Source organism: Simochromis diagramma, unplaced genomic scaffold, assembly GCF_900408965.1.
Source record: "Simochromis diagramma unplaced genomic scaffold, fSimDia1.1 OVJJ01000602.1, whole genome shotgun sequence".
Lineage (NCBI taxonomy): Eukaryota > Metazoa > Chordata > Actinopteri > Cichliformes > Cichlidae > Simochromis > Simochromis diagramma.
The window spans coordinates 5,536,343-5,676,338 of NW_024387040.1; the positions used below are offsets into that span (position 1 = coordinate 5,536,343).

Genomic DNA, 139,996 nt, shown 5'->3' on the forward strand with positions numbered 1-139,996 from the left:
TCAGATTGACGAGAAAGATTTGGATCTATCTCCAAAAACGCTGACCAATATAAACAAGGACATTTTCACCAATCTTTGCAAAGCACATAACTGCAAGGAGAAGTATTTGATTTTATGTCTGAGGGAACAGCTTGACGATATTACTGTCCCAACATTTACAAAACACCTGTTGGCCTTACCAAAAAGAGTACTCAGTATACATAAAAACCGAGAAGAGTACAAAAAAGTTGTTGAAAGCTTCACTAAAGATTTGGTTCTGCACGCTATAAGCAACGCAAATGAGGCAAGGAAATTGCCTCCAGGTGCAGATAAAGCCATCATGAAAAGGTTTACCCACAGGATTTGGGCTAAAATTTTGTCCCAAAACCTTAAAATGTCCTTAGAGAACACTGAAGAAGTCAGTGTGAAAGTGTACAATGAACTCCGGCAAAAGTGGAAAAATCCAAACACTGTCCTGGAGTTAATGTTTAATGGCCAAGACAATATTGACAACGTGATTGTCAAAAGTTTCAAAAGAAATGCCCCATTGAAGAGACCTAATTTCTTCTCTAGGGTTTTCTCACGAACACGTTAATGTTTACCTGACACCTGCATCTAAAAAGCTGCGTTTTCAAAAATACCTGGGTACATGTGGACGTAGCCTAGATGCATTACATTTTTATTATAATTCTTCATTGTTAATGTTAAAACCAGACTAATTTAAAATAATTGTCTCATGAACCACCTGGTTGATAATAATTTCACCACATTACATTATAGCATTTTTCTGTCCTTTATTCCGTCTTCCTTCTCTCACCCCAACCGGTCGCAGCAGATGGCCGCCCCTCCCTGAGCCTGGTTCTGCTGGAGGTTTCTTCCTGTTAAAAGGGAGTTTTTCCTTCCCACTGTCGCCAAAGTGCTTGCTCATAGGGGGTCATATGATTGTTGGGTTCTGTACTATTGTAGGGTCTACCTTACAATAGAAAGCGCCTTGAGGCAACTGTTGTTGTGATTAGGCGCTATATAAATAAAATTGAATTGAATTCAAATAAAAATTAATAATAATAAAAAAAGTTTTAAAAGTGTATTTAGTTTTATTTGCTGTCAATTTGCCTAGAATGGAATATCAGATTAGAACGGCCTCTAAAATATAATATTTAATTTATTAAATAATCAAATGAGTTACAGAAAATAAAATTCAAAAACACTTTCATTTTCACTGTATCTGTATGGCTATAGAGGAGCTGTTATTATTTTGCCTGTTTGTCAGTGCTGGTACGAACCCCGTTGGTGCTGTGTTGATCCTTTTGCAGAGGTTTGAAGTTTCTTTCGATAAATCTGAGTCAGTTTGGGTCGATGCTCAGTGTATTTTTCCACAACAATCTTGGTGACAAGGATGAGATTCCTTGAGTGATTTTTGTTCTCTACACTCAGAAAAATAAAGGTGCCAACTGGAACTGCATTTATTACTTCCAGGCTGGACTACTGTAATTCATTATTATCAGGATGTCCAAAAAACTCGCTGAAAAGCCTTCAACTAATCCAAAATGCTGCAGCAAGAGTCCTGACAGGGACTAGAAAGAGAGAGCATATTTCTCCTGTTTTGGCTTCCCTTCATTGGCTTCCTGTTAAATCCAGAATTGAATTCAAAATCCTGCTCCTCACATACAAGGTCTTAAATAATCAGGCCCCATCTTATCTTAATGACCTTGTAGTACCATATCACCCTATTAGAGCGCTTCGCTCTCGCTCTGCAGGCCTACTTGTTGTTCCTAGAGTATTTAAAAGTAGAATGGGAGGCAGAGCCTTCAGTTTTCAGGCCCCTCTTCTGTGGAACCAGCTTCCAGTTTGGATTCGGGAGACAGACACTATCTCTACTTTTAAGATTAGGCTTAAAACTTTCCTTTTTGCTAAAGCATATAGTTAGGGCTGGACCAGGTGACCCTGAATCCTCCCTTAGTTATGCTGCAATAGACGTAGGCTGCCGGGGGATTCCCATGATGCATTGAGTTTTTCCTTTCCAGTCACCTTTCTCACTCACTATGTATTAATAGACCTCTCTGCATTGAATCATATCTGTTATTAACCTCTGTCTCTCTTCCACAGCATGTCTTTATCCTGTCTTCCTTCTCTCACCCCAACCGGTCGCAGCAGATGGCCGCCCCTCCCTGAGCCTGGTTCTGCCGGAGGTTTCTTCCTGTTAAAAGGGAGTTTTTCCTTCCCACTGTCGCCAAAGTGCTTGCTCATAGGGGGTCATATGATTGTTGGGTTTTTCTCTGTATCTATGAAGCGCCTTGAGGCGACTTTTGTTGTGATTTGGCGCTATATAAATAAAATTGAATTGAATTGAACCAAAAGTGGTTCTTTAGACTGATGCCATAGAAGAACCTTTTTTGGTGCCACAAAGAACCTTTCAAACAATGGTTCTTTGAAGAACCATTTCTTTCAGTGGTTCATTGAAGAACCTTTAAAGGTGCCCCAAAGAACCATCAAGAAATGGTTCTTTGGGGCACCTTTAATGGTTTTTCAAAGAACCTTTTTAAAAATGGTTCTCTAAAGAACCATTTTTAAAAAGGTCCTTCAAATGGTTCTTTAAAAGAACCATTTTAAAGAACCTTTTTTTGAGTGGTTCTTTAAAAAACCATTTTAAATCTTTCAAAATAAAATGCATCATAAATTGAATTTGAGTAGGGTAAAATAAATACGAGCACAGCATAGACATATATTAATGGTTTGTCATTTTGTAGTTACCAAAAGACAAAAAGGCATTTTAACCCTCAGCACAACATCACTACTAATACATGTCACATATTAGTGTTTTAAACAGTAATAATTAAATATATTTGCTATACTATAAATAAATATATATATAAATACTATAGCTACAGATAACACAACAATACATGTATTGTTTAATTAATAAAACATCAGAAAGTGATAAAACACATTAGAAATAGCAATAGCTTCATAACAGACCAATAAATCAACACATTTTCATCAGCAGATGTCTGCATGTTCAGTAAAAATATTTCAACAACAAGTTTATGATTAAAATGATCAATGAACTTTAGCATTACGCTATGTAATGTACGTTTCATGGTGTACTCATGATCCTTTGTTAGTCCAGTTTAGGATAATGTCTCTGACGTATGTTTCATATCAAATACAGGGAGTGCAGAATTATTAAGCAAATGAGTATTTTGTCCACTTCATCCTCTTCATGCATGTTGTCTTACTCCAAGCTGTATAGGCTCGAAAGCCTACTACCAATTAAGCATATTAGGTGATGTGCATCTCTGTAATGAGAAGGGGTGTGGTCTAATGACATTAACACCCTATATCAGGTGTGCATAATTATTAGGCAACGTCCTTTCCTTTGGCAAAATGGGTCAAAAGAAGGACTTGACAGGCTCAGAAAAGTCAAAAATAGTGAGATATCTTGCAGAGGGATGCAGCAGTCTCAAAATTGCAAAGCTTCCGAAGCATGATCATCGAACAATCAAGCGTTTCATTCAAAATAGTCAACAGGGTCGCAAGAAGCATGTGGAAAAACCAAGGCGCAAAATAACTGCCCATGAACTGAGAAAAGTCAAGCGTGCAGCTGCCAAGATGCCACTTGCCACCAGTTTGGCCATATTTCAGAGCTGCAACATCACTGGAGTGCCCAAAAGCACAAGGTGTGCAATACTCAGAGACATGGCCAAGGTAAGAAAGGCTGAAAGACGACCACCACTGAACAAGACACACAAGCTGAAACGTCAAGACTGGGCCCAGAAATATCTCAAGACTGGTTTTTCTAAGGTTTTATGGACTGATGAAATGAGAGTGAGTCTTGATGGGCCAGATGGATGGGCCCGTGGCTGGATTGGTAAAGGGCAGAGAGCTCCAGTCCGACTCAGACGCCAGCAAGGTGGAGGTGGAGTACTGGTATCATCAAAGATGAGCTTGTGGGGCCTTTTCGGGTTGAGGATGGAGTCAAGCTCAACTCCCAGTCCTACTGCCAGTTTCTGGAAGACACCTTCTTCAAGCAGTGGTACAGGAAGAAGTCTGCATCCTTCAAGAAAAACATGATTTTCATGCAGGACAATGCTCCATCACACACGTCCAAGTACTCCACAGCGTGGCTGGCAAGAAAGGGTATAAAAGAAGAAAAACTAATGACATGGCCTCCTTGTTCACCTGATCTGAACCCCATTGAGAACCTGTGGTCCATCATCAAATGTGAGATTTACAAGGAGGGAAAACAGTACACCTCTCTGAACAGTGTCTGGGAGGCTGTGGTTGCTGCTGCACGCAATGTTGATGGTGAACAGACCAAAACACTGACAGGATCCATGGATGGCAGGCTTTTGAGTGTCCTTGCAAAGAAAGGTGGCTATATTGGTCGCTGATTTGTTTTTGTTTTGAATGTCAGAAATGTATATTTGTGAATGTGGAGATGTTATATTGGTTTCGCTGGTAAAAATAAATAATTGAAATGGGTATACATTTGTTTTTTGTTAAGTTGCCTAATAATTATGCACAGTAATAGTCACCTGCACACACAGATATCCCCCTAAAATAGCTCAAACTAAAATCAAACTAAAAACTACTTCCAAAAACATTCAGCTTTGATATTAATGGGTTTTTTGGGTTCATTGAGAACATGGTTGTGGTTCAATAATAAAATTATTCCTCAAAAATACAACTTGCCTAATAATTCTGCACTCCCTGTATATGTCATAGCAAAACAAGCCCACACCTGCAGTTGTTTCAGTTTTTCACTGGTGTTTCCTGTCAGCTGGTCAACCTCACATCCATATCAGTCAACCAAACGACAAGTTCCTCCCTTTGTGCTTCAAATCCCTCCCACTCTGAGACAAGGAGCTGAAAGAGATAGAGAAAAGAGTCAATTATAAAGAAGAGAAAAGTGAAACCCTCCTCAGAAGGTCTGACTCGCATACCTGCAGTTGACCTGTGATGGACTCCAGTTTGGCGTTCACGTCATCCCTCGCCGATGCCAGCAGCAGAGTCTGCAGGGTGCCCTGGAAGAGCTGAGTTATTGTTCAACTCCTCCTGGTCAGGCTCTCCAGCTGGATGAGCCGAGGTCTCCCCTCTCGCCGCTGCCTCTGAACACAGAAACACAAATTGCATCTGAAGCAGGAGGTGCAGATTTTTTTTGCTATTCTTTTCTAAATCCAGGCTAGATCACGTGGAGGCATTTGGAAAACTTTTTTGGCCAGCGGACAACTGTTGTCTTGCAGAAAGTCAAATCAAACATATGCGATACACAATCAATTCACAAGAACACATAAAAAAATAAGTCCAGTTCTTGCCTGATTTCAAGTGAAATCTGCATCAAAACAGGGTGACAGAAGTAAAACGAGTGCACAAAGCCTCACTTTGTACAAGCCTGCTATTACAGTTCTCCTCTATGCAGACGACTTTCCTGTTTTCAAGGCACAACTTGGATCTGCTGTACGAATCTTATGGATACACACTAAATGAAACAATAGTGTGCATGACTCCAGATTCTGATCCCTCATCCTAATATGGTCCCAACATAGCAACAGCAAGAAAGCAAATGTTGAGGCTTCAAAATACAAAGTCCATAAACCAATGGCTGACATGGGTTTTATCATAAGGGTGATAAATATACAGATTTCAGTCTGTCTTAGAGATTTGATGTTCATTTACCTGCAGATGCACTATACGTACCTGCTCCATGGTTTTTCACAACATTTTGCACATCACTATTAAATACAGGAAGTAGGTGAACTAAAACAAGTCATCTTTCTTTGTGAGAGGACCATATTAATGAAACAAACCTCAATGACATCATAGGGATCCCTAAAGATGCTCCTGCTGCTTCTCTTCCTCCTCATCCTAAGCTTCCTTCTCCTTGTCCTCGCCTTCCATCCAATTGTAATTCAACCTAATTGTGTTTCTCCCCCTCCTCTTCCTCATTTTGTTGGAGCTGTGAACACAATTAATGTGAATCTGGATTAATTTGTGCAAACAAGAAAAATCTACAGCTTTTTGGTCAGAGGTGCTCTTGTGATTTAAGCCGGGTAGAGTAGATTTATGTGTTGATGCTACCTGCTTCAGCTCTGGCTGCTGAGTGACATTTACACCCTGGCTGGATTACAAACTTTAACCATGTGCTGAACTTTGGCCCGGTGTTGATACCTCTTGTTAGTATAACGACCTCTTCTTAGCTTGTATGTATGATGTATGATGGTGGATAAATGAAATATACAAAAAAAATTAACTATATTACAAAAGAACATCTATCTTGGAAACATCAAATGACCGGAGCATAACTTGTCAACTAGTCCGAAACTAAGTTATGCAGGAACAGTCAAAGACACACCTTCTCATGTCACATTTCTATTCATTTCTATATAATTCGATTAGACAATAAAGAGTTATCTAATCTAATTATTCATTCAAAACACTTATGCATAGCTGTATTTTATACAGCTCATACAGAATTCAAAGTACAGGTTCATGTGAGTATTTAATGTACGGCTCAGATCTACAGAATTTCAAGAGTTTCTAGAGCAGACACAGAGCTCACGTCACAACAGGCTTCAGGCGCCATTTTAGTGACTTTAACAATATATTACATTTTAATTTCGGTCTAGCTGACATTAGGTTATGTACGCAGCACGCAATTGAACCACATATTTTAGAAGCCAAAGGTTCAAATTAGCTGGGAGCACCTTCACTTAATTATAACAGTGGTTTTGTTAGGAAAACGGTTGGATACTAAATTGCGCTGACCTCAACGGCTAACGTATCTAGCTAATCGCTACTGTTAGCATAACATTAACAGCAAGCTACAATGACGAGTAACAAAAACAAAACAGTAATAAGGTTTTAATGAAAATGTTTTACCTTTTCTAACAGTCCCAGAATCCACAGCTTCAAAGTCCAGCAGGTACTGAAGACTGTTATCCGTTTCGCTGTCACCGTCTGTGAATTTTTTCCCCCCGAAAGGTCAAGGCCCGCCGCTCGCACACTCTGCCTGCGCATGCGCATCCCAACGACTGACCCCCTCCGTCCGCTCCCGGGAGGTTATAGTATAGTATGACGTGTTCTGACGTCACTCTCTCTCTCCCTGTCATTTATTTGGCTCGAAACACATATTAACAAATTGCTCAGTGATGAACAACTACTCAGATCATTTACCTAAGCAGTGTGCTTTGTCAAAACGAAGTGTGTGTCGATTACACTGACATTCTGTTCTGCAGTTGTTATTTACTTGTATTTTATAATTTGACTTTACATACTGCTGGGTGGTTTGTAAAGTTTACAATAACTAGTATTATCATTATGCTATATTTTCAAAAATATATAATAATCTCAAAAGTAATGCCTTGGAGTAGAAAATAGTAATGCTTTATTAAAATTTAAAACTAAAGTACAGTATTTGAATGTGTGTATTGTGTCTATTGTTTGCGAATATTTCTAACTTTTATTTGAATATTCAGTTTCCTACCATCTTCTCTTAAAGGGTAATTGCCAGGTATCCCGCCCTTCCCCTTCGCACACACATGCACACAAAGAAAACACACAGTATAATTCACAGCCTCATTATAGTGAATAAATATTTATGCCATTTACTCCATCAAACTTAGATTGCTAAGGATGAAGAACCTTTTGTTCTTTAAAGAACCATTTGTAATAGCTGAAGAACCATCCACAAAATAAAAAGGTTCTTTGACGTATGATGGTTCTTTAAAGAACCATGAAGACATCTGAAGAACCATTTAAGAACCATAATTTTTCTGAGTGTTCCTCCGTCTTTTACTCATGGATGGCTCCTTCATCTGTGGCCCTCCCAACTCACTTATGTTCTGTCGTGTGCATCACATAAATGCATGCAGACAGAAAGAAATCGAGCACTGGTTAGTGTTTTCAAAGACATTCAAATCGCGCAAAAAATACACTCCCCAAAACCCCTGTATGTGTCCACCCAGGCATAATTATGCATGCAGCTGTGAAGCATACATACAGGGATCATGTTTGCGCATGCAGCATGAAGTGGAGAGTGAACCCAGTAACAGTTAGTTTGCATAACAGGTCTAGGGTGGAACTGCTGTTTTTCCACACTTGCAGCAGGACTCTGAGGAGACGTGCATATTTGCTGGCTTTTCATTCAGTCGGGACATTTAGTTCAAATTTTTGCATAATTACAAAAAAGAAAAAAAACTTTTTGCAAGTGTTTTTGCTCCACAAGACTGTCTCTATATTACTTTTCTGTTTTGTCAATTAGCACTGCCTGCTTTTTCCTTTCCTTCTTGCCAAAAATGTAAATGCAGTTTAAGATATTACCCAAATCTACCGTGAAATCTCTCATCTTTGATGAGATTGATTCCACTATGGCTTTGCTCCATTTCCTCCACCTCTCTTTGCCCTCTGCAGTGCCAGTTTTTTGGGGTTAATCTTAAAGGAAAACTACAAAGAAAGCTGACAGAGAAGTCTTTACATTAGATGGTGTGGAGCTTCACCAGGCTGGTTCAGTGCTCACCGTGAAGTATACGAATTAAGTAAAGGCTCCACGAGGCAGCTCACACGAACCAGAACGAAAGCAGCAGCGAGGACTTTGAACGCTGTCAGCACTTCAAGTAGCCATCTCTCTCTCTCTCACTTTTTATTTCATTTAAATAAATAAAACAATCACTAACTATTGATAAATAAAACCATACAGAGCAATTGAGCCAAAGCACAGCAACATTTGCAGTATTACAGATGGGTCTGCATGAAGTTACTACTAATGCAAACATTTCCATCTTTGGAGCTTCACTTTACATCGAGTTTTATTCACAGGAGTTCACAGGAAATGCATCGTGTTTGTCAGTAAGCCTAGCACTTAGAATCCATATTTACAGAGTTTACTCTGCACTTTTTTGACAGATGATCAGTCTGAAATAATGCTGAGAGTGCTTTGGAGACAGGAGACCTCCGAATGCTTAGTCAACTACTCTCACTGGGTCCTACTATTCCACACTGATGCCATTCACATAAAATCACATTACAGAGTGATGGGAGCAGCAACTGCCTGACTGTTAAAACAATAGTTTATGTTGTTGACGGTAATATTACTATTAGCCAAATCTTTATGAGTGTCACTTTAGAAGCTGGGTTTGTTTTTATAAAAGCTAGTTCAGCATGTGCAGGCGGCCACATGATTCAATAATCTAGGTCTTTCCCCACTAATCTGGTAAGCATTTTCAGTGCTTTCTTTATTAAGTTCTTCAAAATAATAAATATCTTATTAGATTACGTTTGCTGTTAGCGTTACTCATGTTGGTTGGCTTGTGATATTTTTAGCTAAGTTCTTAGCTAATGCTAACTGAATGATCACCATGCTTCATAATTGTCTTCACTAACCAATGGGTGACATCATCCTGGTTATTTCCATCTTTTATTCTCTGTATGGTATATAAAATAAAAAATATTTTACTGGTCTATTTTTTAAATAATTTAATATCAAGTTGTTTCCTGGGACTAAAAAAGCAATTTTTTCCTAATTATTGAGAACATTTGTAACAAATTACAAATTTTCCTTTTAATGTTTAGAATTTGGCGGGTTTTTTTTGGCAGAAATATTCTAATTAGAGCATCTGGATCCTCCACATAATTGTAGATACTCAGTGAGCTCTTCATGAGCTTACTTTGACCTCAGGGAAAAAAAAGTCAGCTCACACCGACATCTTTCAAAGTAAAATCAGATTACCATGAAATTGGATGAGCACGTACAATACCCCAAAGTGGTAGACTCTTGTTTTCTATGACCCTGTAACCTTTCCTCTGGCTGCATTTTAAGGGACAACATCAATATTTTTAGCATCACTACAGATAAAGATGAAACCCCATTAGCTTAATATATTTCATCCCTCCAGGAGTTTCACATTGTTAGATGTAATGAACGTTAAGCCTCTAGAGTAGCGTCAGGCCTTTGGGGCTTTAGGTTTATTTGCAGGAGTCTGTTTTTTGTTAATTGTCACTGAATTACAAGGAATAATCTGGAGGTACATGCACGCAGCTGGGCAGCATTTACAGCATAACCTTTAATTAAATTCAAATTCAATTAAAGAACAGAAGAGCAAATCCCTCATCTGATCACAGAGGAATCACAGCCTGTTTTAAATCCTGACAACAGCTCAACAAATGTCTCAGCACCAAATTATGTACTTTTTTAACAGAAGGAAGGATTGCCACAAATGCCACGAGCTATTGATGTTTGCATTATGATCATTACAAACTGTATGTTCCGCTCATGTCCCAGCGTACATCCATAAATAAAAACATGCGCACACACTCACGCGCCCGTTTACACACCTTGTGCGTCATCATCATAACCGGTTTCAGCGGAACGACTCGATGGCACAAAGCGTCAGGGGAGCAGGTGTTTATGCCTGTCAGAGGAGTAGAGAGAGCCTGAGATGTGGGCTGAGAAACACCGACCCCCTTCTCCTTCCTGCAGCTTTCCATCCATCTCCTTTTTCTCCCCTCTATTCCTCCTCCTACAGTCATCTTTGATCCCTGTTCTCTCACTTCATTTCTTTCATTTTTGGCTTCACTCATTCCCACTCAGCCCCCCCTTCATCATCCCTTATCTCTGTTTTGCTCCTCAGACTCATCCTCTCTCTGTTTCTTAAATCTTCAAAGTATCATGGTCACTCAGCTTGGCTCCTCCACGGTCCTCCCCAGAACTCTTTTATGCACCAAACTCTAATGGCATCTTTCATGACAAGTAACATTTAGATGTATGCACGCATACATGAGCCTCAAAAATGTTTCATCTATTTTTATTTTATTTTATTGACAACATAATGCAGTAAATATTCAGTTGCGCAGCCAATCAGAGCAGCCAAGCAGGCAGCTCTGATGAAGTCATAGGGAGGGTTGCGGATAAATAGACAGTCGCTTTAAAAAACAAACAAACAAACAAACAAAAAAACTGAATGTCTCCACTCTGCATCACATTAAAACATCACACATTTCTAATGAATGGATGAATCCACACTGAGCACAATGTCTCCAGACCAGAACAATCTTCAGGGACCGGCGTGATGACAGAGAGCTGAGAGGAGTTAGTCCACACAGTGCGGTGGCATTTGCCCCCAGACAACTGAGGCCTGCATCTTTGCGATCAATTTTTCAGCTTTAAGGATCCTTTTTTTTTTTTTTTTTACCCCAGAGCCTTCACAGCTACATCGAATTGAAAGAGCGTGAGCGGAGCACACGAGTACCATCAATTAGTCAACACATTACGTTAGCAGCAGGCTTCTGAACGAAGCGGCCTGCAGCTCTACAGTCAGTTTTTCAGCCTCTCACACTTCCATCAATCTGAAAGTACTGAATGGAGGAAGCGTGTCAATGAGCAGTACAGATAATGCACAAGACACATCCACAAGAAAGCCCAAAGCTTGTGCTATAAATAAGACTGTATGCATGTTTAAGTGTCATTTGAGGAGTCATACTGTTCAAATACAATCCCAGCCATGTCGAGAAATGAAAGCTTTAGCCCTCGTCGGAGTCCGAAAAGTAAACTTCCATCTGTATTTGCATTTATTGTACCCTGCAGTGTTTGTCCATTTCCGTGCTTCACCTTGGTGCCGCTGTGTAACTTATGCAGCACACAAAGCATGCACCTCTCTGGCCACCGTTTACTAAATGCTCCGCGCCGGACTTGTAGCGCGGGTGCGCAGCCTCATTTCCATTTAAATTTCCTGACGTGGCTCCTTCCTCAGCAGCTGAGGATCTTGATGAAGGCCCGTCTGAACTCGATGTTGAAGGTGGTGTAGATAACAGGGTTGAGGGCGCTGTTGACATACCCGAGCCAGGTGAAAGCACTGTAAAGTGCAGGAGGCACGTAGCATGTCCTGCAGTGAGTGTTCAGAATGTGAGTCACAAAGAAAGGCAGCCAGCAGATGAGAAACACCCCTGGAGCGGCCAGACAGCAGAGAGGTATGGAGAAAGGACAAAACGGAATTGAAGGTGTACGCCGGACAGAGTGGTGGGTATAGTAATAACATTTAAAATAAAAAGGAAGAGAAAAGGAGAGAAAGAAAACAGAATTCGTGTTAATCATGGTCACAGCACATGCTGGCTAAAACCTCCCTCAAACAGTTATCTACCAAAGCCTTCTTAACAACCCTATAATAACTACACTGGGTTGAAACCTGCATCTGCAGGAACAGTAATGGTTTGTTCACAACAAACACAAAGCGAGGTTACGCTTTGTGATGCAGATTTACGATAACAATTTAAATTTATTTCCCTCTTTGCACAGATGGGTGGGCACGGTGGCGGTTAGCACCACCACCTCGCAGCAACAAGGTCCTTGCTTTAACGCCCTTATCACCCGGGGCCTTTCTATGTGGAGTTTGCATATTCTCCATGTGCCTCGGTTGGTTTCCTCCGGGTACTCCAGCTTCCTCCCACAGTCCAAAGATATGCATGTTGGCCATAGATATGAGCTGCATAAATGTGGCGTGCAGTCTAAAGTGCTTTGATTTGTCATTAAATGAAAAAGTGGAATATAAAACCCAGTCCATTTGCACTTTCTATGCAGTTAAGCTGCATCAAAGTGTCCCTTCATGTTTGGTGTGAACACAAAGTAGTGTTTCTCTGACAGTTTTGAAAAAAAAAAAGAAGAATAAAATAAAATAAAGAACGGATTAAGCCCTACTTTTGTCTGCTCTAACGTAAGCTTCAAATGTTACAGTGTCTAACTACATAGTTTACCACCTGCAGATAAATACAGACATGGATAAATCTTCCACTATTGCCCTGTTGCTAGTGAGCAGACCTATGAGGACACTTTTAATGGGCCAATTAGACCAGTTTTAACCTGTGGTTTGTGAGGTAGTCATATTGAAGTCTTACCCATCAGCGGTCATCAGGATACATTTTATTGTGTATAAACAAGACTGTAAATGCTGCATTGTAGCTTGAGCAATCATTAAATTCAAGCGCTATAATTGGTGTCTTGACATTGCGGTAAAGTTGTGGTCAGTTTGGATGAAAAAGCAAGGCTGGGATTGTCTTCTGTGCATGCGCCACTGGCTTTCACTGACACCAGTGTAATGTAATCGGGCACCTCTGATTACATTTTGTCAGTGAGATCTATGCTGTGTCAGAGCTAACTGGACCAGGCCTAAATAAGCAACCTGGCTGATAATTGGAGCGTGTGAAAGCTGTGTTAGGAGTGTGTGCGCTGTCTGGGCCGACACAGTGAACCCAAAGCCTGACATTTCAGCTTGATTTGTTGTAGTATAGATAAGAAAAATATGCAGGAAATGCACACAGTGAGAAAAAACGTGTTGGTACTGTCGTGGGTATATGTGGCAGAAGAGTTAATCCTACAAATGTGAAAGAAGTCGAAGCAGAATAAGCAACTCGGTCATATATCGCCTCTCTAAAAGCTGCCTGTGTTATAGAGTGTGTTACTGTGACATTTACACTTTCATTTCCTCAGCTTATCTCAGCCTCCACTCACCGAGCACAATGGCCAGCATCTGAGTGGCTTTTTTCTCCCTCGCGTGCATGCTCCTGAATCGGGGATTGCTGATGTGAGACATCGGCCGCAGTGATGTGTGCGTCTGCCCGTTGGACAGATCTTTCACCTCACAGCTCATCCTGACAGGAGGACGTTGGATCTGGCTGTTCTCGTCGGGGTCCTGTTCCCCCCGCTCCTCCTCTACATCCATCTCGGTGCGGCCACACGAGGCATGGCTGATGCTACAGTAGTTCTGCATGTCCACCGGGGGCAGCACTGAGTTCTCCACCGGCCCTGTCTTTGGGCGTTTGCCCCACAGGCATCCTGAGAGCAGGTTAGGCTTGGAAGGACCCGAGGGTTCTTCACTCTGCTGACACGAGACACGACACAGTTATTGACAGCTTGAAATCAATAAAGGCTTAATGCTGGGTTGGTGTGCTGGACGTATCAGGACAACAGTTTCGAGCCTGAAATTAATTTTTCAAGTGCTTCCACACCAATGCTTCCAACAGACAAACTGATGTGATTTTTCAAGGGGTTTACATTCTGTCACCGGTCCCTTTTTCAGGGACACCGAAACAGCTGAACTGCTCCTTAATGTAAATATTGAATCAGCCAGTCACATGACTACAACTGCTTTAGAGGATGGAGACATGGCCAAAACAAACCTGCTGAACTTCAAAGTGAGCATCGCGGGTGATTAAAGTTACTTTGTGTAACAGTTCCTGGTGAAACTGGACATTTGTTTCATGGATGTGTTTTCAGCACCTCATTGAGTCTATTCCACTATTAATTAAGGGAGCTTTAAAGGCAAAAAGGAGTCCATGACAATATTAGCAAGGTGTATTTTAGATTATGTGATGTTTTATTGTGTGACTGGCACCAGGGGATTGAGAAGAGACATTTATTAACTGTGTGCTTTTTACAAATTTGGATTTAATTGTGTGATGGAAACTTTGCTAAATAAAACAATAATTAATTTATCTTATTATGGCCACAACGATTCCTAAATTTTGAACAATTTGAACAATTCCACAGCAGAATAGTAACAGTAAATAACCAGACATCCTAATAGTGTGTTCACAGATAGGAGGGCACGCTGCGGTACATTCAAGACCAGTAAAGACGCATGTAGGAGATCAGAGACAAACCAAAATCATATAAAATGGAATAAAAACAAGCGGTCACCTCAGCAGATGGATCTACAGATTTTATGCCAGATGCACTCCCCGACACAACCCTCCCATTTATCTGTACTTGGGACCAGCTGCCAGAGTGCAGTATGACCCTGATGCTGGGTTTGTGTCTTCTCCCAGGATCAAGCTGGGGATTTTACATGTAAGGCAAATGTGCTAACCACTGCACCACAGAGCCACTAGTATCTGAGCATCAGCTGGCAGACAAAGTTTCCATCTGGTGAACATATTCAACCATTTATTTGCAACAGAGACAGATGAAACAAAACCAGCTAGGCAGGATGAAGGCTCAGTGGTTAGCACTGTAGCCAGACAGCAAGAGGGCCTGGTTTGTCCTGCCATTGAGATATATAGTAATACTTCTTATCTCATTCTAGGACACTGTTGTAAAGGAGATTTTTCATCACAAAAGTTTCACTACCTGGTTTAAAAAAGGATTAAAAAAAAAAAGACATTTTCCTTTGTAGAGGGTAAAAACCAAAACAGAGGTTAAAGATCCACAATAAACACCCCCAAGCAGCAGATGGCTGCCCCTCCCTGAGCCTGGATAGGCCAGAGATGTCTTCCTGTTTAAAGGCAGTTTTCCTTCCCACTGTCACCAAGTGATTGCTCTAATTTATTGAATGGCTTTCTCTTGTAGGGTCTTTATCTTACAATATACAGTGCTTTGGGGTGACTGTTGTTGGGATTTGGTGCTATATGAATCAAACTGAATTGAAATACAAGTTTAAAGGTTTCCGTGTGCCTGCTGAATGCCTAAATATCTATTTGTTTGCTTCACCTCTCTTGACTAAGGTGACTATATGCCAATTGTGTGTTTTCAGCTTGTGTTGCCGCCCGAGAGTATTGAAAACAACATTATTCTGGTTTTAATGTTTAAATTAAGTCATCACACTTCACTGCTCTACCTTCTATTTTCCCTCACCCCTCGTAATATCTATTGAGAAATTGCCTTTAGCTTATCCTCCTTAACCTCATGCGGAAAATATGTGGAGCTGAGAGCTAGGCTGCTCCGCTAAGCCAACAAAGTGGCAAATAAGACTCAGAAAAATGTAAAGTTATGGTCAATACATATCTGAAGGGCTCTTCAGATGGACTAAAAGTGTGCCCGACTCCAAGTTCAATAGTTGACATTCAGCACATGCCAGGAAATCCTGCTACATTTTAGGAGCTGTTTCATTTATCTCTTGTACCAGCAATTACTTTAACTTTCCAAACCTGTGACAAATTCAATCTCAATTTTCCCTCTCCAGCAATAACACGTTTTTAAGCACTGTACAATTTGCAGTAAGACCACAAATGAATTTTCATGATATTCTCAGCCCATCGCGCTTTTTTATTTCGTTGCTGATATGAATCCTCTGCCGCTGAATGCTGTGTGAATTTTGCAGGTGCTGAATTTTGCAAGTGCATCTCACGCAGTCTTTGCTCAGCCACACTTCACAATCACAATTCCTGGCTCCTTCTGTGACCCCCCCAGGCTGCGACCACACAGCCAAATGAGAAAAAAAATCTAATTTATCTGAATACGGTCATAGAGACACCGAGATGAAAAGCTAAAATTCATGCAACCACATTACAAAACTACAACACAGTCAATATAAGTTACCTAAGCATTAAACAGTGATATATAAGTTAAAAAACAAAAGTAGAGCAATAGAAAAAAATAAAATCTGGTTTAACATAACACCCACCACTTTAATCCTTATAGGTGACAAGTCGTGCTTCGCCTTTGGAGTCTCTTCTTGCAGACAGGTCTCCTACGGGGATCAGAGGAAAGTTCAACAAAGAAAATAGTTTCCAGAGAAATGAACAAAACCCCGTCACCTCAACCCCATCAGTCCACAAGTGGAACATATTTGTGCTGTTCACTTCAAACTCATTGATCCATCTCTTTTCATCTCCAGAATGCTTTCATTAAAATTCAACCAATTCTCATTGAGCGTCCCCGACGCGGACTAAAAATCAAAAGAATTAGGATTTACGCCTGTTGTGCCTTCAGTCACTCCCTCCTGAGCCGAACGCTGTGCAGTCCAATTAAAGCTTGCTGCGAAAATAGAGATAGGTGCCTTTGAAACACACAAAAAAGACATACTCCTCCTTCATAGGAAACGTTTATTCTCTTGACTCAGTAAGAGTCCTATTATCTTGTTTAAAAACATCATTCCACCGTAGTTCTCTCAACCTGAACCCCTGCAGAGCTGGCATCTTACAGCTGGAGGCCTCCACTCCTGGATGAGATTCCAAAATGGGACTGCACTGTTATCTAGTGTTAAAACGGAGGGAACAAAGGGAAACAAAGGGTGCAATGAACACAGCCAGAATACTCAGGAAGCTTCTAGGTGTGGCAAAGCTATTCAAGTTACTGGGTTGACTTGTCTTTTTATAGACCATATTTTAATAATAGGGTGCAGATGTATTAAACGTGACCTAATGTATCCTTGCCTGTGGTTATTGACATCCATCATCTGTATGATAGATGTAACTGGGACACGATTGAAAAACTGACAGCTTATTGAGAGAAAGAAATTGTCTCATAATAGAGATTAAAGAACAATGTGACCCTTGTGCCGACATTATTATTATGAGGACTAAAATATAACTTAAGCTTGCTTTGTTTGTCAGATCCATCCATCCATCCATCCAATTTTACTGAATAAAGGTCACATGACCCCATCAGCGCACATTAATCAAAGTAAAACATTTTCACTGAAGTTACTTTAACTTCTTATTAATTCTCAGCTGGTTTTGCTATGCAACAAAACATGGAAATGTCCACATGTGTCAACAATGATGTCTATTTGCAGTCCTGTGAAAAACTAAATAGACCCTCACTATCTTTATAGAAATTAAGCAGCAGCCAGGTGATGCTAATCAAATGCACTTGATTAAAGTGTTCCTCTATAAAAGCAGGGGTAGTGATAAGCTGATGGTGTGGTGAAAACATGATCTTACAATCTTCCTAGGAGTGGACATCCAACCATATTTCCCATTCAAGCTCAAGACCAACATGTCAGGCTCTACAGGCCTCGGTTAGCTTATTAAACCTTAAAGGTCATCACAGTGCAATTAGAAAATGACTAAACCGGGATTGGTTGTTTGGAAGAATTGCCAGGAAAAAGTCTTCAAAAAGAACACGCGGCAGAGCTTAGCAAATTTGCATCTAAACAAACCACAAAACATCTGGAGCGATCTCCTTTGGATAGATGACGCCAAATTGGAGATGTTGGGTCGTAATGCAAAGTGCCAAATTTGGTGAAAAAAACCACCATACACCAACTGTCAAGCACGGTGGTGGCGGGACGATGATTTGTCTTGTTTTGCAGACACAGACCAGGGCACCTTACAATCATTGAGTCATCTATGAGCTCCTCTGTATACCAAAGTATTCTAGAGTCAAATGTGAGGGCATCTGTCTAACAGCTGTGCAGCAGGACAATGATCCCAAGCACAGGAGCAAACCCACAAAAGAGTGGCTGAAAAAGAAGAATCAAAGTGTTGCAATTGCAGAGTCAAAATCCAGACCTCAACCTGATTGAAATGCAGTGGTGGGACCTTAAGAGAGCTGTAAAGAAATGAATGTCTGAAAATGAAGTGGAGCAACATCGTAAGGCAGAATGGGCCAAAACTCCTTGACAATGACACAAGAGACTGATAAAGTCATTGTCATGGTCCCTGTGCCTCCCCGGCCAGCCCAGTGAGGCCACAAGTGTTTGTTGTTTTACTCTCTCTGCCTCCCTCGCCTTGCTCTCTCTCTCTCTCCTACCTGTCTGCGTGGGCGGAGCTCTGATTGGGCTCCCGCCCTTGGCCCACGCACCTGCAGCTGATCTCCGGTGATTTGCAGCTCTTCTTAGGTCAGGGGCTCTGAGCTACTCGTTGCTGGAATATTGAGTAACTCTCGTTAGTATTGCCTGGCTTCATTGCGATTCTGTTGTTTCCGTGCTTGCCTTCGACTTACCCTCGTCTGTGTTAATAGGTTTACCTGGATCAGCCCTTTTGTGACCCCTGGACCCCGTGAGTGTGAGTGGGCAGCTTGTGTGGAGATTGTTTGGACAAGGAGCGGAGCAAGTGCGAAGAAGTGTGTTTCCCCAGTGTACATAGCGCACCAGTGTGATTAATAAAGTATTGTTGAACTGTGCTTTCTCAGTCTGCGCCTGAGTCCGTTCCACCTCCGTGACAGTCATAGAGAAAAGCAACACCTCAAGTTATTGCTACTAAAGGTGGTTTCACAAACTACTGAATCATTGAAGTACTTGGATGTTTACAGCACTTCAGGGAGTCCAGTGAAAACCTTTTTTCTGACTGTCAACAAATAATTATGCATTTTTTTTGTTTTTGTTTATTTACTTTTTCATTCAGATTTTTTTAATATATTCAGCATATCATAATATAATATTCAGCATATCAGAAGAAGACACCTTTTCCCGGGCACTTTTACAGTATTTCTGGCAGCGGTTTTCTTGTTGATCACTTTGTCTACATTTTGTACTCTAAAATTAAACAATTATTAGAGTCTAATAGAGTTTTTTCCCCCCCTGTGCACACCGGGAATCTATCTAATTGTAAAAGGGTCCAAAATAAAGGTGAATTGTAATTCATTATCAGTGCATAAAATTGGTGAATGCAAATAAGTGAGTGAGACAGAATCTGAGAAAGATGAATTTGCTGTGAGGAAAATACACTTACAATAAATCAGGAGCTAAATAACAGTTTTTCAGAAATGGAGCACAGTGAATGTGAAAGGTGTTATAATAGTATAAAAACTGGTCTAGCTGCCCAGTTATTATTTTTGACATCTTAGGTTTGATATATGAAAGAAAAAGAAAAAGAAAGGATGATGTGTTTATTTTGCCCTCAGCAAAAATAATTCAGGCACCACTGTGGCCCCTTTATACTCTGACGTCTGTCAGAATATCTGTTCTTTAATGTGACATTTATAGAATAATTAAATGATTTTGTGGAAGCAGGAACACGTAGACCAGAGAAGCGGAATCCCTCACAACCCCATCGGCAAATCACACCCTGGTCAGATGATTATTAAATCATTATAACAGCACATCTACAGTTCTAAACATCATGAGCTCATCATGAGTCAAGGCAATCTCAGTGTAAGTAATCAAGTGAATCTTATTGTTATTCATAAATGTTTGGAAGATTTTGTGGCTTTTTATGACAAGGTCAAAAACTTCTTCATGATGACCCCCAAAGCTGCTCCTCTAAATAGATTTTTAGAATCAATAGATAATTATTGTTAAACTAACTATCTCATAAAGCATCTTTTACTATACCGTGCACCACTAAAAAAACTAATAATGGAAACCGACTCACCACAGACGGTGGAGTGGAGCCTGGCTGCACCTTTCCACTGGCCTGTCCAAAAGTGATCCTCTTCCGCCTCATCCTGAGGAAGACGTAGATGCGGATGTAAACCAGCAGAGTGACAATAAACGGCAAATAGAAGGACACCACAGAAGAGTAGATCACAAAGTCAGGGTTGGAGATGGAGCACACCAAAGGGTCGTCTGCAATAAAAGGAAAATATCATTATGGAAAACAGCCTTAAAATTATAGGATAATAAAAGAGACAAACATCATCATTTAAAGCTGGCTCTCTGACCCCAGAGTATGCTATCAATCTTGAAAATAACCTTGATCGTTTGTCCTCTTTTCATATAATACCTATATACCGAACACATGCTATACCCCAACAGAGATCACTGCAAGATAGAGACATAACTGATCTGACAAGAACTGAGCAATAAATTCAGGATAAGAGACCACTTCATATAATAAAGGCTGTACATAGACAAATTCTTCATCCAAAATCATGTCACCCGCATAATTAGCATGAAAATAAATGAAAAAAAAGCTGCAGTGAAATGCATATCACATGTATGAGCTTCCTGAGCGATACCTCAGTACACAGAGAGTGGGATGAAGGATGGATAGATACAATCTATTTGGTGCCACTCTCCAAACTACCTTCAGCTGCTAGACTCAGAGTGCTGATTATTTCTTTTTTGTTTGGGAACAAAACAGCTTTGTCTGTTTGAGCTGATCCGTGTCAGTCGATTACTTCAAAAGAAAGACGAAGGATTTCAGACCTAACAGGACCCCCCCACCCCACCCCGGTCTCCGCCCCTGAGTGGTCAGATTCCTGCAATAAACAGCCATTTTTTCACTCTGGCTATAAGTAGACTAAACTTAGTGCTTGCATGTCTGTGATTTGCTTTACATTGTGTTTCACTAATGGTCTTAATTGTGTGTGTTCACTCATGCATCTGTGTTACTGCTGGCTATTGAAATTAAAATAGCTGCTGGTGACATTGTTCATATTTTGTTATTTAGCTTCAAACTATATGTGATTTGGCTTTACAGCACATCTTCAGTGTTGGAAAACACAAATGATTTTTAACAATAAACAAGACGGCATCTGTTTTCCACTTGACGTAACCTCATCCAATCAGACTGCAATGCAAACAATATTTTGAAAGGACAAAAGAAATATTTGCTTTACTTTTCTTTTTAACTAGAAAAATGTGTGACAGAGCAAACAAAGTTTGCAAAGTTTTTTCTTAGAAGGACTTCCTACAATAATTAAAAACAACAAAAGAACAAAAATAAAAACCAACCATAAAATGAGCACGGATCATGAATAAATCAATACAAAAATCTAAAAGGATCAAAAGCAAAGAAGACAGGGATAAATAAACAAGTATTAAATAAATAAAACAGCCACTTACCAAAGATAAAAAAAAAAAGGCCTCCAATGAAACAGTGTATTAAGAGGAGGTTTAATGGACATAAATGATTCAATCAATCAAGTGCAATCTTTGAAGTAGAGAAGAAAGTGTAGAAATAAGAAAGTGATTTCAGTGACTTTGATTGTGGCGTGGTATTGCAGAAAGTGCTGAGCTGTGCTAGTGTACTACCATCTCTAGGGTTTCCTGAGAATGGGCCGAAAAAGAGAAAATATCAGTGAGCTGCAGTTCTCAGGGTGAAAATGCCTTGTTTATCCCAGAGGTCAGAGGAGAATGGCCAGACTGCTTTGAGTTTATAGCAAGGCAACAGTAACTCAAATAATTGCTCATATAACTGCGGCAGATGGCCGCCCCTCCCTGAACCTGCTGTGCTGGAAGTGTCATCCTGTTAAAAGGGAGTTTTTCCTTCCCTCTGTTGCCAAAGCACTTACTCACAGGGGGTCATATGATTGTTAGGGTTTTCTCTGTTGTATTGTTGTAGGGTCTACCACACAATATAAAGCGCCTTGAGATGACAATTCACATCGGGTCACCAAAATTGAACAGCAGAAGATTTGAAAAATGTTGCCTGCTCTGATGAATTTCAACCACCTGAAAGCATCCAAACAATGGTGGTGTAATTTTCTTGTCCCATTTTTATTTATTTATTTATTTTACCAAATATCGATTCATATGTACTCCACATTCACCAGATCTCAATCTCTCCAGTAGAGCACCTTTGGGATGTGCTCGAACAGGAGTTTGACATCATGGATGTGATGCCGAATCTGAATCTGTGCCATGATGACTTAAAGCACTTCTGAAGGCAGAAGGAGGAACCAACCCAGTACTAGCAATGTGTAACTAATGAAGAAACAAGTGAGTGTGTCAGTGAGCACCCAGGCATGATCGGGGTTAATGAGTGCTTATAGTAATTTAGAACATGTCTAATTAATGCTTTAATAGCAACATTTTAAAATGAGGAAAATAGCAAGCGGCAATTTATTGTAAGTGTAATTTTAACTGGAAGAAGTAAAAATATGAAATTTAAAGGCATCTATGACCTAATCAGGGGCAGACAGAAATGCACACAAGCACATGAGTGACAAATAAGGCTCAGCATAAAAACAACTGTCTATCCAACAGGCAGATAGAAATTTGGGGGCTGATGATTTAAAGTTTTGACAATAAAGAAGCCTCTATGTGAAAATCCAGTGTTGAGTGCACAAAGGTAAACAGAACCACTTTTGCAAATATCAGGAAAAAGTCCACAATTTATTCTGGACAAGCCAACAAACTTGCTAACGTGCCATCTCTGCGGCTTTCATCGGAGCCAAAACGGACGTCATGTTGTTCAAATACAGCAGTTTGGCTAAAAGATTCACAAAAGAGTAATGATTAAAAGCAAAGCGGGATGATTCTGGCTGAGGTTACGGGTTTGTAGCGAACATCTAATGTTTCTATATTTTATGTAAACTTGCTCAGGGGAAAGCATTTTGAACTATAATCATCATTCACTCCAAAAGACATTACAGTGCTGAGTCCAATACATCTCAGTCTCTGAGACAGCAACTTTGATAGACTGGCCCCTCTGGCTGGGAGAGTCACATATTTGAGTCCAGCAGAGTAACAGTGGAGCCATTTTTGGCCTCATGACAGTGTTTGGCTCCATGTTTCTTGAGCGGATAGCTGTTTTATGCTCTGAAATTCATTGTGTGAATGCTCTCTTTGTTTGCTCAATATAAGCTTGTCTATTTCAGAGGCAGGGCCGTAGCAGATGTAATGCCACGCTACAACACATTTGTAAACAAGCAATAAGCAACCCAAATCAAAAATGATGTAGTGTTAAAAAGCAAAAGACTCTCTGTCCTACCTGGTTTCACTGACAGTGAATGCCTCGAGTATAAAACTATAGGTTTTCTGACCACGATTGTGTATGAAAGTGGATACTTGGATGAGCTGAATACTTCAGATGCTGAGTTCAAGATTTTATGTTCTACTTGCAGACAAGAATGAGGGGATTTTTGTTCCTGCACTGATCCCACAATAGAGTAAAACGCTGTTAGAATAAATACAGAACAGCATAGAAAAGTATCTGTATAAAAACACATGCAAAATAAAAAATAGCCCTACTGTGCACAGTACAGGAATCACTGCACATCCTGCTGTGTCTTTTAGTCATGCATACTTATCAACCTCAACTAATGCTCCCGTTGCACTGTAACAGGAGAAAACCCACCATCAACACTGCATCCACCCTCTGCACCTCCCTCCTGTTGTAATCTCCTTGCTACACTACAATCCTCCCTCGCTCTTCTTCTCCTTAGTCAGGCTTCTACACCTGTAAAATGTTCATCTGAGCAGATTCACCATCTGTTGATGGTAAACGCTCTTACTTGTGCAAGTAACAACATCCAAATGAGAAAAGCTGTAACGCTGGGTTTTATTAATAACCAACAGCAGCAGTTGTGGCATTGCAGTGAATCTTCCACTTGTTGGTTTATAAATTTACTTATTTTTTAACAGGAAATATTGTAGCTGTCAGAAATTGCACAAAATCTCAAACTCTGTGAAAACGCTGCAAAAGTGTGACATGAATGGTCATTTTCTCTGTGATTACATCCTTCACAACATGACAGGAATACTGCATTAGACTCTGCTTCCCTGATCTGCCCACATCCTTCAGATTCGACATGTTTCAGCTCTTAATGCCAATAATATCATTTGCTGTTACTTTCACAGACTTGACAAAACTCAGACGACACATGAAATGTTTACAGCACTTGAGTTACTCGCCACGGCCATCCTAAATGCTAAGAACACTAAACTTTAATTCTAAATTACGTAATTAACGTTAACCAGAAAACAAGCCAAAGTCGAAATGTTGCTGAGCTGACCTGTGGTGTTGAATCCAAACAGCAGGGGGCAGGACACCGTGAAGGCCAAGACCCACACGGTAGCAATCATGACAAACACTCTTTTTCTGGAGCGATGAGTGGTGTTGTACAAGACGGGCATCACTACTGCCGTATACCTGCAGACACAGACAAGGATTAGAGTTTGCTCAGCTTTGCAGACGTATTTGTACAGAGGACAGGTGGTGACATTTGAATGAAGGAAAAAGTGCTGATGCGGTCCTGCAAAAGGGAATAATTAGAGGGAGAAAAAGAGTGTTGGGCTTTGGGGATGCCAAGAAATGCAATGCAGAGAAAAAGTGGATGGTATAAAGACCAACAATGGGAAGGCGTACCAGGCACTATTATTTAGAAACAAATGGGTATTCAGCAGTAACTCTAGTGAGGCTTTGATTTAAGAGTTAATCAGCACACTATATGCCAAGAGTGTATAATGAGCCCGGAAAAACTGTCCAGCAATAGCCTAGAAGAAGCTGCAATTATGCTGGAACCCAACCCAAAATAGATGTGATGTAATGTTGTTTAGAGCCAGACAACTGCCATGATTGTTTATCCTCATCAGGCTAATTACTCCTGTTCTTCTCTGGGCAAAATGCAGAGTGAAACCCGGAGCCAAACGCAGACGTCCACTAAAAATATTCTTCCCACGCTGCTTCCCTTTGCCTTTAACCTCCTGCCACGGCGCTGCTGGGTTAGAATAAATGCAAAGATTTAAAAAAAATTAAGGAAAAGAAAGGAAAAAAGTCGAATGATAAAAAAAATTATATGCAACCTTTATTGATCAAACGCTGCTTTACGTTACACCTTTAGTTTCATCAGCTCTTAAAATCACCACTCAAAGCACGACTTAAACTGTAAGTACTTTCACCGGGACAATTCTCCTTGAAGTTTCACGGTAGAACTTGGGTTATCGCGTATTTACGCTGCTTCTGAAGAGCTGTTGAAAGCTGACAAATCCTCTGTTTTCAAAGAGATCAATGCGATAAACTAACAGCGCTGCTGCTGCGAAGGTAAAACTGATCTCAGTGACACGCAATGTCCCAGGGGCTTTGCATTAATTTAGAAGCACACAAACATCTGATGCTGCAGAGGTGCTTTTGACTTCTGTATTAAACAGGAAGAAGAGCAGCGTTCAGGACGACTTCATTGCTCAGGTGCAAATTATGAAACATCCAAAAGAATCAAGCAGTCCAACAAATAAAAGAAGGGTTTCAGGATATCTAATTTGTTAATTTAATTGTGAAGACAGCCCCATAAAGTATTTAACCAGTTGGATTCGTACAAAAAAATGATGTCAGGAAAGTTTTACAGGATACAATCGCTGCCAGATTAACATGTTTATATGCTCTGGAATTGGGGCCACTGCCCTGTTTTGGCCTCAGAGCTCCATGGCATTTCTGTTGTGCCATGTTGCCTCATTAAACCCGGATTCTCATTGTTGGTTTTGTTGTTTATTAATTCATTTATAATGATTTCTTGGCCACTTCTGACAGGAGACACATTTCATGAACACAGCATTGACATAGCAAGATTTATTTATTTTTTGCTGTTGTTCTGGATTTTGGATTCAGGGTTATGAGTTTGAGTTTTTTTTTTAGATTCTTGTTTTCTATTTTCTGTGCTGTTTTCATTGTTCTTTTGCTTTTGGACTTGAGTTATTTCTGAAGTCTAACTAGTGTTTGTTTAGCTCAGTGCAGTTTCAACTGCACCTGCAGTTCAATAGAATTCGTTACTATCTACCTCGAGCATTTGCATTATTTGCATTTGCATTGTTATTATTCTTTACACTTGACGCTTCATTATGGAAGTTTGGTTATTTATATCTGATTATTTCATTGTTAATAAACCAAGAACCAGTAGCAAGTGTCTTTGGAATAGTGAACAAGTGACAAACTCTCACGATAAGCTCTCTAAGTGATCGAAGCTGCAGATGTCTCTGTAGGTTTTTGACTAGAAGAAACTCCCACCACACTGTGAGCATTTTCTCGCTGGCATTATAAAAATATCACTACTTTTTATAACCTCCGCCAAGGGGGTTGTGGAATTGGTTTTTTTAATGTTTATATTTTGTCCAATTTACTCAAAAAAAAAAAAAAATTCTGAACAGATTTGCATTGACGTTTTGGGCCCTGGCCCAACTTAGGAGTGATTCACTTTTGGAGTCGATCCAAAGGAGGACTCTTTGGAAGTAGTCTTCACCACTGTGAGGTAGGGCCGTTTCCCATTATATCCTCACAAATGCTTATCATATTGATGTAACAAAAATTGGCAGATATCGTTTTGATGTTCTTGAGGAAATCTAAGCTAGAGCCAGAGATCCTTCGTCCAGGGACTCGCTTTGTGGAGGGAGTTCTCAGCTCTGGAGGAAATGTGGTCTTTGACGGCTCTTGCTTGGACAGAGATTCTTGTTGATATGTGGCCACCACTCTGGTTTCACGTTTCCTCATTATCTGGCAGAGTGGTTCAGATCTGCTCGTTTGTTGGGTCTTTTTCTGTGGAGTTGGCATGTTCATCCTGTGCCCATGTGAGTTTTCTCTAGCAGCTTTCTTCCATGGTCCGAATACATCCATGTTAATTTATTGGCAATTCTAAGTTAGCTGTAGCTGTATCTTAGGCAATGATGCAATATAAAGTAATATAATGAGTAACAAATCAAGAGTAATAGCAATGTGTTAAAACCCCACAACAAATACTGCAGGAGAACCTTGTTTGTTATTGCGGCAAATGAATGTATTTGAAATAATACCAAAACCTCAGAGTCACACACAGTGAAACTGGGACTTATAAAACATTTACTGTCATGCAAACTCATGAAAGCGCTCATTTTCCCCTGCAGTCGTATTCGCTGCAGAGAAAGGCAAACACTCCCTTCTCTATATAGGCTGAGCAAATATATCCCCCCGAGAGTTCTTATGCATCAGTGTATTCATCCTGTGCAGTTGAACCCCTGATGCCTGTGGGGTTCCAAGTTCAAAGACCCTTTAGAGATATTAAATGTTCACTTTGATACAAGAACAAAACCTACGCAAATAATGATGTAAACACCAGATGCTGCAGGAGAGGTTCGAGGTCCTCATGCTTGACATTTTCCTGTGCAATGGCACAAACATCTTCTCAGCAATTAGCCAAAAACCTAAAAACACCTAGCCTGCATGCACATGCTCACTCCTGTTACTTTCTCACTGTCTCTCATTGTGAGAAACTTGCACGCTGAGATGCACACACAGACACACAATTATCAAGAAGATACGAGCAAGATGGGGAAAATATTTTAATCCTTCAGCGAGCTTTGAAATGTCTACGTGGCGAGGTGACGGAAAAAAAGTCTAACAGAGATGACATTTACACTGGAGATGTCATGGCAACATCTGTAGTCATACATAGTAACTGCAGCAAAAAGATAAAGACACACACACACACACACACACACACACTCGCACTCACCTGTCAATGCTGATAGCGCACAGGTTGAGAATACTGGCGGTGCACATCATCACATCCAGCGTGACAAAGATGTTACAGTAGAGGCGGCTGAAAAGCCAGGCTCCGCCGACCACCTGCAAAGGACAGACAGGCAGATTAACGACACTCACGTTTCCCCCTCCTTTTCTTCCCCTTCTTCACAGTCAAGTGTGAAGTGCAGCGCAGGTGACAAAAAGGTTTCGTGAAGAAGGGAAAAAAAGGGCACACAAGAGGCACTTTGGCCCAAATTACATAAAGAAAATCAAGTCTGAGCTGCCAGCATGAGTCACATATTAACCCTGACACACTACCGGGATATCACTTTGGTTTGTGTGTTTATGTTATGATATAGTGTTTCAGATTTGTAGCGAGGTAATCTGAAGTACTCAAGTGCAAAAAGTCCTGTTATTCCAGTGCTGTGATGAGTGGCATGGAAATAAGCCGAAGGAGGGTGCCCATCTAAATGCAAGGTTTAATTACACTGAAGGTGTTTGTCAGACTTTTTTTCACAAAGGGCATAAGCCTCCAGTTAACACACCAGTACCCCCACCTCTTCCTCCCCAGCAGAGTCTTACTCAAGTCGACAGGCTTTCACTTAGGCACCATAATACCTGGTAATAACTGTCTGACAGAGATAAATGGGATCCAAGCAGCATTGCCTCACTACTGAATCTCTCAAATCCAGCATGTGAATATATGCCTACCTACACAGAGAGGCAGCAGGCACACATGGGAATATGCACATACACATACAAGTATGTAAATAGGTAAAATTAGCTTCTTTTTGTTATTTCTTTTCTACACCAGAGGTGTCACACGTTCGAATTCAGAAAAATTTCACATGCCTAACCTGCTTAACCTAACATCGTCATAACCTTTTTCAACACGTGGAAATCCAAATTTCATCCCAAAGAAGGGATTCTGCCAACTTCACACACAAAAATCAGTTGCTTTCTGTTGAATAAAGTCTTCGCTCAGGAGGCTCGGGGGGAATTTTGTCAGGTCTCAGATAATTATCTAATGACGACGGCACAATGATGCCATTGTGGTTATGATTGCTACTAAGATAACAAAGTTTCAACACAAATTCTTCCACAAACTAAAGGTGTGAAAATTGAAGAACAGCTTTGCGTTGTGTACCAGTTTGAAAATACTGTTTCTCTTCAATTTGTAAGTATTTAGTGTGCTCACATGAGACACCGTTTCCTGGAAGTCAGTGTTTTCCACAGTTGTTGCTTGAAATACAACATTGCAATGCAGTGTTTTATGTACCAGCTTCATTAACAGTGAAAATCTTTATGCTTTCAGTAAAATGGAAGGAATTGGGCCTCATCATACTGAGTCATGAATGCCTGCATCTATTCAAGCAAACTGCTGTGGCACCTCTCTCATCTTGATTTTAAGCCCAAACACTAACCAAGAACTAGCTGTTTAAAGAAATAAAGAACCTAGATCATGCTTTAAATCTTTGTGGCCCCAATTAAATACATTTCCAATAAATAAGGGCTCTACACACATGCATGTAAACAGCACTGCAACATAATGGAAGAGGACTCTAAATTATTTTAATAAGTGTGTGAGACCAAAACAAAAAGTCAGGCAAATAAAGCCACCACCCAGGGAGAAGTAGAAATCATGTTTTGAACTATTGACCGTGAGCTTGATATGAATCTCCTGTTCCACCACGTACTAAAGCTCTTTTATTGGATTGAGACCTGGTGACTGTGGAGGCCAGTTGAAGACAGTGAAGTCATGGTCATGTTCGAGAAACCAGTTTGTGATGATCTGAGCTTTGTGTAATAATATGTTATGCTGCTTAATGCTGCCATCAGACGATGGGTACACTGTGGTCATAATGGCATGAACATGCTCAGCAACAATACTCAGGTAGGCTGTGGTAATGAAGTTATGCTGAATTGGCACAGAGTGGTCCAAAGTATGCCGAGAAAATATCCTCTACACCATTACACCAGCAGCACCCTGAACGGTTGATACAAGACAGGATGGATCCATGTCTTCATGTTGTTTAAGACAGATTCTGATCCTCCCATCTGAAATGTTGCAGCAGAAACTGAGATTCATCAGGCCAGCCAATGTTATGTTTTTCCAGTCAACTATTATCTCGCTTATTGATCCCACGTGAATTGTAGCTTCACTTTCACCTGGTGTGGTCTTCTGCTGTTGTAGTTCATTTGCTTCAAGGTTGGTAAACCTCAGGGATGGTCGTGTGTGAAGATCCCAGCAGATGAGCAGTTTCTGAGACACGAACCAACAACTATGCCACATTCAAAGTTACTTAAATTACTTTTCTTCCCCATTCTGATGCTCAAACTTCAGCAGGTCGTCTTGACCATGTCTACGTACCTAAATGCTTTGAAAGTAACACATGTGATTGGCTGATTACATATTTGTACTAATGAGCAGCTGAACAGGTGTCATCGATTACAAGTCATCGATCCAGGGATGATGTTGTCATGTCTGTGTGTGGCAGGCAGCAATGGTGGACCCAAAGTGCAGACTCATGGAGGCAAAAAGGTGAACTCAAACACAGCATTACTGCAGGATGGCAAAAAATAACTGAACTGAAAATAAAAAACTAAACAAGGTATGCAGGCTGACAGACAGAACACACAGTAAGAGATGATGGAGATCACGACAGAGACCGAGGAAAACACAGGACTTAAATACACAGAGGGTGCAATTAGGGAATGGGAGATGGGAGGGAAACAGAGCTGGGACAAATCAGACCTCAAGAGACAAGGAAAACAAAACTAGAAACACTGACATAAGACATGGACTTTCAAAGTAAAACAGGAAACATAACACAGAGCCCCAACAAGGGGATACAGGTGACAGGGGAGACAGAGGAACCATGAAGCAGAGACAGAAACCAGGAGACTAAGAATGCTAACACAGAAACCAAAATACTAGAAATATAAATAATGACAAAATCAAAGTTCAATAATAATAAAAAACTCAAAACACTGGGTCAACAACCCAGGTACCCTAACAGATTTGACTCGTAAAGTACTGTATGTTTTTTACTGAGAATGCACAAGCTAATTATAAGACTAGATCAGACGTTGGTAGTTCAATTCCTGACTGCTAATCTGCATGCCAAAGTTGCTCCGATGCATTCATTGGCGTGTCAATGTTAGATATAAAGGTGTATAAAAAGTGCTTGTGTGAATGAGGCAAGTCGTACAAAGCGCTCCGAGTGCTCGAGTATAAAAGTGCTATATATGAACCAGCTCATTTAACACCTGACTACCCTAAAAAGAGAATATAGCCTCCACTTTACAAATGGAGCCGTTTCTATACAGTCATGTTGCATATTTTTGGAGGCTGAGCGACATTGTTTAGGATGAAGTGCTAGACGTGAGCGCTCATTCATTACTGCCATTGCAACCACTTTGCTCAAGTACAAGTCATAGATCAGCTGCTCCATTCAAGGATAATATGACTTGCTCAAGGGCACATGATTGGCTCCTGCTGAGGACGGGAAGAGCGACGCTCACTGACTTTTCTCGTAAGAACACACCTGCAGAAGCTCATCAGCATCCCTCTACATCAGGATAATCCGCAGACCTTCAGATTACAGCTCCCAGGGTGATGGTGCTTAGTCTTGGGAGCTGAAAGTCTTTACCTCTGATGCTGAATAAGTTTCTCCCCAGCCTTTTTTTTAAACAATATTCTTTTAAATTTACTCTAAAATAATGAATATTGGACTTTTGTGTCATATTATCTTTTAATAACCAGTTTTTACAGTGTTTAATAAGCTCCCCTTTGAATCTGAAATGAGGAGATCCAACTCCAAATTAAAAAAAAAGTAGCACATGCTTTTACAGCATAGCTGCTCGCTAGGAAGTTAAACCCATGACTGAACCCTGTCGAGGTTTATGGCGCCCTAAATTTACCTTTCAGAGGATGTAATCATCTTTAATTTGTCAACTTCTGCTCACTGGGTGTGTAATTACTTTTTTTTGGGTTGGTCTGCTGTTGAATCTTCTGCACCGCAGGAGAAAAAGCACTTTCTGCTGACACTGTGCAAAATTCTTGCACGAAAGGTTGGCTGCTTATTAAACACAACCGGACTTCAGGACTCATGTTGGCAAACGCCTGCCCTGCAGGAACACTCTCTGTCTCTGCGAGCTTCAAGGAGGTTGTTCTATACACACGTACGAGCCTGCCTGAAGTAAGTTTGCAGCGTTCAGTGACCTTAGTGAAGTGTGGTTGTCTGATGGTCATGTGCACCTGCATACTTAATGGAGCTGGTGAACAGCAAGTAACACGAAGGAAAGCGATAATTACCAGAAAAACTATGTTACACTAGTGAGTAATCTGCAAGGAGTAAATAAAAGTGAACAGAAACTATAAAAAGCTTTTTGCTGCGAAGGTTGGATAAGAATGAAATTCACAAGTTTGCAGAAGCCTCTTTATCATCTGCGGCTCAGCCAATTACAGAGCAGATGACGCCCTTATTTAATATTCAATATATCCTTAAGCAATTATGTATAATCTACATAAATACTGAATCACCATCTAAAATACTTTCATCATCATTACTGTCTTTGGATCACCCACACAGCTGTCACCATGTAATAAGCTCAAATGACCCTCATCCTTTCCCTCTTTGAGTTTAGCTTTTTTATTTTGTCTTCCACACAACTTTCCTCTGTTCTCTTCATAATGTCAACTCATTCACTCCTAAATAACGGTATTTTATCCCGTCTACATCCTCCATATTTCTAATCATGTCTTGCTTCCCCCCTGCTTCAGGGCTCTCCATGATTTATTTCCAGTTAGGCGGCACTTCTGCAGCTGTTAGTGGGAATATTGCAGGGTACTAATTATCAACAATTAATAAAAACAAACATCCATAAGCAGGCAAACATGCAATTAGGATTAAAAATGGTGTAATCTCAATAGGAATGGGAACTAGTTTGTTAGCAAGTGAAAAGAAATGATGAAACAGTGATAGCTGAGTGAAACACTTGCTTAAAATGAATGGTTGAAATAGTTAGAAAATGTACATGGATAAATAAAAATGAACTACCAAGGTGTAATTAGAAGGGGCAAAACGTTTGACCTTAACACTTTAGCTGGTTTCTGTTTGGCTGTAATTTCCTTTAAGGTTAGATTCTTCTAAAGCTTTTCTGATAAGAAGAAAATTTAATTGCTCTTTGGAAGTCCTGCTGTGGGTATCTGCATGTGCATCCATGAGATTTCAGCTCAAACTGGCGCTGAAAGCAAATATCAACTTCTGTTTCAAACCAATCCCAGCCACATGTTGAGGAGTATCTCAAAGACCAAACAGTGTATTTCTGTGGAAGGCCCTGCAGGCTGGCAAGAACACGTTGCATCAGAATTTGTCCAGCAGGGTAAGATCATCAGTGCAAAGACCTGTTGTAATATTATGGGGCAACTGAGTGAGAACACTGGGCACAAAATGACCTGAAATCTTCTCGTCTCATTTTGCCCCCTGCAACTCTGTGATGTTCTCTGGAATTCAGGTTAAAGAGTTGATGTGCGGGCATGGTGGAGAAGAATAAGTGGAGAGCTGGAAGCGGTGTAGTGCATCACAAGAAAATGAAAAGGGAAAAACAGACCAACGCAAATGAGTTCCATTTCTGTCAGATCCCACGTCAGCATGGATAAAAGTTTGATTCAGCTTCTGCTACTCTAAACAGTAGCAGCAGGAATGAAACCTCTGCCAAACAGTGCAAAATATGACCATTCAACCTCCAAAATATGTAAAGAAAATCCTTCTATATGGATGTAATTACAATACATTTTTAAAACGCTATTGAAAAGAACATGCGTGAGATACTGAAGGATGTAAACGCAGACACTCACCTCCAGGTAGACAGCCCAGGGCATGACCAGAGAGGCCACGAGCAGGTCAGACACAGCCAGGCTCACCACCAGGTAGTTGGTGGTTGTCTGGAGGGAACGTTCCCTGAGCACGGCCAGACACACCAACACGTTCCCAAACACGATGGCTAGGATAAGCAGGGAGTACAGCATGGCATAGTAATTGCGCTCCCCTTCATCCTGCCATGGTGCCTCCAAGGTCTCATTCCTCTCATCCCATCTGAGGCGCTCTGACTCATTCCAGAGCCGCTCCGAGCTGCTAAACATCGCCATTGAGACGTCCCAGTGACATGGGAGGTGAGATGTTTGGCAGACCTGCCCAAAGAAAAGAGTATTGGAATAAACACACAACCTTCTGTTTCCTTTTGGATTCCCACACTTTAGTCATTAGGTGAATTTACCCATAGAAAGGCCTGCTGGAAAACAGATGCTGACTCCCAACACAAGTCAGATGCACTGATAAATGAAACCTAAGGAGATAAATCCCAGCAGTAACACTCTCTTTGCAGAGCATCGCTGCTTTTTGCTGGCACGAGAGTTTCATTTCTCCTGCTGAATGAAAAATGGGGGAGCGTATTGACGCCTCTTCACGATACGGCTCCATGGCTCCTATAGAGACAATCATCTCCATAAAGACTCAGCAGACAATGTATGCTTCGACTGTGCAATGCATTTATGATTGTTCCAGTCAGCCTTTCAAAAGCACTGCGATCGTTCCTGTAAATGGCATCTAAAACAACTGATAAAAACAGAAGCTATAAAACAGAGATTGTAGCTTTAATTAGGGCCTGGAAGAGAAGCCTTAAGCAGTGTCTGGAAGGTTAGCTCATCAGGGAGGGGTAATAAGTCTGTGCTGCCACCCTGAGAGGTCTGCTTGGCTCCGTGCTCCTTGCACTCAGCCCTTCTTCTCATTTATCATCAAACCTCCCTATCTGGCCCAAGTCCAGATATCAGCCCACTGTGGTAATACTCACACCTGTGTCTAGATGGTAAACATACTGATCCATCTAATCCAGCTTCCCCCATTCTTTCAGTGACAGAAACAGGGAGAAAGACACAGAGAAAATCAGATCCTTTTTAGAACTGGCTCAGACCCAGGAGGCTTTTAAAGATTTTCTCAGTCTATAATGCGACCAAGCTCTTCAATAGCTCCTGTATCATATTATTGTCCACAGGAGAACCTGAAGAAGCAGGGGAAAGCCAGGCACCAATACCGATCACCTTGAAGTCTCCTCAGGGGAGTGCAGCAGTGGATTTATCACAGAATGAGGTGTGGCAGGTTGCAGGGATGCCAATCAAAAAATATTTGAGGAAAACCACATCTGTACACACACACACACACACACACACACACACACACACACACACACACACACACACAGTGTGTGTTCAGTCTGAACAGGAGCACAAGGTCGCATATTGCTCTGCTGAAAGGTTTGTTTATACTTGTAACAAGTGCTAATTGGACCTGATTGCCCTGTGCACACTTTTTTACGACCTCGCTTTAATGTTAACCGCTTATTCCGGCCTCTCACTGCTCCTATCCAGGGGTCTGACCTCTCATAAGTGCCTGTGAAGTAGGCATCTAACAGACCCTTCAATGCACATGCATGGTGGCATAGCATCTGACTCAGCGGACATGCTCTGAAGTCACAGTGAAGCCTGCACAGTGGCGGCGATCGTGACGGTGTTTAACTTTATGTTTTTTCGTAAAGACAGTTATGTTAACCCAATAATAAACTGCGCATAGACTAAGGGGTGGGTTGCTGCCACAGCAGACTTGGCTGACACCCTGTCAAGGATCCCTCCCCAGTCTAGCTGTGTGTAATAAATTCATTTTGGTACCTGGAATTTATTACAAATACCTGCCAAGTTCATCTTATTACTCGATCGTCAAACATTTATCGCAGAATTCAATTAAAGCCCATAATTGCAGCGCCCTATCGTGCGTCGAAATCAGCTTTCTGCAAAGGTTGAGGTCAGTTGTGGTCCAGTCACACACATGAATGGCCCAATTAGGGACAAAAATGATTGTGCCACATGATCAGTTATCGAAGTAAATGCGCAATCAAACTGTTAAACGAGCAGCGGATGAGGATTTAGCTGGAGAGACAACACATAAAACATTTCAATTAATAATACATTACTGCTTTTTCTTTTAAAAACCCCAAACAAAAAGTACGCACACACGCTTACATACCTGTTAGTGTTTCGCAGTGAAGAATTCATCAGATGCCATCGAGGAAAAGCATCATCCGTGCTGAGTTAAAAGTTGCCCGGTCGTTGCGTCCAGCACTGCGAGGCGAGCGGGAGGAGCCGGGGGAGCGCTCGGTGCCATTGCGCACGGGCGAATGTGGATGTTGAGAGCTCACAGATGAAGCTCCAATCTCGCTCGCTCACTTCATTTCCCCCCCACCGGCTCTCGGTGGCTATGAGGCTTTCTACGGTGAGCTTTCTGCGGCCACACCGGAGTTGTTGTGGCTACATCAGGTGTGCTTAGTGACGCCGTGGCTAATTATTACGAGAGGGGGGCGCGGAACATGTTTTAATCTGAGGATAAAATGATTGCGTGTCAGTGCTATGATAGAAGTTTTTGTATATCTGCGTTGTGAGTTAGAATCCCCTCCCTCATCAGTATGACCCTGACACAGTCTCGCAGTCTGGGTCGTGCTTTGCTGGAAGTGATATTGGAATAAAAATAGCCAGATGCTGGCCTCATAAAACAACTAAATGAAAGACCTGTGGGGCATTACCTGGGTGCTTAAAAAACATGTGTAAACCATCGCGCCATTATCTTTATGGGCCCCTTTATAACCCTGCGACATAAGAAATACCAAAAAGAAAAAAGAAACTCTATGCAGATAAAGAATACCAGGAGCTTTTTGCCTTATATCTCTCTGCTCTCATCCAATGCGTCCCCCCCATCCTCTCTCTGTCTACATGGCATTTTAAGATAAGAGGAATCAGTACTGCACGAGCCCCTACAGCGCGCACCAAGTAAGTGAGATCTGAAAGAAACAACACGAAGGAGGGTGCCATTTTTCCCATTCATGTACATATTCCAGCTCGCAAAGAAGGAAGAAAAAAAAAAACTGGAGAAAATTCAGTTAAAGTCCTGTGAGGGAGGTTTAGCACAACAGCCGTTTTGGAGACAAATAAAGGCCACGTGGTTTACATTTCCAGAATTAAAAAAAATTCAAAACAGAGCCATGTAGTCGACTTTATTACAAAGCCTTGGTAGAGTGCATTTTAAAAAGCAGCGAGCAGCAGGAAGTTAATGGCCTGTCCTGTGTAACTGCAGCCGCTGACAAACAATCGCCCACTGATCATTTTTCACCCTGAACCACCTGTCAGTTTGTGTTTTAACTCATGTAAAAGTGCCTAAATGTCCTCGGTGCCCACTGGAAATCTGACCCATCCTTCTTGTCTGCAGAAGCTTTCTGGCATATATATATATATATATATATATATATATATATATATATATATATATATATATATATATATATATATATATATCTTCTGCCATATAGAGCTCTGGATACTTCTAATATGTGCTGTAGGTGGCATGTGTTTGGAACCTGATGAAATTTTATGATGTCCCACATCCACAACACAGGATACATTTTGTCTTTGGATGATGTTGCAGTGCAGTCACTCGAAACCATTAATGTCCATAAAATCCAGACACGCTTTGCTCTCTTTATGTTCATCTCCTCCAAATTCATCATTTAGGGTGTGCACTCAATTCCCTCCATACATCCACATCAACCCCTTCACCCATGACATGCCGGTTGTATGGATACTATGCAAATAGCTCTGATCAGAAAGGGACGGAAGCTGAAAAGTGAAGTGGGATCAGTTTCCGCTTTTGAATGAGAGCTGCACAGACCTTGGCCAGCTCGAGCTCCTGACAGCCGCTCACAGAGCTGTTACTTACAGGATGTATATCAGCGCAGACTAATACCACTGTGAAGGTCAGTCCTTATAGGGCATGGTACAATAATAAAAAGAACAGTGTTGGAGATTAAATGGAAATAAGCACTTAAGAGTTGGCCGGCATTTTGCTGCTATCTGCTGGCATTCAGGCTGAACTGCTGTTATTCCAAATTGAAATAATTCAGTGCATGTGTGGGTATGTTCACACTGCAAAAGGACAAAAAAATGAAACTCAGGAGAACATATTAGGAGACATGTTAAATGGAAATAGACACAGTTGAATAATTACGTAAAACATAATAATAAAAGCCTATGGATTGCTTATTTATTAGGTATTCTAAAGAGCTTTATTTTATTTTAATTTATTTGTTTTCCCTTGTTGTATTGATTGATTGTGAAACCTAGCCCCACCCTTCATGTCATTTACTGAGGTCAAATGGCCCAGGATGTGCGTGGGGGTTAAGGCGTCTGGGAAGGGATCTCATTACACCAACTCTACCAAATGTTGCAACAGGAAATGAGGGTTAATCAGACCAAGAAATGTTTTCTCAATGTTTTATTACGCAAATGTCCTTAGCTCAGAGGAGTGACACCCAGTGTAGTCTTCAGCTGCTGCTGACAACAACAAAAAACCTATAATAATAATAATTATAATAGTGGAATTGTAAAGTGCTTTGGTGGCCTAGAAAAGCGCTATATAAATGCAATCCATTATTATAAGCTCAAAGTGCGGGCGAAACAGCCACATGCTCATTAAAATAACGTTTTGGGCCAATGGAAGTAAATTTTTCTCACCACTTATTTAAATGAACATTTTAATGAGCTTGTCTCCTGTATTTTTACTTCTGTGCTTTCCTTTTTTTCAGCGTTTTCATGGAAACATCAACGTGGTAAAAAGAAAAAAGAAAAACAAAACAACCAAAAACTTGAATATAAAATGGACAGGTGGGTTGTTTTTTCTATACTAATTAGATATTTATAATGACAAAGGAAAAAAAAAAGATTTTAACACAAATGTTTAATGTTTTATAGCTTTTATTTAAAGAACCTTCACATTCATCAGCTGCCAATTCATGTCATATCTTGAAGCAGGATAAAAAGGACACTTGTAATATTTTTAGTAAAGTTACAGCAAAACTGTTAAAAACTTCTTTTGACAGTACTCTTGAACAAAATATATATCTCTTGAAATATATCCCAGTCACAGTGCATTGAATAAAAGGAACAGTACTTTGAAGAACTTCAGTGCAGATTTCACCCGATTCACTTTCCTTCTCGCTCGACCCACTCTGAGTAGCCTCCTTTAAAATGTCTCGCCCTGAGGGGGGAAAAACAAAAACAAAAGCACAGATAGAGGAGCTTAATCTCTTAACACTGTTGTTTGCTTTATATTAAAAGGTCGCCCACAGTTCAGCAAGTCAAACTATCACCTGAGGACACTTCTCCAGCTGCAGCAGGAATGCACTATTTATATCTCATGGATTGACTTCTTGGGAGACATCGAAATGTAGCAGAAGTGCTGTAAAAAGAACTAATTATCTCGATTGATTGATGATTAATGTCTGAGTTTTTTTGTTTTTATATGCACATACATTTTTTTTCCTTATAGGCCAAATGAGACTTCATGTAGATTTGTCAGTAGAAAAATATCTGTATGGGAATCGCACATTCACAAAACTAAGTAAATAATTTTCTTTCAACCCGTCTATCAGAGCCAGTGAGACTGCATGCAGTATAAAACCTGCCACCCAGTCTAATCTCCTCACAGTGTATCTGATCTTCACTCGGCATAACCTGATCTGCAGGACGCTCGTCTGTGACCTAACTGCCCATTCTGTTGCTGATCCCTGTCCAATTTGCCAACTTAACTTGTAAATGGCCACATTTCTCCACCATCGCTCTGTACCATTAGCTTATACCCTTAGCCTATACCCTTAGAACTGGTTCTGGAGAAAGAGAAAACACTCCACAGCATAATCTACAGAGCTAGCAACACAGGTTTTTGGCCATGCCCCAATGTTTTCAGACTTTGTAAATCTCTCAGTGACGCCATACAGTATTAGACATCACCTCTCAATAAATTTACCCTGGAAACACGCACATCGCGTTCCCACAGTCAATTTCCACTAGTAGTGTGCTTAATCTCCAGGTTTGTTTTGTTTATAGAAACAAGCACATGTATTACTACTTACTTGCTAAATCCCAGCTGATGAGCGATGCTCAGTGCTCTGGTGCTCCTGATGCCACTTCTGCAGTGAAACACAATGTTGTCGTCAGCTTTCGTGGGAGCCTTCACTTCAAACCTTTGCTCAAAGAGCTCAGGGGACAGTTGCAGAGACTCCTCCAGGTTGTCCACTGACATGCATACCAACAAAGAACACACATGTTAACTACAAATGCAGGAAAACAGACAAGTCCCTAAGTTTCAGAACCCTGCTTACGTGGGATGTTGATGGCCTGGGGAATTTGTCCAGCCTGGTACTCATCAGGATTTCTCACATCAAAGAGCTGAATGTTATGGCTTGCCAGCATGGTCTTCAGCTCTGAGTAGGTCACCACTGAACCTGAACAGCAACAAAGAAAGGAAACAGGAAGAAAGAGTTTTAATTTATTGTTGCTTATAGTGCTTATATTCGTTGAAAATTATGTGAAACCACCATTTCCTGATTTAATTAGAGTACGTGTTATCTGAACCCCTGCTGATGGTAAACACTGTGGCTGCCTGGTGTGGGGGTGAAATCAAAGTGCCACAGCTAAGCTACAGTATTATCCTCTCTTTGAAATATTGAGAGAAACTGCTTGTGTACACCTGCAGTCCATTCAGCTGTGAAAATGCTGAGTATAGGTAGCCATAAACACAGACTGTGACACACACAGTCAGGGCGATTGACGATTTAAAACAGCATTCCAGCAGTTTAACACAAAATACTATGAGATCAAACTATTAATATTAGTTACTAAGAAATATATCTGTAGACTCAAAGTGACATGCTGGCCTAGTATTACAAGATTATTATTTTATTCCTGTAGGAGGATTTCGACAGGACACAACGACGGTTTTACCGTTGTCTGATGCTTCTTCGCATTTCGGACTCGATGTTGAAAAAGTCCGACATATCGACCCAAAGGTCGAGTAACACCTCCGGTGCGCCTCCGTAACACCTTGGCAGAAACTCCGGGACAGCACGAAGGACAGCATTATGCACACTACTGGACCACACGAACTGACACGACCTAAATACATACTGCTACTTTATTGTTATCACCAAATGACCATACATTCACTCAGCCTGTTTAATGCTTCTTCTCCTTCTTTTTTGGGAGGGGGTGCTCCTTAAATAATGGTGCGTTTGGCGCCGATCTCAGGATGTAGCAGTTATAGCACCAACCGCTGGTAAAAGGGCTTTCATTCTCTGCCGATAGAGGGCAGTGAAATCAAGCAGGTTTGTTGCCATTTTCTGTAGTCCCTTTACTTTAAAGGTTTATACATTTCTACAGTAATCTGGAGAAACACATATCATTGCGACAATAAACTAACTGACTGTTCGAACAGACCCGCCATGTCTACTTTAAACACTTGACAAGTTTAAACTCTTCTTTCATCTTTACGCTGTTTTTTTTCCTTCTCGGCCTGCTGTCATTGGACGCCCTGCTTCCGTCTCAGAGCTGCGCTTGCGCATATAGAAGCATATGGACGTCCTGTGTTGAAGCACACAAATCTGTGGTATAAACGAATGAATAAAATAAGAAAGAAGAAAGAAGAAGAAGAAAGATCCACATAATAATATGTTATACACAATCAGTCATTGATAATTTCAGTGTAATAATTGTCAGTTTTATTTTTGCTAACTAGCTCCATACAACTTTACAAACAGTTAAACTCAGTTAAAGACATTGATGCCTGTCCTCTGGTAAAGGAAATAAATGCGTAAGATTTGGACAACAGCTAAGAAAGGGTTAAAAAAAATAAATGTTTTCAGGTGATATTCTACCCTGAATAAAAAGATTTTTTTTATTATTATAGCACCACGTCTCTTATAGAGTGACTTTTCTATCTTTTCAAAGGAATAGTTAAAACATCTGCTGGACGGTGCTCAGGATGTTTTATGAGACTGTGGTGTCCAGTCGAATCCTCTATGTTATTGGTGTGCTGCAGCAGCAGACTGAGGGTAGTGCATAACAGCACTGCTCAATAATCCGATTCATGTGGCCAGCAACGTCGTTGATGTGGAGCTTGACTTTCTGACGGATGTTTCAGAAAGGAGGATGCTGTCCAGGTTACAGTCAATACTAGAGAAATCCTTCACACAGGATGCAGGAGCATGTTCAGCAAAAGACTCATTAAGCCACGATGCATCACTGAAGGCTACAGTAAAGCATTCCTACCCGTGGCCGTCAAACTTCATTACTCTTCTTCATGATGCCTGGACTGTATTCACCTGTAATATCTTATCTATATTATTATTATATTATTTTTTTAAGTGATGATGATGAGAGATGAGATAGCCTTTATTTGTCAGTTGCAGGTCTTTTGCCCACAACCGAGATGACAGACCTTGCCGACCGTACATACAATACAAACATCACATTGGGGAGACAGGTCAGGCCAGGTAGCGAGGAAAAAAAACACATCGAAATGTGCAACACAAAAGGATAATACAGGAATGCACAAGTATCAACACACCATAACACAATAAACACAGACAAGCAACATGGGAAAGTGTTCCAGTGTGTACATCTGATCTGGGACCGCTGCAATCTTCGGCTGCGCCTCCAGCTGACCCGATGTCCACATCATGGGGGAGGTAAGCGTTGGAGTTGGCGTTGGATAGGGAGGGTGAGTTTGCAATACTTAATTTTAATTCAACGTCACACTTTGAGAGTCTTAGTCTGACTTATTTTTTTTATGCAGAAACTTTACATTTAGTAACTTTCATGATTATATTTTATATGAGTGTCTGTTAAAAAAAACTAACAATAACAGTTTAGAATGGAACTAATAAAGTATTCTGATCATGTCTTTATTTAACACATCTGCTTAGAAATGTCTGCCTTCTTTTCAGGGTAATGGAAATAAATGACAGCTGCTACGTGGCTCTCAAAGGGACAAAAATAGATGTGAAAAACTGAGCAGTAGTGTTTCTTTGTAGCCATGATGACAGTTACTCACCATCAGTTTATAATAAGTTCATCTGTAATGACACCAGCAGTGAGAGTTCATCAGGAATGTGAGCCTCAAGCATTCAGTGCTTTGTAAGAAAGTTACACTTTCCTGCAGAGACACTGCAATGGGGGTTGAAGAAACAGCTCTCACATATGATGCTGTTTCATTCACACGACCTTGCTACTGAAAGAACACCTGCACATCCTGTTGTTGTTTATCTTGCTAATCAAGTAAGCCTGAGAACAATTACCCCCCAGTGTGCTTAACGGTTGGTCTATGACAGCTTTGTTTTACTTCCTTACACCTTAGTCTTTCAACTTGTGAGCCCGCTGTTATCTTTCTGATGCTTCTCTTCTGTTGATTTGTTACACTTACATGTAAAGCACACCCACCCTCAGATTTTTGCCTCCTCCCTTACTTTGTCAGTGATTCCTGGTGGTCCCACGCTCTCGCTCAGTAACAACACACCAACACAGTAAACTCTTGGAAAAAAAAAGAATTTTTGTGATTTGCAAAATTATTTTATTGGTTAATTTGTGATTTTCTTTAACATTACAAAGCTTTCCACTTACTTTTGATTTAAGACTATTTTTAACTGTTCAGAGAACTCGGTCAATGTTTGTTTGGGATAACACGATGTCAGTGCTGTGGTTGAAATCCTGATGGAAAAAGCATGAAAACAAGTCAGTTGTTAAATCAGGCTCGGAAAACCTGACAGCAGGACAAGAGCTGACAATTTGCAGATGGTCTGATGTATGTAGCCACACTCACTTCACTGCAGGGCTTAAGAGGATAGACGTGTAGTGACTCCTGGGACATGAAGGGTTTGAACGTGTATTTTTGGCATGGCATAATTCATTGGTCTGTGCATGGAGAACCTTTTCCCTTTATTATGTGCAAGTGTCATTAGTTGTATCATCCACCATCCATATGTGATGGCTCTGGCTCAAAGGGAAGGACAAAATATGGAGACCACACATGATTTGCATGAAAAGTAAAAATTGTTAAAAAAAAAAAAAACAACCCTAAAGTTAATAATGCGATCAGTTAATCAGTAATGTATGTAGTGTGTGGATGTGTGTTCCTGTGCTGTAGATAAATCAGAATATAAAGCAAACAAAGTTCAAATAAACTCAAATTACCTGAAAGGGAAACACAGAAAAGTTGCAAACACTACTCTAATAATTAAGGAAATAACTCAAATAACTGCACCGGCATACAGGAGCCCATTTTAGTAACAATCACTACTGTGTTGTGATGTCAGAGTAATGTCACTAAAGCTGTTTTAAAAAAGCTTCTTGAAAAGCATCCCAGTGTTTTAAAATGTCACAGGGACAGCAAGTTTCAAATTTCAAGTTTTATTGTCATGTACAGATAAACAGTGTAGCCACATTTATCCATAACGAAATTCTTTGGCTTGTGCTCCTCAGCTTTACACGAGCATATAGAGATTGTGCAGTTATATTGAGAAGAAAATAACAGAAAATAGCAGTGGTAGTAATAAAGTAATAATAATATTAATAACAACAATAAAAAGGAGAGGAAAAAAGTATTAAATATTAGAGAATTTAGTTGGTATTTACAAGTTTGTGCAAGAGTATGTGCAGCACTAACAGCAATCATATTTCCCTTGTATTGGCTTGTCATTGGTGTAATTCCCAATGTGATCATGTACCATTACTGTGCCACATTATTTTCCTTATTGCTAAAAGGGACTTTTTCCTTCCCGTTGTTGCCCTTGCTCAAAGGGGATCAGTTGATTGTTGGGGGTTTCTCTCTTATATTGTTTGGTCTTTACCTGACAACATAAGACAGCTGTTTTTATCAATTGGCACTATTTATATTGAATTGAATTTTATGGATTTTCTTTAGTTGAATTGAATTGAACTGAATTGATCTTATATTAGTTTTTAACTTAATAATTTTATCCTGTTCAATAAATAAACAATAACTCAAAAGAATATTCTTGCCGTGTATGGTTTATTCTTTATTTCTGTAAGTCCTATGCTCGTATAGATTTGGACTTTTTAAAAACTTTATGCTTCACTGTGAATGGCAAAATTTGTTAAACATTGTTGACTTATTATTATTGATCTATGCTGGAAAATAAACCTATTGCCTCCACATGAGGACATACTTTTAAAAAACAAAAACAAAAACAAAAAGCAAGCAACAGCTGTGTAACAAAGTAATGACTTCCTGTACAAAGATGTAGTTTTCATACTTCATGCTAGTACTTCAGTGGGTCCAAGTCATCACAAATAGTCAGGGAAATGAAAAATGCATCCCAAAGATGAAGGGGAGACAACTGGCAACATTACTTTTTAAAATTGTCACAATATGTGACAAATACGGATACTTTGCTACAGAATACATAACACAATAGCCCACTCAACTGTTCAGCGGATGTAATAAATGATGTGAATAATCCACTAAATGTAGGCTGAGTTTTTCAAATGATTACACAGCGCCCCCAGGTGGCGGAATGTTATAATATTACACAATTCCTGCGACTGTAGGAAAATTAATATGACAGGGTTTGTTTATCTGTCTTCCTCACTGCTCGTCACAATATCACTTTCTCTCAACATCTCCATCCTCCAATTACTCCAGCAAACACCTACAAAGCCCTGACCTAGAGATCCTGTTTAGTTCCAACAACTTAAATACTGTTAGTTTAATTACTTTTAAACAATCTGTAACTGCTGAGTTTGTGTTTATCGCCACACTGGGGAAAGATTTTCTTGCTGCTGCATGTGAGATAGTCTGAGAAGGAGGGTTTCCACGTTTTTTTTAAAAGAGGGTAGAGGAGGACAAAAACAAGAGGGCCCGCAGAAAATCTGCTCATCTTCTGCCCTGTGTTTTACAGATTTATTACACAAAAGGTGGGAGTGCACAAGCCTTTAAACATGAAACAACTATTTTGCAAAGTGGAAAACATATATATATATATATTTTAAACAAAACTTTTTAGTCAAGCACAAATTGTATTCCAGTGTAGCTTAATGATGCACAAGTATATTCAAAGTATCTATATAGAGCTGACCGTTTCAAAATAATATAAAACGTATTCATGTTTTCATTGCAGCTGCTGCTGATTTTAATTATTTTTATACTGATCGGTTGCATGATCTATAATAATGCAATTTAAGTGCAAAATAATTATTCTGTAAAATCAATATTATGGAGTAAAAAAAATATGATATTTGCATTCAAAAATATAGCAGTATAGAAGCAGAAAGTCGCAAAGCATACAAATATTTATATTATGTACATGTACGTTAAAGTATGTATGTTAAAGTATGTATGTTAAAGTAAGGGTGTATCAAGTTACACTCCTTCTGGTGCTATTCATGCGATCATCTAAAGGTACTTGGTGTGTGTGTGTGTGTGTGTGTGTGTGTGTGTGTGTGTGTGTGTGTGTGTGTGTGTGTGTGTGTGTGTGTGTATTGGGCACGGGGGCACACCATGCCCCCTATGGACACACCACTGAGTCCAATGTGATTGTAGTCTACTGTAGACAAGATAAACCTGGGAAGTCTGTTAAACTGCTTTTTAACATGTTTGCAAGATATGTATGTGTCTTGGTAATCTCAAATTACACTTAGAAATTTTTGTTGGTCTACAGGCTGACATCTGCCAATGATAAATGGATTTTCTACATTCTTATCGTTTAACTAAACATATCTAAAAAACCCATATCTTTTTTTCTTCTAAACACTTTAAAAACATTAAGGCAATAAACGAAAAGATACTTCTTTGACCAATATCTGCATTTTCTCAGGATTGCACAGTTACAAAACTGAACTTACATTTAACACAGTAAGCATGTAACACACGTGTTTTTACTGTAACATAACAGCACAGGAAAACACATTGCTTGAACTCAAGCAAGATAAGGTGCAACAGTGAATTTATGATATTAAAATTACTAAAATGTCTCATAGAAAACTGCTTCACACATTTCTGCTCTGCATTAAAGCAAAGCTGAGGAACATGTAAGAATCTGGACCAAAAGGTCCTTTGGCTGGATGAGCTGCATGTCTCAGAGTCTAGGGCGGTATGGTAGGAGTGACACACCCGCTGGCCCTCGTACCTCGTTTCATGTGTGTTTTTAGTTTGTGTAGGGTTTTTTTTGTTTTATGAGCGAGAAGACAAATGTGCTCCAATTATAAGTTTTCACAATTGATTATCAAAACGGTTAGAATTTCAAATTTGTTTTCCGTGGCGCCATGGGCTTCCTCTCTCTGCCTCAGAGGCAAAAGGCTCCCGCGCCCAGGCAGTAAACACTTTTTAATATGTGTGATAGTTTAGGCCTTAGGTCTGATGTCGGCTCACGTGTCTTTTTCTGCAACTTTCTGGGCATCTCCTTATTTAGAGACGCCACTTCACCCATCACCAGACCTGTATAAAGAGATAAGCAGAAACAGAGCTCCCCAAACCCCAGAAATTTCCGACTAGTGATGCCTTCACCAGTGAGACAGACCCTTCCCCTCAAATTCCTTAGAGAAGGGCGTGCAATAAAGTATAAAACACAAATATGTGATGCTAATTATAAGATATTATCCTTTATTTTCTTAAAAATAAATCCCAACATTTTCTTCTCTCTTCTGGACCTGCTTATCTTTGTATTTTAGTTAGAGCTTTCAATAAAGCCGTTTTGAATTTTATTTGGTGCTTTTGAAATCTTCTGTTTTTGTCCATCTCTGTCAGATACACAGATAATGTGGCAGCTACAGTAAATGCAGTTTGGATACAGTGACACTCAGAGTGAAATGAAGACCGATAATTGCTTTTCACTGGGGAAATATTAGATCTGCAAAATATCAAAATTATGCATTAGTCTTAAAGCCATTGCATTTTCACTCAAGAAAGGGAAAACAGTCAGCACATTTCTTTCTTATCTCTGAATATAAACAGACATCCAACCTAATGATGAAGCATGAAAGAAATAAAGTGATTCTATACATGTTTGTGTGACACAACTAATATACATGTCTCTTCAGACACAGAAATTACGGGTAAGTATGAATTAATTTTTTTTAAATTAATAAAACTTCATATCATATACCAGTAATATTCAAGGCAGCGCATCAAAATGTCAACAAATAAATGAAAGGGAGATCAATGAAAATGAAGTATTCTGAATTAAACTCACCAAATACTGAAATCCTTTGTAGATCAGTCAAAGCAAACCAGTCTTCAAAAGCTTCGAGAAACATCCACAGACATACACATCATTGCAAGATGTTAATTATGTTTTTGTCCTTATGGCATCATTTATAATTAAAGATTTTTCTTAAAATGTTCTTCAACTGTCAGTGTCAATGAAATACATAAATTAATTAATACTCACAATACAGCACCTAAATCAGAGCAAAACCCACTCGGAACTTCTCATGTTAGGACCAACTACAATATCGATATAGCAACAAAATGCAATGTTCTTTGCATTAGAAACATTAGAGAAACCAAGTCAAAAAATACACAAATATAAACTGACTCTAAGCTGTCACTAGCAGGACTCTTATTGTCATTAACTCATTTTTGTTTGGAAACTAGGGCTGTCAACATTAACGCGGATTAATCCGTCATCATGATTAACGCGATTAACATTTTTATTGCATTTAACCCATCTGGAGCACAGAATAAACAAACTTTGGACAAACGGTGTTGAGATATTTTAGAGATTTTGAGTCATTCTGTGTTCCAGATGGGTTAATTGCGTTAAAAATGTTAATCACGTTAATCGTGATGACAAATTCATCCGCGTTAACGTTAACATCCCTAGTTAAAACATTATTAAGATAAGATAAGATAAGACTTTATTGATCCCACAACGGGGAAATTTTTGCGTCACCTCAGCTCAGGTACAGATATATGAAGGAAATACAAAAATACAACTAAGTACAATCAATGAAAACAAGTAAGATAATACACTATATACAATGGTAGCATACACAGTATGTGATTATGGATATAGTTGGAAATATGGAAGATATAAACTATATAGCTTGGAAGGTCATGGAAGGTCCATTATGCATGAAGTGGTGACCGTGGATGTTCACAGTGTCCAGTGACTTATGACATCGTGATTGAGGAGTTATAGAGTCTAACTGCTGTTGGGATGAATGATCTGCGAAAGCGCTCCTTCCTGCAGCGAGGGTGTTTCAGTCTCTGACTAAAGGAGCTGCTCAGCCCACTCACATACTCATGCAGTGGGTGATGTGGGTTGTTCTTGATGGATGATTACTGGTCAACCACTGGCACTGTATATCTGTCATGGGCATCTGTGTTTGGAGTGTTCAACAATCTCACTGTGGTCTTTTCAGTGGATCCTCAGATGTGAGATGAGTCCACTGAAACCCGCTACACAAGTTTCTGCTCTGCTTCAACGCAAAGTTGAGGAACATGTAAGAATCTGGGCTAAAAGGTCCTTTAGCTGGATGAGCTGCATGTCTCAGAGTCTAGGGAAGTCAGTATTGTAGGAGTGACACACCCCCAGGACTCCATCTACCGAAGAGAAGTTCAGTAGTTTCCAAAACGCGTATCCATAAACCGAAGCTTTGCATGCAGTTTGTCTCACAAAATGAAAGGATGGTCAGGTCATTACTATCCTAAACTTTGTATTATCTGAGGTCACATGCTGGTAATGTTAATGCTGACACAGCTTCCAGAGAAAACATATACTTCCAACAGAGCAGCAACACTAATGGTAATAAAAAAATACTTTATGGAAGAAGAAGAAGAAGAAGAAAAACAAAATCCACAGAGAAGTAAACATCCAAAAGTTTCCTTAATGTCGAAGCAGCAGACATGTTTCAACAAGCCAGTTTTATCCCCATGTTACATTAGCTTGTGTAATTGCACCACCACTTACTACAGACATTGGTGAAAGTTTGTAATGGGCTGTTAATGTAGGTTCAAAAATATGCATATGTCTTTCATGTTGCTCAATAACCAGCCCACAAACCAGTAAAAAATGTTACCTCATTAAAAGTCCACATATACACTATCAGTCAAAAGTTTGACAAACCTTCTCATACAATGTTTTTTTTTTTTTTTTTTTTTTAAATACTTTCTACATTGTAGATACATACTGACATGCATACTCTGTTTGCTGTACTGCAAACCCTTGGCCTTCTCTCAATGAAGTTTATGATGTAGTCACACACACACACTTCTTGGTCTTTCCTCAGGCAGCGATAGAGGTTATCAGCAGAGGCGTTGTCTCTACCAGGGATGTAATGAACCTCAAACTGGTATGGCTGCAAAGCAAGATACCATCTGATGATTCTCTCATCACTGTCCTTCATTCTCTGTAGCCACAGCAGGGTTTTGGGTCAGGGTTTTCTGGTCAGTTTGAAGGTTGAATTCTCTTCCCTGCAAATAATATTTGAATGAGTCAAGTGCCATTTAATGGCCAAGGCTTCCTTCTTCACCGTTGCGTAGAGGCTCTCCCTTGGTAGCAGCTTACGGCTGATGTAGGCAACAGGATGTCTTCCTCAAAGTAGCAGCCCTTTGCTTTGTTGACAGCGCTGCAAACCCTTGCCCTTCTCTCAAAGAGCTTCATGATTTAGTCACCCGAAATGGTTTTCATTTCACAGGTGTGCCTTGTCAGGGTTCATTTGTGGAATTTCTTGCCTTCTAAATGGGGTTGAAACCATCAGTTGTGTTGTGCAGAAGTCAGGTTGGTACACAGCTGACAGCTGTCAGAATTCATATTAAGGCGGGACCTAATCAGCTAAGGAAAGAGAAACCACAGTCCATTATTATTTTGAGAACTACAGGTCAGCCAGTCTGGAAAACGTAAAAAAAAACTTGCATGTGTCGCCAAGTGCAGTCGCAAAAACCATTAAGCGCTACAACAAAACTGGCTGACATGAGGACCGCCCCACCTCTGCTGCTGAAGACAAATTCTGAAAAAATGCTCGATAAATAATGAAGATAAATTCATCTGAGTCACTAGCCTCAGAAATCCCAAGTTAACAACACCCCAGATCAGAGCTCAGATAAATGTCACACAAAGTTCCTGTAGCAGACACATCTTGACATCAACTGTTCAGGGAAGACGGTGTGAATCAGGTCTTTATGGTCTGATAGCTGCTGGGAAACCACTACTAAGGAAAAACAATAAGCAGCAGAGATTTGGTTGGGCCAAGAAACACAAGGAAATTAGACCAGTGGAAATCTGTGCTTTGCATGGCTACTACAGCATCCTGCAGCAACATGCCATCCCATCCAGTTTGTATTTAGTTGGGCAATCATTTATTTTTCAGCAGGACAATGACCCCCAAAACCAGGATGTGTAAGGGCTATTTGACCAAGAAGGAGAGTGATGAGATGGTGGGCCAGATGGCCTGGCCTGCACAGTCACCTGACCTAGAGTTGAGTTGCACCCTGTCCAGAAATCCACTGCTGCCCCTTTTACTCATTGGACTCATTCAGTTCAAATACCAGGCAAAGCTTCTCCAGCAATGCTGTCTGACCTGCTGGCCATGGTAACCACATCACATGCAGAGGCGTGGACTGTTAGCACCACAGCTTGAGGTTTCCGAGTAATCCTGTTCTTTCAGGCTCTTCCTGTCTTTTCTACATACAAGAAACCCAAACTATAAGAGACACATAACTACTAAAAATCCAGACATGTCATATGTATCTGTGAGGTTGTTTGGTCTATGTGTGCACTAGTTTGGCTTTTCTGTGTTATTTGTCGCTCCTTGATTATGTCTGTCTATGTAGTGCCCTTATTGCAGCCTTCCAAGTCATTTTCAGGTGTCTGTCTGTGTTTTCTTTTCTTTTCTTTAGCTTGTGTCACTTTGTGGCTGGTTTTTCATCTCCGTGTTTTACTTTTTTGCTGCCGTTTGCAGTCATTCAAGTCTCCTTTTTGGTTTTTATTTTTTCATCTAACATTTCAAGGTTTAAAGATTAACTTTAAAAAAGTAATAATTAGATTTCTCCTGGTTAAGAAACCAATGAGCTGGGTAAAATCTAATTCTAATTCAGCCTTAAACAACAAATAATAGCAATAAAATAATTTCTGAACCACAGAGAGCAGTACCCACTCAGCACTTTGGGGAACTGTGGTTTGCTGAGGTTCAGATATCCGAAGTACGATAACCGGAAAGGAAGAGCTGAAAGCAGTTTTTTAGGCCGTGATTCATGCGTAATCCTCTCCAAACATCACAGATCACACCCTGTATTTTCACTTCCCGGCAGACTCGACAGTCAGCTGTCATACGCTCGCACTAACCGACACATGCAGTAAAAGGCGTACGGACTAAAAATACGTGTACAAACATTTAGAAGATTTATCCTATAAACACAAAATCAATGTATAAAAATGTGAAAAGGTACTCATTGTTTTCTTGTCTTAGGATATCTGATTATGTGAGCTTTTTTTCTTGGTTTTTTACACGATCGTTTGCAAATACCACCCCCTTCTCCCCCTATGCCGATGGTACGGTCCAAAATGCGGCGTCATATGACTCGCTGACTCACCGAACGACCTATAAAAACAGGCTCTACATGCGTTTATTCACTATTTCGTCGTTTTTCACTACCAAAAACTTGTCAAAATGCCGATGTGCGGAGGGCTTACCGATGTGAAGCAGGCCGATGAAGAAGTTCAGAAGATCTGTGATGCAGTGAGTAGAAAAGAGAGATTTTACACTTAACATTTTGTGCACACGGGGCCTGTGCTTCTTATTGATGTTGCTGTCATTGTTATTCAGATGAAGCCTCACGCAGAGCAGAAAACCGGGAGAAACTTCGAGGTTTTCACTGCAAAGAACTACAAAACACAGGTCGTTGCTGGGACCAACTACTTCATTAAGGTAATGTTCGTAATGCAAGCAGTGAGCTCGGTGGAAACACTGCAAAGCTCCGAGGTCTTGCATATAATAAAATATCATGAATAAGAGTATTAACTGTAGATAATCTGATCCATGAAGTGAAAACTAACGCGATTATCAGTGATTTTCTTTCTTTCTTTACCATCTCTAGGCTTATGTAGTTATGTGGTCATATATATAGAAGTTCATGCAAACTTTAAACTGTTGATTTTCTAGTCTTAAGTGTCATTCATCACGGCTGATGCTTTTAATCTAAGTTTCCAGCCAAGTTTTGGTTAAATGTATTTAAATTTTGAGAAAAATATGCAAAGGAAGATTAAAGTACATGTGTGCTTCACACTCCTGGTGTTAATGGGCAAAACAAGCCATTCCAGTGCTTCCAGTACTTGTGTATGATGGCTTGGAACACATTTGCACAACACTCCCCCAGGGCTTCAATAAAGTCTCACAAGCAGAGATTTACTTTATTTTCTTAGTCTAAAATGACTCATCCGTGTTTTTGATCACTCGAGCCATAGTCCACTCTGTAATGAAGACATGAACGCCTCCTTCCCTACATGTTAGCATGTTGTGTGGTCAGCGTGGCTTATGTTATCACGAGTACTTCTATGTGCACATTAAGTATCTCTTCTAACTTTTTCTTGTACTTCCTTGCAGGTCCATGTGGGCGGAGACGAATGCGTTCACCTCCGTGTTTACAAGAAACTCCCGTGTTATGGAGGAGAGCTCGAGCTGTCCAGTGTGCAACACCCCAAGAGTCACGATGACAGTATTGAGTACTTCTAATGGGAGAACGAACCAGCCAAAGCATCAGTGCCTTCAGGCTGTAGTCTTGTAGTAATCCATTAATAACCTGCCTCTTGACAAACATGTGCAGTTTCCTTTGCTTATATGTAACAATATACTGTAGATGGTAGATGTAAGGTAAAGTGGAACACTTTTATACAAGGTGCATAAATAAATTAAGCAGATTTTTCTTCTATTGTGGTGTATGATTTGTGAAATGCCTGCATATTATCTGAAAGCAAACTCATTTCTCTTACCTAACACGAGACACATTTGCATTATCTTTAGTAAATGTGGCAGCTATAGACACGTCTTGCACAAGTGATTGATGGATTTTAGCACACGATTTTTGTGTTCAGACCCACAAAAACATTTTTGTAGCAATAATCATGTCAGACTGAACTCTGAACACAATTTTGTTTAAAATGACATCTTTTGGAGAGTTCTTTCATCTAGCTTGCCCTCCTTTTTGAATGCTTACACAAAAGAGACATAATACACAGTTGAGTCTGATATGAGGCAGGGGTCTCATTGATTTAAATCAACTTTTTCTACTTTTAGGATACGTTTTGTTCTTTTACACTAATCAATAGAAAGTTGCTCAATTTTCTCCAGCGCTGAAACATTTCTGTCCTGATGGGAGTGATCCTTGTGCAATAGTCTAAACATCTAGAAGGCTCAAGGGTCACTGAATGGTTTAAGTTCATAAATACTATCAGTCATTTGTTATACATTAAGTGGATCTTGACAGTGCTTTCCAAAAACATTGTTAAAACCCCAAATTATTTGAAATTATCTTCTAAGACTGGTGTTTCAACCTCCAATGGAGCTCTGTAGGTTTGAGGATTCATGATCAAGGTGAAACTGTGCTGGCAACGTGTGGTAGCCAACATCGTACATTTGAAATGTAAGACGACCCATGCTACCATGACGTGCTATTCCATAGCATAGGTAAAGAAAAACTTTTGCTTTAAGATTTCCAGTTATTCAAGTTTTCAGTGGTCCAAAGTTCACAAATGAACTGTACATAACACACAACAGTGTACAGGGAAAATATGATTTAAGCAATCTTAAATGACAATAAGTCACATGCTGTATTTGAACATGTCGAGACTGTCGGGCAAACCTCAAATCACACTTCCCAACTCTGACTTGGAAAAAAAAAGGTGGTCAGTGGGTTGTCAGCAGTATTTTGTTGGCAGACTTTGGCATTAGTCAGCCTATGATTGTTTTTATCTTGTGACTGACATTCATCTTTGTTAATCACACGCAATGTGATCCCATTGATGACTCAAGTTGCAGATATTTCACCATAGTCTATGCAGTCTGTGTCTACAAACAATATGTTTGTAGACACAGACTGCATAGACTATGCATCAGATTGAAATGACACGCTTTAGATTGATTTTCTTGTGGAAAACATTAAAATCACACTGTTCCTCTACTAGAAAACACAAAAAAAGGTTTGCACATGCTTTGTGACACTGTTTGCCACATTGGTTGGATTTCTTGCAAGAAATCAGAGGGCTGTTGGCAAAAAAGTGTAGAGGGTGTTTAATTACAAAGCTCTAGGTGCAGATGGATTTTACATTAAAAAACACTGATTATTCACACTTTATACATTTACATTAAGTCATGAACAGTCAGCAAGATTTCTTGTTAAAAGAAGCACAAATATGACAAAAGAAGCGGCACTGCAATAAAATAATCACAGCAGGATGTCACAGTACTGGATCTCACTGAAACGTTGGACATATCAGAGTGTATTTTTATTGTGTATTCATTGACAACAGACTCATTGTGATTTCAATAATAAAGTTAATTCAGTTCTCTTGTTCATAACGACATATATTTTTGTTGTGAACTATTTGCAAAGAGTCAAGGTGTCTGAAAAAACAACAGCGAAGACAAAGCAAATGGATGTTCCCCCAAATGCTAGGTAAAAGCTACACAAAAGAAAATAGTCACAAGTTAAAGAGACAAAGAAACAGCAAAGTGCAAAGAGAGCCTCCACTGATCCTGAGACCGTCTGCAGGTCCGTCTCTGTCCTCAGATTCCAAACATTCTAAAAAAGAGAAAAAAACGTCTTCAGGTCTTAACGTTCTTTGAGAAATGTCCAAACTATTCTTTGAAACATGTGAGCACTGCTGTTGAGTCTCTGTTTCACAACCAGAAGTTACATTCCTCAGAGTTGAAATGTGACAAGTAGAAATTGTTGGTCTTTAACCCCATGACCCAGCTGCCATAGGCAAAACCTGGATTCATTGCAAAACATAAAATCTCTCAGCATGTTCATGTTCGGTGCATGTGTTGCTAATATCATTGCAGATTGTCTGGGTAGAGTGGCATCAACCAAAACTTTGCAAATCTGTAGCAGACTGCTTACGGTTTCTAAGTGCTGACAGTGACAGTACGGTAACGGTCTGCTTGTGGTGCCGTCTTCTTAGGACACCAACTTCTCTGCTTGTCTCTGACATAGAACTCGCTCTTCAGTCTGGAGATGGTATTAAGGCTCACTCAGAATAATTTTGCATATTGGTTTTGTGGAACATCAGCTTGAAGTTGCCCTGTGGCACAGGCCCTATCCACATCAGTTAAATGTAGTATGCTTGGAGCAGACCTACGCCGCATCAAATTGCAAAAAGACCATCAAATCTTCTGAGTATATATGCAGTAGGGTTATATGCCATACTGTTGGCTTTAGAATAGGTGGAATGATTATTTATTTGTTTTTGTCTGAATGTATTATTGTAGGGTCTACCTTATAATATAAAGTGCCTTGAGGCGACTGTTGTTGTGATTTGGCGCTGTATAAATAAAACTATAGGTATAGGTATACATATAGGTATTGTGGGTAATGAAAGAGCAGATAGGTTGGCTAAAGAAGCTGTTAAAAAACTAGATGTTGATGTGCAGATATCAAAAGTATAGTCTGGAAAGAAAGTAAGAATTTATGGAAACTGACTTGGTCATAGCAAAGTAAAAGGGAGAGATTTATATAGGGTACAACACACAACAGAAGTTAAGAGAAGTAGAGGAATAAATAGGCAGGAGGAGATATTAATAAGGGGAATACGAACAGGTCATTGTTTTCCGAATGGCACTCTCCTTAGAATGAGGAAATATTCGACTGGTTTATGTAACTGGTGGAAACGGTTGAACATGTACTTATTATTTGCAGGAAGTATGCCAGTCAAAGGAGAGTGTTGAGGGTAGGAATGGGTGGTACTACAGAGCAGAAAAGTTTGAAAAGGTAGTTGAGTGGTTAAGTCATGATGAAGGAAAAGGAGTGGTTTTTCGTTTTTTGAGAAATACTGGACTCATCAAGAGGATCTAAGGTTTTGGAAGCGATGTAACAGTAAAACCCAGGAGATGGCAGCAGTGCAACATCTTTGGATGCAAGCTGCCATTAAAAATGAAGGAAGAAGAAGAAGATTCTTTGGTGGCAGACAGGATTTGACAAATTATCATTATTCTTTTTATCAATCTCTTTACTTGTTTTTGGAGTTCTTTGCAAAACTGCAAGTCTCTGCAATCACCCCTTCAGTTAAAAAAAACCTGCAGACCTGGCATATTGATCTGAGTCAAGTTTGATAGCTTATCTCTCGAACAGTCAGCTTAAAGAAGAATTTGCAAAGCTCATTTTGTTTATTTAAGATACTTTTTGACAGACACAGCTGTGCCACATAATGGAGTTTTGTAAGACATTTATATCAGACTACAGACTGACAGGACTGCAAGAAACACCTCTTAGTTATCGCCCTTTTTAGTCATCTAAAGAAAAGTTCATATAAAAGCTTAGGTTTTATCTGTTTTAAAGACATTTAAAATTTAAGATGCAATTACACAAGTAGATATTTGGAGAAGACAGCGTAAGCAAACATTTAGGGTCTGTGGTTACACATGTTGCTCCACCTATCATGTGTTAGAGCCACCTTCCAGTAAGTTTCCAGGTCACTTATCCAGTACATGTACTCGGAGAGGCACCAGTATGTTTGAGTCACACAAAACCAGAAAATTGACACCTCTATTTATTTCAGCTGACTTTCAGAATGGCTGAAATGGTATGCGCAGGATTCATGGAGACGAGGGACGCTGATGAGGAAATTCAGAAAATCTGTGATGAGGTGAGCTGAGTGAGTAACATTCAGACTCACATAACACTCAGACACATCAAGTCATTGCTCTGCATTTTACGTCATGTTTTGCATTTATTTTGTCCATACACAGGTTAAGTGTCAAGTAGAGGAAAAAAGAAATGAAGCATATGCAGTTTTTAACGCTGTTCAGTACAAGAGTCAGGTGTTGCAAGGAGTCAACTATGTCATCAAGGTAATTAAAACTGTGATATTATGCATGTTAGGAATTATTAACGAAAGAAAATAAAGTATTTATGGACTGAGTTACTTGCGAGCTCCAGATGACCTGTTGAACAGATGAACATCTTACTGAAGATCTTCAACGTTCAACAAGTACAAGTTTCCTCTGATTTGACTGCAGGTACATGTGGGAGGATGCAGCTACCTTGATCTGCGAGTCTGGAAGAAGCTTACATGTTATGGAGGGGAAGCTATAGTTACTGGTATGGAAGACCATCATGACAAAGATCCCATCCAACCTTTTCAATGTGATCACACTTTGTTTTTTTGCTGCTCTCTGTCTCCAAGCTGCTGCCTCATGACATGTGCTAAAAGAAAAAAATGCAATAAAGCTCCTTCAAAAGTAACAATTATAGGAAATCAATCATTTTAATTATAATATTTCTAGACATATTGCACTGACTGGACTGCAGCTTGAGAGGTTTGAAGCATTAAAAGTTGAATTCTGTAACAACAAAATAAATTGTGTTGTTGATTTCTTGCCAGTTATAAACTCAGGCTTTTACCAGCAAACTGAAAATATGTTTAAAATAAGTCAAGTCTTCATAATAAACACACCAATTGACAGTTTAGTATGACAACTATACATTTATAGGTGTAAATGATACTTGTGTGGCACAGTGGTGCAACGACCCAAAGACCTGTATGTTAGGTTATCAGTGTTTTTTTGTCGGCTATAAATGTGAATGTGGGCATGTGTGTGTCTCTCTGGTTGGCCCTGCCATACCAGCTCTGGTATCTGTATTGGATCGATACTAGCACGTTGGATCAATCTTTTTTTTTTTTTTTTTACTATCCCCTTAAGTTCAGTAGGTATATTTGAATTGCATTAGATAAAGTTTTTGGAAATGCTGAGGTTTGGGTGTCAGAAGTAGGATAACCTGAAAGGAAGAGCAGAAAGCAGTTTTTTAGGCCATGATTCATGTTTGATCCTCTCCAAATTATACAATCACACCTCACACCCTGTACTTCCACTCACTACCTGTTGTGCCAAAAACTAATTTCCAGTGTTTCCGTGTTTTGTTTTGCTTTTAAAATGCGTAATTTGTATGTTTGTAAATACACTTTGGTGAACAGGGTTTTATTAGTCCTTTATTTATCCAGGTAAAAAATCTCATTGAGATTAAAAATCTCATTTTCAAGAGAGACCTGGTTTACATAGGGGTTATATATAAAATGTAAAAATGGCCTGTTTTTCAGGTATCTGTATAACTCTGTGTTATTGTATTTACATTGTAACCAATCCGGTCCGTATGTGTCCACTTAAACTATGTTTAGAGAACTATTGTTATATTTGTTGCAGTTTCTGTTGTCCTCTTGGCCAGATTACTCTTAAAAAAGACACTTTTAATGTCAATGCGAGATTATTTTTAACTGGATAAATAAAGGATATATAAAAGTCAGTGCCAAAAACTGATTGCGGATTCTACCTTGTTACAGAAATGTTGTTTGTGGCTCAAGATGACTTGATATTATTCGTGAAGGCAATGTTCAGCACAAAGTTACACTGATGCGTGAGGGATACGTTTGACATATGTTTTGCATAGAGCAACAATTTATTTATAGCAGTACAGTAATCAGTTTCTAGTAAATACTGGAAATCAGTTTTTGGCAGACGATCATTTTTTGGTACAACACCGACAGACTCGAGCGTCAGCTCAGACTAACCCACACATGCAGTAAAAAACGGACAAAAAATGGACAAAAGTAATTGTTTCCGTATGTAAGTGTGCTTCTCTTTTTTTTCACAATGTTGGCAAATACCGCCCCGCCCACAACCCCCTTCTCCCTAAGATGATGGTACGGTCCAAAATGTGTTTGTGTGGTTTTTTTTTTTTTTTTTAGCCTACAAACAAACGCATCTTTTTCCGTGCGCTGGTCCAAAATGCGGAGTCTTGTGAATTGGCGTGTGTTTATAACCTTTTTGGTTGTTTTTTACCAACAAAATGTTGTCGGAGTAAAAATGATCGGAGGGTTGACCGAGGAGAAGCAGGCTGATGAAGCAGTTCAGAAGATCTGTGATGCAGTGAGTAGAAAAGTGAGATTTGACACTCGCACACACGGGGCCTGTGCTTCAAGTTGGTGTTGCTGTTATTGTTCTTCAGATGAAGCCTCTCGCAGAGCAGAAAACCGGGAGAAACTTCGAGGTTTTCACTGCAGAGAGCTACAAAACGCAGCTCGTAGCTGGGACCAACTACTTCATTAAGGTAATGTTTGTAATTCAAGCGTTTATGTGGTAATTTATATGGAGGTTCATACAAAACTTAAACTGTTATGGTTAAAACTGTCACAGCCATAACAGAGCTCAAAAAATGTTCTGTTTGTGAACACTAGTGCCATCATGCACTATGTAGCCAAAGAAGTGGATGCCCCTTTTCCACATTGTAAGATAGTTTATTTACTTTCCAGCTCTTTAAAACTTCGCAGCAAAATGTTGAGGAAAAACACCGAGTTTTTTAAATGAACTAACAATGAGGTGGGGTTATTGCTGCGAGTAACACAAAAGTACAAAGTTGCAAAAGCGAGTGAGAATGAAAGAATTTGAAGAAAAGCTATCTGGAGCATGTACGAACTGATATTAATCTTTAATAGGGCTGTCAAAATTGATAGCAAACAAAACTACTGCTGTGTAATGCCCTCCGTCATCTTAGTTTGTGAACACTAGAAACATCGTGCACTCTATATAGATGAAGACGTGGATTCTCCTTTTCACATGTTAGCATGTTGTTTGGCCCACAGCTGTGGCTTACATTACCACAGCTGTGATAAAATGATCAGGATTACTTCTATGTGCACATTAAGCATCTCCTTTAAGTTTCCTTGTATTTCCTTGCAGGTCCATGTGGGAGGAGGCGAATATGTTCACCTTCGTGTTTACAAGAAACTCCCGGCTTATGGAGGAACGCTCCAGCTGACCAGACTGCAGCACCCCAAGAGTCAACATGATACTATTGCGTACTTCTAATGGGAGAACGAACCAGCCAAAGCATCAGTGCCCACAGTAGTCACATTGTAATCCATTAATAACCTGCCTCTTCATGAGGGGAAAGCTTTCCTTGTTTCCATATAATAACATAGTGCAGATATTGGAAATAAGACAAACTAGATCAGTTAAATACGAGGTGGGTAAATAAATAAATAAAGCAGAATTTTTTTTTGTGTGTGTGTGTGTGTAATTGTAAGATACATTCTGTGGTCATATGGGCTATTTTTAAAGTATGTGATTGGTTGGGGAATTGAACTGCCTCACAATTCACCACTTATGTGACTCACTTCAGAGATGCCATCAAGGATAACCAGCGCAGTTTCAAAGAAACAAATAAAACATCTACTTTTGTCCATAGTGAAACAGATAATACGTTAGAAATAAACATTATGCTTTAAAAAGAGCTGTAAAATAGTGAGACTGTCATGGTGAATTGGGTTGAAGGACTCAGGTGCGAGACTTCTTGCAGAGTGACAGTGAATTTATTCACAGTGGAAAAAAATAAGGCAACAGTTCGAGTCTGTAATCCAAAAGGGCAGTGCAGTGATACGGTGACTTCTCCCCGCGGTGACAGTGCAGTGATTATCCAAAACTACTTGTTCTCGTGCCCGCTCCTCCTCCGATCCCTGGATCCTGGAGGCAGATGAGAAAAACACACGCACGGTAACTTAAACGTTCTCTCTCCTTCACAAACTAGGTACGCTAATCGCGACTACGCTACCCGGTTTAGCTCAACGTTCCAGCGTTGGTTGTGACCCGACCGCACTGTTAAATAGGTCTGCTTTGGATTAGTAGCAGCCGGCGAAGTGATTAAGCACAGGTGCGGCGATTCCAGCTCAGGATGCTCCCCCCGGGTCAGCTGCCGTTCCGTGCCATGGCTTCCGGAAGTACATGTTCCCGGATACAAACACGCGCACAGGATGGAGAGGAGAACACCACAAAGTACACACAAACACAACAAAAATTGGCAAGGCGACCGGTGAAGACCGTCTAGCCGTGGCAGCGACATCTATAGTCTGTGCTGTAACCCAGCAGTATTGAGACATCGCTCTGGCAGTGTGTTTGGGATCATCGTCTCACTGAAAAACGAAGCCATCTGGTTGTTGTAAAGGGGTTTTCTCATGACCATGGAAATGATTCTGCGATCATCCACCCCGGTTGTCTTTCTTTGACATTCAGATCTTTTTTGCATTGCTGATTTCACCAATCCTTTGTTTCTTTCTCAGGATAGAATAGAATAGAATAGAATTCAACTTTATTGTCATTGCACATGCACGGGTACAGGGCAACGAAATGCAGTTTGCATCCATCCAGAAGTGCTTTAGTGATATAGATATATTACAATATATATTAGCAATAATATAGATATGTGAGTATATTATAGAAATGGGTCTATTATGGTATGTTATAATGTACACGGTATGAAGTATGTTGTGAATATTCTATAACTATAAGTATGTTCAGGCTGTAGTGAGTACAAGCTATGTACAGGTTATGAACAGGATATAAATATGAAAAACTATACGGAATATGAAATAAATAACTTTACAGAATCTGAGATATACAGCTATACAGAAATGGGAACTGTGCAAGTTGTAAACAGTTGTAGGATTAAAAATTATCGTATGTACAGAATGATTATTTACACAGAGCTATACAGTAGTGCAGTTAAGATAAGTGAGGGTGTGGATAATTCCTACAGAGGCTATATAAAGTGCTAGTGGTTGTGAGTGGTGGTTCAGTCCATGTTATTATTGTGTGTTTGAGGGTACGGTTGTCCATTGTGGGTGTGTGTATATTCAGTCCGTGTGTTAACGTGGGTCAGATGTCAGGAGGCAGAGTTCAGGAGTCTGACAGCTGTGGGGAAGAAGCTGTTCCGGTACCTGGTGGTCTTAGTCCGGAGGCTCCTGTGGCGCCTCCCAGAGGGCAGGAGGGTGAAGAGTCCATGTGATGGGTGACTGGGGTCTTTGATGATTTTCCCAGCCCTTTTCAGACACCGCTTCCTGTAGATGTCTTTTATGGCAGGAAGTGGTGCTCCGGCGGCGCGATGGGCACTTTTCACGACCCTCTGCAACGCCTTCTGGTCCGAGGCAGAGCAGTTCCCGTACCAGACTGTTATACAGTTGGTCAGGATGCTCTCGATGGTGCAGCGATAGAAGTTCACCAGGATGTCTGAGGACAGGTGGTTCTTCCTCAGAGTCCTCAAGAAGAAGAGGCGCTGGTGAGCCTTCTTGACCAGCTTGGAGCAGTTGGTCGTCCAGGTGAGATCCTCGGAGATGTGGACTCCCAGGAACTTGAAGCTGCTCACACGCTCCACAGCCGTCCCCTTAATGTGGATGGGTGGATGTGGGTCAGCATTCCTCCTGTAGTCCACGATGAGCTCCTTGGTCTTCTCGGTGTTAAGCAGCAGGTTGTGTGTGTGACGTACCAAACTGTAAATTTTGCCACTCCTAATAATGTAGCAATTTCTTGGATGGGATTTTCCCATTTTCACAGCTTGAGGATGGCTTGTTCCACCTACACGGAGAGCTGCTTTGACTGCATGTTGTCTATTCACTAGTGATGTGCGATACCACTGATTTCCTTTCCGATCCAATACTAAGTAAAATTCAGGGTGGCATCGACAATACTGATCCGATACTTTGTACAAAAATGTAATGTTTTATTGTATTTCAAATTATAGCTTCATAATGATTACAGGACATCAGACGACTTGTTCTTATTGCTTAATAATGCAGAATTATATAGAAATAAAAAAACAACAACCCTGAAGTTGTGTGCTATTTGAACACTTGCCTGCCTGCAGCACTAAAGGACTCTTACAAGATGTCTGTCTCGCCCTAGCTGCACCTTCCTCTCCTCATTTTCAGTTCCCCTCAACATAAGCTCGTCATAGTCTGTGATATGATTTACTCTGAGGTGTTTGATGAGGTTAGTGGTGTTGCCACAACACCTGTCTTGCCACATGTATCGCAAACCACGTCTTGGCTGTTTGTGGAAGTAAAATACATCCATACATGACTCCATTTACGCTTGGCCATTGTTGAGTGTGCACGCCAAAGGGCTGCGACATTTATACAGCCTTATTTTGCATATGACTATTGTAGACTATTAGCTGTAGGCCTGAGAGTGTGTGTAATTGTTTAGAGGGAAAGGAATTTATGGACACTGGGGGTCTGCTGTCATAAAAGGAGACAGGAAGCTACAGTTGGGGGTTGCTGATGCTGATGCTTTAACCTGAATCTAATAAACGGTCATAATTGTTATAACTTAGAAGTAGGTTTGCAGGAGACTCTCCACCTTATCTGTAAATGTAAGACAACAAGAGGCCAATGGCCCAGTGGATGCAGAGTGGGGGTCTCAGTGTTTGTAATATGTTAACTGTGTTTTGTATGTTGTCTAGAGGAATTTGGTGTAGCTTGGGTGAGGAGATTACTTTTATGACCCCCAGGATGTACGACGCACCCACACCTACATGCACACTCACTCATGTGCTCATGCATACACACACAGACACACAGAGTTTGCAGGACACCATGGGGGTGTTATGATAGGGTTGCTTCTACAAAACTGTGTTTCACAGACAAAGGAGGGAAGATTTGCACCGGCCTTGCACATCTCCCCTTCTAGAAGATGCATGCTTAAATGAAGATGAATAAAGGTTTTGTGAAAATGACTACTGAATCCGGTGCCGTCTCTGGATACCCTGGAGGAATAAAAAAGAACTGGGGTGAAACTGTTTCGTAACACTATGTAAGTCGGAAGAGGAAGTAGTTCCTTCCAAGTTAGATGATCCGAATGATATAGTTTCTTTCCACCATGTTCCTGTTAGTGATAAACTACAAATTTACTCCAAATTACTAAAAAAATGATATTTTAATATGAAAATCGATTCTAGAACATTAATAACTATAACTGTAACTGGAGGAATTGATATTTGAACCAAAAACTTCAATATTGATCTGCACAACACTACTGTTCACAGCAAAATATTCCAAATGCAAGCACCACGCCTCAAATCAGCTCCAGGCCATTTATCTGCTTAATTGATAATGACATAATGAATGAATTGCCCACATCTGCATAGCACATAGCGTTTGAGTCAATTGTCCAATTACTTGTAGTTCTTTTAAAAAGAGGGTGGCATATGTTAAGTAGCTGAAACTCTTAAACCCTTCATCCAATTTGAATGTGGATACCCTCAAATGAAAGATGAGAGACATTGTGTCCATAACATAACTATAATATTGTTCAGTAAGAAGTTGAGAGAATTATTTGAACCAAAAACGTCAAATTTGGATTCATCTCTCCATAAGACCTGTGGCCACTGATATTCAGTGCAGTTCTTGTGTAACTTTACATATTTCAGCTTTCCTTGAAAATGGTAAACGGTAGATGGACCGACTGTGTCAGGGTTTTTTCTGGATATTTTTTCTCATTTCTGAGGGCAATGCTTTCAGATACAGTTAATCTGTTGTAGGTTGTTTTTTGTTTTGTTGTTGTTGTTGTTTTTTCTTTAGGTCTGCCACTCACTTGTTGTTCAGTTTCTTCATTTTTTTAAGAACTGTAGATTATACTAAGTTATACCAGCTTTTTGGCTAACAGCTCATTGGAAATCACCTTCTGGTGCAAAAATACTGATTTATGTATGTCAAATGGTGCTTTTTTGTCATTTTTCATAGATTTAACAAAAGAAATGGGAACAAATTATTTATTTCTGGAACAAGCTGCAAATAACAAAGTGCCTAAAGATAAGTTAACTGGTTCCTCTCTTGAGTTAGTTTTTTTTTTAAATGCTCGAATGATTAATATGTCAGCGTAAATTGCCCTAACAAATAAAACTATTCCTCTGAAAGTGCTCAGGCATAAGGACTGGTCTGAAAATAAGTGGAAAAACATCCAGAGCTCAAGGTTTGTTTGTTTTTTTAAAGACAAGTGAACAATGAATTACAATAAGTTCCCAGATAGCAAGGAGACATTGAACAGATGTTGATTTTCCATCTGAACCATCAGAATCGTCAGGATTGAAATGTCAACACAAAACCAATGTTGAAACAACATTGAAATACTGATGAAACCTGACACTGACATTGAAATAACATCGATTCACTGTTGTTCTGTCATCGTTGATTGTTGATCTATTTATAGTTGACAAGGTGACAACAATCACGTTGAAAAACCATCGATTTATGGTTGAGCGGGAAATTAAAGCTGCTACCACTTGGACTATTCCGCAGCACCCCTATCACATTGGTACATCCCTCCAGGTAACCATTGTCTTGTACAGTAGAGCGGGACATTAGATTTACTCTCAGCGGAATTGACCGGAGAAGGCATCAGTTCATGCACTGCACTGGCCTGCACCACGATTAGTATAAGGTAAGAATGAATGACTTTTGTTCTATTCATTATTTCCACGGTTGCATTTGAATAACAGTAAAAAAAACCAAAAAACCTGTTAATGTAAAGTTTCGGATAAAATGTGGGAGCCCGAAATTGTGTCTACTTTCATCTTACAATCCGGCAACAAATAAATTGCACTGCAAACAAAGTCTATCAACAAAGAAAACATTTTCGTTTCATACTTTTCCGTTATATTCCCTTACAAAGCTAGCTTTAACGCTTCGAGGGTTCCTTTGTTCTTGCCGTCGCCTCGACGCTTGACCCAGACTTTCGCTCTGTAGTTGCTTTTTAGCATAGTACTACAAAAAATTGTAAATCTGTGATATATGATTGATAAACGTAAAGGTAACTGTATAATGTGTTCAATGACTTTGTTACTTTTAATGATTGGAGAGCACCCGCTTCGATTCGCACTCAATTCAAACTTTACGCTGCACGCTCACCTAACTTGCTTTTGCACCTTTTGTCCACACGTAAACTGCGTTTAGCATTTACGTGTGGACGAGGAAGACGGAGAAAACGCAGCGTCACAAGTGTGCGCCTATTTTGACGCCACACTGTGCGCCAAGATTTTGTCTCGGTGCCATGAATTCCTACAATGGCAGACTTAGACAAAATACTGTTAATGTTATTATCTTCAGTGTTTAAATGCTTACATATACGGGTTTGCTTGTAATTGTTGCCTATATACATTTTAAGCTATTATTTATTATTTAGTTAAATCAATAGATCAAGTTTTGTAGTGACTATGAAATATATTGTAATTATCTGTTTCCTGTTTATCCTAGACAGGGCAAAAAAGGACTCCAAATTAAAAAAAAGATAAAAATGAAAGACTGGTGCATTGTGCAGTTTAGCACTGGTGGTACAGAAATAGTCCCTAGATCATGGATAAATGGGGAGAAATTGTCATGGCCTCCATATCCTCCGTGAGACACATTCAGGATCCACGACGCAGTAAAGAGGAGAGTTCATCCTGGTGCAACATGGCTCACCTATGCACCAGTCCGACTTCTAATAAGCCATGGTGGGTATCATCTGGATTGGTGTTGTATAAATGTAACAATAACAAGTTTTTCGTGTCCTAATTTATGTCTGGCCATACATTGTGTTTGTACTTCCAGACACATTTCACGAAGCAGAACGCAGTCTTCAGAAATATCTAAGTGAACACTGTGATACGTCTGACCTTCAGTCCGAAGCTGAAACTCAGACCAGTCATAAAAGAAAGCACAAGTAAAACTTTTTTTATTTCACAAACATATCTTTGATTGCTAAGAATCTATGATCTTGTCTTTTATACATATCTGTGGTGCTTGCATACTGCAATATCACCACATAATATAGTCCAAAAAGTGGAAGCTTGTAAACTTTTTATAAATGCAAAGCCGTGTACACTTGTGCACTTCAAAAATCCCTTGTATACTGTACCTTCTTGCACATCTCGTTTCCTGTGTGTGTTGTTATAAATCAAACTGTAACTTTAGGAAAAAATATTCCAAAAGCACATTTGTAATTACTTATGACCGTTTTCAACTTTTTTTCTTTAGACCAAATCCCCTGTACACATATAGTGACTCAGAGGATGAGCAGCCCACAAAAAAATGGTTTCCCCGGGCCCCTCGAGTGAAAATACCAGGTAATAAAATACTGTCTAGTGTCTTTGTACATATCTGTGTGTGACACAAGGAAACGTTTGACAAGTTGTCTGTATTCTTAAATACTTTAAAAAATTATCTTTTTCTGTCAGACCTGACGAGAGCTGTTAACGAACTCTGTGAGGAGGTCAGAGCCATCCGCAATACCAGCTGCAATGAATCATTAGATGCTGGGGTACTGCTGCTGGATTTGCCCTTGCACAACATGGAGGAGCTAAACAATGCAGAGGCAGCTCTTCAATCACAAGAGGCAAATAAGGCAATGGTAAGTATATAAAGGTTATATACACTTTGTAACTATAAAGTGTAATAGCTGTCAGATGTGATTTAAATACATAACAACGGCCTGTTGATTAAACACACAAGCACTTGCATACACATTTAAGACATGAGACATGCTAATTCCATCTCTTAAAATGTGTCTATAGGTGAGACGCTTTGCCTTGATTGGAGGGACCACACTGGAGGTGCGAGTCCGCCGTGTAATGGCTTATGCTATTACAAACGAGCTGGCCTCGGTACTAAACTGGGCAGGGGAAAAAAACCAAGGACCAGACAAAGCAAAAAAATGGCATTTAAAGATACAGCGCTCTGCAAATGCATATTTGGTAAGTTTTACTGTTTTTTTGCTATATTACTTTGTCCTTCTTAATAACAAGACTTTCATGTCTGGTTAATCTGGAGATGGAGTCTTTGGTCTTTGGGTTGTTTAGTCCTCGGGTTGTAGTTTGTACAGCCCCAGGACCCCATGTTTATTTTGTTTTAAAGGATACACGGCACACTATGCTAAGACTTATCACCTTTTCCGCTCATAGCTCTTTGGGAATCAAATGCGGCAGTTTGCAGATTTACGCCTGGTGACTTTCATGTTTATCAGCCTAGGAGTTTACATACTTTCTCCCCGCTGAAGACAGTTAACAAGAGCTTATTCATGTGCTCTAATTCACTTTTTTTGTTTGTGTGTGTGTGTGTGTATTTTTGTCCTAGATGGCCTGACGCAGCAGTTAGGGGCAAACTCTATGTCCGAGTTTGTCTTTGCGCAAGCAGTGCAGAAATGGCTCCGATACGCCCCAGATCGTTTGGGTGGTGCAGGACGCACATCATGCATTCCCATCCCAGAGTAAAAAATTACAAACTTCTGTGAAACATATAAATGTAAATAGGAAACTGTCTTTTAATAAAGTATTTAGCAAACGAAACATGACTATTGACCTTTTTTTTTTTTTTTTTTTTTTTTTTCTCTGTTACATCACATGCAATGCTTTCTTATTTTAGGATATTGATATTGACATGATACATTGTGAGACATTTGGGGTTTTTTTTTTATAAAGGTTGTTCAATTTGAGGAATAAGTACAATTATGTGTTTAGGTGGTTTCAGTATTGATGGAAACATGCAGTATTTTAGTATTGGATAAAATACCTATAAAGAAAGGTAGATTTCCAGTCATGATTTAACTGTTGTTTTAATAAAAAGCAACTGTGCGAAAGAGGTGGAAAATCAACACCATAGCTCAACAGTGTTTCAATATCAGGTTTCAACATTGATTCAACATCAAAACCTGACGTTGTTTCAACGTTAAAAAAGGGTGCAAGAGTGACGTTAGGTCAACGTCACATTTCAACGTTGGTTCAATGACACAGCCTGATATTGACTCAACAGTGTTTCAATGTTTCCTTGCTATCTGGGTTAGACATGATGAAATAAAGGCATGAATAACAGTAATTCTGATCAATCAATCAATCAATCAATCAATCAAGGCTTTATTCGCCACATGCAGGTTGCCCTGCAGTGAATTAGGACCCCCCGAAGCAAACACAGCAGCCATCCTGCCCAGCGCTACCATTCAGCTGAGAGTGTCCTTCGCCTTGCTAGGCTAAGTAAACAGTCTTCCAGCCAACCCAGGTGGCCTTGCATGGAATGGGAAGGAACAGTCTAAACACAGTCCATTATCAGGGTGTTTTTGTCGGTTCCAGCCTTGCGACCGCAGCTGGCGCCGAAGGGGTATCCACATGTGTCAAAATGCCGATGTGCGGAGGGCTTACCGAGGAAAAGGAGGCTGATGAAGAAGTTCAGAAGATCTGTGATGCAGTGAGTAGAAGACAAAGATTTTACACTTACAACTTTATGCGCACACGGGGCCTGTGCTTCATGTAGATGCTATTGTCATTTTTATTTAGATGAAACCTCTCGCAGAGCAGAAAGCCAAGAGAAACTTTGAGGTTTTCATTGCACAGAGCTACAAAACACAGGTCGTAGCTGGGACCAACTACTTCATTAAGGTAATGTTTGTAATGTAAACAGTGGCAACTTTACAAATCTCTTCAATATAAAAACATATCATCAATAAGAGTATTGATGGTAGATGATCTGATCTCTCAGGGGAAACTAAAGCGATGATCACTGGATTTTTTTTTCAGCTACTGCTTCTACACTCTGCACTTATGTGGTTTTATATTTATGCAGAGGCTCATACAAAACTTTTAGACTTTTTAGCCTGAAATGTTACTTATCACTGCAAAATTTGAGAGAAACCTGCAAAATAAAATGAAAATTCATGTGCACTTCACACTGTTTCAGCCATGAACAGAGCCCAACAAACGTTCTGTTTGTGAGCCATCAGGCACTCTATATATATGAAGGTGTAGATTCTCCTTTTCTACATGTTAGCATGTCGTTTGGCTAGTGTGACTTACCACAGCTGTGTTAAAATGATCAGCAGTACTTCTATGTGCACATGATCTCCTTTAACTTTTCTTGTACTTCCTTGCAGCTCTATGTTGGAGATGAAGGATATGTTCACCTCCTTGTTTATGAAAAACTCCCGTGTGATGGAGAAGAGCTCGAGCTGACTGATCTGCAGCACCCAAGACTCAATATGACAGTATTGAGTACTTCTAATGGGACAATGAACCAGCCAAAACATCAGTGCCTACAGCCTGTACTCTCATTGTAATCCATTAATAACCTGCCTCTTCATGAGGGAAAAGCTTTCCTTGTTTACATATAATAACATACTGTAGATAATGGAAGGCAAAGTTGATCAGTTAAATACGAGGTGGGTAAATAAATCAAGTTGATTATTTTTTTTCTGTTGTAATTTCTAATTTTGTGAAATACCTGCAGTTTCAGGAGCAGACCCTATTTCTTCATTTGTCACACTGAAAGAGGCCAGACAATTGCATAATCAGTGAAGGTAAACACGTCTCTTTCCTAATATGGGCAACAGGTAATCAATATAAAATATGTATATTTTTTGGGAAATGGTGCAGACCTTTTGTGCTCAAAGCTGATGAGGGACCACTGGACGTGGAAGACGTTGTCACTGACCACCTTTGGTTTGCTGTCTTTGACCAGGAACTTGAAGTTGTCCATGGTTTCCTGGACGTTCTCCTGATGAAACACGTACCCAGACCCAGATTGATCAAAAACTAGCATTGTGCATTGCGCACTAGCACAAGACAAAGAGGACTGGAGCAGAGAACTTCTAAATTTGAAATCTCGCTCTGACTTCTGGTTTCATTGGATTACAAGATAGTCCAAAATGGACTGCCTTGTAATGAATAAGGCATGGCACTGTTTCATTTCAGGTCAGACACATGAATACAGTTTGAACTAACGGGGTTATCTAAATGTATTTTTCTGTTTGGGGTTTTTAGTGTTAGTGCTTCTTCATCAATTCATTCATGTTCATGCATTTGTTTTTCATGTTTCAATTGCTTCTTGTTTTCAGTAGCAGTTGGCTTGATTTATTACTTTGTTACCACCATGTTTTCTTCTACCCAGCAACGCTTTCCTGATCCTCCAGAGGATCCCAAGGAGATCTCAGGCCAGATGAGACATAAAGTATAAGCTCTCCAGTAGTTTCTGGGTCTTACTCATAATTGCCTTTGAGTTAGGTGTGCACTGATAATCTCCAAAGGGAAAATACCCAGGCAAGATCCCACTGGATATCTTAGAACATAACATAGAGATGAACATAATTATTTTAGCCATTCAGACCCAATTTTAATAACATACCATTACTAGGAAGTGAACTGACTCAGATCAGGTCTGAGAGGAGTCAGTCAAAAATAACCACACGGGGTCAAAATGGGTTAAAAATAATGTTTTAAATATGCCAAAAATGTCACAAAGCACTGCAGCAGCTTGTTAAATCAGCAGGAGAACCAAATTCACATGATGGTCTTTAAAGACAATTAGTGCTGATTTTTATGCTTGCATACAATTTTACTGTGAGGAGGGGGACACCCAAAAAAGACTGAATCTAAATAGTAAAAATCTTTTGCGAAGAATGCATTTTTTTTTTAGAAAATATCACTTCCATAATTTGCAGCCTTGGGCCAATTCACAGTACTTGGAGAAATAAAATAGCCTGGAAATGAACGTGAAAGTTATTATTGGCTCTCGGTTTCTTCTCATTTACACCTTCCACAGAAGGTTGTGGAAAGGAAACACTTAGATGAGAGCTCCACTGCTTCAAAATTGGCCAAATGACCTTCAGGAAGCTAAGCATAAACACCACAGAGATGAAAACAGTACTAAATTATGCATTAATATCCAGAATAGTAATATCTCAAACATATTTTTAGATTACAAGCATTTGGCAGAATATGGGAGCAAATGCTCACAGTCGGGATGACGTTTACAGTTTGTACTAGAAATCTCATCTGTTTTATTTATTCATATTGCCTCCGTCTCTCAGGCTAAGGGTTATTTCAGTTATTGGGAATGTATTATCATTAAAAAATGATGTTTACAAGCTTCAAATTGAGCATGCGACACATTAAAGTGGCTTTGTTTGATTTGTTGGGATATAGTTGGGATATATTTGCTGTACACAATATATCCCAACTATGACTGTGGTGATCCCACACTGAGCTGATAAGATAAGCATTTGCAGCATACCTTATCAAAAAGCAGCCTTCCTTTCCTTTTTAATATCATACACCATCAGCGAATTGATGTGAGTTTTTAAAATGCACATGTAGTATATGGTTTATTAGTATTCGGTATGACACAAAAAAGGAAAATTATCGTAATTTTTTTATTTGAAGCATGAAAAGCAAAAAACATCAACACCAGTTGACTGCCCCCTCCTGAGCCTGGTTCTGCCATAGGTTTCTCCTTTAGGTTTCTTTCACTTTAAAAGGAGTTTTTCCTATCCACTGTCGCCTGGTGCTTGCTCAGAGGGGATTGTTGGGGTTTTCTCTCCTCTCTCTTTCCTTCTTTCTATCCCCCCTTTTCCCCCTTCTACCTTTTCCTTTACCCAATAAACACAATTGGCCTCATTTTACATGTGTTTGAAAAATGTCTTCATTCAACAATAATTCATCTTAGGTATAAAAACAAGAAATGGGTAATAGCAGCATGTGTGTTTGTGTGTGTGCATAATATACATACTTGTATACCAGAAGGAATTAATACGGGTAGAGACAGGTTTTAAAGACTAGAAATGAAAACATGTGAGTCCTATAATCTAAGCTCGTTTCACATTCATAGTAATTAGTTACTGATTACTTTTTTCAAGTAACTTGACCAACACTGATGCCAACTACTCACCAAGTGGTGGAAAAAGTTTGGTTTGGTTAAGTTTTGCTTTCATCTTTACTTTTGCGCCCTCCTGGGTCTCATTGTCTAATCAGCCTCTTGTGCATTGGTAATCCCGCCTTTCCCTCTGCTTTGCCTCACAAACAGCATGCACGCCTGACTTGACTGCAGGATAAAATAAATACGATCAGTATAAAAAGAAAAGCAGCAGAGAGAAGAAAACATTTAAAGTCCCTTCACCAAGCAAAGATTTATCAGTAAAACCTGGATTTTGGCAGCGTTTAGGAAAACAATTCATCCAAAATTAAGTATTAAGAATCAGTTTCTTATCCTGGTAAAAGGGAGAAAGGATGGACTATAGCAGAGGAGGTGAAAAAGCAGAGATTTATATAGAACAAAAAAAACAATGGAGTTTTATATCAGGAGGTGTGAAAAAGTTATGTAGGTTTGAAAGATGTGAAGAAAAGATAGAAAAGATTGAGAGAAGAGCAAAGAAGTCATCAGAGGGCAGTACAGCAGGAAGAGATATGGACAGAGAGCTTCCCTGTAGTCACATCTGAGAGGGTGCAATAACCAGAAAAGTAAAAAAGGTGAGAAAATAATGAGCTAAAAAAGAGAGCTGCAAAGGATATGAGAGAGAAATGCTGTAAGCATGTCTCCAGGCTCTGAATTGAAGGATTTTAGCACACAATGCTTTGTGTTTTCAAATTCACAAAATCATATTTTACGTTCTTGTAGCAACAACCATGTGAGACTGAAGTTTAAATACTTTTCTTCCCCACGTCCCGTGTGCAAGAGTCAATTATAGCATCATTTGGAGAGTTATATTTCATTTAGCATGTTATCCTTTTTGAACGTATATCTGAAGGTGACCTAAAATAAAGCACAGTTCAGTCAGAGAGTCTTTTATTGATTGAAATCTACTTTTCCAGCTTTAGGAGATAACTGAAAGTACACATGAAAGGTGCTCAGTAGGTTGTCAGCATTATTTTATTAGCAAATTTGAACATCAGTTTAATGATATAAGCAGTAAATGACACTATAAACTGAGTTGATCTTACTTACTGGATATAATATGTTTTGGTCATGAGTCATGCTCTGAGTGCGTGCGCCCTGACGGCTCCACTCCGTCAGTCATTAAGCCTGGGAATGCTGGGCACCCCATGGCTGAAATAAGAGAGCTGCACACTGAAGTGGGAAATGTCAGATATAGGCTGGTGGTGAGGAAAGTCCAGGACTGCCAGTGTGTGTTCAGATACCTGTAAGTATATTGATTGCTGCAGTGTGTGTTATTGATGGTAAGAGTTCTGGTGATGTTGACTATGAACGCAACTGCATCTTGTATTTATTTAATAATTGTTTTGCAGTTATCTTGTAAATGTGAAAGCATTGTGACATGTGCAGCATTTTGGATGAAGTCGCTGCTCTTTGGACGGCCTCAGTGCTGCGTGTGTATAATGTAATTACCTCCATAGTGCTGCGTGCACCAGAATAGTTGCAGCTGTCAACCTTACGGTAAGTTGGTGGCAGAGCAGTGGGGAAGGCTAAAGTAACTGTGCGTGTGTGTGTGTAGATTAGATAAATGAAGATATAAATTATATAAACTGTATAATCTATTAATCAATTAATGTATTATTTTAAAATTCCCCTCTCACCCCTGCAGACTGTCTATCCTTCCAGCTCAGATCCTCCACCAGAGGCCTGGGATCTTGAGGGTCCTGTGCAGTATCCTGCTGTTCAAGACAGAGATCTCGGATGTTGTTCCAGGATTTCCTGGTGCCACTCGCCTAGCTTGGGAGTCACTGCACCTAGTGCTCCGATTACCACTGGGACCACTGTTACCTTCACCCTCCACATCTTCTCTGAGCCCTTGGTACTTCTCAAGCTTCCCGTGTTCCCAGTTGTTACATGATAGAATCTCGATATCTTTCTGCAAAGGCACAAACTCTGCAAAAGCTGTCTTATCAATGCATCAATCAGCATAGCGTCTGTGTCTTTTCTAGACTTTGATCCTACAGTCCTGCTGCTGAATGCAGAGTCTGCATTCATTGCTAAACATGAAATTTCTCCTCAGGGTCATGCTTAGTGCACATGTCGCTGACGTCAGTGCTTATGGGCCTGATGGATTGTCTGGACAGAGCACCATTGGCAAAATCATCCTGCAAACTTTGACTGCAAATCTGTAGCTGACTGCTTACGGTTTCTAAATGCAGACAGTGTGTGGAAACGGTCTTCTTGTGGTGTCATGTTCCTCTGGTGTCAAGTTTGAAGTTGCCCTATAGCACAGGCCCTATCCACATCAGTTAAATGTAGCATGCTTGGAGCATATGATCGCTGCACCAGGGTTCATGCTCACAGAGGTACTAAGTGGGCACCAATCAGGCACTGGATTGGTAGTACCTGAGGTACCTGAAGCTCAAAACAAGAGTCAATAGCAGAATAAGCTATTTGGCTTTGGCAGAGAAGATCTGGCAATTTTTTATGGGCATAATCCACATTCTCACCTCTGCTGCTCAACGCAGGAATACATTCTCCTTACAAACATGACCCCATTTAAGGGAAAATAAACAAACTTTCCAATAGCATAAGATTTATTGCCAAGTGTGACAGCAAAGAAATGATTGCTCAAATATAAGTTTCCTTACTTTATCTATGAAGTTTATATGTTTGTAAAAATAAAGTAAATCATCTGCTCTAAACAGGTTTAAATAGACTCAAGTTTGCTTTTAGAATTTTCTTGAAAACATGTTTTTGGGGTATTTTGCAAAACTGTAAGTTTCCTCAGTCACACACTTTTTTGACTTACAGATCTGGCATATTGATCTATCTCAGGTTTGATAGCTTATCTCTGGACAGTCAGCTTAAAGAAGAATTTGCAAAGTTCAATGTATTTATTTTTTGACAGCCACAGCCGTGGCACATAAATTATTTTTATAAGACATTTATCACAGACTACAGACTGACAGGACTACGACAAACACGTTTTAGTTATTGTCCTTTTTAGTCGTCTAAAAAAATGTTAATATAAAAGCAAAGGTTTATCTGTTTTAAAGACACAGATAATTTAAGACACAATTACACAAGTAGATATTTCAAGAAGACATTCTAAGCAAACATTTAGGGGCTGTCGTGTCACATGTTGCTCCTCCTATCATGCGTTAGAGTCACCTTCCAGTAAGTTTCCAGGTCACTTACCCAGTATATGTACTTGGACTGGCACCAGTATGTTTTAGACACATACAACAAGAAAACTGTCTCCTCTGTTTATTTCAGCGGACTTTCACAATGGATGCCATAAAATGTGGAGGATTCTCGAAGGTGAAAGACGCTGATGAGGAAATTCAGACAATCTGTGATGAGGTGAGCTTCTTCACAACATTCAGACTCACATATTAAACAGACACATCAACTCTGTGCTCTGCATTTTACGTCATGTTTTACTTTTATTTTGTCCATACACAGGTTAAGTGTCAAGTAGAGGAAAAAAGAAATGAAGCATATGCCGTGTTCAAAGCTGTTCAGTACAAGAGTCAAGTGGTGCAAGGAATCAACTATGACATCAAGGTAACTGTGACATCAGACATGATAGTGATTATTAATGGAAGAAAATAAAGAAAGTGTTTGTGGACTGAGTTACTTGTGAGATCCAGATGAGCTGTTGAGCAGATTGAAGATCTTCAGTGTTCATCAAGTACAAGTTTCCTCTGATTTGACTGCAGGTACATGTGGGAGGATCCAGCTACCTTCATCTGCGGGTCTGGAAGAAGCTTCCATGTTATGGAGGAGAAGCCGTAGTTACTGGTGTGGAAGACCATCATGACAAAGATCCCATCCAACCTTTTTAATGAGGTCACACTTTGTATTTCAGCTGCTCTCTGCCTCCAAGCTGCTGCCTCATGACATGTGCTGTTTTATTATCCTGAAAGAAAAAACTGCAATAATGCTCCTTCAAAAGTTAAAGTTATAATCAATATATTTTAAAAAATCGTTATTTCTAGACATACAGCACTGACTTAGAAATATGGTATCTAACCAGATTCTTACTCTGGATGGCATTACCTTGGCCTCCAGTAACGCGGTGAGGAACCTTGGAGTCATTTTTGACCAGGATATGTCCTTCAATGCACATATTAAACAAATATGTAAGACTGCTTTCTTCCATTTGCGCAACATCTCTAAAATTAGAAATATCCTGTCTCAGAGTGACGCTGAAAAACTAGTTCATGCATTTATTACTTCCAGGCTGGACTACTGTAATTCATTATTATCAGGATGTCCAAAAAACTCACTGAAAAGCCTTCAACTAATCCAAAATGCTGCAGCAAGAGTCCTGACAGGGACTAGAAAGAGAGAGCATATTTCTCCTGTTTTGGCTTCCCTTCATTGGCTTCCTGTTAAATCCAGAATTGAATTCAAAATCCTGCTCCTCACATACAAGGTCTTAAATAATCAGGCCCCATCTTATCTCAATGGCCTTGTAGTACCATATCACCCTATTAGAGCGCTTCGCTCTCGCTCTGCAGGCCTACTTGTTGTTCCTAGAGTACTTAAAAGTAGAATGGGAGGGAGAGCCTTCAGTTTTCAGGCCCCTCTTCTGTGGAACCAGCTTCCAGTTTGGATTCGGGAGACAGACACTATCTCTACTTTTAAGATTAGGCTTAAAACTTTCCTTTTTGCTAAAGCATATAGTTAGGGCTGGACCAGGTGACCCTGAATCCTCCCTTAGTTATGCTGCAATAGACGTAGGCTGCCGGGGGATTCCCATGATGCATTGAGTTTTTCCTTTCCAGTCACCTTTCTCACTCACTATGTATTAATAGACCTCTCTGCATTGAATCATATCTGTTATTAACCTCTGTCTCTCTTCCACAGCATGTCTTTATCCTGTCTTCCTTCTCTCACCCCAACCGGTCGCAGCAGATGGCCACCCCTCCCTGAGCCTGGTTCTGCCGGAGGTTTCTTCCTGTTAAAAGGGAGTTTTTCCTTCCCACTGTCGCCAAAGTGCTTGCTCATAGGGGGTCATATGATTGTTGGGTTTTTCTCTGTATCTATGAAGCGCCTTGAGGCGACTTTTGTTGTGATTTGGCGCTATATAAATAAAATTGAATTGAATTGCAATTGAATTGACTGGTGAAAGAAACTCCGTCCCGGGTCTGGTCCGTGGATCGGGTTTCCCTGAGGCGTGGGCGTCTATAAGCAGAGTTTTGTCTTTACCCTATAAGATTCAAAATTATTCTTAAGTAACACTCAGCAATATATTCTCAGTAAGATGCACTCTCAAGGCCTATAAATCTTATACAGAGGTCTCCTACATCCGTGAGTTCTGACACAACCCAGATGGTCTTCACATAAACATCTTCTGCAAGGGAGTGATAAGTAAAAGAGTGATTTGTTGGTGTTTTCCCTCCAACCTTAGTATCTACTTTCACACCATAAAATCTTGAGTTGACAAAGCAAGAGAAAATGACGGTTAACATAAAGAGCCTTGTTGAGTCACAGAATCTTCTGTCTAATATCATCAAAAAAAGTACCCAGTAAATGCTCCCATAATACTAAAATATCTAACAGTTCCCTTCTTTATTATCACACAATAATAACACAATATAAAGGCAAAATGTAATAACATAATCTAAAGGAAAATGTAACTTGTCCTCCGAGCAAGCTTGATATCAAAATTCTAAGAAAAAAAACAAAAACAAAAAAAAACTTCATTCCCTTCTTGGATAACGGAGTAATTCACAACCTAATGCTCAATATGTACATCAGGATCATCATTGGCGACATCTGGCACATCATTTGGTTCAGTTTTTGTCAATTTCAAATACGTTGAGGCAGCTGTACTAGTAGCTATACGGGTCATCATTGAGCATATATATGGCATCGAACAACAGACAATAACCATCAAAAACAAAATAATACATACTGTTACAAAGGCTACAATTAGCTCCTTCCATCTTCCAAACATGTCCTGTAACCACTTGTCTAGCCACTGACCATGACCTGCATTGGTTCTCAGTTCTATCTGCAATGTTTTAAGTTTATTCATAGCTTGTGTGAATGAACCATTAGGGGCAGTATTATTGGGAATGAAGGTACAGCATACATCTCCAAACATAGCGCAGACACCTCCTTTCTCAGCTAACAGCATATCTAAGACCATTCTATTTTGCATGGTCATTAAAGAGGTAGCAGACATCTGTTCTCCTAGGGCTGTAAGGGCCATATTGGTCAGATTAGTATGTTTTTGCTGATGGTAATAAACATAATTAATCCAGGCTACATTTTTGTTTATCTGCACCCACGGTAATATTGAGGCAAACCCTGCAGAGGTTTCTCCTTGTGCCTTTAATTCATTTGGTATCCCGCGTGGAACTCCTATAGCATCTATGTAAACGTCATGTGAGTAAGCGGAGCGTTTTGTACGTCTGCTGGATACAGGCAGATCTGAGGTTTGTTGTATTAGTAGTTCTTGGGCTAAAGTTACTAGACCACAGGTACCGGTCCAATTAACAGGTAAGGCTAATCTAAGAGTATTGTTGCACAACCAATAACCGTTAGGGATTGCTCTAGTTAGGCGCGTGACCATGTGTGATTTAACTAACTTCCCCCAGTCAGTGTCATATAATACACCCTCTGGGGGAACAATGATCGATTCTCCGCTCGAACTTGAACTGTGTGTGTGTTCCTCCAGATATGATAAAACTTCAGCCACAGAGACAGCTAGCCATGTCTCATTGCAGCGTGCACCTGGGGAGTCAGAGAAGAATGTATAGTTATCCTTTGTATAATCTATGTGGGTGTCTGGGCCAGTTAACTTTAGTCTGCGCAGACATATCATGCTAGTATTAAAATGGAAAGGGATCTGTCCTAGGGGCAGTGAGGGTTTTAACCTATTCTTGGGGCGTTTCATTGGGGCGCAGGTCCCTGCGGTGTCATTAGACAACTTCAATAATTCGCCTAATGGAGTCTCAGGGTTAGTTGGTGTGTGTGTGTGTCTAAGTAGGCAGTCGAGAGGGCTCAGAGTCAACTGTAAAGTGTCTTTGAGGAGAGCATTATCTCCGCCGATTTTCTCTAGTCCCTCAGTGAGGGGGAAACCGGATATGGGGTATCCTACTATTATCTGATCTGGATTACCCTTTGAACAGACATAACAGTTACTGGTTCCTAAATCACGAGCGGCTGTTCTGGCATTTTCATACCAGGAGTTAACTCCTGCTCTAGGGGGTGCATAAAATGGTTTATTAGTGGCATCTGTGTTGCTATTTACTGATTTTAGGGAACGTGAGGAGCGTACTAGGTGGGTGTCTTGCCAAATGGAGCATGAGGTATTGTCAGCAAAATACGACCTGCAAAAATGTGAACATGGTTGCAGTCTACAATACAAAATAGCAAAGAAAAATCCTAAAGTTAATGCGATAGATATGATAAATAACCTAAATATATAAGAAAAAACACAGTTCTTCAGTCGTCTCCTGGCCTGGTCCCAGGTTCGAGAGACATCGAATAAGCGTCGTGTGATGACAATGGGCATTTCATTTTCTCCATTATCAGGATGGAATGAGTCTAGCTTTATCAGATTAGACATCATGTGGTACTCTCGGCTTTCTGTTCCTGCTGGATGTTCGAGTACCTTGTTGTTGTTCATGTGGAGGATCAAAGAGCTCTCTGAGTCTTGGCTCTTTCAGGCGTTGTGTGTTAATCAGTGATTGCGTGTGTGTATGTATATTGGCTCCGGGCGCTGGCTCGCCTGAGTCGTCGTCTGCTTGATCCGACGCCTGAGATGGTTCAGTGGGGCTGCTCTTAACCCTGCTGGCGTGTATCCACTGCGGTTGTCCGTCTGTAAGGATGCTGGTTCTCGTCACTGCAAGTACAGTCTGTGGGCTGGAACACGCGGCCTCCCCGGGTGCCCTTGGTTTTAGCGACTTCACCAACACCGCGTCTCCTGTTTTCCACGGATGGGTTGGATCTGTAGAAGGGAGAGGCTGAGAGAGTTTCTGATAGTTATTATTCAGTGTTTCTACCAGATTGTGAACATAGTCGGACAATGCAGTGTCTACATCCCCTTCCAATAGCGGTGCCCCTCTGGAGGCTGACCATGGTGTTGGAAATGGTCTTCCCATGATTATTTCAAATGGAGATAATTTGGTTGCTGCGGATGGAGTCATTCTAATCTCGCAGAGGACTTGAGGAAGTAGTTTGACCCAGGTCATTCCTGTTTCTATCATTGCTTTAGTCAGGCGATTTTTTATGGTCCTATTCATTCTTTCTACAACTCCTGAACTCTGAGGGTGGTATGGCACATGATATTTCCAGTCTATTCCTAGAGTTTTAGCACACTTTTGAATTACTTCTGATGTGAATGAAGGTCCTCTATCACTGTTAATTTGGTGAGGCATTCCGAATCTGGGTATTATTTCATTGCACAACTTTTGACAGACTACTTCTGCAGTTTCTTTTGATGTTGGATAAGCTTCTACCCATTTACTAAATTGATCCACTATTACCAGTAAGTACTTGATGCTTCCTTGTGCTGGCATATGTGTAAAATCAATTTGTAATGTATGAAATGGAAAATCTGGTTGTGGTAAATGCTGATGTTTTGCTTTTGGTCTCCCTACATTAGTTCGTGCACATGTTAGACAGGTTGCTAATATGCTTTTTACTGCATGTGATGTTTTCTCAATTACAAATCTTGATTTTATTGCCCTTATTACCCCTCTTTGTCCGACATGACTCACACCGTGAAAATGTCGGACAAGGACTGGCAGTAGGGAAGATGGGAGGGCAATCAAACCCTCAAAATTTTTGTATAGGCCATCTCTGTCATCTAAGGTACAGTCATTATCCTCCCAATAGGTGTAATCAGATGCAGAGGCCTGCTCTTGTATAAATTTTAAATCAACATTTGTTTCTAAATAGTCTGAGAGTGTAACAAGTGGCAGCTGTAGGGGCACAGATAATACTTCCTGTGGAGGTGGGAGCTGTGACGCAGCTGCAGCCTTGGCAGTCACGTCTGCAAGAGCATTACCTGCTGCTTCGTCTGTGTCAGCTGTACTGTGTCCTTTCGTTTTAACGACTGCAACGGCCGATGGTAGCTGTATAGCCTGCAAAAGTCTTTGAACAAGATCAGAATTAGCGATCGGTTTTTCGTCACTTTCTTTTAAGCTGGTTGGATCAGAATGCTGACGTTGTGTGCGTGCAGCTGCTGCAGCAACTATTAATTCGGTCTCATCTTCGTAAGGCGGTGGGGCCGTAGGCTGAACGACTGGGCATGCAAGACTAGCTTTTCCTGTGGTAGATTTATGTTCTATGCTAGAGCCTGCACTAGCTTTATTTGATGTTAAAGCATCTACACCTGGTTCCGGTCCCTTTTTCCATAGTGGTAACATTCGATGTATCACGTCGCGGCATTCCATCATATATTTTCTACAGGACTTTTTAAGCAGACTACTTTTCTTATCGCAAATGGTATTCAACAGGGCTGTGCAGAGAGGTTTAAAGGGGCGGGTGCTCAAAGTTAAAAAGGGGCACATTGAACCAGGCTGAGTAACAACAACACACATCCATCAAGAATCTAATATGGGCAACAAGGCAAAGCAAACATAGCCGATGCTTTACCTGATGGGTACAATGTTGCTGTTGAGGGGTTGCTGCTGATGGTGCTGGAGGGCAGGGCTGTGTTGATCTGAGACTGTAGACATTAAAAAGTCCATAGGAGAGATGGTAGCTGATTAAATGTCATGAGATAATAACAAAATGCAAAGATTGGTGACAGCGCTTGGAACCATAAGGCAACAAAAAACTGTGAGAAATAATTTAGGCTCTGCCTGTGAATCACTCTTTGCTTCTCTTCTTCCTTCCATCCCATCATTTCATATATCACTCTCCACTTGCTGTCTATCTGAGAACAAGGCACAACTTGCTATTGCAATAAACTATAATCTAATTATCCACACCTAACAACTCTTGCACTTAATCTATAATAAAATGACAGAAAAATGTTATAGCACTGCCTTTAGTAGCCTCACACAGCTCCTACTGTTTCCTCCTCATGTCCTTACCAGGCATGTCTGGACAATGTTATATCATGAGTAATATTTTTTTTAAAAATCCATATAAATAAAACACACACATGCACGCACACACAGTAACACTTTAGACCTTCTTCAGAATACTGTATATACTATGGGCATCATGGTGCTGATCCAGAATCCTTACATTATTATTTATTACTAGAGCTACAATAATAAAGCAATGAGGGGAAAAAAGTAATAAATATGAAATAATGTCATTATGATGATTCCATTTGTTTCACTATCCACTCTGTGCAGGGGCAAAGCTTATTACATTTTTAAACTGTAGAGATACAATAATTTTACTGCTGTAAAATCCAAATTTTGTCTTATTTAAAATATAAATCTAATATAATCTGCTTCTTAATGTATGTTCTTTAAAATACAGCGTGTGTTTTTAATATATTATAATTATAATAATGCATATTAGATCGTTTTTTAGTAAAATATAATCCCTCCAGAAAGGCAGGAAAAGCCCTGTAACTTGCTTTAAAGCTAAATATGTTCCCTAAAACGGTGACAGAGCTACAGACCCATGACAGCCTTACACAGGTAGCCAGCAGCTATGACCAGCACTACTTGTGCAGTTAATAAAAGGACAGGTAATGTTTGTCGCGCTGTTGCACACACAGCACGCTCGTTTGTTTCAGTTCGTCAGTTGCAACAAGACAGTTTACCAACGTGTACGTAATAAGCCAATACTCCTGTGTGCTACACACTACAGTGTACGCTGTACACCTACTTACTGGTTTTGTCGCATCAGTCTGTGTCTCTGAGTTAACTTGTGTTTCTCCTACAGCTCCGGACCGGAAAAAGTGCGCGTGCTCTTTGTGAGCTCGTTCCCGGCTCGTAACCAGCGCGTTCTGCCGTCAAGGGCGATCATTGGTTAAATGTGAGCATGTGACTGATGCAAGCCAGATCCTTTTATTTAGCAAAACTGTGATTAATAGTTAAATATTATTGTTGAGGGGCACAAACAGGACTCCGCACGCACACACACATTAAAAAAAAATAATTTTTTTTAAAAAAGTTGCCTCAACAAAAGGGCACCTTGGGCACCCATCAGGAAAGGGGCGGGTGCTCAAGCCCCTCTAGCCCCCCCCCCCCTCCCCTCTGCATGTGCCTGGTATTCAACATTTCTACTGACCTGTTTTCTGGCGATAATCGTTTGGGATAGGGCTCCGGAAATAAATTAGAATGCATTAAACTTACAGTTCTTAAGTTGTAGACAAAATCAGTCACGTAAGCACTTCCACATGTTCTGGATACGTAATCATGGAAGTCTTCACCGATTTGCGGACGTGGGTTACACGTAACCGGAAGTGGGAGTCGTACTGAGCCGTTATTTGTGACTTTATATATATATTTTTTTCGGTTTTACAGTTAATATCGATTTTTCATCGGACCTGTCTGAGGTCTTTGAATTATTCTGACCCATGTTCAGTGATTTCCAGAGGGGTTTACACGCTTGAAGGATTTATGTTAGTATTTTTGCTGTGGCACAGCTGAGGTTACTTTCAATTTATTGCTAGCAATTTTATCTTTTCTTTTGTTTTTGGTGAGCAGCTTCTCACTTAACGAGCAACTTCTCGCTTTTTTAGCATGCGTTTTCAAAACAACAGGCAACTTCCTGTGTCTTTCTGTTTTAATTTACTTAGTAAGTGGGTCACTGAGAAAGGTATAACACAGTCTTATAAATAAAAAAAAAGACATGTATTTACCTTCGTAAGCGTATCCCACTTCTGACACCAAAATTGAAAGAAACTCCGTCCCGGGTCTGGTCCGTGGATCGGGTTTCCCCGAGGCGTGGGCGTCTATAAGCAGAGTTTTGTCTTTACCCTATAAGATTCAAAATTACTAAGTAACACTCAGCAATATATTCTCAAGTAGCACTCAGATATGCCGTCAGCGGGTTAGTTACGACGTCGGGAGCAGTTAGGAGAACAAAATGATACAGAGACTGTTCAGGTTGCTTTCCCAAAATCAACTCAAAGTTTTATTCTTTTGTGGGGCAGTATTTATAGGCAGAAAGTTCGTGTGTCAACAAGTTTCAAGTTAAAACCATATAAGGAAGGTCCCCCAGCTCTGAAAGACGCCTTCTACAATCATATCTCAACATACCTTTGACAGGTCCGTTAAGACAGTTAGAATCCTTTGTTCTACGATTGCAGTAAGATGCACTATCAAGGCCTATAAATCTTATACAGAGGTCTCCTACATCCGTGAGTTCTGACACAACCCAGATAGTCTTCACATAAACATCTTCTGCAAGGGAGTGATAAGTAAAAGCAGAAACGGCCCTAACCAATCTGGCGCCCTAGGCAAGATTTTAGGTGGCGCCCCCCTACATCAGCAGTGTAGTGTAATGTTGTAGTATCTACTTTCACACCATAAAATCTTGAGTTGACAAAGCAAGAGAAAATGACGGTTAACATAAAGAGCCTTGTTGAGTCACAGAATCTTCTGTCTAATATCATCAAAAAAAGTACCCAGTAAATGCTCCCATAATACTAAAATATCTAACAACTGGAGTTCATCATTTGAAGCATTAAAAGTTAAATTCTGCAAAAAACTAAATGATTGTGATTGTTGATTTCTTGCTAGTTATTAACTTCTGTTTTTACCATTATTGCAGCTTCTGATGATTTTTTTTGATTTTCATATTTGTCCAGAGCTTCATCTATAATAACTGTAAGGTTAACAGTACTCTTGTCTGAATTATCTCTGTGTGTATGTGTGTGTGAGGGAAGACTCCCAAAAGTCCAACACATGTTATCCTATTTTTAGAGACATATTTGTGCAGCATATACAGAATCTAACCAAACATTAAAGAATTATTCAGGCTATTAATCTCTCTAATTTATTGTGTTTTACATTGATGGACATGGTCGTCCATACAGAAGATAATCAGTATTAAGACGTCAGCCACAGCTGAATTTCTTTGTAATCTTGAATTAGTCCCACTTGTCCAGCAGATGTCCTTGTTATGTCTTCTACACATCTTGATCGTTTGTACATCTCCACCATGCTTTGACCGGATCATTCAGCCTTCCTTTATTTATTTAAATATATTAACTATTTAATCTAGTTGACCATCTTATAGTGGCCTTATTGCAACCTTCAACACATCATTTTCAGCTGTTTGTCTATACTGCATTTTTTTCCTTTAGTTTGTATCACTTTGTGGCTGTATTTTCATCTCCCTTTTTTTTTTTTTTAATTTTGATGCTGTTTGCAGTCATTAAAATCTTTTTTTTTTTTTTTTGCATCTACCATTTCCAGCTCCAAATGTTAACTAGAAAAGAGTAATAATTAAGCAGAGCACCCTGAAACTCACTTAAAAGCATGTGAAGAGAAGATTCCCCCCCAGAAAAAAACTAAACAAAACAACAACAACAACTAGGGAACAGTAAAATCTAATCTCTACAGCCTTAAACGACAAATAATAGTAATAAAATAATATCTAAACCACAGAGAGGCGTGTACACTAGAGCAGGGGTGTCAAACTCCAGGCCTCCAGGGCTGGGGCCCGTTCTTCGTACCTCGCTAAGTAAGTTAGCTGGATTTGATTGTTGACGATTTCGCGTGATCCTGGATCGTTCGGTTCCCCGAAGCTCATCCGGGACTTGCTGTCGTAGCAACAGATCCGTAAGCGTAAACCTGCTCGGGAGCAGGTTTACTTTATGTAAACAGGATTAGATCGCGGCCACGCAGGTATGTCCGCTTCATTTATACGAAAGCAACAGCGCTATTCCACCACTGTTTCACCATAAATAAATAACATCAATGTAACTAAAGATAATGCAGCACTTGATCCTTTTATTGATGTCACACAGATACATACAGGTCATTTCCTAAAAAAGGGAAATGTACTATTAACATTCTATTACATGTATGTGATTATTACAGATGTAATTCATATTTCAGAGTAGTAATTGTAAATTACTTCGTGTAATCAAGATGAGAGACCACGGCTATAAAAGCGAAGGTGGATTTGGGAAGTCTGTCGCCGCCATGTCCTGTCCGTTTACGCCAGCCACCCATTGCGGAAGGTGCAAGATTGATAAGGAGAGTTTTCGAAATTCAGCGTATATTGCGGGATAGACAGGATCCTTTAGCTCAGCGCGACAGTGTGCTCATAGAGATATCGATTTTCCCGTGAGGGTATTATTTACTTAACCAACTTGTTGACGAGGGGGTGCAGGACCACCACCTGTCTTTTTTTTTGCTCTGCCCTTTTCTTGGTTGCTGTTATGAACAAACTAACAGCTTATTTCAGGGTCTCTTTCCAAGAGACTAAAAGCAATATAAGTGATAAATATTACCATTCTGTAGAATATTCTTATATTTCACTTTTACTTGTTCCCATGTTCTAGTGGGTCCTGTTGTGGCTCTAATGTGAAAGGGGATATAATATAACATAATTTAATATAATGTAATATATTATTGGATAATATAGTGTAATATAATAAATCTACCCTACCGCCTACTGGTGTTGGCCAGAGGGGCCGATGGCGCGATATGGCAGCCTGGCTTCTGTCAGTCTGCCCCAGGGCAGCTGTGGCTACAACTGTAGCTGCCTCCACCAGTGTGTGAATGTGAGAGTGACTGAATGGTGGCATTGTCATGCGCTTTGGGTGCCTTGAAAAGCGCTATATCAATCCACTCCATTATTATTGTTATTATTAAATTACTTACGAGTTTAATTTGTCAGCAACTTTCTGCCAGCCCTCTCTCCTTGCTTTTGCAGCCTTTGCAGTGTTCCCTTGCGTTTTAATTAAACTCTGAAACTCCTGAAATCCCTCAATCAAGAGTTCTTGCTCTGCTGCCGAAAAATACTGAGCGCGCTCCTTCGACATTTAAATATTTAAAGATTTAAATATCATCCTGGATCAACACACCTGAAACAAATGAATAGTTCATTACCAGGCTTCTGGAGAACGTCAAGACATGTTGAGGAGGTAATTCAGCCGTTTAAATCAGCTGTGATGGATCAAGGACACATCAAAAACCTGCAGGACACCGGCCCTTAAGGCCTGGAGTTTGACACCTGTGCACTAGAGGTAGTTGGATCAATACCAACTCTAGTATTGGTATCTGATCGATACTAGCTCATTAGAATCAATACTTTGTTTCTATCTCCTTAAGCTCAGTAGGTATAATTGTATTAAATAAATAAAATTTTTGGAGATTTGGAAAGGCTGAGGTTCAGGTATCAGAAGTAGGATAACCGGAAAGGAAGAGCTAAAAGCAGTACTCAGGCTGTGATTCATGTGTGATCCTTTCCAATATTTCAATCACAGCTCACACCCTGTATTTTCACTTCCCGGCAGACTCAAGAGTATTTTGTCATACGCTCCGACAAACCCACACATGCGGTAAAAATGTGGGCAAAAGTTATTATTTTCTTGTGCTAGTCTAAGTGTGCTTGTTTTGTTTTTGATTTTTACCACCCCCCTTGTTCTTGAGCTGATGGTACGGTTCAAAATGCGAAGTCATATGACTGGCTGTTGTGTTATTTGGTTTTTTACATGATCGTTTACAAATACTGTACCAACAAACACCCATCTTCCTCTGCGCTGGTCCACAATGCAGAGTCTTGTGAATTGGCGTGTGTTTATTAGCTTTTTGGTCATTTTTTACCAACAAAATGTTGTCGAAGTGGAAATGTGCGGAGGGCTGACCGAGGTGGAGCAGGCTGATGAAGCAGTTCAGAAGATCTGTGATGCAGTGAGTAGAAACGGGAGATTTTTACACTCACACACAGGGCCTGTCATTCATATTGATTTTGCTGTCATTGTTATTCAGATGAAGCCTCTCGCAGAGCAGAAAACCGGGAGAAACTTCGAGGTTTTCACTGCAAAGAACTACAAAACACAGGTGGTAGCTGGGACCAACTACTTCATTAAGGTAATGTTTGTAATGCAAGCAGTGAGCAGTGGCAACACTGCAAAGCTCTGAGGTCTTGCATGCAATAAAATATAATTAAAAAGAGCATTGATTGATAATGTGATCTGTCAGGTGAAAACTAAAGCAATGATCAGTGGGGGTTTTTCAGTTACTATCTCTTCACATATGTAGTGATTTTAAAAGAAGGTGTGTGCAAACCTTTAACTGTTATTGATTTTCTAGCTTCATAGCTGAGGCTTTCAATCATTGTTTCCACACAAATTTCACAAATTCCACACAAAGTGCACCTCACACTCCTGGTGTGGCACAGGACGAGCATTTCCGGTTTTTCCAGTTCTTGTGAATGATCGCTTGTCACACACAACGCACACTATGGGCGGGGGTGTCGAACTCCAGGCCTCGAGGGCTGGTGTCCTGCAGGTTTTAGATATCACCCTGTTTCAACATACCTGAATCAAATGATTAGTTCATTACCAGGCTTCTGGAGAACTTCAGGACATGTTGAGGAGGTAATTTAGACCCTCGAGGCCTGAAGTTCAACACCTGTGCACTAGGGCTTAAATAAAGAAGCATAAGCACATATTTACTTCATAAACTCTGTCAGCCATGAACAGAGCTCAACAAATGTTCTGTTTGTGAACACTACAACAATCAGGCACTCTATATATGAAGATGTGGATTCTCCTTTTCCATGCATGTTGTTTGGCCCACAGCTGTGGCTTACATTGATAAAATAAAATGATCAGGATTACTTCTATGTGCACATCAAGCATCTCCTTTAACTTTCCTTGCAGGTCTATGTGGGAGGAAACGAATATGTTCACCTCCGTGTTTATGAGAAACTCCCGGCTTATGGAGGAACGCTTGAGCTGACTGATCTGCAGCACCCCAAGACTCAGAATGACAGTATTGAGTACTTCTAATGGGACAATGAACCAGTGAAAGCATCAGTGCCTACAGCCTGTCCTCTCAATGTAATCCATTAATAACTTGCCTCTTCATGAGGGGAAAGCTTTCCTTGTTTACATATAATAACCAACTACAGATAATGGAAGGCAAAGGGAATCAGTTAAATACGAGGTGGGTGGAAAAAAATATAGCCGATTATTCAAATCACAGCAGAAAAATGGTCCTTTCATGTTTGTGTGTGGGTTTTTTTTTTTTTTTTTTTTTTTTGTTTGTTTTTTGGAAGACCTATTTCTGGAATGTTTTACAAAAATTAAAAACTCTGCAATTTGCAGACTTTGTATATTAATGTGGTTCAAGTCTGCTTACTTATCAAAGAGGAGTGAAACGAGTGTGACTGTGTATGTGGGACCCATATGTGAACAGAGTGTATTTAAAGTGTAATTTATGTCGCATAGCTGTATAAACTTGGTCAGTTTTGGACGATGTAACAGAATTAATCATGAAGGTCTGATAACCTGATTTTGAGTTCTTTTAATATCATTTCAAAGGGTGTAATTTAAAACAAACAAACAAACAAAACAGTATTTCATTTGCTAAGGTATTTGTGACCAGATTTGAATTAAAAGTTGTGCTATGTACAGGGTGGGCCATTTATATGGATACACCGTAATAAAATGGGAATGGTTGGTGATATTAAAGTCCTGTTTGTGGCACATTAGTATATGTGAGGGGGCAAATTCCTAAAGATGGGTGGTGACCATAGTGGCCATTTAGAAGTTGGCCATCTTGGATACAACTTTTGTTTCATCAATAAGAAGAGGGCCATGTGACACATCAAACTTATTGGTAATGTCACAAGGAAAACAATGGTGTGCTTGGGTTCAACGTAACTTTATTCTTTCATGAGACTGCAACACCAGACTGTAGTGATGGCCCGCTTGAAGCTGAAGCTCCGGTGCGTGTGTCAAAAAAAATCAACACACTGCTTCAGAAGCACTGTGTCGAAGCTTGAGTCGTTTGGGCAGAGTCACGTGATCGGGGGACGTCCGAAGCTTCATTTAGAACCTAACTGCTTCGGTATCTGATTCAATGGTTTATAAGGAAGCGAATCATTCACGGGATTTGTGGAGTGTTTTGATGGTGACAGATAGCGAACCACTGATCATTCCACTGAGAGATTTGGAGCCAGCGAGGAATAGAGGAGGTTCTGTTGTGTGGGAGAATTTTGAGTTGATTTTTGTCAATCGGGTGGGTTTTCCAGCTTTGTGTTCTGGCCGTTTACTTTTGTTTTGTGCGTGTTTATTATATCTGAAAACGGGAAAAAGGTAAAATGTCAAAAATCTGCTTCCATAATATAAATATCATTAAATAACTTTAGAAAAACTTCCACTTGACTCTTTACATGTAATGTTGTAAAAATATATATTTTATTGTTTAATTAATCTGAAAATGTTAGTCTGCCAAATGTGCAGCAATTGAATTTATTTATTCTCTTTAGCTGATAGTTGGTGGGGCCCAGGTAGACTGTAAAACTGCATCTCTACCAGTTTCTCTGCACTCCAGCCTCCTCTGTGCCATGTGAAGGGATTTTCCTTAAGGCAGGATAAATGATCTCCACGAAAAGGAACAGGTTCGGCCATCGCACATTAGAACAAATTCTCTTTTTAAATAAAAATGAAAAAGGGTTACCTTAAATGCATCGTGTTTTTAATTTGCAATTTCATAAGCATTTTTCCTTTCCATTTCACAATCAATTCTACCCCCAGGTCAAAAATATGTCTGGGAAAATTTCCCTAATATAATATTATTTTTAAATACACCTGTCTAGCGATTAATTGCATAAGTGCATGGAGGCAGGACCTCAGAGCAGAAGCATACTCCATAATGTGTTGTACATTATTATATGTATATATTATATGTAACGTGGTATTTTTCAATTATTGTATTTACTAACATCAAGAAGTCACAAGCAAAGGAAGACCACACAATGGTGCATGTTTAAACAAGGAGAGTTTACTGGTCAAAACTATTTATTAAACAAATAAAACACATTTTTTTAACCACCAAAAAATACACGTTCAAAGCAACACAACAGCGGCCCAATATCATACAAAACTCCACTCTGTAGAGTAGGCAATCGTAATGAAGCAGTTGGTTTTATTTTGTGGATTCAAGCTGCTCTTTGTATTTTTGGCCACCAGATGTCACCAAACAGGACTGTGTTGAAAAGCTTCGAGTAATGAACCGTTTTTCAATACAAGCCTCAGTGCTTTAGAAAGCTTCATTTGGCCATCACTACCAGACTGCAACACCAGACTGCAGATGAGCTGCATACAGGGCTGGTTTGGGACAAAAAAATCGGCCCGGGCATTTTGACTAGAGACCGGCCCACCATTATAGGAAAAATCATAAAGCCTTTGAATGGAAAAACTGTTGTGCAGCTCCAGCAGAAGCAGACGAGGAACAGGACACCGTGGAACACAGACCAACAGGCAGGAGAACACACAGGGCTTAAATACACACACCAGTAATCAGGGGATGAGAGACAGGAGGGCAACACACCTGGGAGAAATCAGAGCTGACGGGACAGGGGAAACGTAAATTGAACACACTCACATGAGACGGGGACCTTCAGAATAAAACAGGAAACTCAGACACGGGGAACCAGACAAGACACTAAACTAAACAGACAGATTCAGAAGCAGACAGTGTGACGCCATAGACAGACAGAGGGAACACGGAAGTGGGACCAGGGCAGGCACAGAACAGAAACCTAATAAATGGCAAATCATAATGGAATACATAATCAGAATAAACAAAAGCATAAAGAAACACAAAACACTGAGTCGGCAGACTCACGACCATGACATAATCATTCAGTGATTTAAAGAATATGAACTTTTAATATTCATTTTTCTAATTTACATTTTAAACATTTTCAGCTATTTTCCAACTTCTTCTGTGTGAACATCAGCTTTCAAAAGTTCTGCACTTTGGTTTTCAGGTTAAAAAGTCTGTATTTTCCAACTCATTCAACATTTTTAGCTTAATATTCATTAATTATTTCATTTCAGTGCATACATTCAGATTTCAGCATTCACACTGCAGTTTCTTCAGAAAATGCACTTTCTAGTTGGAATATGTTTCAGTAAACAGTTAAGAGAATTATTTGAACCAAAAACTTCAAATTTGGATTCATCTCTCCATAAGACCTGTGGCCACTGATATTCAGTGCAGTTCTTGTGTAACTTGACAAATCTCAGCCTTGCTTAAAAATGATAGAGTAGTTGGACCGACTGTGTCAGGGTTTTTTCTGGATATTTTTTTTCATTTCTGAAGAACATGACTTTCAGATACAGTTAATCTGTTGTAGGCTGTTCTTTTTTGTTTTGTTGTGTTGTTTGTGTTCTTTAGGTCTGCCACTTTATTTCTGTCCTTCACTTGTTGTTCAGTTTCCTAATCTTTTTAATAACTGCAGATCATACCAAGTTATACCAGCATCTTGGCTAACAGCTCATTAGAAATCACCTTCTGGTGCAAAAATATTATTTTATATTTGTCAAACGGTGCTTTTCTTGTCATTTTTCATACATTTAACAAAAGAAATGGGAACAATTTTTTTATTTTTATTTCTGGAACAGGCTGCAAGTAACAAAGTACCTACAGATAAATTAACTAGTTCCTCTCTTGGGTTAGGTGGGGGGTTTTTTATGCTCGAATGATTAATATGTCAGCGTTAATTGCCCTAACAAACAAAACCATTCCTCTGAAACTGCTCAGGCACAAGGACTGGTCTGAAAATTTGTGGAAAAAACAGCCAGAGTTCAAAGAAAAACTTTAAAAGAAGGAAGACTTGAAGTAAGTCTGGAAGCAAAATATAAAGAAATGAGGATAGTCTGAGACTTTTGCACAGTACTGTACTTCTACATGACAGGTAACCAAGCGTTGACCAGCATGGGTGTAATTGGCTTCATATTAAAAAGCCTGAGCTGTGAACAGGAACACTTTCCCCTCACACACAATTCAGTCAATGCCTGATTCATCTCTGAGTCAAACTGGGCCGGTTTGAACATTTTCTGTAACCAGACAGTGGTCATTCTTTCTCTCTCCCTGCTTTTCATTCTTGTTATCCATGTCTGAGACTGAGAGCTCGTTAGAGAACTTTTTCCACCCCGTGCCCGTCCACTCCAATGAACCCACTGTGTTTGAAAACATTCAGCCCAGCAGAGGGGAGCAATGGGGAAAAAGCTTTGAAGAATTTGGCTTTGGCTACAGCAGTTTGTCACTTAAATGTCATACAGTATATTAACCTGTGTGTGTGTGTGTGTGTGTGTGTGTGTGTGTGTGTGTGTGTGTGTGTGTGTGTGTGTGTGTGTGTGTGTGTGTGTGTGTGTGTGTGTGTGTGTGTTCAATCCTATAGCCGCAACACTCCATGAGATTTTTCCTGCCCCAGCCTCTCAAATTCTTGTTATATGAAGTTGGAAACCAGACAATGACAATAATATTATCCAGTTCAATAGTTTTCCTCTTTTGCAGGCACATATAGTACCTTAACCTTTCCTCACATCTATGCAGTATCCCACAAATTCCTTTATAATAATATATCATCACACTACCTTCTTTACGTCTAAATCACTCCCCCCAACATATGCCCTACTTCGCCAAATTAAATTTACTGTATTTGGAATATTTGCTCCAAGTATGGGTTGATATTTAATCTTGTTAAGGGAAGCACAGCTTACACAATCACCCCCCTACAACACAATCAGATTTACTTTCTGAATGAAAGTGAATCTGATTGTGTTAACAATTTATTCAAAAGACCGAATCTTTAGTTTGAAGAAATTGAGATGATCTATTAAATTCGTAGGTGAACGTGCAGGACAACGATTCTTCACTAAGCGATTGATTACATCATTGATGTGTTCAGAGAAATGAGGCAGTGAGGGAGTATCCCTGTGAACGTGATAATGTCAGCAAGTGGCTCAAGTCATGCATCTGCAGAGATACGGTCATACAGAAGACATCTGTTCCCCTGAGACTAAACGTAATATAGACACACAAGTGCACAAATCAGGTCATGTGCACATGTCAATTCTTTGACTTCCCTTATTCACAACCTTAAACTGTTAGTCTTTCTATATGAGAGTGGGAGTGACTTAAACAACTTAAGTAAAACAGTATTTTTTTTTGTTAAAAGCACTCGGCTCCAGTGTTCATCGAATTCAAGACATCTGAATTGAGTCAAAAGCAAAAGAACTTTGGACTCATTTGTCTCGTTTGCTCATTTTGTTCTGCAGTGTTTCTGTTCAGTGAATGGGACCATAGCCTTCATGCTGAGATGCGTGCGAAGACGGAAAATGAAGTAACTGCTGAGAAATATAAACTGTTGTAAACGTAACACACCACATCTCATCTGAAAATGCTTTTAACAGTGACATAGGAAATCCATAAGTCATGGCTAAAGCATAAGGTGTTCAACAAAGTGGGTGCACGTGAAGCTTCACGTGCACCCTGCCTCACTGATAAGAAAGACAGTAAAAGTCAGCTGATTCACTGAAGTTGATATTCAAATTATGTTACTCAGACAAAGGGAGAAATGCTTAAAATATTTAGCAACTTATCTAATAGACCAGCATGTAGATCTGTTTAAAGACTTCAGTGTTAAATATAATCCAATATTTTATCCTTCTTATATATGCATGCTGTCTATTTGTTTGAGACATCTGTTGTCGTTGTGAAAATCAGGCTAACATGCAGTGGCTAATGTTATATAAATGCTTGAGCTAACTGAATGTAACTAATTTATACCTCATGGTAATGTTAGAAGGCTGCTCAGTGATCACCCTAACATTTCATTGTGTTTCCCTTCTGTTTCATTTCGTTATTTAAAATGACTTTCAAGAATAATAATTTTGTTTTGCTGTCAAAATGATTATTGATGATTGTTTAATTTCTAGTATCTGTAGAACACAGAGAAAATATCAACACTCAATCAAGCAGCTAAGACATTAAGAAAAACAAAAAAGCAAAACAAAAAGAAGAATCCTTAAAATCTCAAAATATATGCAGTAATTAAAGTTACAAAGTATAAAGTTACCTTAAAAAGGGTTTAAATATGAGTTTTTAGCTGCTTTTTAACAGACCATCGAGTCCACATATCTAAAGCTCAGTGGGAGAGAGTTCCACAGTGTGGTGAAAAAGAAAAGTGCTACTGAAAACTAAAGATCTACAGTCTGTGGGCCCACTGTTGCAAAAGCTCTGTTTCCTTCAGTTCTCAGCTTTGTATGCTGCACAGCCAGCATGACCTGATCACATGACCTTGGGAAATGTGTGGATGTAAAACTTTATTGATGCTCTTCCATGCAGAGCTCTGAAAGTCAAAATCAGAATCTTAGGTTAAAGTTAATGGGGAATCAGTTGAATTAGCAACTGAATTAGCAACAGCGTGTTGTGAGTACTTAGAAGACTTAGTCAGAAGCCTGCAGACATCCCAATGTTTTGTTTTTTTAAGAAAAGTGAGCAATGAATTACAATAATTCAGACATGATGAAATAAAGGCATGAATAACAGTAATTCTGAGCATGACACATTAAAGTGTGACTTGGAAATATTTCTTAAGTTATAAAAGCACGATAGCTCAGAGATTTAACATCAACATCCACAGTAACAGCAGAAGGGGTTTAATGTTAGAGTTGCCCTGATTCCTGTACGCACCAGAACCATTGTGGTACCTGTTCAATAAGGAACCCAACACCTGACCTAGCTGGTTAGAACACAAGCAAGTGGACACAACATAGATCATGTGCAATTACAAGACAAAGAGTAATTTTACGAGCAAATGCAGTGATGTCATGTGAGTGAGCTTGTTTGATCTATGTGTGCACTGGTTTTGCTTTTCTGTGTTATTTGTGTCTCTTTGATGTCTGTCCTCATCTTTAGGTGGCCATTGCCCATTTTGTCTGTTTGTTTGTTTTTTTTAGCTTGTGTCCAGTTTTTCATCTCTCTGTTTTATTTTGCTGCTCAAGTCTCCTTTTAGTTTTTTTTATTTTTGCATCTAACATTAACAGCTCTAAATTTGAACTTTAAAAGAGTACTAATCAGGCAGAGGCCCTCTAAATTTTCATTGAAAGTATGTGACAAGAAGAGACCCCCAGTTTTAAAAAAAAAAGTAGGTAACTGGGTAAAATCTAATTCTACTGCCATAAACAACAAATAACAGCAATAAAATAATGTCTGAACCACAGAGAGCAGTCTCCACTCGGTACTCTGGGGAACTGTGGTTTACTGAGGTTTAGGTGTCAGATGTACGATAACTAGAAAGGAAGAGCTGAAAGCAGTTTTTTAGGCCGTGATTCATGTGTGACCCTCTCCAAACATTGCAGCTCACACCCTGTATTTTCACATCCTGGCAGACTCGAGAGCACGCAGGAAAAAGGGAAGGGCCTAAATATTTGTGTATGAATATTTAAGAGATACTTAAGAGATGTATCCTATAAACACAAAATGAGTCTCTCTCTCTCTCTCTCTCTCTCTCTCTCTCTCTCTCTCTCTCTCTCTCTCTCTCTCTCACTTTTTTACATGACCTTTTACAAATACCGCCCCTCTAATCGCCCCTGACTCACTGAACGCCCCATAAAAACAGGCTCTGTGTAGGTTTTTTCACTTTTCAGTTGTTTTCCACCACCAAAAAAACTTGTCAAAATGCTGATGTGCGGAGGGCTGACCGAGGAAAAGGAGGCTGATGAAGAAGTTCAGAAGATCTGTGATGCAGTGAGTAGAAAAGAGAGATTTTACACTCACAACTTTATGCACACACGGGGCCTGTGCTTCTTGTTGATGTTATTGTAATTTTTATTCAGATGAAACCTCACGCAGAGCAGAAAGCCGAGAGAAACTTCGAGGTTTTCATTGCACAGAGCTACAAAACACAGGTCGTAGCTGGGACCAACTACTTCATTAAGGTAATGTTCGTAATACAAGCAGTGAGCACAGTGGCAACACTACAATGCTCTTCAATATAATAAAATATCATCAATAAGAGTATTGATGGTCACTGGCGTGCACAGATAGAGACGAGGTGGTGCTGAAGCACTTGCCCTTTTGCCCTCAGTCCAAAAAAGTGCCCTTTTGAAAGACGTGATTTTTTTTTTTTTTTTTTTTTTTAAAGCTGCGCGATTTAAAAAGGTGTGAAAATAATGGCTTGATTTGTGCCCCTTCTTCAAAGACACCCGAACCCTGTCGCTTTTTCACTGTCACCGTGTCACGTGAACACGCTTGCAGTTCATTTGTTGTGAGGCGTGTAGCAGCGGCATGACATAGGACTACTTGGAGTAGGCATAGTAGGCTAACTATAGCGACTGGGAGCCACGGCGGACAACACGGCAGCTCTTTCCCTTCCCAACCAGTCAGGTAACCCATGAATCGAGTGAAATTATTCTGTTTGCCCTCTAAGACCAACCTGCAATTGTTTTGTTGTGAAGTAGCCTGTCAGAAACTGCACATGACAAACTTTGCCAGCTTGCCCCCTCCATCCATCCATATGGATAACCAAAAAAACGACACATTTAAAATGTAACCTAAACCATTTAGGCAACCCCACTCTCCATCAATTCCGACCTTTTTGCATACACTATTGAAAATATCACGTTATGCTATAGGCTACATGCCGTTAGGCAGAGGGCTCTTTTGAGCCCATTTTTCCTTACAAATTTTAGGATGATCTCACGGAAATCTGTGAATAAATACAAAGTTTTCAAACTGAAGTCAGTGACGGGAAGACATCACACTTTTTAGAGATGGAACTGCAGAAAAACCTAAAACCTTGACATGATTATGAATAATAGAATTATGGACGTTTCTCCGTTTTTGTGGATTAGCCTTTCCATAACTAACGTCAACTACTGTCCTACTTTGGTAAGATTGAAATTAATGTCTTTGACTGTCTTTAGTAGGTGTCTCCTGTGAGAAAGTTAGAACACCGTCCAACTGTCTAAAGATGCAGTCTTTAGCCTAACTGGTTGTTACTGACTCAGCGATGCTCGCAGACATTTACGCACTGTGTTGTGACCTGATTGTGACAGAACAGTGACGTTGTTATTGGTAGTTTGAAGGGTACGGTGTTGGGGGTGGTGCATGTTAAAAGTTTTGAGAAGCACTGGTTAGACATGTTAATTTTTTTTGGTGTAACATATTGGCAACATTAACACATTAATTTGCTAAAGGAAAAATAGGCAGTTCCCAATTGCCCGTGAAAACGACCATTCTGCCCTGTTCTTGTAATGACCACAGTCAGTCTTATTCGTTCTCATACATTTTGGTCTATTTATTTACTAATTTCAGCAAGCATAATGCCTAGGAAAGAGAGGCTGAGAAAGGAGAAAATAAAAGTCAAATTGCATTTAACCTGTGCGATTTTTTTATTATACAAAGAAAAGGTTTTCCACATATGCAAAAAGTGCCCTTTTCCCCCCTGGAGCACTTGCCCCCCAAAATGTCTGTGCACGCCACTGTTGATGGTAGATAATCTGATCTCTCAAGTGAAAAAGCAATGATCAGTGATTTTTTTTCATTCTGTAGTTATGTGGTTTTATATTTATATGGAGGTTCATACGAAAGTTTTTGACTTTCTAGCCTGAAGTGTTACTCATCACTGCTGCTTCCAGCCAAATTTTGCTGAAATGTATTTAAAATTTGAGAGAAACCTGTAAAACAAAATGAAAATCCGTGTGCACTTCATACTGTCTCAGCCATGAACAGAAATCAACAAATGTTCTGTTTGTGAACATTAGAGCCATCATGCACTCTCTATATATGAAGACATTGATTCTCCTTTTCCACATGTTAGCATGTTGTTTGGCTAGTGTGGCTTACATTAATTACCACAGCTGTGTTAAAATGATCAGCACTTCTATGTGCACATTAAGCATCTCCTTTAACTTTCCTTGTACTTCCTTGCAGGTCTATGTGGGAGATGAAGAATATGTTCACCTCCGTGTTTACGAGAAACTCCCATGTGATGGAGAAGAGCTCGAGCTGACCGATCTGCAGCACCCCAAGAGTCAATGTGACAGTATTGAGTACTTCTAATGGGAAGATGAACCAGCCAAAGCGTCAGTGCCTACAGCCTGTGCTCTCATTGTAATCCATTAATAACCTGCTGCTTCATGTGGGGGAAAGTTTTCCTTACTTACATATAATAACATACTGTAGATAATAGAAGGCAAATTACATCAGTTAAATACGAGGTGGGTAAATAAATGAAGCCGATAATTTTTCTGTTATTGTTTCTGATCTGTGAAATGCCTGCAGTTTCAGGAGCAGACTCTATTTCTTCATTTGTCACAATGAAGCCAAACGCATATCTCTTTCCTGATATGGACAATGTTTGCAGTAAAACTCAGCTGCAAGCGTGTCTCCAGGCTCTGAATTGATTCATGGATTTTAGCACACAATGTTATGTCTTTTCAAACTCACAAAATAATATTTACATTCTTTATATTCAGGTTTATATGGTTTGAATACTCCTTTCATGTTTTTTAAGACATGTTTCTGGAGTGTTTTACAAAAATTAAAGTTTCTCCAATCATGCACTTTTTACCCCTTCAGCTAAAAAATTTGCAGACCTGTCATATTGATTTGGTTCAGGTTTGATTGCTTATCAAACATATTTTACATTCTTGTAGCAATAACCATGTGAGACTGAACTGTAAGTACTTTCCCCCCCACATCCCATGTTCTTTAATGTTGGAGAGTTTATTGTAGCATCATTTGGAGAGTTATATTTCATTTAGCATGGTATCCTTTTCTGAAAGTGACCTAAAATAAAGCACAGTTCAGTCTGACCTGAGTCGAGAGTCCCTTATTGATTGAATTCAACTTTTTCGATTTTTAAGAGATGACAGAATTTCATTCCTCATCTCAAAACAATCAAAATTTATTATTTTTTCTCCTGTGCTGAAACATTTCTGCCCCGAAGGGAGTTGTCCAGTGCAGCACTGCCTCCATCCACAGGGCACAAAGGGAATATTTATTGTAAGAATGGTGCTGTCCATCCAGTGGAGCTCTGCAGGCTTTCAGTGGCTAAAAGTACACATGAAAGGTGGTCAATAGGTTGTCAGCAGTATTTTATTAGCAGACTTTACCATTAGTCAGTGTTTGTTTGATCTTGTGACTGACACTTCTCTTTGTTAATCATGTGCAATTTGATTTTTGTTGTTTGTTTTCTCTTTCAATTTACTGAGTGAGGCGTCGTACTTAATAAATCAATGGATATGGAGGATTAAGTAATTTATTAATTAATAATTTATTTAATTCTTATTTTCATGTGGGTGACTCTACTGGTCCTGCAAAGAGTCTATGTCGTACTTTATGTCATAAAGTACATGTTACTGATTATTACTTAAAGAAAATAAAGAAAGTGTTTATGGACTGAGTTACTTGTGAGATCCACTGTTGAACACCTTACTGAAGATCTTCAGTGTTCAGCAAGTACAAGTTTCCTCTGATTTGACTGCAGGTTCATGTGGGAGGATGCAGCTACCTTCATCTGAGGGTCTGTAAGAAGCTTCCATGTTATGGAGGAGAAGCTGTAGTTACTGGTGTGGAAGACCATCATGACAAAGATCCCATCCAACCTTTTTCTTTTTTCCTTTCCTTTCCTTTTCTTTTCTTTTCTTTTCTTTTCTTTTCTTTTTGCCTGTCCCGTTTTGGTTCTTTAGCCATCAGAATTATTGTCTGAAGGCCAAGACAGATGCCCAACAGATTTATGTTACCAAGTGGATCATCACGGCCTTGCCATATTGGTCTATTTGATTGACCTTCGTTATTACTATTTATTTATTTATTATATTTTATTTTATTTTCAGTTGTTACAGACGGGACAGGCATGACTTCAGGATAGGAAAGGGAGAAATAAAGAAAGAGAGCGAGGGAAAGAGGGACAGTGAGAAAGGGCACTTAAAAAAAATCACTTGGATCACCTGTTGAGAAAAGAAAAAAAGAGAGCAACAGAATAAACACAACACCGTCGCAATAATCTAGCTTAGTGTAGATAACAGTAAATACTAAATATTGAATGTTATGGTGCAGCACGCAAGACCGACAGCGCCAAGAAAGGTGTAATTTGTGTCTGTGAGCAGAAAGTTCACTTTGGTAGCACTGTGAAGTGTTACCAAAGTACAGAGACAAAGTAACTGAACCTTCAGATGTTTTTACTCTCACAACCATCAAACAAATCTACTCAATTATCATTTTTCCACGTGTGTTTTAATGTATGTCGGTCTTTTCATGTTCCATTTAAAACCTGATAACATTTAACTGTCAGTATTCTTAAAATGTCACTAGATGGCACTGTCATTTTATTTTTCACGTTTTGTTTGGGGATGTGTTAATGACAGACATTAAAATACTCTGGTCAACCAACCAGCAGTCTGCCTGCTGTGTCGTATGAAATGCGTGGAAGGAGAGGAACCGACTGTCTGTTACATATAGATTAAAAAACAAAGTTCTGACGTGACCTCAGGTCAGCCAGCCTGACGGTCAGAGAAACAGAAACGTGCTGGATTGTGGATCTCTGAGCTGCACATCAAAGATGCACATATGCACAGATCAAGTCTCAAAAGTGCCTCATATACACGTTGATGCGAAGCGCCGCCAGAGCAAACGTTTCCACTTCATTTGCAGAGGTGTTTTTATTTTGGATTGTGTATTTATTGTTTGCAGTGTATATATATTAGTTTGCAGCTCTTTGCACACATTAATAAAAGGTTCAACTAACTGGTCAAATAAAGTCTGTGCGGTTTAGTTGTTCCACTCATATTAAACCAAATGATGGTGTGGCGGCCTGTTCTAGTGTGAACTAAGAGAGGGTTTGAATGTAAGAGAGAGACAGAGGAGGGGGGGGAAGGAGACCTAAAATGTAACCCCCTGCACCTCGACTGAGGAGGTGAGTTACATTAGTGCTTCCTCTTTATTAAAAAGCGGTTCGAGTGAATTAGAAGTCTGTTGTTTGTTTGTTTGTTTTTTTTGGGGGGGGGGGATATCTACTCATTAGTCATGCGAGGCATCCATCTGAACTCTATCAAAATAAAGGTGTATTTTAACTCATTTTAATTTTTTCTAATATCAGGGATATAGGACTATACAAAGTAGCTTGTGACATTTGATGTGTCTTTCTTCACCTCATCACTTTTTTCTGTGTGTGTTTGTTTTTCCGCTGATGCCTTTCAAACAAAACTAGCCATGATATTTCCCCCCTCTGACAATTAATATCAGTTAACCCCGCCCCCTTTCAGATCTGTTCACCAAAAGAAAAGGAGAAAAAACCCGTCATTAACGCTGTACATTACTTGTCAGACCGGTTTCATTTTCATACTTTGTAAATATCTATGTTGTATGGAGCTTGAACTAAAATGTAAATATGTTTACTGTATTTGTAATAATTATAATCCATTCGCTGTATAGCATAGATGTGTCATGCAGATATCCTAATTCTCTGTATGGTAATCTTGCACCATTGAGCTGTTAGTGAATGAGACAACAATAAAAGTGCAAAACGTGCATTAGCAGATGAAGTGCTGCCTGCTTATTTCCTGCTTTGTGTGAGCTTCTGCTGTAGTTTATTATGTGCTTTTAATCCCAAGAAACCACCCTTTTACTGTGGCGCACGATAACATCGTCTGATGTTTGGTGTCATCTTCCTGTGATCTCCTGTGAACAGGTGGATTCACAGCAGTCGCTGAACACTGTAAAGACTCTAGAATAGTTATGGAGGAACAACATTTAAAGGACTAACACAGACAAAGAATTAATCATACAATGAAGTAATGTCATTTTTAAATGTTTATTTATAAACAGGATAAAACCATTCAAGTATGGAGTGACAAATAAAACAGCAACCTCTGATCTGCTAATTGGGAAACAGAGGATGTCAGTGTATCTTTTAGTGCTAGTTGTCCAAATTGAGTGAGATGACTTTACATTTGAATAGATTTGATTACAAGTTATATTTGGCTTTAATTGAATGCAGTTCAATTTGATTTAAATCAAGCCAATTCACAACAACATTTTTCTCAATATGCTAAAATTCCCACCGAGACTAGAAAAGATTATTCTAAAACTGGTAAAAATACAATTCTCTTCATGCACAAAATCCCACCCAGTCCCACAACCCAGGATGAATATTCCTTGTGTGTTCTTGAGCTGGACAGAAATTCCTCTTGCTGAGCGGGCTCCACGCCAGCCTCGTGCCAGGCAGACGAGGAGCCTCCTGTCCCAGTCTCGTCCGTCCACTGGGCCCATCACATCCCAGCCCAGTTCGCATTCTGCATTGGAGTCCATCGCTCGATACCACCGTGGCTCCCCTCACGCCATCACCTGTAAGTTAAAACAAATAGGAGCCAGAACCATCATCTTGGAAGCTGCCCTGGCTTAAAGCCATGGTGACCCTCTCCCAACACGGCTGCACCCAGTGAACAACAGTGAGATGCTACTCACAAATGCAGGCAGTGGTATACAGTACATCTGCCCTGATGTCAATCACACACGTTGTCTCCTACTGCTGCCGTTCCTGCTGTCGGGACTGGGTGACCACATCACGCTGACGGGTCTCCAGGTGAGGCGTCGCACCCCGACGATCACACAGCGGCTCCCTCGTTTCCACCCTGGCCTTCATGCGTTCCTCTTCCAATCTAGGGCCTCTCTCCTTCCAGTGCTCAGCTTGCTTCCTTTTAATAAGGCCTTTAAACAGCTGAAAGGACACCACTGGGCACACCCATGCCTCAGCAGGTGATCACTATCAGCTCATTTGTCCCATGCCCAGCCAATCCACAGTGGATTAAAACAATGTAAAAATAAAAGACTAAAAACATGTGATACAAACAGAGTAAAATCGTGCAAATAAAAACAACGCTCACAAATAAACACTAAACTCAGATTAAAACCAAAATAAACGATAAACACAGATTTCTAATTGTGTGAAACTTAAATACATCACCAAATGAAATTTTTATATTAAAAGTTCAAGTTCCCCTCCCGCAGGCCCACCACCCGCAGGAGGCGCCATAGGGGTCGGGTGCATTGTGAGCCGGGTGGCGGCCAGGAGCGGAGGCCCTGGCGGACCGACCCCCGGCTGCCAAGACTGGCAATAGGGACATGGAATGTCACCTCTCTGGTGGGGAAGGAGCCTGAGTTGGTGCGTGAGGTTGAGAGGTACCGGCTAGATATAGTTGGGCTCACCTCTACGCATTGTCTGGGCTCTGGAACCAGTCTCCTGGAGAGGGGCTGGACTCTGTCTCAGTCTGGAGTTGCCCCTGGTGAGAGGCGGCGGGCTGGGGTGGGTATTCTTATATCCCCTCGGCTTGCTGCCGGTACGTTGGGGTTTTTCCCGGTGGACGAGAGGGTTTGCTCCCTGCGCCTTAGGGTCGGGGAACGGGTCCTGACTGTCATCTGCGCTTATGCGCCGGGTGGCAGTTCGGAGTACCCAGCCTTCTTAGAGTCCCTGGGGGGGGTGCTGGAAGGTGCTCCACCTGGAGACTCTGTTGTCCTGCTGGGAGACTTCAATGCTCACGTGGGTAACGACAGCGAGACCTGGAGGGGCGTGATTGGGAGGAACGGCCTCCCTGATCTGAACCCGAGCGGTGCTTTGTTATTGGACTTCTGTGCTAATCACAGTTTGGCCATAACGAACACCCTGTTCGAACATAAGAGTGTTCATAAGTGCACGTGGCACCAGGATGCTCTAGGCCGTAGGTCGATGATCGATTTTGTAATCGTATCACCAGACCTGCGACCATATGTTCTGGACACTCGGGTAAAGAGAGGGGCTGAGCTGTCAACTGATCACCACCTGGTGGTGAGTTGGATCAGGTGGCGGGGGAGGACGCTGGACAGACCTGGTGCACCTAAACGCGTAGTGAGGGTGTGCTGGGAACGTCTAGCAGAGGCCCCAGTCCGCGAGATCTTCAACGCACACCTCCGGCAGAGCTTCAACAGCATTCCGAGGGAGACTGGGGACATTGAGTCCGAATGGACCATGTTCAGCGTCTCCATTGCCGAAGCTGCTGCATTGAGCTGCGGCCGCAAGGTGGTTGGTGCCTGCCGTGGTGGTAATCCCCGAACCAAATGGTGGACACCAGAGGTGAAGGGAGCCACCAGGCTGAAGAAGGAGGCCTATCGGGCTTGGTTAGCCTGTGGGACTCCGGAGGCAGCCGACAGGTATCGACAGGCCAAGCGGAATGCGGCTCGGGCAGTGGCTGAAGCAAAAACTCGGGTGTGGGAGGAGTTCGGAGAGGCCATGGAAAAAGACTTTCGGACTGCCTCGAAGAGATTCTGGCAAACCGTCAGGCGTCTCAGGAGGGGAAAGCGGTGCTCTACCTGCGCTGTGTATAGTGCTGGCGGAGCGCTGTTGATGTCGACTGAGAAAATTGTCGGGCGGTGGAAGGAATACTTCGAGGACCTCCTTAATCCCACTGACACGTCTTCCGAGGAGGAAGCAGAGTCTGGGGACGAGGGGTATGACCCGCCAATTTCCGGGGGCGAGGTCACTGAGGCAGTTAAACAACTCCTTGGTGGCAGAGCCCCTGGTGTTGATGAGGTCCGCCCCGAGTTCCTGAAGGCGCTGGACGTTGTAGGGCTGTCTTGGTTGACACGTCTCTGCAATGTTGCGTGGAGATCAGGGGCAGTGCCTGTGGACTGGCAGACCGGGGTGGTGGTCCCCATCTTTAAGAAGGGGGACCGGAGGGTGTGTTCCAACTACAGGGGGATCACACTCCTCAGCCTCCCTGGGAAAGTCTATGCCAGGGTGCTGGAGAGGAGAGTTCGTCCGCTAGTCGAACCTCGGATACAGGAGGAACAATGCGGTTTTCGTCCTGGTCGCGGAACACTGGACCAGCTCTTTATCCTCTCCAGGATACTTGAGGGTGCATGGGAGTTTGCCCAACCAGTCTACATGTGTTTTGTGGACCTGGAGAAGGCATTCGACCGTGTCCCTCGGGGTGTCCTGTGGGAGGTGTTGCGGGAGTATGGGGTGTCTGGCCCATTGCTACGGGCCATTCAATCCCTATACAACCGTTGCAAGAGCTTGGTTCGCATTGCCGGCAATAAGTCGGACTCGTTCCCGGTGGGTGATGGGCTCCGCCAGGGCTGCCCTTTGTCTCCGGTTCTGTTCATAATTTTTATGGACAGGATTTCTAGGCGCAGCCAAGTGGCGGAGGGCTTTCGCTTTGGTGGCCTCAGAATCTCATCTCTGATTTTTGCGGATGATGTGGTTCTGTTGGCTTCATCGGGTGAGGGCCTCCAGCTCGCACTGGAGCGGTTCGCAGCCGAGTGTGACGCAGCGGGAATGAGGATCAGCACCTCCAAATCTGAGGCCATGGTTCTCAGCCGGAAAAGGGTGGAGTGCCCACTCCGGGTCGGGGATGAGTTCCTGCCCCAAGTGGAGGAGTTCAAGTATCTCGGGGTCTTGTTCGCGAGTGATGGGAGAAGGGAGCCGGAGATCGACAGACGGATTGGGGCTGCGGCTGCAGTAATGCGGACGCTGCACCGGTCAGTCGTGGTGAAGAGGGAGCTGAGTGTAAAAGCGAAGCTCTCAATTTACCGGTCGATCTACGTCCCTACCCTCACCTATGGCCACGAGCTGTGGGTAGTGACCGAAAGAACGAGATCGCGGATACAAGCGGCGGAAATGAGCTTCCTCCGAAGGGTGGCTGGCCTCTCCCTTAGAGATGGGGTGAGAAGTTCGGCCATCCGGGAGGGGCTCAGAGTAGAGCAGCTGCTGCTCCACATCAAAAGGAGCCAGCTGAGGTGGTTCGGGCATCTGGCAAGGATGCCCCCTGGGCGCCTCCTGGGCGAGGTGTTCCAGGCATGTCCCACCGGGAGGAGGCCCCGGGGCAGACCCAGGACACGCTGGAGAGATTATATCTCTCGGCTGGCCTGGGAACGCCTTGGTATTCCCCCGGACAAGCTGGAGGAGGTGGCTGGGGAGAGGGAGGTCTGGACCTCTTTGCTTAGGCTGCTACCCCCGCGACCCGACCTCGGATAAGCGGATGAAGATGGATGGATGGATGGAAGTTCAAGTTCCAACATAAATTCATTTAATTTTGCTTAGCAAAGTACTTTTCAACTCTAATAATTAGTAAGAGTATATTTCTTATCATCTATTGGTCATCTCACCTGATGAACTTCAATTAAGATTATAACACAGGAGTGATTGTCTCTAAAAGTGGGCTCCTGCATGCTTGCAGACATTTTTCCATCACAACTTATGGATGATGAAGGATTTGATTAAAGCTGTGAAAACATTACTGATAACCTTCATGTGATATTACATTAAAGCCAATTTTTTTTATTAAAATCAGGGACTTTTCTAACTGACCTCCAACCTTTGAGCAATTTTTTATTTTCTTTAAAGTCTGTCTTTAAATACAAATGAAGTTCAACTTTAGCAAGGCTGATGGTAAACAAGTCCACTTTATTGCGTGCTCATTGACTTTCTCCTATCAGAGCTGTTTAACAAGCCCACTTGATACATGCTGATTAATCTATCACGCGTATCAGTGGCTCATGGTTGCTTAAAGCCTATGTCTGAACTTGAGCACAGAGCCAGAGCATCATTCAATCCTTGAATCCCATCATTCAAGGATGACAAACTCCACTTTCTCTGCATCAAGACAGCTCATAACTTTTTAACAGTCTCTCCTGATGGTCTCATATCATCTGCTCTAATCAATAACCATACACTATCATTACAATGTAGACCACAGCTCAAAAGTCTGAGGTGAGTTAGAAATGTCTTGTTTTCTGAATAGACTCGAATTTGGTTTCAGATTGAATCACAGCAATTAATCAAAAGCGTAAATAATCATATAAATGCTTAATATTAACACTGATCACAAATCATGAATGAACTTTTTAACAGTGTCTCTCTGTCCTTATAATTTTATGTATTCTTCTGTAATAGATAACTATACGCTATCATTGCAATCTACACACTACAGCTCAAAATTTTGAAGTCAATTTTCACCTGGTTTATAACCATGTGATCAGTTCACACATCAGTGTCCAAAAGACGCTCATTTTTTAGCTGTGTCTATCATCAAAAATTGAGTTGATTGCAAACTCTCCCTAACAAGTTCACTTTATTGCGCGCTCATCAATCTCCTCTACAGCTCAAAAGTTTGAAGTCAGTTAGAAACGTCTTTTTTTCTTAAAAAAACAAGATTCTTTTTATATTTTGTAAATTAGTTGTGAATGCAAATAAATATTATTGCTTAAAACTTGCATCGATCACCAATTATGATTGATGTTTGATAAAATATTACCTGGTGTATGGATTACAACAATAATAGCGAGTGTGTAGATTATATTACCTATCCTCAGTTTATCACATTAAATCTCAGCCTACTGGTGACCCAGCATTTTTCAAAATACAGCCGCGCTAACCAACATCATTTTTTTCAAGTAAAATAAAAATCAATTTTATTTATTACCTTTTTAAACACCTGATTTTTCTTTCTAATGTCATTAAAACAAGTTTGCACATTTGTATAACAACAGTTGGACGTCCAGATCTTTTAAGCTTTCAGTTTTATTCTCAGTGTGACACATAGATTTGTTTCCGTCTCTTTCAATAAGAAAGTCAAATCTTCAAACCCTAAAGCAATCTTTGTTTCTTTCAATCATTCCAATATTTTTCATCTCCTGTTAATTGCAGTTAACCAGGGCTCAGCTACTCTGGTCTACAGTGATTTTGGGGGTGTGGATACCTAATTTTTTCACAGGTGCAGAGCCTTTTTCTACAAAATTATGAACAAACTGCATTTTTTAAAATCACCATTAACATTAATGTAGACTGACAAGTAACTCAACATGTGACACAGTGATCAGCAGAGAAGAAAGAAAATAACCCATTTCAAAATTTCTAGTTCAGATCAAAATTATTGTTCTGATTAAGGAAACAGTAAATTTGGCCACGTTATTGTTCTGATCCTCCAGTTTTCCCTTTCCAATGTGAATAAATAAAATTCAACTTTTGTTGTTATTTTTTTAAATAAAAGCAGATGCACACCCAAATATTTCTTACAGTAAGAATCCTCCAACAACCTTTCAAAAGAAACATTTTTTGTCTTTCCTCAATTTTGAGACCAACTGAACCCACAAACCTGAAGCTGCAGACCCCAAACTAACCAAATGTAATGTTTCCTTAATCAGCACAGTAATTTTTACCTCTTTGTGTGTTAGGTTTACTCACAGTTTTGATGCTTGCTTCTTTGACTTGATCCACGATTAGCTCTGCACCATCGCTCTGCTGTTTTCTCTCTCCTCATGCTTCTCCTTCATGCGTCCTGTCCTCAGATATAATCCAACCTGCCTCCTTGTTTCCTCCTTGACTTGTATTCGCAAAATTTCCAGTTAAATTAAGAGAAATCCATAAAAAGTTTTCCTGCTTCAAAAGCTCTTCTAGTTGCCTGTCTTCTTGTCCTCTTTTAAATGTGCATTTTTCTACATTTGTATTTATTTGACTTCATATTGCCATGATAACATAGCACAGAGCATCATGGTAGATTAAGGCAGGTGGTTCTGTCCTCTGCAGAAATGCTGGTGTTCCATAGTGATGTAAAAGTATGTTAATAATCTTTAAACAGACACTCACTGATCCTGTAAGAGCAGGAATTTAACTACAAACCCTCACAGTCCCCATCAGTATCATTCATTCTGCTCTGCAGCAATGGTCACAGTGGCTGCTTTAAGTACGTTTGCCCCATAGAAATCTACTGATGTTCAGTGAGTCCCTTTGACACATATTTAGACCTTCATAATTTTCAGGGTGCATGAGTGTTATATCTCCATCTCATCCTAAACATTACACCAACATGTAAAAGACAATTAATTTTAATTTAAACTTGCTTTATTCTGAATAAATGTGTGAGATGGCCCTCAGGCCTCTAAATCCACGTCCAGGTTTGGGTGACTACTTGGATTAGGGGGGTATTATTTAGAGCAATGTTTGTCACTTTGGTTAATTGCTCAACTCAGGCCGTTTTTGTTCAGTCTTTTTCTAACTGAACTTTCACATTTAACATGCTAACTGAAGCCTGTAGAGTCTGAGATGTAGCTCTTTTGTTTTCTGTATTGTACAGTCTGACTTAGGGGTGAATTTGCTGGGATTGGTGACTGTGTTGCATGTTTTGAATAATCTTCTTCAGAATAGACTTTTGGTGTAAGCTGATAGTGAATGAAAAATACTATAAAAAGCTGCTGTGGTTTTAATTTTCCAAGAGAGGTAATGCACATAATGCAGAGACGAGCGCACGGGGGATATCCAAATTCTAGGAAGGCAGCCTGCTGCTGTACACAGGCGGATTCTTCTCAGTCATAGTTCTTAACAACTTGAGTGTTTTCTCAAACCACACAGAGAGTGCTGTTTCCATTGTGGGAAGTCTACTCATTCGTGTAGGCAGCTCTTCAAATTCCTGAACATCCTCAGTCTTCAACACACTACAAGCATTTCATCTCTCTTGACTCCAGGTTCATGTTGGTGGACCCAGTTACCTTCATCTGGACCCCATTCAAGCCCCTCCATTTAACGGAGAAGAGATTAAGCTGATTAAAGTGGAGGAAAACCACACCAAAGATGATCCAATCAACACTTTCTGATCTGATCACACTTCAGCTGCTCAATGCGACCAAACAGCTGTTCATGGGGGAAAAAAATAAGTACTATTCTGTTAACATCAAATAATTCAATGCAATAACATATAAACAGTGTATTACTTTAAATCCACAATTATTGAGTGCAATAAGCACTGAACAGTTGAATGAACAATTTTTTAAATGACAAATAAAGCATCGTAAAATATTTTGTTGATTGTTGATTCCTTGAGTCATGAAGTCGTATTTCTCATAGACAATGTGAATTCATGGTTTTATTGACATGAAGTAAATGTCATTGGTGGGAGAAAAAGTTGATATTTAATTAAACCTGAAAAGTGCAGAAAAACTCTTGGTGGATTTTACATCAAAAACATTGATTCTTCAAAGTTTATATTTTCATATTAGGTCATGAATAATCTGAAAAAGAGAAGACGCCCATACCTCTCATTACAGAAGCATAAACATGACACGGAGAAAAAATATAATGGGACAAAATAATCACAGCAGCAGGTGACTGTGCTGGATCGCACTGAAAAAAGCTGAACCAACAAATCGAACTGTATGTAGAGATGTATGTAGACAATACTGACAGCAGCAACATGACACAGACAAAAACAGCACATGTAGCATATTTTTATTTATGGTGCAATGTTGCAGAGTGCAAAGATGCTGAAAAGAAATATGCAAAAAAGAAGTAGTTACTATATAGAGAGTATATACATGAGGATTACAGTGCCCTGTAGCGCTCTGTTGGACTGCTTTGATGTCAGTGTCTATATTGGATGATTGGACGCTGCTGAGTAAGGATGAGCAGGGATAATGGAGATGGGCTCCTCCTGAAGTCTGCTGTCATCTGTAGTGTTTTGAACATATTCTGCTCTAGTTATCAAATTGTCCTGGATGCATTTATTGATTCAGTTTCTTTATACACTCGTAAACAATTTCCACCTGCTTACACACGTGATATAAAATACATGGAAGCATTGCTGTTTGCAGAGTTTTCCATGCACTGTTTTATCTGAGAGAACAAATAATAAGGGTGTTGTTTCCAATGTTTCACTGGAAAGTTTCATCACACTCTTTTGTTCTTTGGAAGTGTGAAAGTACTGCTCTCCCACAACTTCCTTACACATGGAAATTCACCATAAATGACTTCAGTTGTTCTGCAGTTACAGGACTTGAATACATCTGCGAGACAGAGTGTGAGAGCATGTAAAGGAGGGTAACAATAATTTACTGCAAGTTTGATTTTGATTGATTATATTCTTGTTTGTGGAATGACAATCCCAGTACCTTCAGTAAATGTTTATGACTTCTCTGCAAGCCTTTTAACATACAGCACAATGTTTTTATTTTTAACTGGCTGTGTTCATCATCTGTGTGGTTTGGTCAAAGAAATTTGAGAATTTATGTTCATAAAAGTAAGAAAAGTTTCAAGAAATATCTGCATCAGCCTAAAAATGTTTGAAAACACAGCTCACAGGAGTAAATATATTTGCTTGCTTTATTTCTAATGGTGGAAATTTTAGAAAGAAAATCTACTCAAGTGTTTTAGGAGGAGGAAGACTCAGCTTTTATTAAACCAACAATAATTAATACCATTAATACCCGTTTGTGATCAGGTGGGGCCCTCCAGTGGAAATGAAACAAACTGCAAGTACTGGACTGCTGGAGCTTGTGTGATCACTCTGCTGACAGCAGGCTGAGACAGACCGCTGCAGTGCTTCTGTTTATTCAAACGGGAAACATTATAGTAATAGAACGTGTCATCCATGACACTACGATCAGTCACACGTCCTCCGTGAAATAGAAGTTTTAGTCCTTTCCTTGTTGAGAGATCTTTACATCTCTGATAATCAGAGAAAATGATCAGATCAAGGCAGGCGCACTAAAAACTAAAATACCAACGTACGTAGTGAATACAGCTCCTGTTGTTGAGCAAGTACAACAGATCACGTTTAACAAAGACAGCGTAGTTTGGAGGATTGGCGATTTCTTATAAGGTACACTTGAGGCTGATGGAAGTGTCGTTCTTTTTGCTGGTGCTTGGTACCAAATCAAATTTTTGGACAGACAGATTTTTGACACTGTATGAAAAGTTAAGGAATGATCAAAGCTTGTAGATCTCATCCTGAGGGATGGACTGATGAAGACTCGTCCAAAATGTCACAGTAATCCATCAACCCAGTAGTTGTTGAACCAATTCCTGATGAAGACAGTGCATAGTAAACATTTGAATTCAACACATGTAAAAAGGACGTCTAAGGTCAACAAATGATTTCAAACTCAGACAACCATTTGACTCCATTTTTAAAAAACTCTTTTTTTTTTTTGTACAATAATTTTGTCTTGGAAGAAGCACACGGGCAACTGTTTTACAATGATGGTAAATTAATACAGTAATGACACTGGAATATATTTGTGTGTCGGGGAAGAGGTCAGAGATGTCTGGGTGGTGAACAGCCTGCAGCGAGGACTCAGCAGCAGTTCACAGTTTCAGCTCCAGCCTGGATTTAAACCTCGAGTGAAAGAGCTCCTTTCATGAAGTAGGACTTCATTTCACCTTCGGAGGCGTGTAGTGGATTCTGCACCTTTCGTTGAAAACCTGAACCGAGGAAACGTCAGTAAGTAACACACGATAACGACGGTTCTCAGTGATGAGAACAGCGAGCAAACTGTACCTTCAGACTTCTGTCATTTACAACTTCTTCAACGTTCAGCTCTGACTGCATCAGCTTTAACTGGGGACAGGAAAAAAAAAAAAAAGTACTTCTATTATTATTTTGCTCTAATAAGATAACGGGGTCTGTTTATTCAAATTTTAAAAAAAAGAAAAAAAAAAGAGAAGGATTATATTTCCTCAGTGGTTACTTGATGCATTTAGCCCTGCAGGTTCAGTCAGCTACAGCAGGTTTCCTCTATATTTTCAAATTTCAAGCTTTTTTCAAGTTTAAGATATTTGTTTACATTTCATTTGTGATCCTCACAGCACAGAAAAACTAAATTAAACGCATCCACAGTGGATTCAGTGGAGATTAGGGATGGGTACCGGTGTCCGGTGCCATGATGGCACCGGTTCTGACATAAACGGTAGTAACCAGACCGAAAAGCAGCGCACATTTCGGTGCTTTATTTCGGTGCTTTTTTTTCCTGAGCTGTGATACACTTCTAGCCAATCATTTTACGTTTCCGAGGATAGTAGGCGGGTCCAGGTACGTACGTTCTTTTAGAGCAGAGCTACAGATTAAAATGCCCAAGGCGAAGCGGTCAAAAGTCTGGCTGTACTTCACAGCAAAATATGCAAACTCAGCAGCCTGCAACAAGTGCTTTAAGCTGATACTGTGATACTGTCAAAGGAGGTAACACCTCGAATTCGATGAAACACCTGGCGACACATAGCGTTTTTTTAAAAAGCCGAGAAATGCGCCGTATTTGATAGCTTGCTGCGAGACCTCACACCGAGCACATCTACTGCGGGTGGGTTGCCTGTTATCGGACCCGGAGTTAGCAACATCCCCCAAAAACACGAAGAGGAGAGTCCTGGCTCCTAGCCCTGCCAGTGTAGTGATGTAGTGATGACGGATGATGACGGCAGCAGCAGTCGTTCTTCTCTGCGTGAGTAGCTTAATGTTGTTCGGGTGCAATTTATGTTGAGTAGGCTAACCACGTTATTAAATTAATGCATGTAAGGTGAACTAGCAAACACCATCATAGCTACATGTGGCTGTCTTCTTGTTTGATGGCAGATACTCCCTTCACCCTGGCCAAAAAGGCTAAAATGACCAAAGAAAAAGAGGGAAACAGCTAAACATGAGAGGTTTTTGGACAAAGTTTGTGTTTTTTTCCATTGTTTAAGCACTGCTTCCAGCCAAGAGTGATACCATATATGCCCCACAGCTGCAGAAAAGGCTAACATTGTTATCTTTTTACAAAAAACCAGCTGAACATGAGAGGTTTTTGGACCAATTTTGTGTTCTCCATTCTTTAAGCACCGGTTTGAGCACCGTTTGAGCACCGGCACCATTTCAGAAGTACCGATTTGGCACCGGTATCGGATAAAACCTAAACGATACCCATCCCTAGTGGAGATAGCTGCTAAACCTACAACAACAATGAAGCAACAGAAAGCAACATATCCTTATTTGTATTCCTTTTAATGGGCAAAAACTGCAGAAACACAGAATCCTACATCTCCCATAATGCAACTGAACAGCTATAGACAGATTTAAAGAAAAAATGACAAGAAAACTACATTAAGAATGTAAAAAAAAAAACCAAAAAAAACATGGAATTTTTATAGACAGGACTTACTTTGGTTTGCTCCTTCCTGAGCTGTTTGATTAGTGCCATGTTTTCATTGTCTTTTGCTCTTTGCTCACGCAGCTGTCCCACCACCTCTGATGTTTGAGCTATACAAGCCTTGATAGCTTTGTCTCTGCTAAGATGAGCCTCCATCATCTGTGAGAAAACAGAAATACACACGCACATATGAGATTAATATTTCTGCATGCCTTCACAGACTTCATGCCAGCTTTCTTGTCTGTTCAGACTCTTATGGCTCCTGCAGCGAAGACTTTGGAGGACAACAGCTGATTCTCACACAAGACAATTATTCAGATATGGATGACGCTGCGAAACATGCACCAATTCTGAAACAGGGATGCTTCACATACATATACCCGGCAGCACAGCATTTCCAAAGTAAGCAACTATGACTAGTTCAGCATGCGACCAGATGTGGATTATGACGTCAAGCTCTCTTCCTGAGTTTTATGGCACTGAACGCTGGTCTGTGTAGACCCTTATTTTGCCATATTGTTTGTGATCTTTCACTTCTTTGAATACAAAAATGTCATTAGTTGACAATTTTATCCAAAATTTGGAAACTGTCATAATTAGAGTATGAATTCTTGAGTTTTGTTAAGCCTCAGTAACCTTTGGCTTATCACCACATGTGCATTAGAGGGCCACACCTCCCTCAGCGTCATTTTACTTCACTGGAGTTCTTCAGGTGCTTGCTCACAGGGGATCGTCTGATTACTGAGGTTTTCCCTAATATTGTGGTGTCTTTACCTTGAGGTGAACGCTGTTTTTTGAAATGAAACTGAACTTAAATGAAAGACTGAATTTGAATCAGTTCACCCCTGACTCTATGTGAAGATTTAAGGCAAGTTTAAAGAGGCTGCTTGAAATTGTTTCTCAGACACTTGATGTTAGACTGACTTCTTAACAGGTCCCCTCTGCACCTCTCCCTGCCATTGCGTTACATAACCAAACTGCCAGGTGTTATGTTCACTGTTTAAAATATGCCATTTATTTATTCTTTATTGTTGTGGTAATGTTTTTGTTGTTTGTGTGGCAATGACAACAATGGGAATTTGAATTCACAACGTGGTGAGACCTGGTGGTCACACTCACAGATTCATAGAGCTGTTTGCAGGTTTGTGTGGCATCCACTTTGCCTGAGAAGGAGACTGTGGGCACGGTGGTGTTCAGGGCATGGACAATGCGGTCGTCTATAGTGCGCATCACCTTCAATACCTCCTGAAATAACACACAGAAGTACACAAAGAGAGTCAGCAGCTTTACATCAACTAAAACTAAATACATTTGTAACACGATATGCTGTCTTTTGTCTCATTAAGATGGAATCAGATTTAAATCTGATACAACTGTACCCCCCACCCAAAAATGGTGGTTCAAAACACGTTGCTTCCTTAAGGAAATAAGTTTATGTATCGTGTTTATAACAGAGGGCAAGATGGCAGGCAAGATTAACAAGGCTCATTTAGCAGCTGATATACTTTTAAGGAGGGATCCAAACATCTTTAGCCTGCTACCATGAGAGAAATACATGTTTAATATAAATTTGAACCTGTTGAACTGAATTTACATATTTGTTCAGCAAAAAGGTAAAGGGTTAATGTAATATTCTGTGCTCACAATGCTCTGTTTCCACCGCTTTCCTTATATGGTCATCTGCTATAGGAACAGCATGACAAAGTGTAGACAGTGGGGTGGGGGGATTGCATCATCTCTAGGAACACACTAATAGGCTGCTATTGGTTGTTGTTTATTTTCTCAACTGTGGTTTAGATGCTTTGCTCGCCAAACAAACAAACTGACAGCATGAATGATCATCTCCAAAACCACCTAGAAAAAGAAGCCAAACTTCTAAATCTTCAAATTTAATGTTAGAATAAGAGGCAAGCTTACATGTAACTAAAAACAGGGCTTTCCCCCCTTAATTTCTACAAGCCAACTCTACTTCTACATATGGTTTACTCATAAAAAGTAAAATAGCTTTGGTCTGTACCCTCCGTACTCTGAGAGGACTTCTGAGTGAAAGAATCTGAAATATGTACTTTTTTTTGTGAGCAGTAATGCATGAGGCTCTTTTTTAATCAGATACAGCTGTGTGTATTCTGGCATCCGCACATAAAAAGATAAGCGCTGCCCTTCTGCTGGCTTGCAAAAGCTGACCAATCAGAAGAAAGAGTGCTTTTGCCGCCTGGAGATAGGCGCTAAAATGACTTTCCAAAGCCTCATAAACAGCCTATATGGAATAAATAAATGTACGTGTGTTAGTTATGAATTATGCAAAGCGAGTTCAGTGAGGTACTAGCATAAAAATATAAATCTACAAAATAACACAATATACCAAATCATGACATCTATAAGTAGATTATGCCAGTTTAAAGAGTCAGTTATTAAAGGCTGCATGGGTATGTTGATCCACATACTGAAAGCTCTGAGTACTGTGCCTCCTTGAACTCGTGCAGGTCTTTAGTAATCAGGAGGGTCACCAATTCATTGGCTCTCGCACAAAATAAACAGCGCGGCAAATGAATTGCGGGGGAGGCGGTGATTCGACTGGCCGTCGGTGCGTGATCGGCCTGCACGGATCAATTAATCAGTCGTTAACGTTACCTGAAACATTGAATAGTCCTCACAGTTTAAACTTCCACCGGGCGCCGCCATAGTGGACTGCACGGGTCCTTCACCAGGATCACTGGTGGTGGAGGTGGCTGTCCAAGAAAGTGCCTGCACGGAAAGGCTTTAATAATGCCTAAATGTTATTTATTTGTTTTTGCCGCATTCACAAATTAACATCTGCCGCACGTATTAACGCAAAGTGAATATATTAAAATAGATAAAAATGCAACTATAGCGAATAGCGCCATTTATACTAATACATTTTCCACTTGTTCTTCTCAACTTTAGCTTAACTCCCAGCAGCCCTGTTTGAGACTCCTAATAATTCAACCACAACCTAGCGAAAGCAAAGACCCAACCACAGCCACAGGGCTGTCACTACCCGATCCGTATGGACGCTTTCCAAATGGCATAAATACGGGCCCTAGCTTGTTTCTTTTGGTCAGTCACACGACACAGCGTCCTATCTGACGGTCCTGTTAGTTGTTTGACTTTCAGCAGCTGAGGAGGGACTGACAGATTTCCAGCGCACTTAAATGGCTTTTTAGAAACACTGGACTTTGTGTATTCAATCAGCAAAAGCATGAATTTCATCAGATCCCGCCTTTCCATCGGCAGCCTCCTCGGTTCGTATAGCTAACTTGAATTTCTGTGTTTTCGTTGCGTAATAAGTCGCTTGAATACTCTCTAATCCGATGCTTGTTGATGTTATTTGTTTTTAAATCAGCTGTGAGTGAGTTCTGTACTCGGTTATAAATACATGTTTGATGCTTTTTCGACGTCTTGCATTTGTTGAAATGGTGTTTGTGCTTGTGGCAGTAAAAGCAGTTTGTGTAAATTGGTGCGTGGTGTCTCGGTAAATTAACACTTGGCCTAGTTAACTTGTTTTATTATCATTATACGCTATTCAGGCCTGGTTAACCAGGCACTCCTGCTTGGTATGAACAGTGTCTATAATTGAAGATGTTCGTAGTCGTGGTTTGTTTCTTTGTTTGTAAGTAAAATTAAACAGTTGTCAGTTTTAGCCCCTTCAGGTGCGATGATATCTGTTTTTGTCATGTAGTACTCACTTGTGTCCAATTTAGGGCTTTAGATATAGATACTTTATTGAGCCCACAAGGAAAATTGTTTTTGTATCAGGAGGATAAAGAATAAAGGTATATAATAAATACACAACTTAAAGTGCTATGGTTTGTGTGTGTGTGTGTGTGTGTGTGTGTGTGTGTGTGTGTGTGTGTGTGTGTGTGTATAAATACAATTGTGTGATTGATAGATAGCTATCACACGATTGTAAAAAATAAATGAATAAAATGAGATTAAGTTGGGGTAAACGGTAATCCTTTAATTTCGCATGAAGAGATTTTCCCCAGCGTAATTTTATTTTGAGCCTTTTAAGGGCTGTTCTAAAATTTGTAATGTTAATGTAAACGTTACTAATTTTCTTGTTTAACGTTTAATTTCTTTTTTCAGTAGCATCAGCTAGTTCTATCGTCACTAATGTGACTTCCTGCTTTACTCGATGTGATACTAGTTCTGTATCTAAACAGGTCAGAGGAGACATGTCATTCAGACATGGAGCCACAGAGGGATGTGCAATAAACTGCAGGGGACCAAAGCGGAGTCCCCACCTGCAGCACCAGCACATGGTAGGGTTTGAACAACAGATGAGCTCAAAAGTCATCATAAGACAATGCACAATATTTACTGATAAACCTGAAAAAACTAAATACCAGCTTCTAAATTTGAATTTGAACTTCTAGGTTTTCATATAAATGTGTGGCATGACTTTAATGTGGAAAATGCTACACTCATAGTGATGTAAGAGTATTCTAAAAATGTTGACTTTGTGCGTTACAGGGTATTTGTGATGGCTAAGTATGTGACTTTTTTTTTTTTTTGTTTTAAATCCCAAAAGACTAAGAGGGACACAGGAAGTGAGGTCTCAGTCTGCAGGTCATGATGTGAATCTCTGGCTTTTTGTTCAGGAAGCACGTGGCGTTGCAGGCTTCATTATAATGCATGCTTTGTTAATTCACACAGAGCCGCGTCCCGCATTCAGACTCCCAGGCTACAGGCCCTCAGATATGGACAAGAAGATGCTGATCTGGTCAGGGCGCTTCAAGTCAGCAGACCAGATACCAGAGACTGTGTCGTAAGTAGCCTTTTCCTGTTTATACCAGACCTTCCGGCACACCGCAGTCCCACTGCCTTTGTCACATTCAGTTAAGTTACATCACAAGAACAGGGCTAACTAACAGGATGAGCGGCAGCACAGCGTGTAGCTGGTCCTCAGACAGCTGCAGTTCAAACAAGCCTTCTATTGGTGACTGGAGAGGATTATCTTGGCATCGGGGTGGAGATCACATCTGATCTGCTGCTGCGATGTAAAAACCTGCATGGCAAGCTTATAAACAGAAGCCCTCCTATGTCATGTACTCAAAAGCCCCAGTATCCAAAACAAAGCAAAATGTGTGAAGGACCCAAGAGACTATCTGCTGACAGTCACCAATGCTGCTATAACTGGAACAAAAGGCCCCGTAAATATCATGCTGCTGCGCTGATCTTCAATAACAATAACAAGATTAAATGCTGAAGTCTTATGTTTCAAGCCTTCTTTTGAGCCAAGAAAACATTTCCTAATGAGTGTTCATGTGTACATGTGCTTCTTCTACAGGTTTGAGATGATTGACGCTGCCAGAAACAAAATCAGAGTAAAGGCTGCCTACGTGATGATGGCTGCCACGATAGGAGCCTGTATGATTATGGTGTTTCTGGGCAAAAGGGTAAGAATAATGAATGAGTCTTGCATGAAACTTTTTTCTTTTTTTTTTTTTCTCTTTTCAACGCCGGTAACTGTCAACAAGGACAGACATGTCATCACTGCTATCCAGTAATGTAAAAGAGCAGGTTTAAACCTGCCTGTTCACATAAACTCATCTACGTCATGTTATGAATAAACAGAGCAATGACTTGCAATTAAGTTTGGTCACAAAATGTCCCAAAGTTCCCAATGTGACATTTCAACCTATGTTTAAATAAAAAATAAAAAAAAGGATATCAAAGCGGAAAATGTATCACAATTAAGTCCCCTACAAGAATTTTAATAATTAGTGAGTAATTCAATTCTCACTGCTTTGATTCATGCATTGCCTCTGTATTTTCATTCACATTTAAATAATGCCACATGTATTCTCCTGTTTTTCTGCAGGCTCTTGCCAGGAATGAGACCCTGACGGCACTAAACATCGAGAAGAAAGCCAAATGGAGAGAAGAACACCAGAAACTACGCGAAAGTGCCATTGCCCTGTCTGACAAGGCTCAGTGATGGAAGATGACTCATTCAGACACGCTCATTCTCGAACCCAAGTCAATAGCATCCCACTTTCTGTGTATACCACAACTTCTCCAGTCCCAACCTTTGGAGGTGTAGTGCAACCAAAAAAAAAAATCAGCAGTAAATTCTGAGTAGTGCTTTTGCAACAAGGAAATTGGCCTTAACAATAGTTTTGCAATAATTGAGTACCTGATGCAAAATGTATCTACTTAGTGAATGTATATAAATAACAGGTTACAAAGTGGCACTTGATTAATGGCACAAGCCATTATTTTGGTAGTGGCATTTCATTGTCTCAGACCAGTGGAGGGTTTATTGCAGGAATGTGCAATTATGCCTTGTAAAAACATGGTCTTTCCCCTTTTTGTGGAACATTAAATAGCTGATGGGATGTGACTTGTTCACCTGTACAGTGGGCTGTCTGTCCTGATACCGCTCTAACTGGGCTTCTTATTTCACAGCCACTATGATGTGCTATCTGTGTTTGTATGTCGTGAGCACCAAAACTAGTTCAATAAAGCAGTGCTTCTATAAAAATGTGCAGTGTAATTTAATGACCCCTGGTTTGGGCACATGTGGGCACCTTCCAAGGCTTTCGGAAGGCTTATTTCAGGAAATATTCACCATTTGTGACCAATACCGCTTTTAATTTTTTTTTTTTTTTTTTTTTTTTTGCAGCTATCTTTACTAAAGTTTGGGAGGGTAATTTGGATACTATGGTATATTTTCCCTGCAATATCATCACGAACTATACTGCTCAAAACTTAAAGGACCACTTTTTAATCAGCGTATCGCTTGGTGAGAAAGATTGGATTGATCTCTCCTGGCTTACCTCTCATTATATCGGCCGGGTGGTAAAAGGTCTTATCTATCATCATGGGTGAAATGATACAGAGTCCTATAATAAAGTTTAGCTGTATGTGCTTTCGCCAATAGTAAATCTTTGATTAACAAAAGTTGGAGCAATGAAATTATTCTACTACCTGCCTTTATCTTTTACTGCTGTGTGTGTGTGTGCGTGCTGTGGTGGTTCTTACACATGCAGGGTATGTAAACATGGCACACGGCTAGGATGACTAAGCACTGAGTGAGGTTGAGTGTTTTGTTTTTGTTTTTTGATCATTTTTGACTGTTTCTCTTATTTTCCTGTGTTAGATCATAAATTCAACAGGATTTTGGCCTCTGCTTCTCTCCCGTTGGGTTACATATCTACACGGAAGAGAAGTGCGTCAGTGGCCAAGGTGTGGTCATTCTCTCCAATCTCGGTCAAAGATTAGAACTAGATCAACATTAGCTGAGAATAGGTCATTAAGATTGGTCGTATTTGTGTTTGGCTTTTGCTTTGCTTCTGCTAAATTGCTTTAATAAAATATCCTACATTCAAAAACCCTAAATTGTGGACATTACTCACAATTGTTAAAAAGGGAAAGGTAAAAACCCGAGTTTTAATGTTCATTGTCAGTACTGTTAGCATGAGGTGATACCTGGACCTTAGAGGGGCTGCACAGGTAGTCCAACTCCAGGATGCTGTCAGCGCCTACACTGGTACCGTGGATCCTGGTTTCACCCTGGTGCATGACAACACCTGGATTCATGAGGCGAGAGCATACAGGCAGTTCCTAGTGGATGAACGTTCAACCTTAAGAGTATTTAAAACAGATTGACAACCAAAAACTACTGTCACTCAGCACAAATTAGGAAATGTCTGTGATGCACCCATCCAGTTTAAAGTCCTTAAACAACTTTGTACTCCACTTGCATCCAAACGTAATCCTTCCTGGCTCTGAAAACACATGGAAGCAGCCAAAATATTAATAAAAGTAAAGCTTTAAAAAGTAGCTGCTTTCCGAAGCTGCATCCTTTAGGGGTTACCACAGCAGATCATCTGCCTACATCTCACCCCATCGATTCGCATCCTTTTTGGTCCTCCTTCACTACAACCATAAATCTTTCTATGGTCTTCCTCTTTTGCCTGGCAGCTCCATATCCATTCACCATCCCTGCTCTGCACATGTCCAAACCATCTCAGCCTTGCCTCCAAAACCCTTGACCCTCTGATGTACTAATTTTTAATTTTGTCTATTCTGGTCCTAGCATCCTCAGCTCAACCACCTCCAGCTCAGTCTTCTGTCTATTGTCAGTACTACTATTTTCAAACCGTACACAAGAGCAGCGTCTACTATTATCTTGTAGATCTTCTTTTTTACTCTCATCAAACGCTCATCTCCACCCACTCAACCCCACCTGCACTGTCTTCTGTTTTGAATGGTTGAATCCACCTTCACTACCTTTCCACCCATCGCCCTCTCACAGCCACAGATGCATGGATTCTGTGTGGCTCGTACTGACTTTAACCGTGCAATCAGAGTGATGTCACGGTGGCTTCAGCTATCTTTTAGCAGTTATGATTCTAACATGCTTTGATATAATGACAGGGAAAATAATTAGTTGCTACCTTAAACTGAAGGAAGCAAGTTAATAAAAATCTAATGAAAAAAACAAAAAGACTCAGTGACTATAATGAAACTGATTAAACGTTGTAGTTCATGAAATGACTTTTATGCAAATGGCATAACAGGGGACAGATGCACAAACCCAGTACAACAAACAGTAATGAACACGTAGAGCTGGTCATCTTTTGCTAAGATTTTGACAAAAATAAGCAATGTAAAGAGGACTTGGTAAACAAACATTCAGTTTTGCTAACTAAGGTGATCACCGGGGTCTTCAAGTTTTAATCTGGATTTTTCTTGAAATTATGTGGAAGGATTTCTGTAGAATAAGGATTATGGCACCATCAGCTACATGGCAGATGCTAAACCCCAAATTAAAAAAAACAAAATAAAACACTTTTTATTGAAAATAAGACCAACTGTGGGCCTAATAGCTGGCATACTGTATGTTTCTGATTTGGCATGATCAAATTAAAAAAAAAAACTACCTGAACACGTATTTGAACGTTATGTTTTACACAGCTAACAGCTAAACGGCCAATTTTCAAAATGCTGTCTGATTGGTAGAGGTTGCTTTGTTAGAATAAAAGTTCTTCTAGCTTTGCTGAGGCACCATGATCCTCGAAAGTGTGTGCTAACATTTTCAGTCCACAAACTGCTCGAGTCTCTCTGGTTAAGGGCAAAACAGTGTAAATCCTTGTCATACCAGGAGGGTGGGGGGGACAATGATAAAGACCACCTCTTTGCACCTCGCATTTTTAGGAGGGAAGAGCCGTGTCATTAACCAATTACATAGCTAATGTATAAACGGTGGTCTATTGTCAATGAGCAGGCATCAGTCCTGAACTAAAGTGCTGCAAAAGAAATGAAATTATGGTAATTAAAAAAAAAAAAAAAATTCCCCACTGGTCTGCTGCTGGACAGAAACCAGGGTTAAATAGTCTTTTTTGTCTTGTCCAAGTCTGTCCAGTTGTCTCAGTGCGTGGGAAGACTCAGGTTCCCATGATTCCATGGGGTTAATTCACGTCACACCAGAAGGCAGCAGGCAGTCTAAACTCTTCGGGATGGAGCCTGTGCAGGTGGAATAGTCCCATTACTGGAAAGAGGAATGCGTGATATGAGATCCAGGTGGGAATGCAAGCAGCCTGATTTGTCACCGAGGAGCTCCAACCTTCAGCAATTTCTAAAATTGTCCATCTGCGATCGGAGAGCAACCTTCACTCTTGAGTCGTGCCTTTCGTAGTGGTCAGATCAGTCTTTATTTTGGAACTAGCCATGTGGCCCAGTGTGGGCATTTCAGTCCAGTGACCACAGTCGAGTGTGCGGTCAACGTCTCATGGTCAGTCCAGTGTTTAGGTTCATTATTCTCAATGTGGATGGGGGGGTGGGGGTGGGGGGTTGGTTGTATATATATATATATATATATATATATATATATATATATACAAAAAAAAAAAAAAAAGAAGAAGAAAGAAAGAAATTGAAATCATGTCCATGTTTGTCTGTCTCGAGACTCATTAATGCTTCAATCAGACAAGCAGTGCAGCCCAAATACTACCACTGACTCAAGAGCTAGCAAAAGCCAATCCTACAGGACCACAAAGAGGTTCTTTTATTGGGGATAAGCTGAGGAAGAATTCCCCTCCCAAAAAACCCCAACAACAAAAAAAAAAAAAAAGCAATAATGTGGGGATGGAGTTATAGGAAAAGTTTATAGCTGGAAATGTTGGGGCTTAACCACACAGGAGACGTCCAGGTGCTGAGGGAAAAAATTAATTCAGCAAAAGACAGAATGAGTGAAACCTTGAACTGGCTGACAAGACTGCAGAATTCACCCGTGCTGGATGCATGAACAGAGTGTGCCCCTTTAATGGTATGCTTTTAATAATCATGATGATGATTAAACCTCTCAGACAATGAGAAGGGGAACGGGAGGGGGAGGCCGAGGTATGCCACCCTGGATCATGGCTGTGGGGATAGAGTGAGACGGGAGCAAAGGTGAGGATGAACGTGGAGCTCTGGGAAAAGGGAGGAATTAGCATTATAGCTGGAAGCCCTCCATCGGGGCCTCGCACTGCTGGAAGAGGAACTGCTGCTGCTGCAGGTCGACGGCTGGAGCCAAAGATGGATCCTCATCTTCAGTGTTGAAGTAGCGCTCAATCAGGTCAAAGGCTTTCTGGTAGATTTCCTGGTTCTCATGGCTCTGCAGGAACTCCAGTTTGTCCAGACCTGTAAAGATAAAAGGTGGAGAGTAGTGCTAAAATAGAGGAGGCACACTCCAGAAAATAAAAGATTAGCCAGTGACCAGGGTTGCTGACTAGTACCGTTACTTTCCTATTTCCTTCGTCCGGATTTAATTACTTACCATAGGCTTCCTCAATGAGTGCACAGTAGGGGTTGATGCCTCCTCCCCTCTTGGCCTCCAATTCTCCCAGTCGCAGGATGTTCTCCAGGCCATTTAGAGCCACCTGAACTATTTTGGAGTCCATGAGTGTGAGCAAGTCACACAGAGGTTTTATACACCCAAGTTCCACTAAGTGCCTGCAGATGGCAGCACACACACAGAGTAGACATTAATAGTCATTGAAGAAAAATACCTTTTTAAGAGGCAACATATTAATCAGTGAACAACACAGTGCACTGAAAGAAATGCAGACATGCAAGGCTACAAGCTGATTGGCAACTTCTAATCCCTCTCCAAGTCACTGTCTTGAAAAATGATTCAAATAAACCTGTTTGAAGTCACATTTGCTACATATAATATTTAGATTTTATGCACTTTAAACTAAGAATACAAAATAATAGTTTCGAGTCTTAAATGATACAACAATGAAAAACAGAAGTAGGTTTGTTTATAATGGAAGAGTCTGTATAATTTAAAATCAGTGGCATCAGTTGACTTCTTCACTCAAGACACGTGTGACTATTATGGGTACACTGGCTGTATACTGTGCACAGTTTGTACCTGATTTGCTCTGCAGAACCCCCTGAGGTGGCATTGGTAATGGCCCACGCTGCCTCCTTCCTTGTGCGAAACTCTGCTACTTGCAGGATATTGATGAGCGGAGGCAGCAGACCTGCATCTATCACCATCTACAAGAAGTGGGAAACAATTTGTTAGAAGCTCCAATAGTTAGCTTGTTCAATCTCAGGGAACAAAAACAAAGGAAGCTTTTTTTTCTAGGTTAGTCTGTAAGAATGCGCAGCACACCTGTATTTGTGCTCTGTTCCCTGCAGTGATGTTGGAGATTGTCCAACACGCTTCCTTCTTGATAGACTCCTTGGGACTGCTCAGAAGCTGAAGTAGAGACTGCAGTGCTGAACAGTTCAGAATCACCTAGAAAAATACCAAATGTTCACAGAGTCACAAAGAGCCATTGCCTTCTGCATAAACTTTTATCACATCTGTCTGTTGTGATGCAGCTACCACCTGTGTCTGCAAATCATCTCCAGTGACTATGTTTCCAACAGCCCGCAGTGCAGGAGAGACCACCTTATAATCCACGTGTCTGGAACAAAAAGCAAAGTCTTAGTGTGAGATGATACAGTTTTTTCATCAAGTTTTAGAAATGTTAACCCTCCAGTTTTAGGATGGTAGCAATAATGTTAAACCACTATTTGTTGTTACTAGGTGACAAATTAAAAGGGAAAAAAAAATGCAGTCTTACTAAGGTCAACATGTGCTGTCACACTCGCTTAAATGCACCTTTGCACCCTTCCTCTACAACATAACCTAATTCTTCCAGATGTTTCAGTCCTGTTAATTTATAGCACCCATGTGTTACTTGTCACTTTATGGGTATTTAACTAGAGTCCCAAGTGTTTCGCATACACTAAATCCCTTTGTAGAACGCCTCTGAAAATATCTGTGTGTGTGTGTTTGTTTTGGCTCTCACATCAGCAGTTCGACGAGCCTGCGACAGACTCCCGAGTCAATAACAGCCTGGATTTTGTCATTTGGGCCATCTGATAGGTAGGAGAGCGCCCAGCATGCGTCAGCTAGGATGTCCGTATCGTTTACAAACAGCAGCCAAGACAGCACGCTGAGACACGGAGACACCTGCAAGAAACAAAGGGACACATTCAGCAGGTGTAACTGTTATCCAGTTTAGCATATTAGTATCTTCATATAGCCTGTGACCTTGAAATCTGAGATACGATGTGCCTTTAAGCAGTCTAATAGGTGTGCAGTTACCATAGTGATGTGTTTATCTTGGCAAATTACCTTAGTGAAATCTGGAGGTGGGTTCTTTCCTCTGCACAGGTTTGAGAGCGCCCACACTGCGTTCCTCATCATTGTTAGACGATTCTGTTTGGCCAATAACCTGCAAGAGGAAAATTTGACAATCGCAATCAAAGTTGCTCTTTGTGTCCCCGTAGAGGCAACTTCAAAAGCAGAGAATGTAAGACTGAAGGGATACTTACTGCACCAGTGAGGGCAGTATGTTGCAGTCTATGACAAAGTCTCTGCATTCTGTGCTGTCTCCTGCTATGTTTCCCAAGGCCCACACCGCCTGAGGGGTGAAGCAATTATTCAAGTCAAACAATAAAAACAACATGAAAAACTACAATTTTAATCAGTTTAAATTTGACCTCAACAAGCTGCCAGAGGTCAGTAGACACCAGGAAAAGTAAAAATGAAGCCTCCTCACCTGTTCCTGTACGTCCTCAAAATCCGAGCTGAGCATCTCTATGAATATAGGCACAGCTCCTGCCTGGATGACCACCCGTGTCTGGTGAGACGTACCTGAAGCAATGTTGGTCAATACCCACGCAGCCTCAAACTACAATCATATTCAAAATATATGAAGAAAGTTAGTTGCATGTGTTGTGAACTCACAACACATGCAACTTTTTAGATACGATGGTGAAACAGGAAGAGAGCACATTACAAACAAACATGAGGGGGGAAAAAAACAAAAATCTACAAGCTTCAAATATAATCTAAAATTAGTTTTCTAGGAAAACGTACTTGCAATGTGCAGTTTTCTCTTCTTTTCAGGAACTCAACAAAGCGCTCCACCACCCCTTGAGTGGCAATGACTTCATCAATAGGTGGGTTGGGTTCTGCGTGTGAGGGAGGGTGAGGTGACGTAGAAACAATTAATACAGGCACACTTAACAGCATTACACCCCATGTAACATTCACTCCAGCCACACTGATATTGTGTAGTTCTGAATTTTAGGCAGCAGTTAACTGTGAGACAGAGTGGCAGATTATGCAGCTCAAAACAATGCTTTTGTCCTTGCACTGGGCCTCAACCAGTCATTATCCTTCCCTTGTAAGACATACTGAAACAAATGCAAAGACAGGAGTGGCTGTAATGGGCAAAGTTAGAGTCCTGCTTACCTTTAGAAAGTAGTTTCCTAAAGCGCTGAGTACCTATTAGCTGCTGCTCAGGAGAGCTGGAGAAAATCATTTGAATCATGTCTTCAGAGATCACCCCACCCTGTGTGGCACAACAATGGGGATTTTTTAAAAACACATATAAATTGCTGTCACAGCCGACTTGATGTGTGCAGTGAGTGATGACATCTCATATGCCTGGATATCAGGAATCTTTTTGGTACAATGAATTTTGTCAGTTGACAAGAGGGAAACGTAACTACACTTTTGAATGTTTCACTTTTATTTTTGCCACTTGGAGCAGGGAGTCTGCTCAGTGGTGCTGAGAAAGCTGTAGCTCACTCCTCTTAAACATGCTTATAGACAGTGCCCTTACTGATTAAACTAAATGCATCACATAGGAATTTATGCAAATTACAGTTTGTGTGATAAAATGTAACTTTGCACGCATCATTGTGGTCTGGTGAGGCAACAAACACACTGCACAGTGTGTGAAAGATTCAACATGCTATTTGTGTGGCTCACTACGTGTCAATGTCACTGCATGCATCAAAACTTGTGCTGTTTAGAACATGATACAGAAAAGCTCCTCTACAGCCTCCAGCCTGAGTTTTACAGAAGAATGACCCAAATATTAATTTAAACATAAAGCCAAGATTTTTAGATGCCATCTGATTAGCAGAAAGGAGTGTATGTGTGACAGAGCAGACATATGAATGCCTTCTCACCATGAGTGGGTCCATGTTGTTGGCCTGGGACTCCAGATAGCCGCTATCAGCCATCCCATCCTCATCCAGGATGCCATCATCCTCCACAGTGGCAACATTTCTTCTCTTAAAAAGCTGCAACAGAAGGACAAATATGCATTTCCCTTCCAAAACTAAATTGCTGCAAACAAAGCATGGCCTCAAGTTTACTCCAAACACTGTCAGCATGTAATTTCAGGATCATTACGACGGTTTTAGTTGTACAGTATAACACATTGCTTACTTGCTCATCCTTCTTCTGTTTACGGAGCTGCAGGCCTTCCTCTTCCCTCCTCCTTCTCATCTCATCTGTGTTGAGAGACTTATTCTTGTAGCTTTTGAGGCGTGCATTGTCCTTACCCTGACTCATTGTGCAGCCTGAGAAGAGTAGGAAGTCTATTATTTGGATATGCTTTGGAGCAAATCTTTCAAAGTTCCCAACTGAGAAACAAACCCTCTGTTTTTTTTTTCTTTTTTATTAAAACACCTCCAACTGTACTGCAAAGACTAGCAAGACAGACACCAACTAACGTAGCCAACGCTGGCATAGCTACCGGTGTGTATCATTCCTCTCAAAAAAGACTGTTCAACAAACAGGGTCATGTAAGGATAGCAGCTAGCCTATTAGCTTCCCGTGGCTTGATGCTGCGTGGAAAGAAAGCATCATTTTACCATCTACTGATCGGGGTCCAGTATTTCCGTTGTCAACTCACAACTCGGACAAGCACAAGGAAAACCTAAAAGCACAAGTCCCCCGGGAGGGTACACTTGATCAGCTGGCTAATGTCAACGCCGCTCTTAGCCTCCTCTACTACCGAAAGCTAGCTGGCAGCCAGCGGCTAACTGCTGTAGCTAACGTTAGCTTAATACCAAAATCCAACACTAACGTTAGCGCAAACGACAGACCACCGTCTCAGACAGTAAGAATTCATTTAACTTTTCATTATGAATCGCTGCCACACGTACACAGCTAAAAATGTAAACGTTTTTCGTTATCTAACCTGTCAGATTGGGCTCCGTAATCCCCTTATTCGCTAGGCCACCGTTTGAACAGCCGTCGCCGGTATGCTAGTGCGCACGCGTCCAACTAAACGCAAATGACCCACAACTCCCCCGCACGTATCTAAGCTCCGCCCCCTCCTACGCCTCTTTTTTCCCCCCTTCTTTTTGCTTTGTAAATAAACAGAAATGTGACTTTTGCTTCATAAACAGTTTGACAAACAAGCGGTGCCTGCAGGGTTTATATTCATGGTATAACCGGCATACACACAGCCTCACTTCGTGTGTGATTGTGCAGGAAATACAACTGTGCGCTCAGCTTCGAAAAAGGACCGCATCTATCCATTTATCCTCATACCTCACCTCTATGTATGCGCTCTCTATAAGCGCAGGTGCGGCTCTTGGATGTGACACATCTCTAATGTAGTCTAGACGCTCCGGCGCCAGGGGTCATCGGGACACACACACACAAACAACAAGTAACACAACATGGACCATCATCATCCTCAGACACACACGCACACACACATACGGCCCATTGTCAGACACAAGCACATTAGAAGTACGAATAATAATAAAACTGTAAACAAGTGACAAAATAAGAAAAGACAAAGAAAAAAAACGCAAACACATGCAAAACTAAGGGAAAGAATGGAGATTTGAACTTAACAGATTAAATTCACTTTGAATTTAATCTATCTATCTATCTATCTATCTATCTATCTATCATACAATTAAACACTGTGTGTGTGTGTGTGTGTGTGTGTGTGTGTGTGTGTGTGTGTGTGTGTGTGTGAGAGAGAGAGAGAGAGAGAGAGAGACAGAGATCGAGAGGGGATGAGAGGATAAAGGCCAACGCACTACGATAGAAAAAAAAATGCATGAACTCTGCGTGACCCAACTATACCAAGACAGTTCACCTATTACGAGCCTTTAAAGTAAACTTATTGCTAAATAGTCTTGATATTTAATCAACAGGTAAGGTAACCCCTGATTCTGTTCACATGGACGGAGTTTTTTCAGTGCTAAATAGTCTCCACATCCCGGCTCTTATTATTTATTTTGCTGCGTTATTTTGCAAAATTATCTAATCTAAACATAAACTACATAAATGAGTGCGATGCAATGTTTTGCTCTTGGTGTTTTCAGTCCTTTATGTCCATCTTATGTGTCATTTTTTCTGTTATCAATCAACCAACCGATCATTCGATTAAAGGCCTGTCAACGGGCTTCGTAAAGGTTCTTATAAGGTCACCAGAAAGCTACATAAAAGACTGCACCTGCACCAAAGTTCTTTTTTTCTCTCTCTCTGCCTCCAAAAAACGTCGCCAGGCTGCATGCAATCTATAGGATCCAAACATTGTTGCATTTTAAAACCATCTTCAGTGAGCTATAAATATGAGGCGCTCCAAACACACCCTCAGTTTTACTTCTGCCAAAAAATGACCACAATGCCGAGACGACTGGAGGTCCAGAGCTCGATCCTCACTGGTGGGGACAGCTTTAACATGTGGCACGACTACATGAATCTGAGCCAAGTGTTCGAGAAACTGTGCAGCAACCGTGAGGTTGATAACCGAGACACCGAGCGTCCAAAGAAGGGACAAGCGCCCCCCTGGAGTAAGGTCCACACTTCCACTCGGGGGAAGAAATCCTCCAAAAACTCATCGCAGTCCAGTCCGACCAGCAGCGCGTCGGACACCAGCAGCAGCGCGTCATCCTCGGACTACTGCCGCTTCTGCAAGCAGAACGGGGAGACTCCGAGGGTGTACCGATCTCACAAGCTCAAATCAGACGACGGGAAAGTTTTCTGCCCCATCCTCCGGAACTACACTTGCCCTATCTGCGAAGCCACCGGTGACAGCGCTCACACACGCAGGTACTGCCCGCAGATGAAGTGGGAGGCGGCTGGGAGGATGCAGACGGGAGTCAAGTTCTGGTAGCTGCTGAAAACTGAAGCTGCGAGAAACTGTACATATTTACCGAACTGTTTGGGGTATGTGTTCGTGTTGGCAGAGACCGTTTCAGTTCCAAAGACTGTTTCAAGTTTGACTGTCAAACACTCCGCTGCAGTCTGCAGCAAGGAGCCCTCATCCATCACATCTGCGCTCGCCAGTACGCGCAGGCTCAACGGGAGAAATCTGCGCCAGCTTTGAGGGTGTCCCAAGTTCTGCCAGCTACTGAAAACTGAAGCTGCGAGAAACTGTACATATTTACCGAACTGTTTGGGGTATGTGTTCATGTTGGCAGAGACCGTTTCAGTTCCAAAGACTGTTTCAAGTTTGACTGTCAAACACTCCGCTGCAGTCTGCAACAAGGAGCCCTCATCCATCACATCTGTGGAGCCCCGAGCCGGGGTGAGCGCTCTCAAGCTTTGGAAAAAAAATTAAACTCTTTAAAGTCCTCGAGTGTATATTGTTGTTGTTATTGTTGTTGTTGTTTAATATGATACAATTTCGGGGGTACTTCATAGGTCACAAGTGAAACTCTAAAGTGGCTAACCTTTCTGTGGAATTAAAAAGATTTCTAAAAATGTGCCCATAGTGTCAGTGCGCGAGTCTTTTAGTTAAAATGCAAATGCTATATTATCCCTCATGTCAAACAGATTATTCGACAAAAACATCAGTATTTTGTCTTTTTTTTTTTTTTTTGGTATTATAGAAAATTTTAACTCACATGCAACTCTTCCACTTGAAGTTACAGATGTACCTGAACTCACCAGAGAACATGCGTCATAAAAAATAATTAAATTAAATTAAAAGTAACACTTCAAGGCAAAAGTGAAACGATTATGTGAAGTGAGAAATTGAATTAAGGTTCAATAGTTTTAGTTTCAAAATAGAGGGGCTGGGGAAATACAGTACAAGGTCAAAACAGAGTTTGTACAATTCTAATGAGCGTCAAAGTTATAATTTAGTATGACCACCTTCATTCTTGAGTTTTCTTTGAAGAATAGGCGGTCATTCTTCTAGGGTTTTGCTGTTATGTGTGGACACAACACTGGTTCAGCCCTTGTGTTTCGTACTTTCAAAACATGCGTAAATGATTCATAGGTCAGAGTTAAGTGGCTTAATAAAAAACAAAAGAGTCCTTTGAAAATGTTCGGGTACAAGAACTGGACTGAAAATGAATGAAAGAGCAGCAAATGTCCAAAGAAAAACTTTCCTTTAGAAAGTAGTTTCCTAAAGCGCTGAGTACCTATTAGCTGCTGCTCAGGAGAGCTGGAGAAAATCATTTGAATCATGTCTTCAGAGATCACCCCACCCTGTGTGGCACAACAATGGGGATTTTTTTAAAAACACATGAATTGCTGTCACAGCCGACTTGATGTGTGCAGTAAGTGATGACATCTCATATGCCTGGATATCAGGAATCTTTTTGGTACAATGAATTTTGTCAGTTGACAAGAGGGAAGCGTAACTACACTTTTGAATGTTTCACTTTCATTTTTGCCACTTGGAGCAGGGAGTCTGCTCAGTGGTGCTGAGAAAGCTGTAGCTCACTCCTCTTAAACATGCTTATAGACAGTGCCCTTACTGATTAAACTAAATGCATCACATAGGAATTTATGCAAATTACAGTTTGTGTGATAAAATGTAACTTTGCACGCATCATTGTGGTCTGGTGAGGCGACAAACACACTGCACAGTGTGTGAAAGATTCAACATGCTATTTGTGTGGCTCACTACGTGTCAATGTCACTGCATGCATCAAAACTTGTGCTGTTTAGAACATGATACAGAAAAGCTCCTCTACAGCCTCCAGCCTGAGTTTTACAGAAGAATGACCCAAATATTCATTCAGACATAAAGCCAAGATTTTTAGATGCCATCTGATTACCAGAGAGGAGTGTATGCGCGACAGAGCAGACATATGAATATATATTAAGTTAATAAAATACAACAAAATCTGGCTCCTTGGAAGCGAAATATTAAGAAATGAGTCACTCAAGATGCTTGCACAGTGTTGTATGTCAAGACAATTTAATTTCCTAATACAAGTTCTTAAAAATGTACATTTAAATACTTTTGCATACATTTAAAAATGCATTATAAAGCCTACATTTCTAAATATAAGCTTATCTGAATACAAATCCAGCACATAAATCTGAACATTATCGCAGGTTTTGAATAGATAACATGCAAACAAGCTGTTTTGTAAAAACTGCAAAACCCCCACAACAAACTGCCTTTAAATACGACATTACATACTTATTGAAATGTTAATATCATCAGAATCAGAATACTTTATTGATCCCTAACGGAAATTATTTCCTGTGTCGTTCAGTGGTGCTTTTTAGTAAGCTCAGTCTCAGTCTCGTCTGTTTTTTTCCCCTTAAGAATCCTCCAAAAAACAATGTTGGATATTAATTTCCAGATGGAAATGTATGAAAAAAGTGCAGTTAACCTACTTCCACTATCTTTAAATGCTCCACAGATGTATAAAAATATGTCCTAAAGACCAGAACTTTATATATTACAGATATCTTTTGTTGGATCACGTGATTCAAATAAGAAACAAAACAGCTGAAAGAAACGAAAATTGACCAAACAGGTGATCACAAACTCTTAACTCACTGCAGCATTTTACATGTGTTTCTAGTAAAGTCTTGCTCTGATGTGGGGTGTGTGTGGCCTTCTGTGTATGTGCGTGATCATACGTGACCTTCTGTTTTCATGTGCACTCCAGCTCTATATAATCCTAGCTGATTTATTTTGCCTGTCAGTCATTAGCAAACATATCATTGGCTCTTCTCATTTACCCGTAGAAGTTTTAGGATTGGGATACATAGATCTCCAGCTGGCAGCTACCCAACATTTCATAACTGTGAGGGTTAAGTTGCTTAAAGCTGATATAATCCTTTGGCTCTTCATTCCCTGGTCTCACCTGCTGCTGATACTAGTCTGCGATAAAAACTTGTTACTAAACACGACTGCTGGGGCAAAGTCCAGCTCTTATATATGTTTAAAGTTATGGAAGATGGTTATAAAGCTGAGTGAGTTCGGCAACAGGATTGTTTTCCCCCTTTTTTGTTCAGTTAATCAGCCGAAAAACAGAGGACACGTGGAGGATGTCAAACATGTACACGTGCTACAGGGCTATAAAAGCTCCACTGTTACAAAACCAGCTTCGTTTTATGTAAAAAAGAAAAGCCCACCCCACACAGCAGTCTTCCAGTGCTTTCAGTCAAGACATTAAACTTGTTAATATGAAATTTAGAAACTTGTTATAATTTGTCTTCAATTATAATTCTTCTGTTTTATAGAAACTGGCTTACTAAAAATGGCAAAACACCACATCACTCTTGCCATTGCCATAGTGCTGGCAGTGATTTTCTACATCGTCACCATTGTGTTGTCTGCTCTGGCAGCGTTAGGAAAACGTAAGTCTGGCTTTTAATACTCTTAGAAATACATTGTAACCTTTGAGCACTCTGTCTCTCTCTCTGATTTCTGTGTTTCTGCGCCACAGATCCATTTTTGTCCACCACCGCGAACATTTCAGATGAGTTTGTGACCCAGATCACGCCTTCAGGGTGGACTTTTACCATCTGGTCCATCATTTACATCTTTATGGGTTCAGGGGTGCTCTATGTCTTTGCAGGCATCTTTAGGAAGTAAGTTTTTTTTTCTTGAGACTAATTTTTTCTTCTCCTATATGATGTTTGTTGAAGTCTACATTTACCTCTTTCTGCAGGAATGCCTGTGGTTATGTCTACTGCAGCCCTGCAGTTTTGCCACATGGATTTTTGCTTAAATCTGGGCGTCAATATTGGATGGTTGCTCCTGTGGGACAGAAAGTGAGTGTGATGAGAGTTTTAAATGATATCATTAAAAAGCCATAGTATTGATTAATGTTTTTCCTTGCTGCATTAGAAAAGGGGCGTATAAATGAGGGCTGGATATAGTGCTGATTAGTTAGGTTAGTCCACCTAAGCTGAGTAACTAAATGAAGCTGTGTTGAATCACATTGTCAGGCCCTCTTGGCCTAAATATGCAGATAAGATTGACCTGAAATCATGCAATAAATGGGAAAAATAAGTATGTCCATGCAAGAAGCATGTAAACACAGCTTCTAACATGCAGGTTAATTGTTTTCATTGTGGTCAAATTCTGTTTTTCATCCCTGCTAAAGGTACACACCTGCTGCGCTGGCTTTCCTCATCCTAATCGCTTTGACTAACTACGCTGTAATATTCTTCTCCTGCCACGGTCTGCATAACTATGGAGCTTGGCTCAACAAATACCACAGAACAGACCTGTTGCTCCATCATCTGCTGGTTAGTATGGCACCTGATGTTTGCTTTTCTTTTTTTTCATGTACATGCTTATAATCTCAGCATCTCTGTCTTTTGCTTTGTCTTCATTGCAGATTCAGAACGGCATTGCCATCTATGCAACGTGGACAACTATTGCCTCCCTGCTTAACCTGACCATTGTGCTGACGTATGATGCAAGCACGTCCCACACTGACGGCGCCACTCTTGCTCTTTCTGTTTTGTCCATTGTGCTGATAGCGTGGTAAGTTGACAAAAAGAGGAAACAACAAGGGCGACTTCTTTAGAAAACATGGATAAGTAAAAGGTGCCGTCTCTCTCACAGGTTCATCCTGGAAAACTCCATTCTTGAAAAATATGTGAGATTCATCTTCAGCATTTACCCCACTGTGATTTGGGCGCTGACAGGGGTGTTCACCAAAAACTACAACACCGCAGCTCCTACCCGCAACAACATCTTTATCGGTGAGGATAAACCATCAACCGGTCTCAATGACACTATAGCACTGACTATAAATGATAACTTCATATGTGGATGCACACTGATGCCACGCTCTGATATTTTCTTTCCACTATAGCTGCCCTGCTGGGTGTAGCCTGTGCCCTGTGTGCCACTCGGATATGTTTGGTCATTTGGAGGCAAATGAAAAAGCCGCTTTACGAAGACGTAAACCCTGACAAAATGTCTCCGATGGAGATTTTAGAGAAGCAGAAAAAGATATTTAAGTGAGAGAGCGAGGAAAAGATTTGCAGTATGATTTCTGTATGATACCAGGGCTGTATTGTAAATGACTCCAGCCTCAGCTGAATATCATCAAGCCTCATAAAGTGATATATAAAGCTGAAGGTTCACACCTGTCAAAAAGTATAAACTGCAATAAAGTGTGTATTTCTGATTTCACCACATAAACATGAAAAATGTAATTATGCTTTCATTTACTTTCTTTCATAAGCTGTAAAAATAAACTTTAACACTGACTTTAATGGGGTCTTTTTTGAGTTATTTAACAGACAGCACATCTGTTCAATAAGAGAGAAGACAAAGCAATTCAGATTCATTAATAATGACAAGGATGGATGATAAGATTTAAAAAATGTCATTTTAACACGTATGGTTATGTTTAATAAACACACACACACACACACACACACACACAATGGAGCTCTCGAGCTGATTGTTGATCAGCCTCATAAAAAAATCATCTTTATTGCATAAACTAAGAGCACACTGCACTTGTAAGTAAATGCATTACTATTTAGAGCGCTGTGGGAATAAAACCATTTAAGCGAATAAAAACGTGAACGGAGTCAACAAATGCACAAAGGTAACAAATCTCAGTTGTGTTCAAAGTTTACGATTATGCGTGTTTTCTGCTCCAGTCTGAGTCCACTGGTTTTGTCACGTCAGCCTTAAGTCTTCAGAGCCAGCCTCTGTTGGTTGTACACCTTAATAACCCTTTAATGTATATTTTTAAACAAATTCCACTAAACAGCACAAGTTGCTGGTGGCAGACTGCATCTATATCTAGTTGCTGGGTGGATTTGTGTGGCTGCCTCCAAGATCTGTTGTTGTCTACTTACACAGATATGTGGATTATGCTCTTTACTTAGATTTAAAAAGCTGTACAATTTCATCAAATCTATCTTTTTATCTTGGCTTTGCTCTTTTTTTTTGTTTTTGCAGATCAATAAAAAGCTTTGATTAAAAAAAACCACAGACCTCCACCCACTGATTTCCTTATGCAAGCAATTACCTGTATATTCCACAAACCCTGTTGTCAAGAGTGTGTTCATCATCAGATATGACCCTATACATAACCAGGGATTACTATCATGCCACGCCACCCGATGAAGGACCTTCAAACTCCGAGTTATACAGTATAAAAGTAATTTTTGTAATTTCTGAAGGAGGGCTGAGACAAATAGGAAGTAATAACATAATAAAAACATGCTGTAAACTGTAATTCATTAAACACATACT

The 139,996-nt window shown here is 40.3% G+C and overlaps 13 protein-coding genes, 3 long non-coding RNA genes and 1 pseudogene across 22 annotated transcripts; 9 read left to right on the top strand and 8 right to left on the bottom strand.

Annotated features, from left to right (window-relative positions):
- Positions 1-4,661: 4,661 nt before the first annotated feature.
- LOC120741420 lies at positions 4,662-6,051 on the bottom strand. The gene is made up of 3 exons (XR_005697624.1): positions 5,787-6,051; positions 4,923-5,087; positions 4,662-4,845 (listed from the first exon to the last, which is right to left on the bottom strand). It is a non-coding gene; the product is annotated as an uncharacterized LOC120741420 (long non-coding RNA).
- Positions 6,052-11,146: 5,095 nt separating this feature from the next.
- On the bottom strand, positions 11,147-36,356 carry drd3 (dopamine receptor D3). Of its 2 annotated transcripts, none has more exons than XM_040044329.1 (8): positions 35,862-36,356; positions 33,644-33,976; positions 27,770-27,882; positions 24,308-24,444; positions 19,999-20,192; positions 16,365-16,430; positions 13,475-13,841; positions 11,147-11,916 (listed from the first exon to the last, which is right to left on the bottom strand). In XM_040044329.1, the coding sequence occupies exons 2-8, from the start codon at positions 33,932-33,934 to the stop codon at positions 11,720-11,722; spliced, it is 1,365 nt and encodes a 454-aa protein (XP_039900263.1). In that variant the 5' UTR covers positions 33,935-33,976; positions 35,862-36,356; the 3' UTR covers positions 11,147-11,719. The 2 variants fall into 2 exon arrangements, with proteins under 2 accessions (XP_039900263.1, XP_039900262.1); XM_040044328.1 differs by having other exon boundaries at positions 13,475-13,844.
- Positions 36,357-38,638: 2,282 nt separating this feature from the next.
- si:ch211-161h7.8 (thiosulfate:glutathione sulfurtransferase) lies at positions 38,639-41,248 on the bottom strand. The gene is made up of 4 exons (XM_040043713.1): positions 40,664-41,248; positions 40,042-40,164; positions 39,793-39,955; positions 38,639-38,918 (listed from the first exon to the last, which is right to left on the bottom strand). Exons 1-4 carry the CDS (start codon positions 40,842-40,844, stop codon positions 38,864-38,866), a joined length of 522 nt encoding a protein of 173 aa, XP_039899647.1. The 5' UTR covers positions 40,845-41,248; the 3' UTR covers positions 38,639-38,863.
- Positions 41,249-50,296: 9,048 nt separating this feature from the next.
- Positions 50,297-52,190, bottom strand: LOC120741330. The gene is made up of 2 exons (XR_005697604.1): positions 51,830-52,190; positions 50,297-50,508 (listed from the first exon to the last, which is right to left on the bottom strand). It is a non-coding gene; the product is annotated as an uncharacterized LOC120741330 (long non-coding RNA).
- Positions 52,191-52,239: 49 nt separating this feature from the next.
- On the top strand, positions 52,240-60,937 carry LOC120741328 (cystatin-B-like). 3 transcript variants are annotated; one of them, XM_040044142.1, is made up of 3 exons: positions 52,240-52,411; positions 59,889-59,990; positions 60,620-60,937. In XM_040044142.1, exons 1-3 carry the CDS (start codon positions 52,343-52,345, stop codon positions 60,746-60,748), a joined length of 300 nt encoding a protein of 99 aa, XP_039900076.1. In that variant the 5' UTR covers positions 52,240-52,342; the 3' UTR covers positions 60,749-60,937. The 3 variants fall into 3 exon arrangements, with proteins under 3 accessions (XP_039900076.1, XP_039900075.1, XP_039900074.1); XM_040044141.1 differs by lacking the exons at positions 59,889-59,990; positions 60,620-60,937 and adding exons at positions 52,499-52,600; positions 53,276-53,600 and having other exon boundaries at positions 52,245-52,411; XM_040044140.1 differs by lacking the exon at positions 52,240-52,411 and adding an exon at positions 59,616-59,809.
- LOC120741329 lies at positions 60,684-61,869 on the bottom strand. Its single transcript, XR_005697603.1, has 2 exons — positions 61,491-61,869; positions 60,684-61,402 (listed from the first exon to the last, which is right to left on the bottom strand). It is a non-coding gene; the product is annotated as an uncharacterized LOC120741329 (long non-coding RNA).
- Positions 61,870-65,958: 4,089 nt separating this feature from the next.
- On the top strand, positions 65,959-69,049 carry LOC120741529. Its single transcript, XM_040044509.1, has 7 exons — positions 65,959-66,022; positions 67,107-67,199; positions 67,297-67,408; positions 67,723-67,811; positions 67,923-68,095; positions 68,259-68,438; positions 68,818-69,049. The coding sequence occupies exons 1-7, from the start codon at positions 65,959-65,961 to the stop codon at positions 68,824-68,826; spliced, it is 720 nt and encodes a 239-aa protein (XP_039900443.1). The 3' UTR covers positions 68,827-69,049.
- Positions 69,050-69,356: 307 nt separating this feature from the next.
- LOC120741378 lies at positions 69,357-70,917 on the top strand (annotated as a pseudogene).
- Positions 70,918-72,997: 2,080 nt separating this feature from the next.
- Positions 72,998-78,298, top strand: LOC120741377 (cystatin-B-like). Of its 2 annotated transcripts, XM_040044244.1 has the most exons (5): positions 72,998-75,253; positions 76,654-76,740; positions 76,843-76,944; positions 77,100-77,229; positions 78,253-78,298. In XM_040044244.1, exons 1-4 carry the CDS (start codon positions 75,008-75,010, stop codon positions 77,223-77,225), a joined length of 561 nt encoding a protein of 186 aa, XP_039900178.1. In that variant the 5' UTR covers positions 72,998-75,007; the 3' UTR covers positions 77,226-77,229; positions 78,253-78,298. The 2 variants fall into 2 exon arrangements, with proteins under 2 accessions (XP_039900178.1, XP_039900177.1); XM_040044243.1 differs by lacking the exon at positions 78,253-78,298 and having other exon boundaries at positions 77,100-77,423.
- A 351-nt stretch (positions 78,299-78,649) lies between these two features.
- LOC120741376 lies at positions 78,650-83,031 on the bottom strand. Of its 2 annotated transcripts, XM_040044242.1 has the most exons (4): positions 82,999-83,031; positions 82,409-82,484; positions 80,151-81,362; positions 78,650-80,087 (listed from the first exon to the last, which is right to left on the bottom strand). In XM_040044242.1, exons 3-4 carry the CDS (start codon positions 81,023-81,025, stop codon positions 79,124-79,126), a joined length of 1,839 nt encoding a protein of 612 aa, XP_039900176.1. In that variant the 5' UTR covers positions 81,026-81,362; positions 82,409-82,484; positions 82,999-83,031; the 3' UTR covers positions 78,650-79,123. The 2 variants fall into 2 exon arrangements, with proteins under 2 accessions (XP_039900176.1, XP_039900175.1); XM_040044241.1 differs by having other exon boundaries at positions 78,650-81,362.
- Positions 83,032-88,462: 5,431 nt separating this feature from the next.
- Positions 88,463-90,451, top strand: LOC120741379 (cystatin-B-like). The gene is made up of 3 exons (XM_040044245.1): positions 88,463-89,183; positions 89,262-89,363; positions 90,158-90,451. Exons 1-3 carry the CDS (start codon positions 89,043-89,045, stop codon positions 90,284-90,286), a joined length of 372 nt encoding a protein of 123 aa, XP_039900179.1. The 5' UTR covers positions 88,463-89,042; the 3' UTR covers positions 90,287-90,451.
- A 7,443-nt stretch (positions 90,452-97,894) lies between these two features.
- Positions 97,895-101,877, top strand: LOC120741554 (cystatin-B-like). Its single transcript, XM_040044530.1, has 3 exons — positions 97,895-98,045; positions 98,135-98,236; positions 100,233-101,877. Exons 1-3 carry the CDS (start codon positions 97,977-97,979, stop codon positions 100,359-100,361), a joined length of 300 nt encoding a protein of 99 aa, XP_039900464.1. The 5' UTR covers positions 97,895-97,976; the 3' UTR covers positions 100,362-101,877.
- Positions 101,878-114,216: 12,339 nt separating this feature from the next.
- On the bottom strand, positions 114,217-119,099 carry mix23 (mitochondrial matrix import factor 23). The gene is made up of 5 exons (XM_040044054.1): positions 118,854-119,099; positions 117,342-117,467; positions 116,235-116,381; positions 114,605-114,664; positions 114,217-114,528 (listed from the first exon to the last, which is right to left on the bottom strand). The coding sequence occupies exons 1-5, from the start codon at positions 118,902-118,904 to the stop codon at positions 114,478-114,480; spliced, it is 435 nt and encodes a 144-aa protein (XP_039899988.1). The 5' UTR covers positions 118,905-119,099; the 3' UTR covers positions 114,217-114,477.
- Positions 119,100-119,281: 182 nt separating this feature from the next.
- Positions 119,282-122,730, top strand: fam162a (family with sequence similarity 162 member A). The gene is made up of 5 exons (XM_040044052.1): positions 119,282-119,485; positions 120,407-120,505; positions 120,900-121,011; positions 121,534-121,642; positions 122,068-122,730. Exons 1-5 carry the CDS (start codon positions 119,443-119,445, stop codon positions 122,182-122,184), a joined length of 480 nt encoding a protein of 159 aa, XP_039899986.1. The 5' UTR covers positions 119,282-119,442; the 3' UTR covers positions 122,185-122,730.
- A 2,000-nt stretch (positions 122,731-124,730) lies between these two features.
- On the bottom strand, positions 124,731-136,798 carry kpna1 (karyopherin alpha 1 (importin alpha 5)). 2 transcript variants are annotated; one of them, XM_040044049.1, is made up of 15 exons: positions 136,794-136,798; positions 131,741-131,753; positions 130,984-131,117; positions 130,722-130,835; positions 129,997-130,096; positions 129,619-129,713; positions 129,299-129,430; positions 129,072-129,160; positions 128,872-128,971; positions 128,543-128,706; positions 128,077-128,155; positions 127,858-127,983; positions 127,612-127,739; positions 127,012-127,187; positions 124,731-126,875 (listed from the first exon to the last, which is right to left on the bottom strand). In XM_040044049.1, exons 3-15 carry the CDS (start codon positions 131,107-131,109, stop codon positions 126,688-126,690), a joined length of 1,617 nt encoding a protein of 538 aa, XP_039899983.1. In that variant the 5' UTR covers positions 131,110-131,117; positions 131,741-131,753; positions 136,794-136,798; the 3' UTR covers positions 124,731-126,687. The 2 variants fall into 2 exon arrangements, with proteins under 2 accessions (XP_039899983.1, XP_039899984.1); XM_040044050.1 differs by lacking the exons at positions 131,741-131,753; positions 136,794-136,798 and adding an exon at positions 131,412-131,695.
- On the top strand, positions 132,511-134,267 carry nanos2 (nanos homolog 2). The gene has a single exon (XM_040044051.1). The coding sequence runs from the start codon at positions 133,076-133,078 to the stop codon at positions 133,679-133,681; it is 606 nt and encodes a 201-aa protein (XP_039899985.1). The 5' UTR covers positions 132,511-133,075; the 3' UTR covers positions 133,682-134,267.
- A 223-nt stretch (positions 136,799-137,021) lies between the features above and the next one.
- Positions 137,022-138,745, top strand: LOC120741530. Its single transcript, XM_040044511.1, has 6 exons — positions 137,022-137,121; positions 137,211-137,355; positions 137,874-138,018; positions 138,111-138,259; positions 138,341-138,480; positions 138,594-138,745. Exons 1-6 carry the CDS (start codon positions 137,022-137,024, stop codon positions 138,743-138,745), a joined length of 831 nt encoding a protein of 276 aa, XP_039900445.1.
- Positions 138,746-139,996: the final 1,251 nt, after the last annotated feature.

Coding starts and splice junctions, on each gene's coding strand:
- LOC120741377 (XM_040044244.1), top strand. CDS start 75,008: ATGTATTATTTTAAAATTCCCCTCTCACCCCTGCAGACTGTCTATCCT. Junction 76,741..76,842: donor TTCAGACAATCTGTGATGAG/GTGAGCTTCTTC, acceptor GTCCATACACAG/GTTAAGTGTCAAGTAGAGGA. Junction 76,945..77,099: donor GAATCAACTATGACATCAAG/GTAACTGTGACA, acceptor ATTTGACTGCAG/GTACATGTGGGAGGATCCAG.
- mix23 (XM_040044054.1), bottom strand. CDS start 118,904: ATGGCGGCGCCCGGTGGAAGTTTAAACTGTGAGGACTATTCAATGTTT. Junction 117,468..118,853: donor AGGACTATTCAATGTTTCAG/GTAACGTTAACG, acceptor GTGTTATTTCAG/GAGGTATTGAAGGTGATGCG. Junction 114,665..116,234: donor TCAGGAAGGAGCAAACCAAA/GTAAGTCCTGTC, acceptor TCCTGTCCCCAG/TTAAAGCTGATGCAGTCAGA.
- LOC120741328 (XM_040044140.1), top strand. CDS start 59,669: ATGCGGAGTCTTGTGAATTGGCGTGTGTTTATAACCTTTTTGGTTGTT. Junction 59,810..59,888: donor TTCAGAAGATCTGTGATGCA/GTGAGTAGAAAA, acceptor ATTGTTCTTCAG/ATGAAGCCTCTCGCAGAGCA. Junction 59,991..60,619: donor GGACCAACTACTTCATTAAG/GTAATGTTTGTA, acceptor ATTTCCTTGCAG/GTCCATGTGGGAGGAGGCGA.
- LOC120741530 (XM_040044511.1), top strand. CDS start 137,022: ATGGCAAAACACCACATCACTCTTGCCATTGCCATAGTGCTGGCAGTG. Junction 138,019..138,110: donor TGTTGCTCCATCATCTGCTG/GTTAGTATGGCA, acceptor TCTTCATTGCAG/ATTCAGAACGGCATTGCCAT. Junction 138,260..138,340: donor TCCATTGTGCTGATAGCGTG/GTAAGTTGACAA, acceptor TCTCTCTCACAG/GTTCATCCTGGAAAACTCCA.
- fam162a (XM_040044052.1), top strand. CDS start 119,443: ATGAATTTCATCAGATCCCGCCTTTCCATCGGCAGCCTCCTCG. Junction 119,486..120,406: donor TTCCATCGGCAGCCTCCTCG/GTTCGTATAGCT, acceptor GTATCTAAACAG/GTCAGAGGAGACATGTCATT. Junction 120,506..120,899: donor ACCTGCAGCACCAGCACATG/GTAGGGTTTGAA, acceptor TAATTCACACAG/AGCCGCGTCCCGCATTCAGA.
- drd3 (XM_040044328.1), bottom strand. CDS start 33,934: ATGGCGATGTTTAGCAGCTCGGAGCGGCTCTGGAATGAGTCAGAGCGC. Junction 27,883..33,643: donor CCTGGGCTGTCTACCTGGAG/GTGAGTGTCTGC, acceptor TGTCCTTTGCAG/GTGGTCGGCGGAGCCTGGCT. Junction 11,917..13,474: donor GATGCTGGCCATTGTGCTCG/GTGAGTGGAGGC, acceptor TGGCCGCTCCAG/GGGTGTTTCTCATCTGCTGG.
- LOC120741529 (XM_040044509.1), top strand. CDS start 65,959: ATGGTTGAGCGGGAAATTAAAGCTGCTACCACTTGGACTATTCCGCAG. Junction 67,200..67,296: donor CCGACTTCTAATAAGCCATG/GTGGGTATCATC, acceptor TTGTACTTCCAG/ACACATTTCACGAAGCAGAA. Junction 67,409..67,722: donor AGTCATAAAAGAAAGCACAA/GTAAAACTTTTT, acceptor TTTTTTCTTTAG/ACCAAATCCCCTGTACACAT.
- si:ch211-161h7.8 (XM_040043713.1), bottom strand. CDS start 40,844: ATGTATTTAGGTCGTGTCAGTTCGTGTGGTCCAGTAGTGTGCATAATG. Junction 40,165..40,663: donor CGAAGAAGCATCAGACAACG/GTAAAACCGTCG, acceptor GTTGCTGTTCAG/GTTCAGTGGTGACCTACTCA. Junction 38,919..39,792: donor CATCAGCTGGGATTTAGCAA/GTAAGTAGTAAT, acceptor TTCCCCCCTCAG/GGCGAGACATTTTAAAGGAG.
- kpna1 (XM_040044049.1), bottom strand. CDS start 131,109: ATGAGTCAGGGTAAGGACAATGCACGCCTCAAAAGCTACAAGAATAAG. Junction 129,161..129,298: donor TTGAGGACGTACAGGAACAG/GTGAGGAGGCTT, acceptor TTCACCCCTCAG/GCGGTGTGGGCCTTGGGAAA. Junction 128,972..129,071: donor ATACTGCCCTCACTGGTGCA/GTAAGTATCCCT, acceptor TTCCTCTTGCAG/GTTATTGGCCAAACAGAATC.
- nanos2 (XM_040044051.1), top strand. CDS start 133,076: ATGCAATCTATAGGATCCAAACATTGTTGCATTTTAAAACCATCTTCA.
- LOC120741376 (XM_040044241.1), bottom strand. CDS start 81,025: ATGAACAACAACAAGGTACTCGAACATCCAGCAGGAACAGAAAGCCGA.
- LOC120741554 (XM_040044530.1), top strand. CDS start 97,977: ATGCTGATGTGCGGAGGGCTGACCGAGGAAAAGGAGGCTGATGAAGAA. Junction 98,046..98,134: donor TTCAGAAGATCTGTGATGCA/GTGAGTAGAAAA, acceptor ATTTTTATTCAG/ATGAAACCTCACGCAGAGCA. Junction 98,237..100,232: donor GGACCAACTACTTCATTAAG/GTAATGTTCGTA, acceptor ACTTCCTTGCAG/GTCTATGTGGGAGATGAAGA.
- LOC120741379 (XM_040044245.1), top strand. CDS start 89,043: ATGCAGAGTCTTGTGAATTGGCGTGTGTTTATTAGCTTTTTGGTCATT. Junction 89,184..89,261: donor TTCAGAAGATCTGTGATGCA/GTGAGTAGAAAC, acceptor ATTGTTATTCAG/ATGAAGCCTCTCGCAGAGCA. Junction 89,364..90,157: donor GGACCAACTACTTCATTAAG/GTAATGTTTGTA, acceptor CTTTCCTTGCAG/GTCTATGTGGGAGGAAACGA.